Genomic DNA, 144,179 nt, shown 5'->3' with positions numbered 1-144,179 from the left:
GTCAGGAGGCCCAGAATTCCTTGCTACGGCCCTGTAACAAGACTGTAGTAACCACTGGTTTATTTGGATGTTACTATGTTTTTTCTACAGATACCATGGTTAAACTATGGTTATTGTAGTAGCAGCATGGTTCTTGTCAAACACACACACACAAATGGTTTCATGGTTGATAACTGCAGGTTTACTCATGTGAAACCATGGTTCATTTTTATAAAGGCATGTTTTTTTTTATTTTATTTATTTATTTATTCTCTTTTCACCATCATACTCATACTTGTACCTGTGAACATAATCATAGTTGTACCAAAAATTAACCATGGTGTTACAACCATAAAACTAACCATGTTTTTTTTTTTTTTTTTTTTTTTTTTTGGCAGAATGATTATGATTTATCAATACCATCAAAAGATTATTTATTTTGTCTTAATTTGGGGTTAACTATGACTAGGACATTTCCTTAACAGGTCTTGTGAGAATCACCCATGACCCCCTTTTTTCCAATCAATCATTTGCACAGACATAGACAGAGCGAGTGTTTCTGCCTCCACATTAAACATCTGAGGTGTACCAAAACTGCACGAATGTACTCAGCTGTTATATTGGGTTATATTTACTTCCAACATGCAGGTCTGACACAGCACTGGGGTGATTTCATGAGTTTGCGTGATTGCTTCCTGTGGCCTTGACTGGGAAGCATCCACGCCTTGTATCAGAGTCGCACGAAACACCGCCCGCCTCTCACTCGCTGGCAGCCCCCAAACGCAGGCGGTGATTGGGCAGTGCAAATGTCTCAACTCCCCTAGTCCACCGAGCACCGGTTGAGCACATTCTGTCGCTTTTCCCGTTAAATGGAGGAACGTCCCTGCGAAGGGGCAATCGGAATATATGTCAGTCATGGAGCAGAGAACGGCCCTGATCGATCGAACATATCGTTAAACAATGATCAGAACCACTCTCAGTTCCAGAACGAGAAAACGCAGACGAAGAAAACAGGTTGGTAACCAGCAAAGCTCGTCGTTTTTTCTTCGAAGCTCTGTCAAGCTTCAAATACGCGTCTTGGTACGTTTATTTACATGAATGCAGCTGAAGTTATGTCATATGCTAAGTATGCTTTGCTGAGTGTAGTGTTTTAAATAGTTATATCCACTGTTAGCCTCGGAGCTAGCTAGCGTGTAGGGGCATTGACCTTGTGCACCGGTCTCTCAACGCACTAGTTTCCTTGTTACACATTTCCTTAACTTGAAAACTCGTTTTCAAGCGTAACACTGAGTTTCGTTCGTTTTTAAGACGGCTGATGCGTTCATCAGAGTCTCGTGTAGCCTGTTAGCTCTGCCCCATCGCTGCCACAGCAACATGAACCGGCTCCTGTGGAATGTTCCTGTGCTCGTAGCTTAAGCCTGTTCTGTTATTTCCTGTCCGCCATGATGGACGGCCAAATCTCCCAAACTTAAACCGCTGTCCGTTTCTCTTACAAACCGAACACTTTTGTTACACAGTTTGGCCAAGTGTCTTTAATATAGTCAGCCCTTTAAGCTTTGCCGTCAAAGTCACTAAAATGTTGTCTGCGAGGGTGTCTGTGTGGCCGGTGCCGTCGAAACGGGGCCTATTGCTCTCGTGTCACTATCTGACAGTCATGTGAGTGGGCCTGGCAGTGACTGGGCTCGCGCTTACCGCCGTTTGACTGTCGGAACTCAGAAGAACCGAGTGGCCCGAATAGAACGCGTAGGAAAATTCTATAAGCTCAGGAATACCAACGGTGGAATTGGAACGCACCGGGAAATTCTATAACCGACAAAACGCATCCCGTTCCAGTTTAGATTGACTAAGTCTGTTGTTGAAAATTCCATCTCTGTTACTGTCTTCTCAGAACAGATATTCGTGTATTTGTAACGTCCAATATTAGAATGGTCCATGTGTGCAAAATCGGCTCATGGCGTTTCAGGATGAATGCTGACAACTCTCGTGGAACTCACGCGTGTTATTTTTTAACATATGCCGATATGTGGAAAAGCACCAAAACCCTAGTGTAGTGTTAACTTACACTTGAAGAACTTTTGATAGCTCTGTCAGCATTAACGCGGCTATTGTGGCATATAAACTGATCTCAACAGTATACCGTTGTGTGTCGCCTAAACTGTCCACATTCTATCTATAAAAGAGGCTAACTCGTTTTACGGTTCCCTCTTAACGTATTTTTAAAAGTCATCTCTTTAAAATAGGAATAATGTAAAGACGACCACAACTGCCTTAGGCTAATAATACAGGCTGCCCACTTAGCTTGCTAGCTAGCTGATGACTTAGCCGGTTTGTTTACCGAACAAAAATCACGGGTAGACTTAAATAGATTTAAACCTGAGAGTAATATTCGTGGGTGGGAAATATACGTTTTCTAGCCAAGCCTGTGTTAGATATAGCTGTGGGCCAGATATTACATTTAAAGCTTGTTTTTGTGTATCATGAAGACTGCAAAGGAGTATGTTGTACACGTCGGTATAGTGTTTTTCGATGTCATTCTCAAACATTGAGTTGGCATTAACATTACTAGTCATTTTTTGTTAAGTATTTTCATGCAATATAATTGTAATACGGACTACAGTGCTATCGTTATTGTGCTTAACTGATATCCTCGTCAAATACTTCTACTAACTGGCGCTTTCTTACACAAATTAGAGCTACTATCACATGTTAAAAGGGTTGTCAAGCATATCGACTCGTGAAACACTGTGTTTGTTTTATTTCTGCAATTTAAAACGTGTTTGCCAATGCTGAGGAACTACCCAAATATGACTGAGTACTCCATTTTGACACGTCATACCTCCGGTTAAAAATAGGGCGATGTTCAACCCTCCGGTGAAAACACACTTACATGGGGTACTCTTTACGCCTAATATTCTTAGGGCAGAGGTCGTACAGGTCCGTGTCAGAGTTCAAACTGTTTTTACCGCATTGAATTTATTCCTCTGATCATTTGGGTGTTATTTGGCCACTGCCCTGCTGCTTTGTTGTCTTAACCTTTTTACATATACTGTACAAAGTCAGATTTTCTCCTGTGTAAATTAAATGTAATCTGTATACACTTACCAGTCTAACAGAATGGTTTTGTTTCTTATGCCAGTCTTAAGTTCCTTTGAGGACATTCCTTGGGCTACCATAAATAGTTTCTATAGAAATAATTTGTTATGCGCACTTGCCGGACAAAGAAGGTCAACAAGGCATTTTACTGCTGCTACATTTAATCCCTTTCACTAATTCATTTAAAATGTATCAAACATAAACACAGTGACCCTGAAATGTATTTTTTGACTTAAAATATGTGTTACATTGCATTAGATAACAAAATATCAAGAATATGTGGCATTTGCAAAAAAAGAAAAACAAAAGATACTAGAGCTTTTCATAGTGCTGACTTTACTTTTGAGTCATTCTTGGAATTTCTTTAAACAAACTTGCCCCAAAGTGATTTTTAGTGGATGAAGAGAGTTCACCTTAAATTCACATAGGTGTCCAAGCAGTATATCCACAGGAGTTCCACAAAGTTGAATTTTAAGTTATCACAGTATCAATGGACATGTTACAAAAGTTTTGACAACCAGTGAGAGACAAAATACAATTTAATGGTTGACATCATATAGATTGCTTAATAATTTGAAATCTAACAAATATCTTTTTGTGAATTTTGTACTGTATTTAAACAGTATGACAGTTGATTTGACATTTTGTCATATAATGCAAATACTAGTTTCTAGTTAAGTCTAGATTCACTATATTGGCAAAGATTGTTTTTTATACATTTACACTACTTTCAGATATGGAATAGTGATGATGGCTATTAAATCACAGATTTTCAGTCAGATGTGTAATTTGAACAGGTTTTAATTTAAAGGAAATAAGTTGCCCCACATGTTTTTTTGTGTGTGTGAGTTTCAGGAGTGAGCCAGTCATCCACATAACCCTGGCTTGCTTTCATTAAACATACCTAGTCTAAATATTCCTCAATCTTATACAAATATTGACTAGACATGACCCGTTCCCTTACTGAAACTTGAGCTCTGATCTGTACATTTGCAAAGCATTTTTGGCCAAGTGGATCAGTTGATGTAGATTTGTGGTTTGTATTCTGTTTATGTATTGATTGTGTCTCTTCTATACACAGAAAATGGCAAAATAAATGGAACTCTGAAGGAGGGAGAGGTGACTCCCACTTCCTTTAACTTAGACAGCTCCTCGCACCCTGCAAACAGCAATGGCGACAGACACCTGGTAGAAATCAAATTGAAACAGAAGCCCACTCGACGGGCCTTCGTCACTGACTCAACAGGAGACAGAAAAGGTAGAAAGACTAGCAGAAACAGTATGGACTTAAAAAATGACAAGTCCTCAGAGCTGAACACACTTGAGGGCAAAAAAGAGGCTTTAGCTGCTCTGAATGGTGTGGTGTCACTCAATTCTGTACCACTTACCAACGGTTACACCTGCAAACCTGGAGCTGACAATGATGGCAGTGGCTCAGAGAGTGGATACACTACTCCAAAAAAGCGCCGGGCCCAAAGAAATGGCAAAGCTGGGGACAATGTGACTGCTTCTACCCAGGGAAAAGCCATGCAGCAGGGCGTCAAACAAGATCATGGGCCTGCGCCACCAGACTCAGCCGATAGAGCCACAGGCTCTCAGGTGGAGAGTGGCAGAGCTGGTTCAAAAGGAGAAGGCAATCCTGGTTGCTATTTAAAAGTCAAGGAACCATCTGCACCTGCCACCCCACCTCCTCTGCCAGCGGCTGGGCTTCAGCGTAAGAACTCTGACAGCAAAGCAGCTGGCAAAAAGTTTGAGGAACGTTCCAGCAAGGTTAAGGTGACTGCATCCACCAAAGAGGACTCATGGACCTTGTTCAAGCCTCCTCCTGTCTTTCCTGTGGACAATAGTAGCGCTAAGATTGTGCCTAAGATCAGTTATGCAAGCAAAGTGAAGGAGAACCTCAATAAGACTGCCCAAGCTGGCGGGGAGGCTCTCAATCCAGCTCCCCAGTTGTCTGGGAGACCGCCACAGGTCCCGATGTCTGCAGTGAAAACCATCACCTCGGCTAGTTTTACCAATGGTCCCCTGATGGGGGATGGGAATGGCTGTCCCCTGCCTGGACTCCATTTCAGCTCAACAGCAAGCACTGGTCCTCTTCTGGTGTCCCCAGCTGTTGCTACTGAGAATGTAGCATCTCCCGCTGGCAGTGGCACTACAGCCACTGGAAGTTCCACCACCTCTTTGGCTGAGCCTAGGAAATCCAGCCTGTTTGTTTACCCCGTTAACCCCTCCAATATGCAACTTTCGCTCCCAAGTGGCCGCCAAGCCGATCCTCCTGCTGCTTCGACAAATCAGAAGTCTCTGGGGGACATTTTTCAGAATCAGTGGGGCTTGTCCTTTATCAATGAGCCGAATGCTGGACCAGAGGGAGTGGCTTGTCGCTCAAATGGAAAGGACATGCCGGTGGAAATTATCTTTCAGGGAGGCTGTCCTGCCACAGTGGCCACTCAAACTTCCTGTACTTCTCAGAGACTGGAACAGCCACCCTTCCCCAAGGCTCACAAGCCAGACAAACGGACTAATGTTCAGAATCTGAGTAAAGGTGTGAATAGCGGTGCCCCTGTGGCAAGCGGATCCGTACCCGAGACTTCTGTCCTCAGCCTGGATGCCCAGAGAGATGAGGCGGAGGTTCATGGTGCAATAGTGTTTTGTTCTTCCTATAAGGACATTTGTGCCGAGCTGCCTCCCACCTCCCCAGCTGCACCTAAGGTGGCTTTGGCCAAGGACCAGGGCCATACTAAGGGCTTTGACAGGAGGTCTAGTTGGGGGTCGTTTGATCTAAAAGCTGCTGTAATTTATCACACTAAAGGTAACTCACTATTATCTTGTTTCAAAGTACCGTTTCACTACAAATTACCTTTTCATTGATTTCACATATTCAGTAGTATTCAAGTAATCAGTTAAGGCTAAGGTATTCTTAATTTTTGTACATGCCATTCGTACAAAAAATGGTTAAGCGCTTAGCCTTTCAAAGTGTAATCTTTTGACCGTGAGCTCCGCTCAGACAATGCGTTTGATGCATGCGCACTGTGACTGCTTTGTGATACTCTTTTAGCACAGTAAATGCCAAGCGCATGAGTGATGACACAAGAACACGGACTGCACTAAAAACTAGGCTGCATGTGGACAGTCACGCTGTGCGTGAGATGTACCAGCATGCGGAAAACCGAAGTATACTTTGGCCTTTAGTGTGCTGCAGATAAATATTTTACTCTAGATCATAAGAGTGGGTTTAATTTCCTTATTCTTCTCAAATTAGCAATTGAAGGATGTTACTCTTGCATGCAAGAAATTATGTCGTAGGACACTGAATTTAAATATTATGTCTTTGTGGTTATATAAAGAAGTTAAAAATGGCAGTATTTGAAGCTTTTTATATTTGAGTTGAAACGAATCAGTCTTTTGGCTGTACTTCTTTCAAGTCAAACGGAAACAGCAGAGACAGAAAGGTACTGACAAATCATTGCTGTATTTGGATATTTGAACTTTCACTGAACTTCCCTATTGCTCTTTTTACAGAAATGGATTATATTTTGAATTTGCAAAAACAAGGTAAGCTTCCATTTACCTCTAGTGTCTGTTGTGAAAGTGTTATTGAAATCTTAACTTCCTTAAGTTTGTTGTTTCATCTGTTGTTTTTAGAGTTTGCTTTTTACCAAACAGCTTTTTTAAATCACACCTGCATTCACCTTTCCTGTAGATCCAAATCGAGTAGTCCTCTACAGCGAGTCATGGGACGGACCTGCTCAGTGAGGCTGCGCCTGGAAACTATATCTCAGCTGAACTCTGCTGCAAAAGATGTGCTTGAGGAACATGGCTGCTGCCTTTGAACATCCTGATTCAGAACTAATCCAATCTTAAGATGGTTTAGAAAGGGCCTTGTTACGAGTCAGCAGTCAAGGCTATGTGCAAAGGACAAGAGTGCGCTTACAAAAACGGGTTAGCTGGTTTTAGAATATTAGAATGGAAGTACCGGAGATGTTGAACTCGACTCTAATGCGGACTAGTGGATATATTGCTGAAGACAATTCAAATGACTTTGGAGACATATAACTCATGTCAAACACTCATGATAACCCTGTCATGACATTTGTTTGGGCAGGAACTTCTCCTTTAAGTACTCGTGGACCTAAAGAGAGCTGTCTTCATCTCCAACCTCCTGGGGAAGAGGATGTATCAAACTCAAAGTGGTCTTGTGTGCATACACATTGAATTCATTTTGGCACAGAACAGAAGGCATAAACCTCGAGTGTTGCTCTCCAGTGAAATAACATACTGTGGCCAGAGAAATAACATACTGTGGCCAGAGGAACTACATTGCTTTTTTGTCATTCAGGGGATTAAAGCTCCATATATGTCTGTGTTGGGGTGGGGGGTTTGGGTAAATTCAAGGCTATGGGATTAATAATTGTCTAATTTAATTTCTGGACAAGATTGGGTCAGTCTTGTTAGTGACGCATCTTCTGTTTTGTTTTTTCTTCTTTTCCTTTTTATTGAAATACTTCAAAACTCCCAGGGCAGGTTAAGAGGTACACTTCGATTAGGAAACTGTACGCCCTGTAGTATGCATGTGCAGTATGCTGCTCTGTGCATCTTCTTTTGGAAGAATTCAAAGTGCTATCGTTCAATAGTCTTATCGTCGTCTCTTCACGCCTCTGTCACCTTACAGCCGTTCCAGTCTCATTGTGTGAGAGTGTGTAAACTGAGGACAGAGAGTGCGATAAAATCTTTTATCTTGAGTGTTTTATGTTTTTAATTTTAAATAGTAATAAGAACCCAGAGAACTAATCGCTAAGGTGTGCCACACGTTACAGTTGCTTTAGCTACAACGCGAATAGGTACATCACAGATATTTTAGTTCCTAGAGGGATTCTGCTCTACCTTCGGTTTAGTTTGATGAAGCTGCTCTTCTAGTTAGGGTTTTATTTTTGCCCAGAAAGGCAGTAGTAACTACTGTGTTGTGGAGGGGATTCCTTTTGGACTAACCACAATTTAGGAGAACCCAGAGAGCAGTTGCTGGTGAAAGATCCAGCCTTTATGTTTTACTCCAGAGACTAGAAGTCCCATCATCTATGCTTAGCTATGTACTGAGCACCACAGTCATCCAGTCACACTTAATGGAGTTTGGTTTATGGATTGATTAATTTTCTTGTATGTTTTTTCTCTCTTTTGATCTTTTTTTTTATTTTATTTTTTTAACCTGGTTTCCAGCATATTGGTTAAATGCTTGCTAAATCACATATGAGCCTCATCAATAGAACCGCTGTTGACAGGAATTCTGCCATCTTGTAAATGTTCTCAATCTAATGTCAGAAAATGCATTCTAACCTTAAAGGGATAGTTCACCCAAAAATTCTCTCATGATTTACTCACCCTCCTTGCATCCCAGATGTGTATGACTTTCTTCTGCAGAACACAAATTAAGATTTTTAAAAGAATATTTCAGCTCTGTAGGTCCTCACAATGGATGTGAAGGGGTGCCAACATTTTAAAGCTCCAAAATCCACATAAAGGGAGCATAAAAGTAATCCATATGACTCCAGTGGTTAAATCCACGTGTTCAGACACAATATGATAGGTGTGGGTGAGTCATTTTTATCATAAATTCTCCTCTCTGGCCAGTAAGGCGCGATATGGAGAATTCAAATTAAGAATTTGAATCGCCAAAAACAGAAGAATGGGAAAGTGAAACTGAAGTGGAGATTGACTGAGCAGGGAGGAAAATGTACAGTTTAAAAAAAAAAAGACTTAAATATTGATATGTTTCTCACCCTCACCTATCATATATTTTCAGAAGACATTGATTTAACCACTGGAGTCATCTGGAGCACTTTTATATTGCCCTTATGTGGATTTTGGAGCTTCAAAGTTTTGGCACCCATTCAGTTGCATTGTATGGAACTACAGAGCTGAAATATTCTTCTAAAAATCTTAATTTGTGTTCAGCAGATGAAAGAAAGTCATACACATCTGGGATGGCATGAGGGTGGGTAAATGATGAGAGAATTTTCATTTTTGGTTGAACTATTCCTTTAAGTCTATCCTGTTTTGTCATTTCACAAATAATTGATTTCTACATAAAAATCAGTAGCACTTTATTTTTATGTTCTTGAATTGTATTTCCTTAAACATTGGCATATCAGTACATATTTAACAATTAATCATAGGCTACTAACTTTAACCTCTACCTAAGGACTGCCAGTCCAAAAGAAAATTAAAAAAAAAAGTGGACAAAAAAAAAGTAAAAAGAAAGAAAATAAAAAGACACTCAGGTAGAATTAGGGCAGTGTTCTTCTAACAAAAATGCACCAACAGTGTTATTGCCAAAAATGAAAAGAACATCCTATGTTTGTACCAGCTGTTTTTTTTTTAATTTTTTTTTTAATTTAATTTTATTTATTTTTTTACTTTGAGGGAGCTGAATTAAGTGAAAGCCAAGCTTGCATAACTTTACAGGCATCATTTGGCATCAAAGTTTTCTGTACATAACCATGAGACACTGCCAAGTGAAAAGATGTATGTACCCGTGGAAAACATAAACCACACTACATATTTGTATGTCATTCCCTTGCAAGGTTTTTTTCTTCTTTTTTTTTTTTTTTTTTTCTTTTCTGGTTCAGGTTTCATAAAGTGCATGCAAAGGTTTCCAATGTGGTCAAAATTTGCTTCTGCTGATGAAACCTGGGAGGTGTTGTTATAGTTCTTGATCGAGTTTCTGTTCTTGAGGTATCCAAAGTAACCGTCTGTTCAGTGCATCGGTTCAAAAGATACTTCAAAAGCTTCAGTGTCATCATTGGTAAAAGTTTACCCAAAAGCGAAAATTGTCACCATTTACTCATTACTTTTTTCTATAGAACACAAGTAGATGCATGTTAGAAATTATGTCAGTCTCTGTCTCCATTCATTTTCATTGCAGCTTTTTTTTTTTCATACAGTGAAAGTGAACGGTGACAGACTAACATGCGTCCTTTCATTTCATGTTCCACAGTGGAAAAAAGTCATATGTGTTTGGAACAATGATGACAGTTTTCATTTTTGGGTGAACTTTCCCTTTAAACTTTGTGCTGAAACACAAGTTCACTGAGATACAAGGTTTTTAAATTTTGCTTCATCTTCTCTAATTCCGTTTGGATTCCACTTAAAAGCAGCTTTGTGCAATGTAGAGAAATCTGCAATGATAATTTGCTTATTTCTTGGCTTTTTAGATGTGCATCTCTTTGTGGCTTCTCGAGTTTTTATTTTAGTTATCTTAATATTGTCTATAAACAGTTCATATAGAGCATGGATAATAGAGCATGGATAATTTTTTTTATCCAAGGGATTTGCTTAAGGAGTTACTGATGTAGGCATAATTTATAACAATCTGTTAATTAATTACATTAATTTAATTATGAAATACCTCTGTGAAAATGATGCAATGTTCCGGTATCCCTATCTCCTTATCTGTCAGTCATGACCCGTTGTACACCCTGTCAACAGAACTGTACCAGGGCTTTGTTCAACACTAAACTCCACGGGTCAGATGCACATATAGAGGTTCTATGCACAGAATGCTAATAGAACTAAGTTTATATTTTGGGGGGTTGCACACTAGCTTAATTCAAATAAGCACTTACTACCCTACAAATGATATAATTGCAATATAAATTATTTACATCAATCTTAAAATATATCATTCAGCTCCCCTTATCTAGTATATAAAGCAATGAGAGCACGTACAGGTGGGAGAACAGTATAGATTAAATGATATGTTTGATTGTGGAACCTGTACCAAGAAAATGCATTGTTGGTGTATTCAAATTTCATGTGTTTTATTGACGTGTGAATGAGGTTTCTTGTCCTGTCCTGACAATTTAATACTGTTTTTGCGTGTGGATGCATATGTGTTTGTGTGCATGTGTATCTGTCTTCATCCATACGCTCGATTATATGCAAAGTTAATATTGCAAACTTTTCAAGTTCAGGGTGCCTGTGTTAAGTGATATATTAAACGGAATCACATCAGAACACGAATAACTCTTGCTTTTCCTTTACCCTTCCACACCCCCCAATCTCCCCCAACAATCTTCAGTTGTGCCATGTTTTGACTGTTAAAAGTTTGAATTAATATTTCATTTTTATGTTGATCTCTCTGAATTTCCAACAGTGGACATGAAGAGGGGGTTACATGCTGTCTCAAGAATCTTTGTCACTGCTAATAAACTTGTTCAAAAGCATCCTGTTTCCTTAGTGTTTTGAGTTTTTGTTTTGCCAACCTCTATTAATCTTTAAATGCATGGGTGTTTCGCCAAACACCTCAGTCATGTATATCTGTCACAGATGGATCTACAAAATGCCCAGATAGTGTCAAATTTTCAAAACATTTTTGATAAGTTGAAAATAGAATACTGCATATTCCTGTATATTTTGATGTTTTATTTTTCATATATCAAAGAGATTATGCAACAAATATAGAGCAGAATTCATTACTTCCACACTGAAATTTCAAGAGATGCAGCTGGCTACACATAACATGAGCTGCACACTTATTTTCTCAGGCACTTTTTGAGTCTAAATAGACCCACAACATAAATAATTTCAGTAGTACACCCACATTATAATATCCAAATCATACTGTTCATTTGTTTATCTTGCTATGATTTACTTCTTTTGCTTCTTCGTCAAATAGCAATGTCAAATGTAAATCACTGAAACATCAGTGCCACCTTGAGTAAGAAATAGAATGTATTATATGTATGTGTGCACACAAATGGAATACTGATAATTCGCACAGAAAATCAATGTGATATACATTCACTGAGCACTAGGTCCTAATAAAGTGCCCGACATGGTCTTCTGCTGTTGTAGCCCATCTGCCTCTAGGTTCGACATGTTGTGCATTCTGAGATGCTATTCTGCTCACTACAATTGAACAGAGTGATTATCTGAGTTACTGTAGCCTTTTTGTCAGCTCGAACCAGTCTGGCCATTCTCCACTGATCTCTCTCATCAACAAGGCGTTTCCGTCTGCAGAACTGCCGCTCCCTGGATGTATTTTTGTTTTTGGTACCATTCTGAGTAAACTCTAAGGACTGTTGCGTGTGAAAATCCCAGGAGATCAGCAGTTACAGAAATACTTAAACCAGCCTGTCTGGCACCAACAATCATGCCATGGTTAAAATCACTGAGATCACATTTTTCCCCATTCTGATGGTTGATTTGAACATTAACCGAAGCTCCTGAGCTGTATCTGCATGATTTTATGAATTGCACATCTGCCACACGATTGACTGATAAGATAATCGAATGCAGGTGTTCCTAATGAAGTGCTCATTTGTATAAATATAGCAAAATATAAAATAGTAAAATATTTGTATAAATATAGTATGTCTTGTAATGAACAAAGAAATATACATCCTGTGATAGTAAACTTATATAGATATGAAATTATCATGAAAATATGTATGGAGGTGCAAAAAAAAAAAAAAAAAAAAAAAGAACACTATTACATATCTCAGGTCTTTAAAGCTGCATAGTGTAACTTTGTGCTCTCTAGCGACATCTGTGGTTGAAACTTAAAATTGCAAGCAATTTGTGGAAGAATACATTACGTCAGTCGTGTTCTGGCACTGCTCTTCTGGCGGATGAATCTCCCAATTTGAGCTTACCTTGACATCGCCTGTGTGTGATCATGACTGGAGATGGAGTCATAATGTGCTATGTTCATGCTGATATGTTATACGATTAAAAGTATGAAATTGAAATATTACTTGATTTGATGAAGATAAACAACACACTTATTTACATATTTGATTTAATTTTACACTTAAATCGCTTTTCTAATATTAAACTCAAAGACGGGATTCTCCTCAGCCGCCACCAGTAGATCTTAATATGATTATTTAAGTGTTGTATCTACTATTAATGTTTGAATTGTACTACAATTTTCAATTTAAGAGGTTAAACTTGTGATATTGCTGATACGAGTTAAATAAAATACTTTATTATTTTTATACTCTATTGTCCAGCCTCAGTTACTACAATAGCATGTCTATGCAATGCACACAATACTACATAAACCAAAAACATAAAACGAGGATTCAATAATAATGGGGATAAAATATACTTTATTAAACGTAAAAATAATAAGCTTAAATATGCAATATAACAATTTAATATGTAACAAAAGTCTTACATATTAAACATCACAGTAGCTTCACCGGACAACATAGATACATCGGCCCTATATACTTTTGATGATTTGTTTTTGTTTTTGTTTTTTGGCAAATTTACAGGGTACAGGGGGTGGAAAGAAGTCCTGTGTGTGTGTGTGTGTGTGTGTGTGTGTGTGTGTGTGTGTGTGTGCACATGCACCATCTCTGTAAAATGATTACAGAGAATCAGAAATTAAGGAGTTAAAAATCTTAAATTCAAAGTGACTAGAAAGGTCATGGAAAGGTCATGTATTTTCATTGGTCAAAAGGTGTGGTAACCATGTAAATGGAAGTTTAGGTGTGAAATTGAAGGGTTAGTTCACCCCAAAATTAAAATTCTCTCATCATTTTCTTACCCTCATGCCATCCCAGATGTGTATGACTTTCTTTCTTCTGCTGAACTCAGCAGCATCCAGCTCTGTAGGTCCATAAAATGCAAGTGAGAGAGAGCTCCAAAATCCACATAAGGACAACATAAAAGTGCTCCAGACGACTCCAGTGGTTAAATCCATGTCTTTTGAAGTGATATTATAGGTGTGGGTGTGAAACAGGTCAATTTTTAAGTCCTTTTTCCTTCACTTTCAGTTTCTCCTCCTTCTGTTTTTGGTGATTCACAGTCTTAATGCATATCGCCCCCTACTGGGCAGGGAGATAAATTTCTGACACAAAATTACTTAAATATTGATATTTTTCTCACCCACACCTATCATATTGTGTCAGAAGACATGGATTTAACCACTGGAGTCATGTGGATTACTTTTATGCTCCTTTTATGTGCATTTTGGACCTTTACATTTTTACTACCCATTCACTTGCATTGTACATAGACCAACAGAGCTGAAATATTCTTCTAAAATCTTCAATTTTAAATTTTAAAATCTGCAGAAGAAAAAAAGTCATACACATCATGGATGCCAGGAGGGTAAGTAAATGATGAGAGAATTTTAATTTTTGGGTGAACTATCCCTTTAAACAGGAGTGGGGAATCTTTTTCTCATTAAGGGCCATTTAAGTATTTCCGAATGTATTTGCTGGGCCATACAATTGTTTGCAATTTCTGATTGTGGGTTGAAATTTACGTACGCATTCCATTACGTGCTCATGCATTAAACACTAAAAGTTCTGTCTATTATACAATATTTTGTGTTGTTATCATTTAAAATTATTTGTAATCATTATTTTAATTATATTTTTTTATATAGTTAATTGAATCAAGGTCATTTTTTGCTTTTCAACTCTTTTCAAATGGCCTTGCGGGCCAGGTAAAGCAGGTATAATTTAGCTCACCTACCCGCCACTGTGGCGGGTGACCTGCAAGACGTCTCAGAGTGACAAATGATAACAAATGCCGTTAGATACAAAGACATGCATTTGTAAAAAGCATACTTGATTATATTTTGAAGAACAGACAAAAGAAAAGCAGTCTGTGCCTGTTTGATTCACTGTGTGTTCAGAGGATTATTGGCCCTTTTGTCTCACAGAACACGCACATATGACAAGTTCTCACTACTTGTTCTCTGTCAGTCCTCTGGGAACAGTTTTCAAGAATATTGTCTTCCATTTGAATGCTGCATATGATCTCAGACCATCTCAGGATGCAACAACATATCGACTTTAGGTGAATTGTCATTTAAGTCATGATAACCTCAGAAATGGTTCTTGAACAAGAAGTTTCTCTTCTGTGCTTGTCAACTTTTTAGCCACCATTTATACAGTATATTGTGTATATATAGCCTATATGTGAAAAATCAAAGTGGCTAGTAAAAAAATTAAGTGGCTGGTAAAATTAGGCATTCCCCGCCACTGTGGCTGGTGGGCAAATAAATTAAGTTAATTTCATACCCTGTCATATGCCTTTAGAAGATGATCGTGATTGTGAGTTATGTGGACTACTTCTGTTTTTAAAGTTTTAAAGTGAGTCACTTTCAACTGTCATTATATTGAAATCAACGATTGGGACATTCTTTAAAATTTCTTCTTTTGTCTTTCATAGAAAAGAAAGTCATTTTGGTTTTGAACGACATGAGGGTGAATAAATGATGACATCATTGTAATTTTTTGGGTGAGCTATTCCTTTAAATTGAACTTTAGATTGGAGCATGATACTTGTGCCTAATTCAGACTGCCTGGCTGGAGCCTACACCCCACCCCCGTGCACAGTAATGCTTCCTCTAGATGGCAGTAAAAACTCGAAACATTTGTTCTAAGGCTTCACCCTGTTCAGTTGAGTTGGTAAATCACGTTGTTTTACCTGTAGATGGCACCATAGACTCAGAAATTAAACTCAATGGCTTTCAAACCTCAAACGTGTATATGACCACAGTTATATAGGTGTTTCTACACAACTCATGTTATTTAACACGTTGATGTGTCATCTGAGGTCATTTCTTGGTCTGCTTGAAAGTACAATCAGTATGAGTAGTTTTTGTACTACAGTGTCAGCTGCTCACAAAATAATTAACATTTAAAAAAATATTTTCTTTGTCATTATTACATGCTACTAACTCATGCAATGAAACGATATTGCACAAATTCACAAATTTGTGTTTAACATGCATGATACATTTTTTTATTAGTATTTTATTTCATAAACCTGTTAGTTTTAAATGATACATGCAGTAGTCACAGGAAATGTGCTGTAATTGCAGCATTGGCGGGGGAAAAAAACATTGTCATATACCAGAATAATATTTGTTTACTATGGGCGGAGTCATTTTCAGCACCTATCTAGATTCTAACTCTCTCATTCTTCTGCCTGGATGCTCAGATAGTCATAAAAATAGGGTCTGTGAATTAACACAGGCAACACTATAAGTCAAATGAAGCATTTGACTCTTTGACATGAATAGCCTCATTATTCAGGGGGTAATAACTGGGTGGGGTAATTTTAACCTACCTGCCTGGATTCTAACTCTGGCTGGATGCTCAAATAGTCATAAAAATATGTTTGGTGGATTGATTAATGCAACACTGTACAGTATGTCCCATAAAGCATTTGTTTGTACTGAAATAGAAAGTCTTATTATTCAGGGGGTTAATAACTGGGCAGAGTAATTTTTATCTACCTGCCTGGATTCCTACTCCATCATTCTTCTGGCTGCATGCTCAGATTGTCATAAAAATAGTTTTGGTGGATTCATAAATGCAACACTGTATGTCCTATTGAGCATTTGACTATTTTGACATAAACAGTCTTATTATTCAGGGGGGTAATAACTGGGCGGAGTCATTTTTACCCACCTGCCTGGATTCTACCTCCTTCAGTCCTCTAGCTGGATGCTCAGATAGTCATAAAAATAGGTTTGGTGGATTAATGCATGCAATACTGTATATCTTATTGAGCATTTGACTATTTTGACATAAATAGACTCATTATTCAGGGGGTAATAACTGGGTGCGGTAATTTTAACCTACCTGCCTGGATTCTGCCTCCCTCATTCTTCTGTCTGGGTGCTCAAACAGTCTTCAAAATGGATTTGGTGGATTGACACATGCAACACTATTTCCTATAGAGCATTTGACTATTTTGACATAATTGCCTCAATATTCAGGGGGTAATAACTGGGCAGGGTAATTTTAATCTACCTGCCTGGATTCTACCTCCCTCATTCTTCTGTCTGGGTGCTCAAACAATCTTCATAATGGATTTGGTGGATTTACACAAGCAACACTGTATGTCCCATAACACATTTGATTCTGTTGACATAGACAGTCTTATTATTCAAGGGGGGAAAACTGGGCGGGGTCATTTTACCCACCTGCCTGGATTCTACCTCCCTCATTCTTCTGGCTGGATGCTCAGATAGTCATAAAATAGGTTTGGATGATTGAAACAAGCAACACTGTATGTCCCATAAAACATTAGATTGTGCTGAAATAGACAGTCTTGTTATTCGGGGGGTAATAACTGGGTGGGTTCATTTTTACCTGCCTGCTTGGATTCTACCTCCCTCAATATTCTGTATGACTGTTCAGATAGTCATAAAAATAGGTTTGGTATATTAGCACAAGCAACACTATACTGTATGTCCTATACCAAATTTTATTCGAATGATATAGATCATTAAGCCTGTTTGAATGTGTCCTTCACGTCTGCATAGTTGTAACAGGCAGGTCAAAAAAAAACTGTTACTGTAACTGTTGGTGGACTGGGTACTTACCCAGTAGGGCTGGACGATATATATTGTGGGGTAGATATAAAGTGTCAATCGATAGAGATTTTGCTATATCATGTATATTGCGATATTTAAATATCCATGTGCACAAAGTGGACTTCTCTATCTGTGGGCAGGGCTTCACGTGAGACTGATAGAATTGAAGAAACATGGATAGGGTTTTTCCAGCACTGAACATTTTTCTGCAGCCGCCCAAGCAAATTTAGTGACCTTAATCGCATTTGGCGCTTCAAAAGTGCTAAATATTCTTCTCATCTGACACGCGAATGTTTCACGTGACTCTGGCGCGTGCTGTCTCTGGATCTCCGAAGTGTGTGCGAATACAGCAGGCTATCCGATGTTTGCGCTCAAGAGACAGGAGAACTCAGAGCGGGATCACTCGCGCAACTCAAATCATTATTGACCCAGGTAAACCCCAAATGGAGAAGGAAATCTCCACAAAACAGGAGGACTCCCAAACAATTAAAGAAAATGAAGAGGAGCTTGTTATTAAAACAGGTTTGACATCTGTGGTGTGAGTTCACAAAAGCCAGTGAAATGCACGATCTTACTCCAATTATAAACCGACAACGTGTACGGTCATGTACTGTAAACAGATTAAATCGGCATTCCTTTATCGAAGTAGGCTAAGGTTTAAGCAAAAACCAATCAACAAAGGCCTACAGTACGTTTTTCGACCATTACTCCGATGTCGCTTTGAGCGTGGATGTTTTTGTGTTGTCGGATTTTTGGAAAAGATTATTCTTGGTACCAGAGTAATCATGTGCATGTAAACACACTTATTGGTAGTTATTTGGTTATTAAATTATCTGCTTAAGTTTAAGTCTTAAGTTTTAAGTTTAAATGCTCTTATTTATCAACTTTGAAACCTGTCACAATTTAAATTACAGTAATGCTCCACCACAGTTTGGGTGAGAATTGTGCCACTAGATGTCGCTGTTGTCTAAACTGGTTAGCCTACTGGTTCGTAGCAGAAGTCAACCAATCAAGGGTCAAAAGGACAAATATGTTTAATGGAACACTAATAAACAAAAGCTCTAACCATATGCAAAAATATTCTGCTTCATATTCAAGTGCAATTTATTGTCTGACTGAATCATACTACAGTCCCTTCTGAAAATGTTAGATACACATTAGGTAGCTTACTAGAAAGTAATGCAATAGCCTAATCATAACATTCTTTTTCATGTATTACCACTGTAGTAATAGACTTAAATATCCTTAAATGTATTGAAAGATAGGATGAAAGAAAATGTCAGTTTGAGAGTTAATGTGTAAGAAGTTTGTAGCAGGATCAACATTAGAAATTGATTCAAGATGCTATAAAATGGTGAAAAATAAATTTAAGACATTTAATCAAGTAGATTATACATTCTCTGAGTGATAGACCTACTGATATGGTCATCCTCCATGTGTGGGTTTTTCCCACACTTAAATATGCATAGGCATCTAATATGCAGAACATTTAGATGCCTGTGGAGAGGAGAATACAGTGTGATCTTGATTCTTGTGCCTATAGGGAAAATCAACAACGAAACACATTAATGATGAATGGGTGAAGCCCCCCGGGTCCTGACGGATCCCAGAATCTCCTGTGAAGATCTGCAGAAGATAAATGTGGAATAGCACATAATGCTTTACAATCTATCTTTGGTTTTAATAATACCACTGAATTTCGAATTTCACACAAACCTACTTACATCAAATCCACTTTCCATATTTGGTCTGTGGTTGACACATCTAATAAAAGCAAGCCATGCAAAGAGATAGAATTGTCACAAACGGCAGTCATTTCAGTCCCATATGCCTCATCCCCCCTCAGAAATGTGCCCAAGACAGAAGTGTAAAAATAGATTGCAGAAAGATTCCTTGTGCTTGAAATAGAACTGACTCTCTAAGCATGAGGTCAGTGTCACTAAATCTCTTTGTAGGCTCTATTCTATGCTTCTGTGACTAAACCCAAGCAGATACTGCACTCTTTCTTTCTAACACGGCCTACAGATCAACAATGCCTCAGTCTCTCATCAGTGTAACATTCATAGTCTTAGTCACTGTGTACACAGTACCAGCACAGCACCAACAGCTGCGTGACAAGCACACTGTGTTTCAGTCTGAACTGAAAAGAGGCCTGAAGGCTTTCGTGACTGTAGCTGCATGAAAGGTGACAAACTGATTTTGCAATTAAAAGTTTCAACCAGAGTATTGGATTCATTAAATCCAATTGTGAATAATTTACATACACATAATTTAGAAAATCAATTACATGCTACCGTGACATTTCTCATGTGGTCTTTTTCGTTTCTTTTGTAATCTGTACTATGTGTTATGTTTGAATGACTTACATTGTATTTGCATGTAGCTCGGGACAAAGTATACTAGAGAGAATATGTACTGTCAGCCCTGGGCAGTGTCGGAAATCTTTTTAATCGATCTTTTTTAATATTCGCCCCCCAGAATTGAGTAAGTAGCATTTTGTACCTTTATAAAAGCATTCGTTTCCAACCATATAAAAACACACAGTTTGCCACACTTTTATGTCAAATACTTCAACTGAATCAATTAAATTAAATGAAATCTCAATCTGGACAATTATGGCTGCTACCTATACCTACTGTAAATCAAATTCACATCAAAAACAGAAATTTTCTAATTGCTGCACAAGATATCATATCACAATAAATGTGTAAATTTGCTTCAAATTCTTAAATAAAAAATGTATTTTATGTTGTAACATCTAAATTACCTGGTTTGACCCAGGTAAAAAATATTATTTAACATTAACAAATCAATCTGAATATATTGTAAAACACCAACAAAACTAATCTGATCAGGAACTAACTTCTTAAGGTAACAATTGCAGGCTTCCACTTAGGCTTAAATAGAACATTATGATAAACATTAAATGTTAAATCACAGATAAATAATCAAACAGAGGAATTAACTTCAGGAGCATTTTTGCCACTTTTATCAAAACACAGGTTAATTTCTGATCCTGGCTCTTGAGTAATTTGATGCATTGGCTAACCATGCAATTCATAAATACTTTTTCCCCATATGTGAATAAGTGATCATATCAGTTGAGCAATGGTGTTGGTCCATCATGAACTAGTCGAGCACATTGCTGGGACCCATCATTGTGATGCACAACCACCGCTTTTGATGTGCATATCCAATGGGCTGCACTCCATTTTGATGTGCTTTCTATTGCATGCTCCGGACCATCTGTTTTCTGCTTTACTTACATACTATGGTCAGCCTAGTGTTACTCAGTAAAGCATTCCTGCAGCTTCCCCTCCAAAGTGCCCCAAGCAGTACTCACTGTCAATGCCAGGGCCTAATTAGGACACTGATTCTCTGTGCAGTTCCATAGCCTGAGTCATCCTCAACCATTCAGCAAATCCTTGTAGCAAGAGAATAACGCTATGTCATTGTCCGCCATTAGATTTATGAGCTGCAAGCATAGAATAGAATATTATGGTGACCAATGCAATGGCCTTTTCTTTGTCCTTTCTTTAATTCTTTAGAATGTGATTTGAATCTATTTTTGGGTCTGAGTTGCTGGTCAAACTGAATGAGCAATGAAAAATACATGTTATTGAATTATTGATCCTGCTCTGATGTATGGTGCAGCAAATTATGGCCCATATTGATAACATCCTCACCCACTGCTTTGTGCTCTTGTGGTACATCTCAACCAGTATGTCAGACCTTGTAAAGTTTCATCTTTTACAAGGTGAAGGATGGACAATCTATTCAGAGTACAATGGAAAACAACTTCATCTTTCTGCCTGATGCAGTTTGTTGCAGTGAACTTGTGCTCACACACACACAGATGCATACAATCAAGTGTAATTGAAGACACTTTCTTGGAATATGCAACATCAAACGGATATGTTATGCATACAGAATGTCCAGAATGGGTTACATTACCTCTGATTCTTTTGATCAAAACCCCTGAACATATAGGCATGTGTTTTGTGATCCACTTCAAGGGACTGAAATACATTTAAACGTGGTGCGTACATAATGAAGTTTTTTTAAACCACAATTGAGCACACAATCATCCTTCCCCAAAAGGTCTGTGAAAGATTTCATCATCTGGAAAGCATCATGTTATAAATATAAATATCATGTGCAAACATCTTATAAACATCTTTTAAAGAGTTTCACATACATTCTAAATCATAAATGCAACTTCAAATGTTTTGAGCAAGTAATGCTGATCTGCAAATTTCATCTTACAGATGAAAGCACACTCATTATATAGACATCTGGGCTATGAAATTGTGCTATCATACTACTGTATGTATACTAATGATGAAATCACATATTTCACTACATTAGTTATGAATTAAAGCTAATATTACAGTTATGAATTGACATCACTTTAGACCAGGGGTTCGTGTAGGAATGTACAGGGTCAGTCGAGAGCATATACTATATATAACATACAGAATTTTCTTTAAAAAAAATGTAATGGCATTTCAAACTATTTGAATGAATATGAACAATCTTTAATAATCTTATAAGCATTATGTAATTTAATAATCTTAGATAATGAAAATTATTGTAAAGTGTTGCTAAGAAAATGTAGCTAAAAGCTAGATTTTTTAGCAACACTTTACAATAAAATTCATTATCTAAAATATATAATAATAATAATAATAATAATAATTATATATATATATATATATATATATATATATATATATATATATATAGGGGGCCCCTGTGTCTGAAAAGTAGAAAACTCCTGCTTTTGATAATCAGACACATCACAATGACTCAGCTATGCATGCAGAAATCATCTTTGAGGAGAGTCAAATGTAAGTCATTTTAAAATTCATGACATTTTATGGACAATGGGCAATATCACTCCTGCTGCTATGAGAAAATGATTCTTATCTTCCTATTTCATTTCTGTATTACTAACATGCCTCCCTAAAAGTTATTTCAGGATGAGATTCTTTGACCTTGGCACATCTACTTTAATATCAGTCTTCACTTTTCCCTGTTTAAAGTCTTTAAAAAGTACATAATTTATCAGCAGGGTTCCCCTTTATCTCCTTAATCCATACGCTCCACCTGCAACACACTCTTATGAAGAAAATATTCACTAAAATCAAAAGATTATTACTGGGATACAGAAAAATACATTTAGTTACTGTTATTGTAATTCGAGCAGATATGATCCAGACTGTTGCCCTAAAATATAGGTATTTCATTTCATTACCCTTCATGATTTTAAAGGGATAGTTCACTCAAAAATTACAATTATCTTATAATTCATTCGCCCTCATTCCATCCCAGATGTGTATGGCTTGTAGGTCAATACAATGCAAGTGAATGGTGATCAGACCTTTGTATCTCCAAAAATCACATAAAGGAAATATATAAGTAATCATTATGACTCCAGTGTTTAAATCCATGTCTTCAGAAGCAATATAATAGGTGTGGATGAGAAACAGAACACTAAATCTCCACTTTAACTTTCACTTAAAGATGTGAAAGTGAAGCTAAACATGTGACTTTCATATGTAAAAGTGAAAGTGGAGATTTAGGGTAAAGAAAGGACTTACATTTTGATGTGTTTGTCATCCACACCTATTATATTGCTTCTGAAGATATGGATTTAACCACTGGAGCCTTATGGATTACTTTTATTTTTCCTTTATGTGATTTTTGGAGCTACAAAAGTCTGATCACCATTCACTTGCATTGTACTGACCCACAGAGCTGAGATATTCTTCTAAAGATCTCTGTTTGTGTTTTGCTGAAGAAAGAAAGTCATTCACGTATGGGATGGCATGAGGGTGAGTAAATGATGAGAGAAGATTTGTTTCTGGGTGAACTATCTTTAAGTTGAAAGTCATAACCCTGTTGCAATAATTGCAACCAGTCCGTGATTTTCTCCGTTCTTATGTCAGTGTACAGTATCTTTCTTTATGTTTAAAAATGAACCTGAAATAAAAATAAATAATAATAATAATAAATAAAAAAATAGCCTACTTCATTTTCAGTGTGGTTACGTGATTAACATGATTGAAAATTCTGATAATTTCAGACCCATGGATATACTGTAAAGATTTGTCAGCTAACCTCAAAATATGCTTCATGTGATAACATCTAAATTAACTGGCTTTATTCAAGTCAAATATTGTTTAATATGTCTGAATTAACTTCATTCATTAGGTTCTGTATTGGTGAACAGATAGTGTTGGTACAGAGAGTCTTCATTTTTATGTGTAAAATATGATGTTGTGGCCAAGCTTGCACAGAATATCTGGAAGTTTTTATCTTCCATATGAAAAGCTCCAGAAAAGATGAAACGCTGATAAAGACGATAAGACAAGATGGCAGAATCTGGGACATCATTGATAAACTCTCAGATAAGTCTTACATTAATAAGATCAAGAGGCCCCATTAAATATGAACAACTAAGTCCTAGCCAAAATGCAAAGAGGGACCAATTTTACAGGGCTCTAACAACATACTAATTGGTCCAGTACTAATTGGTGTTGCAGTGATTTGTTTGTTTACATATAAGACATGCAAGTTTCCTGGACATGAATATCCCTGCTCTGTATATACAGTATGTGCATATTTATCACAGTAATCTGACCTGAAGAGATGCAAAGACATTGTAGATGATATATTACAATGATTAAAATAGATACGACAGCTGCTGTATTTCGTTTTCAGATTGGACAATGTGCAAATCAACAGCACATGGTTCAAATGTCTTTTGTGTGTGTGTGTGGGGGGGGGGGGGGGGGCATGCTCCACAGATGCAGATGTCCCAGGCAGGCATAAAACAAACTCCATGACCTTGGCTAAGACTCCAAAGTTGATGGTCTTGCTCTCCAGCTCACGAAAAACATCTGTCCATCTCTCAGACATGGCCATCTTGTTCATGTTCCACTCAGTGATGCGACGAGTGACAATGTTTTTCACGTAAGCCCACTCCTCAAAGAGCGTGGTTTTGTCAATCAAACTGAGAGCGGGGATTCTGGAGTAGAAGTGTTCGAGGCTGCTCTGAATGTCTTTCCACTCTGGGATGTCTCTCAGTAGAGCCCACTCAAGTTCTTCTGTGTTCTCCAATGAGCAGCTCCAATTTTGGAGGTAATCCATCTGTGCTGAATAAAGGTTTCTCACTGCACAAAAGAAATCATCTGCTCGCATGTCACCAGCTTGATTGATTTGTGGATCTAAAAAAGAAGTATGCAACACTGGTTGACTAATCTTTTTTTTTTAAGGCCATAAAATTAAAGTAGATTATACAAGATCTATAACCACATCCCCAATGATGTTATTAAATAATTTTTGATTTAATAACCACAAATTTTGCATTCCAGTGGACCCAAAGCAAAGTTAACGCATAAACAGAGCTTTAAGTTACATCACAAACAAACATCACCTGCATGCTTCAGCACACTGCCGCTGCTGTGAGAGCCTGCTAAGATGAAGCATTTATTCTTAAGCAAACACATAAGTGTTGGGGTCAAAGGTGTGGAATGTCCAGCTGTAGACTCTAACCAAAATGATTTATTTTTCCAGCCTCATGAGCAACACCACTATAAAATAGAAAGGAAAAATGCATATGAAGCTTTAAATTATTCACTGCATATCAAATTCTGCCATAACCCAATGTTTAATATTTGAAATTTAATAATTTTCTTATTTGGATTTAGCTTCAAAAAGCACATAAAGGCAGCATAAAAGCAATCCATATGACTCCAGTTATTAAATCTATATCTTCAAAAGCGATATAATAGGCATGATGACGATAGTAGGTGGCAATATGCATGAAGAATGCAAATCGCCAAAAACAAAAGAAGAAGAATGTTAAAGTGGATACTGATAGTAAAAAAAGTAATTAAAAATTATCTGTTTCTCACCCACACCTATCGTATCTCTTCTAAATACATGGATTTAACCACTGGAGTCTTATGGGTTACTTTTATGCTGCCTTTATGTGCTTTTTGAGCTTCAAAATGTTGATACCCATTCACTTGCATTGTGAGAACCAACAAAGCTGAGATATTCTTCTAAACATCTTTGTTTGTGTTCAGCAGAAGAAAGAAATTCATACACATCTGGGACGGCCTGAGGGTGAGTAAACGATGAGAGAATTTAAATTTTTGGGTGAAGTATTCCTTTAAATATCCTAAAAGTATCACTTAAAAAGATAGCAATGAATTTCTGTGATCCTGACCGAATGATTGTGAACAAATCATTGATTATTTATTGTTTACTCTTTCCATAGTTCATCAGACAATTAAATTAAACCTTATCTTTTAAATTGTAATGATCTTTAACAACAAATAATAAATGTGTGTATATTGTATAATAGCCTATATTTCTAAAACATTATGTTGTACAATATTAATTTGACTGCCTCTGTACTTTTTTTCTGCTGTTTAAAAAAATGATTGGACAGCGAATCATGGCTCTCCTTTCAGACAAGGGACTCACTTCAATGGCAGGTGCTAATTGGATAGCATGTCTCGCGTAATAGCATTGGGTAAGTGGGGCCCCTCGCTCGCCATTTCGGCTCAAGGGCCCCATAGACTTTCACAGTCTTTTACAGTATCTCATAGCCGTAATGGCGCTTGGTTTCACTTGCAACAAGGGCCTGTTTATTATGGTGGGACGTCCGTCTCTTCCTCTTACCCGCTGATTGGCTGTGCTACTTCAGAAACAGAACATGATTGGTTCAAGTATATTTCAGTCATTCGAAGCATAGACGGGTACCCAAGACGGCAGGGTTGCGCGTGTGCCTTTCCAGGTCCTGGCAGCACCATCCAGCTGGAGGTGAGGACTCTGGCTGCCGTTTTTATGACTGCAAGGAACACTGGATGTTTTTATTTTGATTTCTTCTTCACTGGATTTTATATGCACACGCTATTAAAAGCGCGAAGACAGCACGCGGGTGAACGCGCGCGACGAGCTCGATGGGGAAAATAAGTTGATCGCCTTCGTAAGAATGTTTTCCTCGTTCCAGGAAAAGGGATTGCTCAGTTGATCAGCGTGATGGGTGTTTCGAGAATAGAGGGGCTTCGGGGATTTTGACATTTGGAGAAGATCTGGAGATAACCATCTACAGCTTAGGCTTTTTGAGCGCAACATATAGCGGCAACAATTGCACAGAGCGCCATACTGTAAAAACAAGCGCTTCTCGGATCGATATCCTGCGCGCGTTTTTCGTGTTTCACATTTAAGATTCTTTTGAAACTGAAACAAGTAAGCTGGTGAGCAAGGATCAAGTCGGCTACGGTGGCCTTACTGAGAGCCACGTAACTTCTGCAAACTGCATGCAGCCCCGGTGGTGGAAACAGGGCTGGGAATTAGCCCAAAATGGCAAATATGAAGAAATCTAAAAGATGAATGTTGCATCTCCCACGTAACTTGTACTGCTCGCCGATTTCCCTTTGCCATACAAGTCCCTGGTTTCGCGTGAAGCAAGGTGATCCCTGATACCTAGCTCAACATGAGGGAGATTTAAGGCCGTGTAGAATGTATTTATTATGGGGGGAGTGGGCTTTCTTTTCGGTCGCATAAACATTTTGTTTTAACCCCTCTCTCCTTTTTACTTTTTGTTTACTATCCACGAGAGGCTTCTTGTATGCGTGCGATTGTTATTTATTTGCTAGTCTTAAAAAAAAGAAAAGAAAGATCCGATAGGAAGTAGGTCAGATCAAAGAAAAAGATAAAGCTGAAGAGTTTTCTGAATGATTTTTCCCATGCTAGTATGACACATTTTCACACTCATTGTGATAAATGCCAGACATTTCTGCTCTGATTTACACGTCGTTTGGCTACATGACAGCCAAATGAGAGTTTGACCACCACTGCTGCTTATCTTGACAGCTTTGTTGGTGTCCCATTTTCGCTTCACGTCCCTCTTTGTTTTGTTTTTGTTTTTCCAACCTCTCATTTTCGGGTTGTTGAGTGAGTGAATGGCTCTGTGCGGAACGACGGCTTCAAGTGCCGCGAAAATGATGGCCGCGTACAACGGCGGAGGCACCTCGGCAGTGGCAGCGCATCACCCGCACCACCACCACCAGCTAGCCCATCTCCCGCCACCCGCCCACCTCCACCACCATCACCACCCGGGCCAGCATCATCTCCAGCACCCCGGCTCGGCCGCTGCCGTGCACCCCGTACAGCAGCACGCTTCTACGGCCGCGGCCGCTGCTGCTGCCGCCGCGGCGGCGGTGATGTTAAACCCGAGCCAGCAGCAGCCGTACTTCCCCTCGCCCGCTCCAGGACAAGCTCCGGGGCCGGCGGCTGCCGCGGCTCCGGCGCAAGTTCAAGCCGCCGCTGTGAAGGCGCATCATCATCACCACCACCAACACTCGCATCACTTGCAGCAACAGCTGGATATTGAGCCGGACAGACCTATCGGATACGGAGCTTTTGGTGTGGTTTGGTAAGTGTTGTTTGGAATGTTTACACAACTAACAAGAAACATTGTAACAACTGCTATAAATGAAGATTCTAAAGTTCTAAAATTCCCAAATGTTGCTTCTGTAAGCTTATACCATCTGTTGTTGCTGAAGACTTTGTTGCAAAATAATTAAGTCATTCCAAAAGACTTTAAAGTGTTTCACCTGCCAAGCTTGCCAGGAAGGAAATGCACTTTATTTTTAGAGACCTGTGTGACAGTTCAGGAGGAATGAGGAACCGATTTGAGAAAATATTTTAAGATGTACACTAAGGAAACAAGGGATAAGCTGACTTAAATGCTCAGGATTCAGTTCATGTCTGTTTGAGTGTCGTGACAATAGCTGCTATCCCAGGTGTTTACTTTGGTCTATGTTCAAATCCATTGAACTTGAACTAAAGAGTGTCTGGTGGCTAGACTTCTGATGTTTGGCTGAGCACGTGGTTAGATGAGGTTGAATCCTGCAGACATCATATCTTCTATATTTATGCAGTTACTGTATATGGTCAAGTCTTCTGTAACTTTATAGAATATATATCATCATAAGTGGCCTATAGACAAAATATGGAAAGTTGAGTAATATGTGTAATACTTAAAGAAGGAGGATATAGCTTCTTTCAAGCACACCCTCCTTTCATGTAGAAGATTAAGCCTTGACCATTGTTCAAAGGTTAATCTGAGGTTTCAGGAATGAATAAGATTCTTGGGACATGCAATATATTAAAACTCAAAAGACAATTAGGTGACATTTATTTTCTCTGACTGGTTAGCTCTGTATTACGTTTCATTAAGCATTTAATTAATATTGATTTATGTTAGCAAACATCCTCGTTTTAAATTTAAAAAGAAGAAAGCGGTTGCAGGTTTTAGCATGGTAGACTTGTCATCAATGTAATTTTTTTTACGTTCGTTTGTAGGGCACGGTATTGATACGGGTTTCCCGATTACACAAGCTCTCAATCGATTTTGATACGATTTGATTTGATTCTGATTCATTTGGATATATTTGAGTTAGAATGTATATTTTGCTTACATATGAAAGAAGCACTATCAGCCAAAGCTGTAAATTATACAGGGAATCTTCTACTGTAACTTGGTACATAACAAAAATATTGATTTTTATAACAGGGCCCAAAATATGCAGTACAGTTGCTATTTATTTAACAGATATAATAATGAACACAAACACATTTTTGTAAAATTTGTATAATTTGAAGTGTATAATTTCTTTGCCACAAGTGGTACCAAACGATATAAAAATAAATACTTTTAAGCTGGTTTCGAAAACACAACACCTGCCTTCCATTAGTTGACATACAGTTAATCCCGAACATTATGAAAATATATTAAATAAAAAAATGTAACAATAGGGCCCAAACTATTCAGTTCAATTGCTATTTATTTAACAGATAGAAACTGAACACCACCAAAACTGAAGTAAACTTTAAAGTAAAAGTAAAAAAATCGAACTTGGGATTTTAAGAATTAGTATCAGGATCATTTAAATGAAAATCACAATTATTTGGAATATTGATATTTTTACACAGCGGTATTTAATTTAAGTTTACAGTGATTTATTATTCATAACTGCAAAAACTATACTAAGGGGTAAATAAAGCTGCATGTGCAAAACACAATTCTAGATTAAAAAATTTCTGATGTTTTGTTGAGCACATGGTTGAATTTATTTTTCAAGATGAAACCTTGTACCGCTCCAACACCAGTTTTTGATGTACTGCATTTTTTTATGTACTGCAGCATTGAGACTGGAGTTTATAACAGTGGTCATTATACTCAGTAGTCTGTTTCAAGTGAGATAAAGGGGAGGGTGGCATGAGTTGCCAGAGAGGCAAGGAACACCCACCCATGGCTCAGACGCAATGTCTGGTAAAATATTGTTAGTGTGGTGTTTTGCTCAATTCATATATCCAAACAAACACTCTGCTGGGTGCCAGTACCAGTGGCCAAAGACCTAAAGAAAATGGTTGAAAAGAGGAATATGGTGAGCTTCGTCCTTGTGCTATCTATTGAGTGAGCCTCTTGGATGGTGTTCTTCAGTGTAGTTAGTGCCCTTTCTGATACGCAGCTGTGAAAGTTTAGATAAATTGGCTTTGGCCCTGCCACAGAGAGCCTACGTGACACTTGCTTGGTTCTGTAGGACACAGATGCAGCTGGAATTTAATTCTCTTAGATTCACTCTTAAAGGGATAGTTCAAATTTTTTTAAAAATTGTCATCATTTACTCACCCTTATGTTGTTCCAAAACCATATGATTTTCATTCTCTTGTGTAAAATAGATGTAAGACAGTATATTAGTCTCAGTTACCATTCCCTTCCATTGTATGGAAAAAATATGCAATGAAAGTGAATAGTGACTGAGGCTATCATTCTGCCTAACATCTAGTTTTGTTTTCCACAGAAGTAAGAAAGTCTTAGTCTTAGGAGTTTATTTAATTTTTTTTATTTTCTCCCCTTTTCTCCCCAATTTGGAATGCCCAATTCCTAATGCGCTCTAAATCCTCGTGGTGGCATATTGACTCGCTTCAATCCGGGTGGCGGAGGACGAATCTTAGTTGCCTCCGCATCTGAGACCGTCAGTCCGCACATCTTATCACATGGCTTGTTGAGCGCGTTACCACGGAGACGTAGCACGTGTGGAGGCCCACGCTAATCTCTGCGGCATCCACGCACAACTCACGACCTGGCTGGAGTCACTCAGCATGCCCTGGATTCGAACTCGTGACTCCAGGGGTGGTAGTCAGCATCAGTACTCGCTGAGCTACCCAGGCCTCCTAGTCTTAGGAGTCTTAGGAAAGTCATGGAATAACATTAGGGAAAGTAAATGATGACAGAATTTTCATTTTGAGATCTATCACTTTACATTTTACTTTCCACAAAAAAAAAAAAAAAAATCTGTGAATTTTTTCAATAATAATAATTAAAAAAATCATTATTTTGAATGGATTTGTTGTAGACTTGTTGTACCATTTTAAATGTACAGACTAGATGCAACAAAAAAGTTCTCTGTTGGCCTGGATCTGGATTTCCCTACTTCCTGTTATGGAGAAAAATTGTTCATGTAGGCCCAATGCAAATAGATTAAGTAAACTTTAATTTTGCAAATTTTAATTGCATGCAAAACATTAGCTCATTTTAATTAGGTAAATTGAAGAAGCAGAAAAAAATATTTTATGTGTTTTAATTTATTTATATATATATATATATATATAATGTGTGTGTGTATATATATATATATAATGTGTGTGTGTGTGTGTGTATATATATATATATATATATATATATATATAGACCGATCATATACCGATATATATTAGTAATACACACTATACCTGTATATTAGAGGGTGACTGATTGTTTTTAAAAATTGCTTTATGACACAGTGATGACTCTAAGACATTATAGATATTACAGTTTCGTTTTCTGTTAATGCATAATTTTCTGTAAAGCTGCTTTAAAACGATGTGTGTTGTGAAAGGCGCTATACAAATAAAAATGACTTGACTTGTTTTAGTGAATGTTACAAAAAAATCAACGTCTTTCCTTACTATGACAGGCACAGACATTGAGGCTACAAGAGTCCAAAATTAATATAATCCCAGATGCAGTTTATTGTGCAACCAAAATCCTAATAATAACCAGAAAAAAATATACGATTTGGTGCATGTTGGACCTTTAGCTAATAACGAGCCGGCAATACGCCGGGGACTCTTATTTTGAAATGCCTGTCCTATCAGCTCACAAAAACAAAAAAGGGAAACAAAACATGCACACTTTCAATTATCTACAATGTATTAAAATAAAAACACTATAAAGTAAACATTGTCATAGGCTAATAAATACTGTATGAGAAGTAATTCAACTGTAGATCATCATTCATCAATAGTAGTAGCCATGTGGCACAACAAACTCTAAGCGTGAATTATTTTATATTACCTCTAAAATCTGCTGTTATACTGTAGAACCAAGGAGTTCTAACTGTAGAATCCTCCAGTGCCATAAACGAGGGTAGAATAATAATAATAATAATAAACTGTGTGCACTGATTTTTGTCGATAACCAATAGTTCTATAAAGCACTGATAAACCAGCCAATCTCAAATATACAGTATGTAGCTTTTGAAACAATCTGCATAATATCAAGGGGCCTCAAATCTTTTAAAGTGTGCAGGAAATGATGCCCCATTAAAGTAAAGATATTGTCCAGTGAATCTGGAAACAGCTGTACAAGTTTAGATTACATCCTGTCTTCAGAATGAAAATGAAAGCAAAATGAAATTGAAAATAATTAATGCTTTGTGCAAAAGAGACTGTGTGTGATAAGCTTCTTTTTTATTTTTTTTATTTAGTCTGCAGGAAATGAAGTGGCAAACTGCTGGTCTGATGCTTTCTGGGAAAAACACATATCTGCCATTCATAACTGTCACCCTTATAGATGTAGTATGATTTTCAGAGCCTAGAGTATTTATATAGATGTCATAATGATGGTATAACCGTCTTTGCCCTGGTACCCAGCCCAAAAGTTTATTTTGAAACCTATTGGACAACATTTACTGTTTACGCTTGTAGTTTGAGCTTGACTCATGCATGTGAACAAAGTTACAAGAAACAGGAGCGTTAAATGCTAAACTGCAGTAATTTTAGAAGCCTTCGGTTGAAGGTGATGCCTCATTTGTGGGTTCTGGGAATTCCAGTTGTGTCCTGTATTATGTTTTGCGTGCCTTATTATTAATGTGACATGTTGTTAACAGTGGGTAGAATCAGAGGAAGAAAATTTCAAATGTCAAAATTGAAATGATTTGCTTGCTATTCCAACTCACTGTTGCCAACAGTTTGGTCTTATTTGTAAGAATAAAATTACAAAAACAGATTTGACCTGTTCAGCCTGCGTCCCACAGCCCTGCTGCTGCTTGAACAGATCCAAAAACAGAGACCTATGAGATAACAATATCTCTGTCTTCATCTCTTAATCACAGCCCTCATGACTTTCTTGTATTTACATGTGTTCAGCTTCCATTCATGAGCTGTTTAAGCCAGCCCTGATAAAGATGAAATTCCAAACACATGCATTGTCTCATGATATGTCTAGTACAGTGTCAGAAATTAGCTTTTTTTCAATAAGCATCAATATTTGCTGTGGGGAATGGATTTTCTGGGGCATCTTTATAACTTTTTAAATGCATTTTTTTTCCTGACCATATAAAACACCCATTGTGTATCCATTTATGTCAAAGACTTCAATTAAGTGCATTAAATTCTTAACCTGAATAATTATGGTGGTTAATTCTAAAATGAAATCAGCAGCAAATACAAAAGTAGGTGTCAGTAATACACAAGACATCATAGCACAATAAATACTCTGTTGATAAGAATCTCATGAAAGTTTTACTTTTTACGTTTTACTTCACAGGTTGGTGTTTGGATAAAATTCACTTTGGGCACATTTTTCCCCATTATTTGAAAGATCTTGGGTATATTGGTCACTCTCTGTAGTTTTGCCTTGAGCCTTGGTTCATTTCTGACCCTGGTCCTTTATAATGGTTATTGTTTGTTCGCCGCTGGTGTTAGCACTGTGCGGCCAGCTGAAGGAGCAATGGTTTGAGCTGTGGTTCCCAAATGCCCCTTTTGACCCCTGTCTCTCTGGGTAGAGGCATGGTTCTGCACAGTAATGTAACGCAGCCCATTTAAGAGTCAGCCTGTCTCTCGGTTTGATCAGTACAGGCAATGTAAGCATGGTTATAGACAGCTTGACTTTAGCGTGATGTTCTTAAGATCTCGTCTGGCATATTGGTGCTTGGTTTGCAGGTACCAAAGAGAAGTGCTGTTTGTTCTTGTCGTGGCCTGATGATGTTGATGATCTGAACGCTTCGAACGTAAATCATTGATCTGTATTTGTTTGCAGACTACATTTGTAGACAGTCCAAATCCATCTCTGAAAATCACACAGTTAATTTTTCTAGAAACATATTGATCAATTTTACACTTACATTACATTTATTCCTTTGTGTTTTACCTGGGATTCAAACCCATGACCTTTGTGTTGCTAGCACCATACTCTACCACTTAAGCTACAGGACTTTAAAAGAGATGCAGGAAATTGCAGTAGCTGCTATTGATGTTATAACTAATTCATCCCTGTCTCCACTGTAAATGTAAAATATAAATGAAATGTTGGTTATTAAACTTTGATGTGCTTTCTTTTTTGGGAGAGGAACCTTATATCCTCTTTTGTCTTCCTAAAATGAACCAAGTCATTTACCGGTTGAGCAAACACACTGTAACAAAGTTGTGATATTAAAGGGGTCATGACAAAAGGAATCAAATTGTCCTTGATCTTTTGCCATATTAGAGGTCATTGCGCTATATAAACATACTTTAAGTTTCAGTTCTCAAAATGATAAAAAATCTGAGTATCGGCTGATTTATCTGTATATATTGGTCGACCACTAGTCTTAATTATTTAGATGTGATCATTTATTATCAAACATGTTTGAACCAACATCTCATATCATAAATTGAGGCAGCCATTACATGATTGTAAAGTAGATTTGTACCTTCTCTTTTCATCATTCTGTGGTAATGCTGCAGCTTTGTGTTGTTTTTGTTTTTTAAGGAGCTTTATAATGGCACAGACATTGCTTTTAGTACGCTGAACTTGAAAGGCTCACAGACTGGATTTTTATTTTTTTTTAACAACCACAACAGTCAAATGCAGCTCTTAAGAGGCCCTGGGTTTGGCAGATGAACAGGCCAAGTCGAGAAACAGCTTACCTTTGAAGTGTGGGGGTGAAAGCGTGCAGGAGTGTGTCTGTTAACCCTTTAGTCACCTGCCTCTCTCAGGCTATTCTGGGCAGTACTCGTGTTGTGGTCTTGACAGCGCTGTAGAGGATGAGCCGACTTCTGTTTGCCTTTCTTTCCTGCTCTCTGTTCTACATTCTCTCACTATCTGTTTAAATGTCAATATCATATTTTTCAAATTTGTATCTTTTTCTTCCTTTATGGATTAATTCTGATGAAACCTGTCAAGAACATTGCCTAAGCATATGTTTGGGGAACATATGATTTGCAGAATGCAGTTTGACATTATTTTCATGACAATTAAGCCATTCAGTAAAAATTCAGTAATGTGAAAAGAAAAAAGACCTATTATTTAAATTGTATTTATACATTAAGATAGTATTGTATTGGTTGTGCTGCGCCTTTAATTCATGTTGTCATTTTTAAGTTTTAAAATGCAATTACATATAGTGAAGCTAATGCTGCAGAAATTACTCACTTTTTTCACATTTGTTTTAGTAATGATCTAATGAGAATCATTGTTTAGAATAATATAATTTAGGGCGAAAATGTTGTTAAAATATTGCTTATTTGTCATTAATATATTAATATGTCAAACAAAATGGAAATCAATATATCAAGTTTGTTTAAACAAAAACTTTAGAAAAGGTTTCATTTTTTTATCATTTTCATTCTCTTTGTAATTTTTTATTTCTTTTTTGTCCTTGTGATTTTGTGGTATAATGTGTCCTGGACATGTTTTCAGTAGATTTACCCTTTTCCTCTCTACTCATTAAAGCTGTGAGTGTTTGTGGTGATGTTTCAGTATTCACTGAGATTTCAACAGAGTTTGTTATACAAACAAAAGCAAGGTAACAATAGAAATTTTTTTTTAGTGAAAAGTGGCTGTGTAGTGTGTCTGATGTGTGGAGTAGAGGTCTGACTTCTTTAGCTCTAATACAGTGAAGGCCATCTCTTCCTTGGAGGGCAGAACTGTTAATTAAAAAGCCCTTTGCTCTGAACCATTCCATTTAGAGCCCTGACACTCATTGTGCTTATTTATAGCTGCCCTATTAGGTGCCTGCTCTCAATTATGCATAGAAACTACCTGAATTTCTCTGAAGTACATTATATGATAATAGTTGAATGTTACATATCTCCTTCAGTCAGAACATGCAGATTTGAATTTAGAGACAGTATCCACCAACTGAAAGTCATTTGAATATGTCTCTGGCCTATGCTTGGCGTGTTTGCCATCCATTCAAAACAGAGATGTGAAACACACCCTGAGGTAGACCAACCAAGCTTTCATACCCTTCAAAATTCAGCATCTCGCACAAGGACTTTGAATGCTCAAAGTTTTTCTTCCGCTTGAAAGGAATGTAAAATACCCTAGGCCCCATAGTATTTCGTAGGGTTCCTACGGTCATGGAAAACCTGAAAATGTCAGGGAATTTAAAAATTCAAGCAACTAAACAATGTGATCTCATGAGAATTCGTATGTATTCTTATGTAAAGTTTGGTTCAATCAAACGTACATTCTCTTACATTTGCATAGACAATGAAACGTACAATATTGATGTATTGACAGCATCTAAACATAATCATTTTACATATTAACACCTATAGAAACATACAAATGTTTACGTGTACAGTTTGAATTGATTAATATCGAATAATTCATAGAATTAATCAGTTAATTACATTTAATTTATAATCAATGATTAGTTAAATGCCATCACATTTATATAACGTTATAATATGACATTATACAGTAATATGACATTGTAATGGTTTCATTCAGTTCTGTGTGATTTCTGCAGCCCTATACAAAGTTTTAAAAGATTATATCACTGTAACCAAGACTAAACTTTAAAACGTTAACATGAATAAACACTCTGTAATCGTTAAATTATTTAATAAGCATTTCATTTTATTTTAGTTTACATAAAACAATAATAAAATTAATCCATAAATTTGTTAGCTATAATCCAAATCTTCAGACTGCTTTCTGTGAAGAACAGACCCAAATTCAAGCCTTTTATTCAACGATCTCCATCTCCATCTGCCGCAGCGCTGCCTACCCGCCGTAACCATCAACCCGCGTTGGTTGGTTTCGTTTTCAAAACTAAAAAATGTCCGCTTCAAAAAGCAATACAACCAGCGGTTCACCAGGGGGACACTCAAGTGTCTCTTGACCATTTGCAACATGCCGTATTCTGCGATGTATATGTTTGAATGATGTATCACAGGAGAAGATTTACAGCGATTTAGTAATTTAAATTTCACTCTCTATCTCACACAGTGCTATTGTATGCTGTCAGGAAGCACATCGGTTGCAGTGTATCGCCCTTTGGACTACTTTTGTACTGAATTTTGCCATTTTTCTGATTACGTTTTTGTGATTACATTTATCTGCCTGTTACATGTTTTATATGCTTAATAAATGGTCATGGTTAGATTTAGGGGTAGGTGTGGGATTAGGGGCTGTAAAACATATAAATTAATATATTGTATCAAAATTATTGCTACTGTACATTAATCTACTTGTTACATGGTTTTATATTGTTGAAATGTGGTTATGTTTAGAGGTTGAGGTAGGGTTAAGGGATCTAAAATATCTATAAAACAGTAAAAAGGTACAAATATATTTATAATCGATTAATGTATTCAAATATAGTTGTAATGGATTCGTATATATTTTACGTTTCTAAAGCTGTAAATATGTAAAAAAAATTATGTTTTAGATGCTTTCAAACATCCATATTGTACGTTTTAGTGTCTATCCAAAGGTACAAACATGTACGTTTAAATGTTACTAATATTAACGTACAAATAGCTATGTATAATTGTATATATTACGCATATGAGCTCCTTTTTCTGAGTGTATTGTCCATGGAGGGGCATTAAAAGTGAGTTGTGAGGCGAGTTTTTTTCAGCTGTGCAAGCTGTAATATAGTAAAGATGAATGCATTGTTTATAAACTGTACCCCCCAACCCAAGTAAAAATTTTATGTTAGAGGGAAAAATGCAACCTCCGAATTGTGCTCGTCACTGATTATGCGAACGTGATCACTTCCTGATTTCAACTCGGAATCCGAACCTGGGTGTCCCACGCTGCTGACGCAATGCACATTCGGTCGCGTCACAGGGGAAGGTTAGCAAAAATGTCTGATAGGTGATGCCGCTTGTCAGTTAGTTGGCATTATGTGGCTGATCCTAGGGTCCTGGAACTCTCAGAAAAAACATGCCAACTTCCTCATGTTGCTGCTAAAAGACAATTTTGTCCATTTTGAGGAGTACACTAGCATATACCGATCAGCCACAACATTAAAACCACCTGCATAATATTGTGTAGGTCCCCCTCGTGCTGCCAAAACTGCGCCAACCCGCATCTCAGAATAGCATTCTGATATGCTCTTCTTCTCACCACAATTGTACAGAGTGGTTATCTGAGTTACCGTAGACTTTGTCGGTTCAAACCAGTCTGGCCATTCTCTGTTGACCTCTCTCATCAACAATGTGTTTCCATCCGCAGAACTGCCCCTAACTGGATGTTTTTTGTTTTTGGCACCATTCTGAGTAAATTCTAGAGACTTTTGTGCGTGAAAATTCCAGGAGATCAGCAGTTACAGAAATACTCAAACCAGCCCATCTGGCACTAACAATCATCCATGCGACTATCTAATCAGCCAATCGTGTGGCAGCAGTGCAGTGCATAAAATCACGCATAAATGGGTCAGGAGCTTCAGTTAATGTTCACATCAATTATCAGAATGGGGAAAAAATGTGATCTCACTGATTTGGACTGTGGCATGATTGTTGGTGCCAGATGGGCTGGTTTGAGTATTTCTTTAACTGCTGATCTCCTGGGATTTTCACACACAACAGTCTCTAGAATTTACTTAGAATGGTGCCAAAAACAAAAAACATCCATTCCCAATTTGAATTTAGAAATGTCTTTTAAGTTTTTCGTGTTTCAATAAATTAATGTAATTTTTAAAGCAAAATCAATAAAGCAAAAATATTCACTGACCCTTGGCAGACCCTTGACCATATAATTGGATATTGCGATATTTTAAAGGCGATTATCATTAAAATATTTTGTACATATCCCCAGCCCAAAAGGGAAGTTTAATTTTTCATGAACAATTGTAAAATGAAGTAATTTTATGGAGACCCGCACAAACATGTGTACTTAATTCCATATTGCAACATGGTACCTATTCATTTTCTAAAACTAAGATAACCACTCTGTACAATTGTGGTGAGAAGAATAGCATCTCACAGAGCTATTCTGAGATGCGGGCTGGCGCTGTTTTGGGGGCACGAGGGGTACCTACACAATATTAGGCAGGTGGTTTTAAAGTTGTGGCTGATCTGTGTATAGATGACCTCAAAGCTAATAGAATTTTTTTGTACTGAAAACATCTCCTCAGCAGTTGATTTACAATTCAGAAAGTTCATCTCAGAAATGTTTTATATTTGCAGTGGTAGGGCCGACCGGTAAACTAGCTTTAGCTACTCTACACTGTGGTCTTTGCTCATGACATGAAGCGCAGTGGTTTGAGTCAGACTTGAGTCAGTCAGTGTTTGCCTTAGCACTCTTTCTGAGGGTAGTGGCAAGAGGCCAGGAATGCCCCCACACTGTGTGGAGTGGGCCGCTCGAGCACGACTATCTTCAGGGCATCAGCAAGGTTTTTTCAAGATCCTCAGGCTTCTGGCTCCAAATCCCAGAGATGCTCCAGGGAAAGCAGGAACTTCAGCTGATGCTGGAGAGAATAACCTCAGGAAGTGTCCTCTACACTGATTAGAAGGGATGAGGGACCATAGGAAATCAGAGAACGGATGAGTGGGAGTAGCCCTTTTGTCATAATTATCTATCTGTTCATCCCATTTCCTCAGGACAACAAACAACACCCTGTTTTGGTCCTGTCAGTCTACAGTTGGACGTTTGATTAGAAACTGCAAAACTGTTGCCCTAGCTTTACTAAGTGTGATTGGTTCCCATGTGACCCCATAAATTTTAGTCATCTATTTGGTAGTGTACTTCTAGATGTTGACTAAAATAACTTTTAGCAGATAAACACATTTCAAATGTACAGTCTTTCTCTTTTGGGAAAACAGACAAAAAAGAGATGATGATGACTCATCTTTCACTACAAAGATTTTTGTCCAATAAAATTCTCTCTAGAATGAGAATGTCCCTCAAACCTAATTCCTCATGCAACTGACTAGCAAGTAGGGAACCATGGTTCACGGCTGTGATGCAAATAAAGCTTTGATTAGTTTACCAAAATTATTGTTTCAATCAGAAATATGTCAACACAGGAAAGAAAACTATGCTTGTCAAGCCATTTCATGGGGTCTTTAACGAAAGAGGGAGGAAGTTGCCTCGCCGCTTGCCATTACTGGAACCATCCTCAAGAAATCTCCCTGGATAATAGGACCCATTTGTCTAAAGCATGTTTTGGGCTTCCTAAGTGGCTTTAAAGGGTGATTGAGAGTATTGTTATTGTCTGGATGTATTTTTCTTCTGCATCCCCCACAATTGAATTTGCCATAAAATTACTTCCACAGATCACTGTGACTACATATGACCACATCTAGGGCTGGGTGCAATGATGGTAAATACTTTATGATGGTACTAATGTGTCAACTAATATACATTCTGATACAGCACGGTAGATATATCCATATGACCATATACCGTTGGAACTATGTTTTATAATATTAGCTTTATTATTTTGAGTCTTTGGTTTTGGATTAGTTTTTGATGTTTTGGTGTAATGTGAGACGTATCATCCATTTGTAATGGATACTCTTAAACAAGTCTTTTTGGTTTGTATAGATCAAGTTCAAAATTAAAAGAGAATATAATCAAATAGAGTACCTTTTTATTTATAAAGTATTTCATTCATTAGAGTAAAATAGGCTTTACCAATGGTAATTTAATTTATAATGCATTTTTTGTGTTGAAATCTGAACAAATATTATCATTATATGCTTTATGTTTACTATGATCTAAAATCTAAAAATCATACTGTGATATTTTGGTCATACTGCCCAACCCTAACCATAACCCGTCTAGAATACTAAGCAGTTAGTGTCCAGTCTTCTGTGTAGTTAGAATTCCTAGTTTCTTTTGGCCACATTTACCAGCAGTTGGCCTTCACAGCTAAATGGCTATGATAGAAGTACAGAAATGTACCCATGTTTAGCTAGATCTTATTGTGAAGCCTAATTTATATTCTGCTTTCAGGGTTGACATCTGATCTAGCCCAGTTAAATACTGTCTGTTTGATCAGTTTATGGCCGTCCTTGTACTATGTCCTCTGACTGTGCTTGCAGAGACTTATGAATAAGAGTGGGTTTCTTTCAGCAAGTAGCCCAAGATGCAATTAGTGCAGGGGTGTAGATTCCAGGGGAGGTGGGGGGAGGTAACCCCCCCCCCCCCTCCCCAATAATCAAAGCAAGCAAGTACAACCCCCCAATATTTATACCTTTTTATGATCAATGGAAACATGTAAATGCTTCACGCACCCCCCCCCCCCCCGCACCATTGTAAAGAATATATCAAAACTACAAAAACAATTAGGAAAATTTGGGGTAAAGTAGTCAGCCGCATTAATTGACTTGTTGGTTTTTGTATGAGTAGTCCACCATCTTGGATAATTTCCAGTTTAGTGGTGTATTGAAGCCCTGACGTGACATAAGTTATGTGAATGGCCCTTAAAAAAGTGTGAGAGTGCTAAAATGACTGGGCTCGTCACCTTAGGGTGTGACTTTGTGCTAGCTCTGCCTCCGTTATCATTATTCAACACCTTCGCCTTTCCCGTCACTCACAGTTGCCACACAGACACACCCACTTAGAGTGTGGACAGAACTAGTACCAGAGCCCAAGTCTTCACTGGCATTGGGTCTAACGAGTGCACGGGGGCTTCAGCCAGGTTATGAACCATGCAGTTTCCCATCCAAACAAGCCACAATCAGCCTCTGATGATAACTCTTCTTTTATCTGTGTCTCTTTTGCTTTGCTGTCATTCGTTCCCATATTCTAAAATGTTCCAACAGTGCAGACTGTGCCTGCTACATGAACGCTTTCCCGCTTTTCTAACAAGCTAATTTCAACAAAAGTAGCACAATGTGTTTAACAACACATTGTCTTATCAACAACCATCCAGTAATTACTCTGATTTAAGGTTCACAAGCCTTTAAGTGCACAAAACACAGTAACTTCTTGGTTCATTTTGATTTGGACATCACTAAGTGAATGACTTGCGATTCAGTTTTGGTTCTCAACTTTATTCTTTCTAGCATTTTAATTGTTTAGTTATTTTCATGATGTGTCTTTTTCATCTTGCCTTCGTTATATTTGGCAAAATTGAAAAAACTAAACATTTTACGATTTTCAACCAGTAATTTAGTTGACAAGATTAGCACTGCTTCTCCGTGCATGTGGTGTGTCCTCTACCTTAACTCCCAGCCCCACCCTAATTTTCCACTGTTGTTAGGCTACCATATGTTCATCCTTCTGATCCTATTTGTGTGGGTTTACCTGAGGGGTTGAGTGGGGTTAAGATAATGGTAAGTGGGTGGGGGCAGGGTTGCGTCAAATGTTAGAGTTTTAATGCATGCTTGGAGGAGGGGGGATCAGATGCAGGGCTTGCCCTTGGCTTGGCACACAAGTGTCCCATCCATCGTAGGCATGTGAGTCCAGCACAGATCACATCACAGCGGTGCCGCTTGTTATACTGCAGCTTGACCCCTGGGATATTCATCTGCACACACAGAAATACTCAGTGTATATGTAGCAGGACTACATAGCCAGAGGGACCTGTAATTCAGAATCTGTCTAGTTCCACTAATGGGCTCATAGTAGTTTCGAGTTTCCTGCTGACTAGGGGAAAATGTGTGGATTGCTGGAGAACAGTTTTGATGAGAAAATTGAGTAATAGGTTAATTACTATTACTTATAATTAGGAAAAAAAAGAGTAATTTACTCAAAATTTTCTCAATTACTCACCTTCCCATCTTTTTAAACCAGTCTGACTTTCTTTATGAAGCAATTGTTTTTGAGATGTTTGGCAGAATGTTCATGGTACTATATTTCTAACAATAAAAGTGATAATGACAGGAAAAAAGTGACAGATACTATCGAGCTTTAAAATGACAAAAAAACAAAACAAACAAAAAAAAAAAACATAATAATGGGCCATAAAAGTAATCAAACCTCATTGGGATTAATATTATTGATGTAGCCACCATGATTTGATTTAAGAGTCAGTAACTTTTGGGGGGCCTGGTAGCTCAGTGGTAAAATACGCTTGCTACCACCCCTGAAGTTCGCTAGTTCAAATCCCAGGGCATGCTGAGTGACTCCATTCAGGTCTCCTAAGCAACCAAATTGGCCCAGTTGCTAGGGAGGGTAGAGTCACATGGGGTAACCTCCTCGTGGTCGCTATAATGTGGTTAGTTCTCAGTGGGGCGCATGGTGAGTTGAGCGCGGATGGCGTGAAGCCTCCACACGCGCTATGTCTCCGTGGCAATGTGCTCAACAAGCCACGTGATAAGATGCGCAGGTTGATGGTCTCAGACGAGGAGGCAACTGGGATTCATCCTCCACCACCTGAATTGAGGCAAATCACTATGCGACCATGAGGACTTAAAAGTGCACTGGGAATTGGGCATTCCAAATTGGGTGAAAAAAAGGGGAAAAATAAAATAATCATGAGTATTTAGAACTTTCTCTTCCTTTTGCATTCACAAAACTGACACCTTTTAAGTAACCTGAATCGTTTTATTGTTTTGAGTTTAATGAAATGGTCTCTTTAAATTTACAGTAACTTACATTTATCTGAAACTGGGCAGGGGATTTCTATTTCCTAGCATGCTTTGCATGGCACTCAAAGTTAAAATTAAGTGTTATATAAAGTGTCTTTGTGCAAGATGAATGAAATGGGGGAGACTTACTAGTGTTTATTGTTTTGCTGTGTTAATTAGATTTTCTGTTATGCTGAAGTTTTAGGGGTTACCATTATGGTGATTAGTGGAGCTTGAGCTTAGGATGAGAACAGGTACAAGTATGCAAATATTGCTTTACTCATTAAGCAGTTGCTATGCTAATCAAAGCATAGTGTTGCCAATTAACATGCATTCAGTATGCTAGTATTCACTGTGCTAGCTAGTACTTACTAGCTAGTTACAGTAGGTTCCCTATAATTGAAGTATTTAAATTGAGAAAACATGGTAAATTTAAGTTCAGCCAAAGAGTTAAATATCAAGTTAAATGCCAGCAAAATGTTTGAAATTTTTCAAGTTAAGAGCACTTAACATGTATGTGTAGTACAAAATTAAAATCAGAAAGTTCTATTAACTTAAACTTGGCAGTTTATTACATTTATGTAACCGATTGCCTTATTAGGGTTTATAGTGCACAAAGTGATTGTATCGCTTCAGAAGACGTAATATAGTGCAAATATAGTGCAAGCGTTTTGTTTTTTTTGGAGCGTAACAGACCAGAGTCACTATTTACTTATAGGGATGGGTCGATTGAATTTCGATATATCGTGAACCAAAAAAGTGACAAACCATATTGAGGAAAAATTCGATTTTTCAAAATTTGCAACATTGTTTTCTGTCCATGTGATCATAAATGAAATGACCTGTCAAACATCATAATCTCTTTATTGCTTGATTTTACCCCTACTGCAGTTTTTTTCTACACTGTTTATAGGGTTAAGTACTGGAATACCTGAAAATTGCCTTTTTGTTGAAAAGTGCTTGAGATTAAAACAGAACATTTCTTCTGTGTAACGTGTATCTATCAAAGATGAGATCCCGCACTGCACTTTCATTGAATAATGTGTATTTTAATATCCTTTCTGTTCTTTACAGTCAAATAAAAAATAAAAAAAATACTGATTTTAATCACACATAACACAGATGCAATAAAGAAACCAAGAAACTTTCATGATATAATATTAATTGATAGAATGTAGAATTTTTGGATTTTTAAAAAAATTTAATTGAATGAACTAATGATAAAATATATTCTCTCACATACTTTTTCAGGACAGGATCTGTTCAGTTCTATTGCTTGCACCTGATCAGCCTGAATGTAGCCCACTTTTTTTTGAGGGCTCATTTATTTGTGATTTTTCTTATAGAGAAAGGTATATGAGAAATTCTTATTTAAACTTTGAGCATTCAGTATATTGTGTATGAAAGAACTTTATTTTGATGAGAAATTATAATGTGTATTTTGCTCAAGCATTTTTTTTAAATAAAACATTGTCTGTCATACTTTGTCATTAAAGTGTTATTATATAGAATCGAGATTATATCAAATCGTGAACCTCATATATCAAGACGAATCATGAGATAACCATATTGTCCCATCCTTATTCAATTACATTATGGCAAATAAACCCTGTGAAGACATTTATTTATTTATTTATTTATTTACAGGTTTAAAGCGACATTTGGAATATTAGATAATGGAAAGTTATTTACTGTTTAATATGTCATACTGTCTTAATATCCTAGGTCACATTATACAATTGATACCCAGGTAAACAACAGTACACAAACAGGTACACAAAAATTGTGTAAATTCTGACTAAGGTCTGAGAGCAAACTAAGATTTTGTGATGAGCAATAGAGTTTCCAAGTCACATTCTGCTAGTTTGTTATATTGTAGCATGCAGCACATGCTAAAAGCTCAACCGTTGTGCTTTAATAGCTTTGCTGGGTGATGAGGGGAAGGTGGTTAAGTCGTTCTATGTAAAACAGCAGCAGTCACACTACAGGGAACAGTGAAAGAGCCTCACATGTAGTGCTTTGGATTTAATGTCCTCAGAGAGCCACATGTCCTCAGGGGGGCTTTGAAGAGAGATGAAATAAAATATTTGATTCTGGTTGGAAGGAACAAAACAGATAACACATAGTATGGATTAGATAAGCATTTCATGTCTCCCTTACCGTTAATACCCCCACTAAATGAATACTACCCCTACATTTTTCAAATGGCACAAAACCCTCCCATTGTCTGCCTGTGTTTTTCAGTGCCTGAGCCACAGAGAACACAAAAGAGTTGCACTATATAATCCATTATCTGCCATCTTCCCCTGGGCCTCCACCGTCTCCTTATGATTGATTCTGACAGTGCCACTGGACTGTGCGCGTTTGACTCTCTGAGTGTTTTTTATTTGTTCATTTTCCATAATTAGATTCAACATTTATTCAATCTATTTGTAATGTAAATCCAAAACTTTGGAGGAAAATTTTAATTGGGTACCTTGGACTAAACAAACAAGCAAATCACTTGCCTTTTTAGCATTAAATGTTACTACAGTACACGGTAAGAAATTAACCAGAGCCCTGGGCAGCAATGCCCAGATTTTTTAAATGTTGGGTCAGAAAAGGCCCCTATAGGGAATTACTTATTTATCTCCATGTAACTGAAAATTTGAAAGAGGGACGTCAGCTAAGGAAGTGTTAAATACATGTTGTGCTTCACTTCTTTCTTTCAGAGCAGGTGCACAACAACAAGGCCAATTGTGGTGCGGTTAATTCTTACATGCTTGACGAATCCATTATCTTGGTCTGTTCATCCGACTTTGCCCAAATCCAACTGGTACGATTTCAGTCAGACTAAAGCGTTTAAATTTTTTAAAAGACGATTTATTGTTTTAGTCCAACTGAAATCAAAATTTTAAGGTGCATATAATTGTAATGACCTTATTTATAAGGCGTTTATTAATTTTACCTCATAAAGGTATAAAATACCACTGAAAATCAAGTACAGAGGGCAAATATTACCCCTTAATACAACAGTAATATATATATATATATATATATATATATATATATATATATATATATATATATAAATTAGTGCCCGACCGATATATCGGATATTAGCCTTTCACCGATATATTGGTATATTTTAGCGATATGCGCCGATATGAAAACTTTTTTTCAGAACATATAATGCAGAAAACAATGCTTTAGAATTGGTTTCATAATGTAGTTTGTCCAGCAGAGTGCGCTCCGACTCCATTGTTTACAGAGCTGACTCTGAGCTGACGGTGGCTCTGCAGACAGGGCAGAGTTGAGCGGTGTCTTCTCAGTAAGTTGCTAACTAGTTTGTGAAATACATACTGGAAAGTTAATAAACAATGACCCCATAATTTTCCCTTTTCAATATAACTAATATAACATTAACCTTGTCCCTGACAACCATTTCACTCATGTCTGTTTGCTGTTAGCCAGCTATAGTTTGTCAGTGCGGTCAGTAAAGTAGCAGATTGAAAGGTAAGCATCAGAGCATCTTTTTGCAGCTCAGCAGACAATGGTGCGGTGGTGGATTGTATCTGCTGAATGTTGATTTCATGCTACGCTGTTACCTAGTTGGTGAGACACAATGCTGGAAAGTAAAATAAACAATGTCTGTCTTTTACTCTCCGTGACAACAAGCTTATAGCTAACTGGCTAACCACGTAGCTACTTTCATTTTTAGCTGAGTGGAAGCTAGAGTAAACATGTATTCACCAAAATGTTTTGTACAGGATTCACAGTTTGGTACCCCCTTCAACCGAACAATTCCAGTCATGTTATTTATAAAATGGTTTTCCACCGTTGAAAGTTTCCCCTGAACTTGTGTAGCAGAATACAGTGTAACACCGCTGCTGCTGTTTTTCTCTTGTCTTGGCAGTAGTAATATAGTCAGCATTTGACTGATACTAAACAGTAATTCTGATGTTTATTTAGCTATTTATTTTATTTGTATTTATTCTTTATTTTAATGGTCAGCATTTGACTGATACTAAACAGTAATACTGATGTTTATTTAGCTATTTATTGTATTTTTATTTATTCTTTATTTTCTCAGTGTTCATTTCTAGAATTTGTTGACAGTGTATAATAATAATGTCAAATATTCTTTGATAAAAATATTTGTTTAAGAAAGCAGCCTTCTGAGTACCTTTGCATAGTCATATCGGTGCAAAATCGGTGAAAAATCCACATAGAAAAGGTCTGTTTTCATTCTAGCTCAAAAATACCAATCGGTGAATTTTCCCACTCTAAAATCGGTATCGGTATCAGTCTCAAAAATCCCATATCGGTCAGGCTCTAGTCTCTAGGCTCTACTCAGAATGGTGCCAAAAACAAACAAACATCCAGTGAGGGGCAGTTCTGCGGATGGAAACGCCTTGTTGATGAGAGAGGTCAACAGAGAATGGCCAGACTGGTTCGAACTGACAAAGTCTACGGTAACTCAGATAACTGCACTGTACAATTGTGGGGAGAAGAATAGCATCTCAGAATGCTATTCTGAGGTGCGGGTTGGCGCTGTTTTGGCGGCATGAGGGGGACCTACACAATATTAGGCAGGTGGTTTTAATGTTGTGGCTGATCGGTGTATACATAGTAATATCTGACACTGCTACAGTATGTTTATATTACATATTTCACTTCCTAATTATGTCAGTTAACATTTTCATGGTTGCAGAAAATGAAAGGAATCGACCACTTGAACATGCTGTTCACTTCAGCGCTGCATAATTCCCTCGAGAGTGTTAATTGCTTTAAGAGGCTTGCCAAGTTTTATCTTCCTCTGTCTGGGTTAAAATAACAGTGCTATATTAAAAAAAGGGGCATTTTTGTATCCTTGACTCTTCATACCGTTTACCGTCTCAGGTTTACACAGGTGTTTGTAGCATGAGTTAAATATACCTGGAAGCACCATTATGTTGATTAAATAAAATAGCCATTTAGCAGATAGCAACATGCTGGAAGCCAGGTGTAATTTCAAGAATTTCCCCCCTGGATTTCCACTTATTTTGAATCATATTCTGAAGAGAACCTACAGAAACAATGACAAGCAATTAAACTATATTTCTGAGAATGATTCTCTCACTAATAGCTCCTCTGAGCTGTAGGTCATAATGGCTCATGGGGAGACCATGCAGTATCATTCTCTGTATTGTCTGCACCCACGCAGATATCTGTGACCATGAACAGTTAGATGTCCATATGTACTGCCTCTTCCTTACCATTTCCGTCTTTCCCTTAAAGGGATAGTTTACCGAAAAAGAAAAATCCTGTTATTTACTAGCCCTCAAGTAGTTTCAAACATGTACTATACTGTTATTTTGCTTGGCCGTTCTTGCCATACAGTGACAGTTCATAGTGACCACAGCTGTCAAGCTCCAAAAAGGACAAAAAACAAAACAAAACAGCATACCAGTTTAGTTTTATTAGTTTGAGTAAATTAAGACAGAATTATCATTTTGGTGTGAATTATCCATTTAAAGGGAGTGATTCTGTGTTTTGTTAAGAGGGATCCAGTTAATAGTATCACTGATTACAAATTAAAAACTATTTGTTTTTTTTCTCTCTTTTTTAATTCTGTTCCTCCCTTTGTTTTATTGTTTCACTACTATTCATAGCTCTAATACCATTTCTTAGTTTGTGTGCAATCTTTCCCTTTGTACAGTGGCTGACCGAGCCCCTTGAACAACTGAAGGAGCAAAGATGAATTAAGATGGCGATTAGAGGCTTTTTCTACGGGCTGGGTGCTTCTTGTTGCCCCACAGGCTTCTATCCTTCTATAGGGATAATGCAGAGGCCTAGAGAAGCCAGAGCAGTGAAAATCTCTCTACATATGAAGCTAAAGCACTTTTTCAGAGGTTCCTCTAGAGATAAAAGCATTTTGAATATAAAATGTCTCTCCAGAGCAAAGCTTTCACAGGCCACCAGTTCCTTGCAAGATGGACAGTATTCTTCAGAATAAACAAGCCCTCTTGACATTTTGTCACTCTGTGGTGAACTTGAGGAAAATTGGTGCTCTTTTGGAACTAGCTGAATAATGAAAGTCAATGTATTCTAAACGGGTTGTGCAAAAACTCAGTGTTAGAGCTGTGTGCTTCATGTTGTATATGTTGAGCCATGGTGCTCATGTGGGAGACACAGGCTTGAATCCAGCCTGCAAAATGACCCAATACCCCTCTTTTCCCTGTTGAAACAAACAAACAAACAAATAGCTAAAACCAGCTCAAGCTGGTCTTAGCTGGTCTCCCAACCTGGGCAGGCTGGTCAGTTGACTGGTTTTAGAGGGGGTTTGGGCACTTTTTTGATGGTCAGTCTGGGAGACCAGTTTAATCCAACTAAGACTGGTATTAGTTGTTTTTTTTAACAGGGTCTCCAATTATTTATTGCCTTCTTTCTACTGTCTCAATCAATAAAAGTGCCAAAAAGCCCAGTATATATATATATATATATATATATATATATATATATATATATATATATATATATATATATATAAGATTGCACAAAGAGTTGAATTTAGTGAATTAATTAAACTGGAAGCAATATTGGAAACCTGTTATAGGATGATTTTGGCTCTTGTAGCACATTTGATTAGAGTTTGTTTCAAAGGTTTAAATGAATGAGTTTAAATTAACTTGGCTTTGATGTCGCTTCTCGCTTCTTTTTCATATTCTGTAGCTGTCTCTCTAACAGTTTTAATTTCCCAAATAACTAGGTCAATGGCCTAAATCTACTGCCAGCTAGAAAACTATTGGACAAAGCCACTAGCTGCATTCTAAAACCCCTGTTTAAATAGCTGAGGATTGTGGGACTGATGCATTGACGTGTGCGATCTAGCCCGCCTCTGTTATCACACATCTCTATGCAGGTCCTCTGATGTCATACTGACATTTGAAAGGCTGGCATTATGTAAGGATATTAGGATACAGTTAGTTGTACTTCATCTGAAAGTATTTTATGCAACAACAACAAATAAAAATAAATAAATATATATATATATATATATATATATATATATATATATATATATATATATATATTATACTATTATACTTTTTTGTTATTGTTTTTTAGGTCTTTATGACCTTAGATTAATTGAAAGACAATTACAATTTTTTTTTTGTACCACTGGACTATTGCAAAAAAGTTGGCTGCTCAAAAATTGGTTGGGAATAACTTGGTGAAAAAGATTATGACCAGTTACAGTATCTAAAATAGACACTTTCCCTTATAAATACACTTGCAGTCAGACTGTGGGAAAAATGTAGTGACCAAAGCAATGTAAAAAAAAAAAAAAATTAAATCTTGTATTTTAGTCTTTAATCTCTGATATATATATATATATATATATATATATATATATATATATATATATATATATATATATATATATATATATATAACTATATATAACTATGTACACTGGCGGCCAAAAGTTTGGAATAATGTACAGATTTTGCAATTTTGGAAGGGAATTGGTACTTTAATTCACTAAAGTGGCATTCAACTGATCACAAAGTATAGTCAGGACATTACTGATGTAAAAAACAGCACCATCACTATTTGAAAAAAGTAATTTTTGATCAAATCTAGACAGGCCCCATTTCCAGCAGCCATCACTCCAACACCATATCCTTGAGTAATCATGCTAAATTGCTAATTTGGTACTAGAAAATCACTTGCCATTATATCAAACACAGTTGAAAGCTATTTGGTTCGTTAAATGAAGCTTAAGTCTTTGTGTTTGTTTTTGAGTTGCCACAGTATGCAATAGACTGGCATGTCTTAAGGTCAATATTAGGTCAAAAATGGCAAAAAAAGAAACAGCTTTCTCTAGAAACTCATCAGTCAGTCATTGTTTGGAGGAATGAAGGCTATACAATGCTTGAAATTTCCAAAAGACTGAAGATTTCATACAAAGGTGTACACTACAGTCTTCAAAGACAAAGGACAACTGGCTCTAACAAGGACAGAAAGAGATGTGGAAGGCCAGATGTACAACTAAACAAGAGGATAAGTACATGAGAGTCTCTAGTTTGAGAAACAGATGCCTCACATGTCCTCAGCTGACATTTCATTGAATTCTACCTGCTCAACACCAGTTTCATTTACAACAGTAAAGAGAAGACTTAGGGGTGCAGACCTTATGGGAAGAATTGCAAAGAAAAAGCCACTTTTGAAACAGAAAAACAAAAAGAAAAGGTTAGAGTGGGCAAAGAAACACAGACATTGGACAACAGATAACTGGAAAAGAGTGTTATGGATCTTAACCACATTGAGCTTTTTTGGGATCAGCTAGACTGTAAGGTGTGTGAGAAGTGCCCGACAAGACAGCCACATCTATGGCAAGTACTACAGGAAGCGTGGGGTGAAATGTCTCCTGAGTTTCTGGACAAACTGACAGCTAGAATGCCAAGGATCTGCAAAGCTGTCATTGCTGTACGTGGAGGATTTTTTGATGAGAACTCTTTGAAGTAGTTTAAGAAGCTCTGAATTTTTTTTTTCAAATTGTAATAATCATTTGTCATGTTATTAATGTCCTGACTATACATTGTGATCAGTTAAATGCCACTTTGGTGAATAAAAGTACCAATTTCTTTCCATAAGAGCAAAATCTGTACATTATTCCAAACTTTTGTGTCTACAAAACTAATTTCAAGCACTTTAGCATAAGCCTGTAGATGTATTTATTTATTTATTTATTCAAATAAATAATTAAATAAAAAATTGTATTAAAGAAATTTGTATGTAATTGCAACTTATTATTATCTACAAAACTAATTTCAAGCATTTTAGCATAAGCCTTAAGATTTATCTATGTATGAATTAATATATTATGTGCAAACAAATACATGAAAACAGTTTTAATAAATAATTTTGTGTAATTACAACTTATTTTTTCTACAAAACTAATTTAAAACATTTTAGCCTAAGCCTTTAGATCAAAAGATTCTTCATTAGAAAAATAAATTCAGTAAATTGTGTCCAGATGTTTGACTGATTGTGTTTAAGATTACAAGAGGTTTAAATTGTAACCTCTTGTAATCTTGATATTGAGTAACAAACATTCATAGGCCCTAATGTATTTAGTATTTATTTGACTATAAAAAGATGCATTGGAGCACCGTAAAGTGTAATTTCCCATCAGATTGCAATTCTCAAATGTAAATTCCACATTATGTGTCTTTATTTGTTCTGATTGGGGGCTTAAAGAAAGTTTTGTGATCGGCTACCTTCCTTTGGAGCCAAAAGCTCTTTTGTTGTTTACTGTGTCAGGAAGGTGAAGCTTCACATTGGCTCCTTGTTCCGAGCTCTAGTGGAAGTGTGTCACATGAAGCGTGCGGGGACTTCTGATTGTCTGACATGATCTGCTGCCTTTTTGATTCATTATGCAGGCATATGCTAATCCTTGCTAGTATAATTCAAACACAACCTTCAGACCCCCCTCCTCAAGGGGACCGGAGTGTTAAACAGTCAGTGTGTGTAACGATTCTGATGCAAAACTGAGTGACGTGCTGGCTTTAACTCGGGCCCTCAGCTCCTCTCTTCACTGCTCTGACAGGAAGTGTACATCACCAGATCAGATGCTGCGTGTTATTTGAGCTGGAGTGGAAAGATTGCATGGGGAAGGCTGGAAAAGAGGCAAGGCTCTGTAGATTAATTAGGAAAGTCAAACTGGCTGGGGACAGAGCACTGTGTGGAACTGCCAAAAATCCTACAATCACTATATCCTCTCATGACTCTGAATGCAACAGCCATATTCTCATAAAGACCCCATGAAACCAAAATGTGATTTATTTATTTTTTGTGGCTTTTAGTCCATGTGTGTAATCTTTGATGCCATCTACTGTAGTGGTGCTCCGAACAGGAAATTTGAGGCCGATACCGATCTCCGGTTTTTTTATAACACTAAGATTGGCCGATACTGATTTTTTTGTTGTTTGTTTAAGTGCCCTTTGCCACACTTTTGCAAGTTATATTGTGCAGTTATATGTTTATGCCACACACTGTAAACTTACGGTAACACTTTACAAAAAGGTTCCATTTGTTGACATTATTTAACAACATTACTGTAGTTAAAATGAAGTCAACATGAACTAATGAACTTAATGTTAGTTACAACATATACTATCAAAATTTGTATTAGTTAATGCACATTAACGCACTATGAACTAACATGAACTAACAATGAACAATCATATGTAACATTATGATTAATAAATGCTGTAAAAAATATATTATTCATTGTTTGTTCATGATACCAAGTGCATTAACTAATGTTAAAGAAATGAAAACTTTTTATATAGTATTACCAAAATTACATTAACTGTGAATTGCAAACATTTATTTCTATTGAAAACAGTTATGTATAGTTATGTTGTCAATATCAAAAGGTCATTGTGACATACTGGCAACCAGTAAAAACCATGAAAGCATCACACACAGCAGAGATACTTTCAAATATAAGAAAAATGTATCTATTACAAGCTCTAAAACTGCTCCAGTGAGAAATCATTAATATCTGTGATTTGTTTACTGTCTTTGGCATTTTGCTGTTACACAAATCACTAATTAGTAAGCAAATGCATGAAGACGTGGTGCCGTTATTGAAGGTTAAACATTTATATCTGTCATTAGTGGTATTGTGACCAACATTAATTTGATTTAAATTCGGATCCTCACAGAATAGTGCTGAGATGAGTGACTGATGATGAGATATTGAGAGCACGCGGAGAGCGCGCATGTTTGATTGACACCAAGAACGCTCATTTTAAAGAGAGTGAAGCTAAAAGCGCTCATGATGGCTCAAACAGTCTCTCGCTTCACACAGCTTCTGATTGTCACGACTCATGTTACATCACATGTACTCAGATTTGTATTTGCATGTTTATTTGTTGTTTTTATTCATTTTTATACCTGTTAGCAGCCTCTTTATCCTCTTCCTGCTCACTGTGCTACGAGTCAGAATAACTACCGTAATGACTCTAGAAAATGGGCAACTATTCATACACGTGTAATTCTTACACATTTTTAAAAACAAAATGGCATATTCATGTGAATTACATCATGTCTGAAAGTTGAAATTCGTGAATGCTTAGAATTGCCAACATCTCACCCTCCAGAGGCCACTCTGTCATGCTTCAGGGGCTGAGCAAATGCTCATTACAGCAGCAGTGTATGTGTGATTCGCTTGCTGCAAAATAGATCGGCCCTAAATCTAGGCACGATCGGCGATCACAGATATAAGACAAAGATCGGCCGATTTCGATCGGTGGCCAATCGATCGGTGCACCCCTAATCTACTGTATATGTTAGTGTACTTGTGAATGTTGACAAAATTCACTTTTAGTAGATATACACATTTAAAATGTAACTAGGGGTGCGTGATATTTTGGCCGCCGATATTTGATTGGCAGATAACCGAGAAAATACAATTATTATTACTGCGCCGACATTTTTTATGTATTTATTTATTTATTGTTTGTATTTTTTGGGGGTGTCAATAACTTGTAATGGTTTATTTGCTTGTGGCAGAGAATCTTTTACTGCTTGCGGCTTCTCAACTACTCAGGCAGTTTCAAGCATTAGTGACCTAATGTGTTAACAGGATAGATAGTGTTTAAAGCTGCGTTAGCAAGTCATGTCACTCTGTGAGGATTACTACAACATTTGTGAATTTTATGTTGTTTTGGGACTCTTTTTTTATCGGGATCATCTGGTCTAAGAAACGTTATGCCATTTTCCATATTCTGTTTCTTGAAGTAACATGTATATGTAAGTCAGCACCGTTTCTGAGCATGTGGGGGCTCTAAGCAAAATCCTACTTTAAGCCCCTTGGTGTCTCGGGGGCCCTAAGCGGCCACTTATAGGTAGAAACGACCCTGATGTTTGTTACTTATTGGCAATCATTGCTGTGTTTTTAATTAATTTGCTAGAAGCTTCAGTTTAAAAGGTTAAAATGCAAAAGGGAAAATTATCGGTATTGGTCACAATGAGCAATGAATTAGAATCGGCCCAAAAATTCAATAATGGTGCGTCCCTAATTTTTTACAATCTTTCAACTTTCTGGAAAACGAACCTAAAATATTGATGACCAAAAAAATTGATGACTCATGTGACGGATTTTTTTCTAACCAAAATTATTTCTAGTGAGAAAATAATACCACCTGCATCCGACTAGCAACCAAAGCAAACTAATCTCGCAGTGAATTCAGAAATAACAGGTTGACTTTTCTGGAGTCAGACTCTATCTGTGCTTACTCAAATTCGAAGCACAGCCCCCAGTGGCCAAATGAATGTAAGGGCACATACTATGAGCTTCTGTTTCTGGTTGAAATGCCTGCAGAGGGGCGCCAAAATCGAGTTGTAAAGGGAGTTGTATTTAGCTGTAAAGAATGCAATACAGTAAAGTGGAATTCATATTTTATCAACTCTACCCACAAACCCCAACCCTAAACCTAACTGGAGGAAAAAGTAATCTTAGAGGGGAAATAGAACTTCCGAACTCATCAATGATTATGCAAATGCCATTACTTCCTCGTTCAACACGGGATGAGAATCCAGGTTATTTAACCTTTTCATGAGTAGGGTCTAAATTCCTCTGCAGTGCCCCTTTATGTCAGTACCTCGGCATAAAGGAGCCGATGTTAGTGTACTGGAAAATTCATAAGCAACATTCCAACTGCCCGTGTGATCATGTTGAGGAAAGAAAAGGAAATGGCTTATGGGTATGATGTAACTTTATACGTTTGGCTATATATTGTTTGCTCCACCAAAACTTACTTTTTCAATTGGAAATATGTCAACACAGGAAAGAAAACTGCGCTCGTTAAGCGAATTCTCTGGGTCTTTAAAGGTTCTGTAAGCGATGTTAGCCAACACACAAAGCAAATTGCATTCTCACACGGCAAACTGACGAAGCTGAATACGTGTTAAACTTGAATTATCTACTTCAAATACCCTGCTCTCAGCTTTCGGCTTACCATAAATGGTCTTACCTGGCAATGTACAAAATGATTGATGCAAAATGAGTCAGAAAGTGTCTCAATGTTTTTTTATTTGCTAAACAAATATTATGAAATTTCAGGACACAGAATTTAGTGATATATTTCGGGTAATAGGGACATTTTAAAACAACTTGGGATTTCAGATTATTTATGCCTGCTTGAAAGACTATCTGTCATCTCTCGATGCACAAGAGCATATTAAGTGTTAAATAAGCAGAAAATTGTCAAGCTTCTTTACATGTGTTGCATCCCAGCCTGCTTATAGAGCTATGCTTTCACTGTTGAATTGCTGGTCATCAGTGTATGTTGTTTTGAATCCCACCAGGCTACTTTACTAGCTAGGAAAGACTTCCTTGGCCAACCTGCTTTACCGGAGTCCATGGTTGTCCAGCTTTTGTTTGATGGTGTTAAGCATGGGTATGCTGGTTCACCAGCTAGGCCAGCACTAAAGCAATAACAACCAGCCTGAACCAGCATGGGAATTTATGCTGGTCTTTTCAGCAGGATTGAGCCAGACCTTGTTCAGCAGTTTTGAGTTTGTGAAACAAAATAAATAGGGATGCACCGATCCGATAACTGGATCGGTATCGGCTCCGATACTGAAGCTTTTAGACGGATCGGTATCGGTCCGAGCCCTATCCAAATCCGATACTGTGTGTTAGTCATGTTTGTTACTGTCAAGCTCCAAAAATGACATAAAAGAACCATAAAAACACCATTAAAGCAGTTCATAAGACTCGTGCATTTTATTCAAAGCCACTTGAAGACGTGCAATAGTTCTGTGAATCACAAAAGGCTGTGTTTAATAAGTAAATATATAGTATGCGCAGCGCCAGCGCATTAGTGAATGGTGCTGCTCTGTTGACACAAACTCGCGCACAGGCTGGTGATGCACTCGCGGCTATTTTTAGCCTTCACAGCGGTGTGCAATATTTGAGCGCTACTCAAGAACAGCATCTCAGATGTAGATGCTCAATAGTTCGGTTCACTTATAATATGCATTTAGAATGGCACAGGAGGTGCATTTTACCAGAATTTGAATAAGAAGCGAATTAAACTACTGTGAACTTGCCTACAAACAGACACATACAGGACTTCCTGGAGAGTTTAGAATGTCAAAACAAAAGCGTGAGGGTTTAAAAAGTGCACGATTTAAATATATTAATATTGTATTTAAAATTTAAATTAAAAGTCAAAAATAATAATATTAATATTATTATTATTATTATTTTCATCATTAGTATTTGTTTACAATTTATAACAATATTTAAGTTGAATGGGTTTCAAAAAATAACTGCGTGAATGAAAAGTGGACTGATGTCTTACAACTAAATTGAACAAAATAGAGATCTGAATCCTTTAAAGTCCAGATGCAAGTTGAAACATTTTTGAAAAAAAAAAAAAAAAGCCAAAAATAAAACACTGGTTTCTTTTCTACTGAAGACTTGAAGACTGGAATTACTGTTAATTTTGCTGCTACATTATCCAGTATACTAGTTACTAATAAAGAGTTTCTTAATAAGCTATACATTTATATTGAAATAATGTGTAGTTAGTGGTTTGTGTTTCTTTACATATTAAAGAGTACTCCCAATTAGTTCCACACAATAATGTAAAGATATTCTAAACTGATTATGCAAAAAAACAACACTGGTATCGGCTTGGGATCGGTATCGGCCAATACTGAGATTTCCAATATCGGAATCGGATCAGAAGAGAAAAAGTGGTATCGGTGAATCCCTAAAAATAAATGATCCTTTAGGCTGTAGATCCACGACTGACTTTAGCCTAAGCAAACTTGTTTCAGTACTGTATTTCCTTAAATTGCCCTTGAAATGTGTTTCTTTTACTGGACGACTTCTTTAATATATGGTATTTAGGAATCTGAAGCACATAATGTACTATTTTCAGAAGAGCTCTGATTTATGAACAGCGCTAAACAATTTACAGTCGCAGTAAAGACTGCAGAACTGTCTGCAGTTTGCATAACTTTTATTCTTTTATAAAACACTGTGCAATTTACTAAACACTGAGACAGGAATTTCTTTAGCAACAGTGTAAACACTAGGACTGGGTATTGATACAGATTTCTTGATTCAGTTTGATTCTGATTCACAAGCTCTCGTTCGATTTGATTCTGATTTAGATTCGGACTACAGTTCAATCACAATCAATATCGATTCATACGGGTTTATTTCAGTTATAATGTCCCTTTTGCTTACATATAAAATAAATATTCTACCAGCTAATGCTGTTAACCCTTTCATACGTACCATCACACATATGTGACAGTTAATAACTGGGCCCCGCAGAGTAGCATCACACATATGTGTTTCTGCAACAGCCAGTTACATTACAAGCTGCCAGATTAAAATCAGCTTTCGCACCGACACAGGTTGCACTGGTCAAGAGCCTGTAATTTATATTCACTCAAGCAGTTACTCATACAGTCTTTTAAACCAAAGAATACTTTCATTTTATATGCATACATCCAACTCGTCACCAAAGCACCACGATATAAAGTTTACAGCTCTTATACGCACAGGCAATACATCAAACGTGATCTTCCTCCGATGTGTGCTGCCATTTGTTTACATTAGCAGTGGTTGTCATTCGTCAAACAAACAGCTACTCAAAGAGTCTTTTCAAGCACATAATAAGTTTATTTTATGTAACAAACAGCCAAATTGTCACCAAAGTACCACGATAACAGTTCACAGCTTGTATATGCACAGCCATCATATCTAAATGCGATCTTCCCATGCACCAGCCATGTCTACTTATTAGGTGCAGATGAGGTTCATTCACACAAACAGCAACTCAAACAGACTTTTCAGGCATATAATACGTTTGTTTTCTGAAAGAGACTCACGTATACTCACAGATGCTGATCGAGTGCAATTATCCATGCACGCAGCCAAGTCTGTTTACATTAGCGCTTGTCACACACACACACACACACACACACACACACACTGTCTGAGATGTCAAACAGTGCATGATAGTGGCTGGGCAGTGTCACGTGCAAAAATAACTCACTCCAGGGGGCACTGCAGAGGAATTTAGACCCTACTCATGAAAAGGTTAATTATACAGGGGACCTTTTAACTAGGTTCATTAGGAAAATATTAATTTTACCAATTATATTTTATTACTTTTTCATCATTTTGGTCACATTTTGGCTTTTTAAAAATTTACAAATAAATGTATTCAATAAAATAAATAAGATTATTTCATATATTATTTTTGTTACATATTTATTGTTAAATTGCATAATTTGTACTATTTACATTGATTTGTTGAACTCATGCTAAAACCAGTACTGTCTCTTTTATGGAAGTAAATTCATGACTAAAGTTGCATGTTGAATTGCTCTAATCAAAAAAATAAATGCATTGTATTATAAATGCTTGCATTTAAATGCATTGAACTTACAGTGCTTGCATTTTGGGAGGCTGAAATTTAACGTTGTATTTTTAAGCATTAAATATTTCATTTGGAAACATTTCACAACTATTTTCATTATTAAAAATTCAACAATAAATATTCTCCTTCCAAAGTTAATTTCCAAAATATTCAGTTAATTTGAAAATACCATCTAGATTTTTCAACAGGTAAAAGGTAAAAATTTTCAGCCCGTTTTATTTCACTTAACAAAATTAGCTTCCTCAAATTCAGTGGTTCATATCTGGTTGGAAATTCAAACTTCTACATCTGGGAACTGCAGGAAAAGCAGCAGAGTACCGATGCACAATCTCAACCTTGTGCTATTCGTTCTCACCAGTAGGTGGTGCAATGCAATCGGGTGTTGACTGCTGAAGACCAAAGCTACAGGTAGAGAGAACAGCCGTGTACGTTTAAATTGTTTGTTTTTCAATTTGAAAAGAAATGAGCAGAAACGAGAAAACAACTAGAAAATGTAAATAATATATTACAATAAAAGTAATAAATGAATGAATGAAAAATGTATTAGGCCTAAATCAACAAACAATAAACCTACCTTTGTGCACAAGTTGGTACAAAGTTGGCTGCATGATATTGTATTAAATTCAGAAGGAATGATGTCGATGTTATACTGTATTTAGGGGGAAAATTGTCTATCTTGCCGCGTCTTCCCACATTCCTTCTCTTTACGAACTGCTCATCGTCTTCTCTAACACCGAAGGGTGCTGTCATGAGCTCATTATTATGCATTGATGTCACCGGTATCAGTTTGGTCGGAAAGCGCAGATCTCCACTTAGTCAGATAATGTTTGTACATTTACCCTATGTTAGTGCTTCCACCGGCCTGTTGTGCACATGAAATAGGCCTTCACAGACCGTAGAAGCTTGCACCCTGATGGTCGACCCACAGATGATAAATGAAACATTGCAAATGCACATTTGATGATCAAAGCGGTGATTGCATAAAAACAGTAGACCTTAGCCTCCAGCACAAAAATAATTACAAAACTATGTATTTAATTATATAGTTTATTAGTTTGATTATTTAAGAAAACAATTTAAACATTTCTCAGTGAGGTAAATTACAAGTATTTATAAAGTTATGCACAAATCTATGAATGAGCATCACTATACGGTCAGATTTCAGCACTTCACAATGGACAGCAACTCTTAAGAAGCACTTAAAAGTGCTTCACGCATTCGTGTCATGTGTGCAGGTTTGGGAAACGCACGTGAAAAATGAAAGAACGTTCGCAACTTCGCATGTAGAGAACGCTCTTAAGAGCTGAGACCCATAGTTATCAGAAAAGCACGCAGCCTGTCAGTGGCCAGGCCATCAATTTTCAAGTGGGTGGACCTTGGTGAAACAGGGTGGACCTCTATTCGGAGCCTAATTTTATCATGAATATAATGAAGCGTACACCTTTGCTCAACCGTTGTGAGTTAATATTTGCTAATTTACACAGCTTAATACTTAGATGCCTATACTGATACAATAACAATTCTTAGTTGTTTTTAAACACTTAGTATGTTTAATATTAGTAATTTACCTTAATAGGTCAAATATATGCCATAGAATAAAATACATTAATATAAAAGATTAGATACAATAAACATCATTATTAGAAACTTTTCAACCTTTCTGATAAACACGAGTCTGGTGAATTAGGTGTTCTACTTAACAGCTGTTCTATAGACTTGGGTAATGCTACTTTTTACTTTTAACGAAATAATTATTATATCATTGCTTTGCATGGAATACAGTGTATTTTTGCATAATTTTTCGTAAGTATCGACAATGTATCTGCAATCTATTTATAAAATTTTTTAAAAGCCAGTGCATTCCACATATTGGTCTATGCTTCACTAAAACATAAATGCATCCGCTCCGTGTGGTCCAGTGGGTCGCACTGTGCGCAGCTTCGCCATACCTTTTGATAGAGATTTTGATAGCTGACAGCTAAATAAAACAGGCTGTGTGTCTAAGAAGAAGGGTAAGTAATTTTGCGTGCAGATGCGAAGGACTCAGTAGGCTATTTCTAAAACAGACAACTAATATTTCACTGGCACACATAGGGTGCAGAACCCATGCCTGTGCAGAAGAAAGTTGTCACGAAGCCATGTCTAGACCCTTCCCTGACTAGTATGGTTTGTGTCACAGGCATTCCTTAGTCCAGTTGTTTGATGAGAGAGAGGTACTATGTAGTTGCAATAAAAGTTGAACAGCGGTGGATAATTATTCTGTTGCACGGCATTGAGGAACTGATGATGACATGGGTTGACCAATCAGTGGAAAGGTGCGTTTCATGCCCACCCACATGTGCAAATCAAATATTTATCTATTTTCTACCCATGAACAATTTTGAAAAACAAACTATCTAAACGTACATGGCTGTTTTCTCTACTTGTAGCTTTGGTCTTCAGCAGTCAACACCCGATTGCATTGCACCACCTACTGGTGAGAACTAATGGCATCAGGTGGAGATTGTGCATCGGTACTCTGCTGCTTTTCCTACAGTTCCCGGATGTAGAAGTTTGAATTTCCAACAAAATTTGAACCACTGAATTTGAGGAAGCGAATTTTGTATAGTGAAATAGAACGGGCTAAATTTTACCTGTCGAAAAATCTAGATGGTATTTTCAAATGAACTGAATGTTTTGGAAATTAACTTTGGAAGGTCAATATTTATTGTTGAATTTTTAATAATGAAATTAGTTGTGAAATGTTTCCAAATGAAATATTTCATGCTTAAAAATACAACAATGTTAAATTTCAGCCTCCCAAAAAGCAAGCACTGTAAATTCAACGCATTTAAATGCAAGCACAGATAATACAATGCATTTCATTTTTCGATTAGAGCAATTCAACATGCTTTTATGCTTCAGAGACTTTAGAAATGAATTTACTTCCATACTCTTTTAAAAAAAAAAAAAAAAAAATGCATTTCTGTAAACAGCACCTTTAAATGAGCGCATGCTAACTAGAGAGGACTTGAATGGCGATGCATGATTAGAATTTTTAAAAATATTGTCGTTGTTTTTGATCAACAACTGACAGTAAAGAACAGAAACGGTATTAAAAGAGACAGTATTCAAAGACAAATGGGTTGCGTGGATCTCGTCTTGGACACACATTATACGAAAATGTAAGCGCAGCATAGTTCTAGCGGGAAGACAGCAGCTGTACATCATCGCACCATTAGCTAGGTAACTCCTAGCCAATCACATGTAAGCCAATGCTTTATAAGTCTGCTCACAATCTATTACATTGCTGTTTCAGTGTGCTAACACAGCAACCTCCACCACCCCACCACCACCAGTTGAGTCCCGTCCTGTACAGGGGTAGGCTCCTCACCCCTGCCTCCTATCTCTGGCAGGATATGACGGTTCCAGGTACAACTTCTTCGGACCGCCAGACGGGGCTTACGTCAAAGAGAGACATTACATTTCTGTTTTATATTCATCAAATAAATGTCATTTTAAATTTCACTCAAGTCTGCAAGTCTTCCTGATAGAACAACTTTTACTCTCAACACGCTGTGAAAGGATCTCGCTACTGAACACTTCACGACTAAGCTACACAATTACTGGTGAGTGAAATGTAAACATTTACCAGCCAGTTGCCAAACGTATTCACTTTTTGAAATTTGGTTGCAAATGCAAGTGATTTCCTCTCATTGAAGTGAAGGGTTGCACACTGAGTGAAAGATCAATCTTGGGATTTAAGAATCGATATCGAGATCGTTCAAATGAAGATTGCGAAGCATCGGAAAAACAATATTTTTACCCACCCCTAGTAAACACACAGCCCTTTTTTCTGTTTCGCTTAAAGGACTATATTTGTTGTTTTAAAACCTGTGCTTTTAACTAAGTGTTAAAGTCAGTAAACTTGCCCGTGCCCTAAAATCTTATTGAGTTTCTAAAAATAAAGGTTTCTTCAAACAGCCATTGTCCCTCTGTACCAATGTGAATATGGTCAATGTTGAATTATTAACGTCTGAGGGAAAACTGCTGGCCTCAGATTACATGGTGATCTCTATATGTTTTTCTCTGTTCTGCAGTTACGAGCGCCCAGCCAAAAGAAAAATGCTTGATCACAAGAGAGGCTTTTAATCATGAGATAAGCTTCAGCAGGAATTGGCCCGAGCTGTTTAAGCAGTCTACTTGCAACATGGCTTCCCTTCCCCTGCTTTGAGTCAGATTTTCATCAGCACATTGTTGTATCCACTAACTGGTATTACACTGATACAGAACAGGGCAGTCTGCCTGTGACCTGCATGGGTTAGCCAAGTAAAATCAATAGCATTTGAGACAAGAAAATATATCCTTTGAGCAGCAAAGCTCTGCCAAAGAAAGTGGATTTGGTGTTTGTAGTATTCCAGAGATGTTCTGCTCAATCAAGACATTCCACAGTACAGATGTGTTATGATGGTCAACTAGTCGGTCAATAGTTAAGTTGATTAGTGAGGTTGACTAGTTTTTTATTTTTTTTTATTTTTTAGTTTTGATATTTTAACCAAAATTATTTATTTTACCAGCTGTGCTTTAAGTGGTGTGCTGTGCTTCAGCTGTCAGGTGCTGTTCACACAGCTTTTTTGCATCTCGTGCCATTCTGCATCTCTTCCAACTCCAAGTTCCATTCTGTTTTGTTGGATCTAGCTGTTTTTGAAAACAAGAACATGATCTATGAATACACCCTCTAAGAAACATGTCTGACTGGGGTGAGGTGAACCTGAAACCAGCCAATTTATACAGGAATTTCTTAAGGCAGATTAATTGTATAGTTTGTTCAAGCAACCCACTGAATAGTGTTTTTTGAAGATATACTTTTTTAGGGCCCAAGCACAGAAAGTGCGGAGGCCCTGTTGTTCTTCTAAGGATTCTTCTTCTTCTTCTCCTCAAGGTTTTTGGTACTTTTGGGGTACTTAACATGCGTTAAAACTCCTGGAAGTTTGCACGCACATCAGAGTCCTTGGCCGTTAGGGCTGGGCAAAGTTGCAGGTGGGGGGGGGTGGGGGGGGGCATGTTCGGGGGGCTCTGTAGCACATCCGTTTTGAGCTACAGTCACCAAAATATGTACACATATAGATCTTATCAAGCCAGACAACTTTCACGCTGATAGTCATAAGCTCTGCCCAACAGGAAGTCGGCCATTTTGGATTGTTTGAAAAATGCATGCTCTTGAATTTCAAAATTGGCCATTAGGCCTGGGCAAAAGTTAACACATGGGCGTGGGTGGGGAGCTCTGTAGCACCACCTTTTGACAAAAGTGGTGGGGTCAGTTTCTTCTACGGTCACCAAACTTGCTACATATATTGTTCTCATCAAGCTGGACAACTTTCAAAATTACAGTCATTTGTTCCACCCAACAGGAAGTCGGCCATTTTGGATTGAATGTGCATTTTTTGAAAATTGCAGGCCCTGAACTTTTGAATACTCCTCCTAGGGGATTCATGTGACTGGTACCAAACTTTGAAGATGCTAAATTGCGAACGGATTTTTGATATATTGAATGGTGTTGCCATGGCATACGTTGTCTATGAAAGGGGTGAAAGATAGTTGCCACTTGGAGTCTGTTCTGAGGAGGGGACAAGCTTGAACCAAACCAGGTTTTTGCAAAAGTGTATTGCAATTTTTCAGCATATGGTCTTAAGATAAAGAGATGAACACAGGTTAAGTGCTGTGACAAGATGGAGACCTTGAGTTGTCAACATTGGTGGCTGACTTTGAAGTAAGTTCAAATATTTATTTAGCGTAGAGAACCACAAATCTAGCATATATCCATTATTTTGCACCGCAACTTACCCGAAAATGTCTCTCTTGAACTAGTCTGGAATAACATGCCCTGTGTCACAGTCAGCTCCCTAGCTTCCTATGTCGCGAATCTGTATTTTGTGTACATGAATTCGGGCACTGGCAAGGATGTTCATCCTCTGTACATTGGGACACTTATGATTCAATCACCTGCAACACGTTAACAAGCTCACGCATTGAAGCGCAGCTGTTATTGATCAGACAATCGCTGTATAAATAACGCTATCGTTAATTTTCATTAAAGACATTCAAATGTACAGCGTTATTATAAAGGATAAATGGCATAAATAAAGAAATACAAATGTATAGGAGTGTATTTTAAACCTTTTTAACAACTCAAAAATTTAAAAGATTGTTTCACTTTCAGGGTCATTATGAATGAAAAACATTACAAACAACATCTCTTTTAAAGAGAAAATAAGGCTAGGTCTTAGTTTTACACTTGTGGTCCTCATCTAACGACTTCAGAGACTTTAGAAGATATGACAACATTTCCGATAAGGGAACATAGCAAGCAACGATGCTCCCTGGTTATGGTGCATAGTGGGATTTTTGAGGGAGCGAACGTTTCAGTGCACTGGAACGATTTTGTGATCGAGACAGCCCTAAAAATGGCAGACTCCCTGATTAGTGCCCTGACTACTGAAATAGAGAACTGATTGAGATGCACCAATAGATCCTGCTGCAGAAAAACTGCTAAATGATTAAGTAGTTTATCTTATAGATAGATCTATGATCAATTCTGCTCTTTACTCTCAAAGGAACCACATTTTTACCTATAATATATATATATTTTTTTAAAGTAAAACAAGATGTTAATAAAGGCATATTTTCTAAGGACATGTTCATGTGCTCTTCAAGAGGGAAAAAACATATTTGAAGTACTTAGATAATCTTTTTCCCTTTCAGAAAAGCTTTTACATTTTGAATAGCCAGTGATTAAAAGCGGAGGGGGAATGAAGGAATGAGATAAAGAGAGATAGATGGAGAGTGAGATAGATCTTTCTATTTTAGAGGGTTTGTTCAGCTATCTCCAGGAAGTAGGCCCAGTATGTGTGTGAGTGTGTGTGTGTCGTGCAGTGTGCTCACGGAGCTTGTGTCCAGGCATCAGTTGGGCTCACATGGCCATGTGTTGTCGTTTTCTTTGGCACCTGGAGACAGTAGGGAAGGGAGTTTGCGGCAGTGCTGCTGACACGGCTCTAATGAGTTAAATTACATGGCTCCCCCTCATGCACTTCACTCTTGTTGCTCTGTTAAACTAAGATTGGAAAGACTTACTGTGCAAATCTATTGCGTTGTGTCTCATGTTTTGATCCAGTGTGTTTATCATCTATATATTTCTTATAGTGTTTACAGCGGGTCTAAAAGTCTGATATCACAAGTGAAAGTGCTTCTATTTTGCATTCTTTTCTAAATTCATAAAAAAATTCAGTTCAAATGTTATTATCAGCATAGCAATCTGAGTGAAAAGTTTCAAAGTGCATGTAAAGGTTGATTAAAGCAAAAGGGGCACAGTTAAAACTCAAATGAGTTTTATGTGCCTTGTACGTATTGCAGCAGTTTTCTGGTGAGATGAACACACACAAATCATGAGTAAAAATTGGCTAGGTTTGTTTATGGTTTAGGTTAGGGATGTAGGTTTTTTGTTCATGTAAAACTCCATGAAGCATTGACCGTAAAAACCTCATCTTTTTGGAAGTACATTAAACTTGCTTTTAGCACCCTTCAGTGGACGTTTCACATCAAAGCGGCAGTGATACGCGTAATGAACCAGGTAATTTCATTTTGCTAAAATGTTGCCCATTCATGTAATTTTCATGAGATCAGGCTGAGATTTTCTTAGTATATGGTCCAAAATTGTGCCCATTTTGCTTTAATCAACCAAGCTTACATGCACTTTAAAAGTTTAAGTTGGATTAAAACAATAATTTGTAGTACTGTCAGTTAATCGCATAATTTTTTTAGTTAATCGCGATTATTCTCAGATTTTTGAAAGTGCTTAAATTTGACTATATATAATTCTTTTCCTGTCAAAATGCATTTATTTCCTTCTTAGGAAAGAAAATATAACAGAATGAAACCATATATAATGCTTTATTAACATTTTCTAAACAAAGCCTTCCACAGTATAAAGTTAGGAATGATCTAAAATAGCACCAATTCAAGTAACATTAAATGTTACCCAAAGTCTAATTGTGAGGTTTACTAATTGACAGAATTAGTCCCTATATGTTGAGTAGTCACTGCATTAGGCGTTCATTCTCATAAACTCTCTGAGAATAAACTCTCAGTCTGCTGGCAGACTGTGGCTATCCACATTGCTACAGCAGTCGTGAAGCTTCGTTCATGATCCGCATCAGGGTGTCGATGTCAGCGTCAAGCGCTGCTTTGAACTAGGGATGCACGATAGAATTTTTTTCTCTCCCGATCCTTTTCCGATACCTGAACTCTCAGTAACGGCTGAAACCGATACCAATCCAATACCAATGTTGTTGTTTTTTATTAAAGAGTTTAGATATCTATAACTCGCTAAGTGGAACTGATTGGGAGTACCCTTTTATGTGTAAAGAAACAAAACCTTTTTCTGTCTGCACAATAGTTTTTATTCCATCAATGAATCGAGATTTACAACACTGCGTGTATGCGGCACAAATGACACAAGCGCACTCTGATGTAAACAAACCAGCATGGACTAGTGGCATGACCCTATATTCACCATCTAGTAGGGTTAAGTTGGTAGAGTGAAAAAATGCAGAGGGAATGATAGTTTGTAAAACAAGTGGCAGAAAAGTGGCAGTGGAACACGGGAACACCTCCAACATATTTGCACATTTGCGGGACAATCATTATGTCCAATTAAGCAAGATAAAGGTAAGTTGTGACAGTTCTGCTTTTTTTTCCAAACTGTTTTTGAAAACTGAGACAACACTATAAGGGACAATTAGCCAGTGGCAGACTGGCCATTGGGAGAACCGGGACATTTCCAGGTAGGCCAGCCGCAAAATGAGGCCGCATGGGCCGCCGCGTTATGCAGAATGAGCCACAAAATAGAGCCGCAATATGTAGAAAAGGACAGCGCAAGTATAAGTGAACCGAACTATTGAGCATCTACATCTGAGATGCTGTTCTTGAGTAGCGCTCAAATATTACACACCGCTCTGAAGGCTAAAAATAGCCACGAGTGCATCACCAGCCTATGCATAAGTTTGTGTCTACAGAGCAGCACCATTCACTAACATGCTGGCACTGCGAATACTATATATTTACTTATTAAACACAGCCTTTTGTGATTCACAGAGCTATCACACGTCTTCAAGTGGCTTTGAATAAAATGCACGAGTCATATGAACTGCTTTAATGGTGTTTTTACGGTCCTTTTATGTCATTTCTGGAGCTTGACAGTAATGGACATGACTAATACACAGTAACAGATTTGGATCGGGCTCGTCGGACTGATACCCAGTGATGAATTCAATATTAATTTTGAAGTTTGAATGCAAACATACATTTCTATACAGTGTGAGTGAACTTGCAGTTATTAAATTTGTAGCTAGCACCTAACTCTATATTAGCAATTGGGTTGCTATCCAGAAAAAAAATATGCATACTATTGTTGCAGCCTAGTTGCTGGCTCGATAAAATTAGTCTAGACTTACTTTAACGTTAGCCTCAACAAGACGAGGTCTGTACTGATCTGTAATGATCAGTGGCCCCGTGGAATAATGACTATTTAAATATGAATACATCACTGAATGTTATATTTGGTTATGTATCTATCAGTGCTGTGCGGTTAGTCCCTTCAAACCCTTCAGAGAAGGGCTGACATGAATTGAGACAGCAACATTTCTCAAATTATGAAACACTCTTCCCCGTGTTTATTTAACAAGTATATGCATTTAATAAATGAATGCATTAAAATACAGAAATTTAAAAATTATGAAACACACTTCCCCATGTTTATTTAACAAGTATATGCATTTAATAAATGAATGCATTAAAATACAGAAATATAAAACTTCAAAAACTACTTAAATTGAATGTACTGTAGACTACCTCAAATATCTTAGCATTGTTTCTTCTGACGGAGTGTAAGTGATCTGTGACAACCAATCAAATCACTCTGTAGAGCTCCATCACAACGTGCCCCTTCAGAGGACTTTTTGAAGGGTTTTGTGATTCAGTTGTATTAGCAGAGTGACAGAAAATCAGACCATTTAGATGTGTTAATTTCACTATGCTTGCAGGCCTTCAACTGTTTGCCACCTTCACAGATCTCGGGAGAAGGGGTTATACACTTAATAAACATAAAACAGGAAAGTTTTTTTTCCTTCAGACACATTTGAGGCTGACAATGAACAGTGCTACAGACAGAGCAAGCAGTATTAAAATCGATGGATGATTTTACAGGGAAGAATTTGTGACATTATTTTCTTAAAACAAACTGACTTGATAGGGTGACCAGATTCCTGCTTGTGGAAAACGGGACAGCCCAGCAAAAATGAAATTGACATATCCTTAACTAGGTGCAGATCAGTGCGAAGTAAAGGGTGCATTTGCATCTGTAACTGTTGTCACCTTGTACTTTTCGCTGGCAGCAATTTTTCTCAGTGTGCGCTTGTCTTTTAAGAGTTTATCGTAAAATGCAGAGCAGTCCAGTCAAAAATTAAGATGTACGAAAAGCATTGCTGAGTCGAGATTTATCCAGTGTCCATGCTGCATTCATTAATGAGAACACACGCTCCACAGATGCAGATGCCCCAGGCAGGCATAAAACAAACTCCACAACCTTGGCTAAGACTCTGAAGTTGATGGTCTTGCTCTTCCGGCTCACGAAAAACGTCTGTCCATCTCTCAGACATGGCCGTCTTGTTTATGTTCCACTCAGTGATGCGACGAGTGACAATGTTTTTTGCGCAAGCCGACTCATCAAAGAGTGTGGTTTTGTCAATCAAACTGAGAGCGGGGATTCTGTTCGAGGTTGCGCTGAATGTCTTTCCACTCTGGGTTGTCTCTCAGTAGGGCCCACTCAAGTTTTTCTGTGTTCTCCAATGAGTGGCTCCAATTTTGGTGGTAATCCACTGATGCTGATTAAAAGTTTCAGACTGCACAAAAGAAATCATCTGCTCGCATGTCGCCAGCTTCAACCACGGCATCCAACTGCTTTTTAATGTCGGAGGGTATGAATGATACTTCCAGCCTGGTCTGCAAGACTTTACTCGGGTCATGAATGTGCAAAGCTATGGCCATGCACAACAGAATGATAAGCAAAAAGTCCTTCACTTGCATGCATCTTGTCTGATTCTGAACTTTGCTTCACAAAAAAATCACTAACACTTGGTGTGGCACACTTACTTTTAGCAGCATCCACATGCTTTTTTGTATGAAAATGCTGCGCGATGTTGGTGCAGCTTCCATGGTCGATGGAAAAGCGAGCTCCACAAATCTCACACCTCACTTTACTATACTCTGTCTGTGACTCCTTTTTTAGAAATGTAAACTCTTTTTGAAGATCCTCATTAAATGTATATGCACGCTTCGTTGTAATTTTTCCAGCCGTAATTTCATCTGTGTGCTCTGTCAAACTAACTCTTTAATCAGTTCACTAACTGGATGTCTATTGATAAGGGATTGTGATTGTCATGTCCTATCACCTTGTCAGGTTGGATTTCTGTCTGACGGGACCGTGGCATTATCGTCCCATGTCTGTCTCGTGTTTCGTGTTCGTTCTCTGTGTGAGCGCATGGGTCCGGTTGTTAGTTACCACCGTACGCGAGTTACCACCGTGCGTTCTCCGGTGATGTCACGGTCTTGTCACCTTGTCAGGTTGGGTTTTGTCTGACGAGGTCCATGGCATCATCGTTCACTGTTTGTTTTCTTCCAAGCGTGTTGACGTTTTTGCCCTCATGTGTTTCACTTTGCTGCATGTCAGCTGGTCTTACCCGGAAAATTCCACAACTCAGTGACTGCTCTAAATAGCTGTTAATAAATCCTTTGAACTTTTCCTCTGCTGTTGGGTCTGTTGTTCTTACTATCGTTTGTTACAGTGATTGGATAGTTTAATACAGTCATGTACCTCAAATTACACGGTGTGATAGAGACATTTTAGGAGAGGGGACTTATTTTTTTAGAATAAGTTGGAACACTAGAAAAATAAAGTGCTTAAATACGGGACTGTCCTGGGAAAAACGGGATGTCTGTGTGATCGTAAATGCTCAGTCAAAGAGACTCACACGATTGCCGTGTCAGCAGGTTCCTTTGAGTGATGCTCCTGAATAAAAAGGTATGTAAGAAACACAACAGAATTAATTGTTCAATGTTCTTTTCAAAGTTCTTCATTATCTGTTAATGTAAAGGCCAGTTTGGTGTTGAAAAAGTAATTAAACATGTTATTAAGAGAACAACAATAAAGTCTATCTTTCAACCCATTTTTGTAATGTAATTCAATACCATGACAAAAGTTTCAGCAATTATCGTGATGTGAAAATCAGTCCACTTTTCTATCACAGAGTAATTTTTTGGTAATTTGTTAAATTACGAATGTTATTTTTATGTAACAATGTAATTGTTATTATTGTAATTTGTAAAATAATAAAAATAATACAATTTCATTATCCAATAGTGATATGTTTCTGTTGTAATTTCTTGGGGCTTTTATTTTGACGCACCGCTCCAGGAAGAGATTGTTTGTAGGCTTGTTCACAGTAGTTTAAGCCGCTTCTCATTCAACATCTGGTGAAATGCACATCCGGTGCCATTCTCAATGCATGTTATAAGTGAACCAAACTATTGAGCATCTTCATCTGAGATGAAGTTTGTGTGGAGTGGTCACATATTGCACGCCGCTATATGGCTAATCCCAGATTTTCAGTGTGGTCTCTAATATATGGATCCCACTGTATATCTTTCTTCATAGCTCTTTTTTTTCTAAGAAACTTATTTCTTGCTTTGGTTCTTGTTTTGATACTGAGGAGAGATGGCAGTGTTTTAGCAATTGCCTTTTTATCAAAGAAACCTCTCTCTTTTTCTCTCTCTCTCTCTCTCTGCTCCCTCGTTCTATTGTCTAATCCAGTTTGTGAATCACATGCCGTGACCAGACTGTGTTAGTGCGTGTCATGGTGCAGGCCCAAGAGACATTCCCCTCTGTTAATCATTCAGTTTGCCAATCAATGTTTTCTTCATACCCTGAATAAACACCTCATTCATTTTTTAATCCCTAATATATTTAAACTACCACTCTATTCCACTACATGCCTGCTTGGTTTACTTTTTCCTCATATACACTTCCCATATACACAACAAAAGAAAAAAAATATATATATATCCAGCACAGTCTTGTGTCTTGTGACATAAGATGTGCCCCATTTACAGACTTTTCTCTGGCTTTTCCGGTGTGGGTTTATTTTTAAAGCATGTTACCTCACTGCACTTATCCGACATTAACATGTCATACCTCTTTCCTCCCCCTCAGATCACCCAAATAAACACATGATAAATAAATGAGTGTCATCTCAAAGAATCCCTTGGACTCACAACATGGGCCAGTGTGACCTGACAGTGCATTGGATTTTGCAAACCTATTAGTTGTGGGATTGCTTTGAGGGTTCCCACAGTCATGGAAAACTAGGAAATATCAGGGAATTTTAAAATTGGGATTTCCAGACTTGGAAATGTCATGGGGTCTCATAGGGCTGCACGATAAATTGAAATTAAATCAAAATCGCGATATGACCTTGTGCGATTATTAGACCACAAAGGGCTGTGATTTAATTAAATAAATAAATAGTCTTCGCGCACTGCTTTTCAAAGTGTATATACCCTGCTCTGTTCTGTTTGTGTTAGTGCATTATTACAGTGTTTTCAGAGCAGTTCTGAGCTCCACAACTCCATCTCGTGCTCAGAGCAACAGATGTGCTACGAGTTCGGTTCCTTTCGTTATGTGCAGTGAGCACATTATATTTAGACAAAGGGAAACTGTCGCGTCCTGCGTGAAGCAAGCAGTCTTTTATCCATCCACGGCAGCAGCTTCTCAGTCTCCACCAGGCACAGGTATCATAAGAATAACGTGGGATACAGATGAGGTTTAATTCAAGCATCTTTATTAAATGACTACTGAGCAAACTGCATTAACAGTATCACCCGTAGAGTCCAATAAACATGCCGTATTTCTCAGTTCTCCCGTCATCTGTTTACCTCACAAGAGCGCATATGTTCCCCTCATTACAGCCCCAGCAGGGACAAGTGAATGCAGAACTAATATTACCAACATCCAAGAAAATGAAAAGGCAAGGAATGTAGATAAATAAAGTTAATTGATATGCAATATTTAGATTCTAGAATATAATGCATTATTAAGTAAAATATAATTAAAAATAAATGAATACAAATAATTAAATGAAATGATGACAAAGAATAAATAACTAAAACTTTCACATTAAGTTTATTTACACTAATGTGTTTTCAGTTTAACTTAAGTTTGAGGTTAAGCCTCGTTCTTTATAGGGCTATCTATCCTAATATACAGTAGTGAATATTTTAAGTAAGCCTACTTGTTTTTAAGACCTATTAAAAAATGTCATTGTAAAAATACATATGTTTGTGTTTATTTATTTGATTATCATTTAACCAGCCTACAGTATGTTTGTCAGCAAAACTAGGCAACAACTATGTTATAACCAACAGGGACATTCTGCTAACAGTGAGCAGAAAGCTTACACATCACCAGTTTTGACATAGCTGATAATAAAATGATAAATCAAGACAGGGCTCGACATTAAAGCTTGTCTGGGACAAGTGGAATTTTGAACGGTCAAGTTAAAGTGAATTTTACTTGCCGAACCGGACAAGTAGCCTGATTAAAATCTCAGTAATGAATGTTTACTCAATAGCGTGGAATTGCAGGGATTGAGCACAATTTTGCAACTGGGGAGAACTGACTTGTACTATCAAAGAGATGATTTACCCAAAAATTTAAATTTGGTAACACTTTACAAAAAGGTTCCATTTGTTAACATTAGTTAACTACATCAGTTATCATGAACTAAAAATAAACACCACTATTATATAATTTATTAATCTTGGTTCATGTTAATTCCAACATACAGTATATTAATAAATTTTCATACATTAAAATAAAAAGTTGTATATGTTAACATGAGTTCATGCACTATGAACTAACAATGAACAATTTTTTTATTTAATTTTTTAGTAACTAACATTAACGATGATAAATGCTGTAAAATATTGTTCATTGTTAGTTCATGATAGCTAATGCATTATCTAATGTTAATGAATGGAACCTTATTGTAAAGTGTTACCAACAATTCTGTCATCATTACTCGCCTTTATGTTGTTCCAAACCTGTCTGACTTTCTATCTTCCATGGAACTCAAAAGGAGAATGTGGTTCAGTCTCAATTCACTTTTATTTTATGGAGGAAAAAAAAGATGCAGTGACATTGAATAGTGACTTTGACTAACATTCTGCCAAAAATCTAATTTTGTGTTCCTCAGAAGAGAGAAATTCATACAGGCTTGAGGGCGAGTAATGATTTACCATCTTTCTGCACTGTGTTATTAATCCCTATTAGGTGTAAATGATGATGGAGGCTTTTTTTATTTATTTTTTTACATCTTTTCTTTTGTTTTTGTCTCTGGACAAGTAACTTTTTTACTCAGACAAGTGAATGACCAATTTACTTGTCAGAAGGACATGCACATGACAGCGCTTAATGTCGAGCCCTGCAGGATCTGTACTGGCTGATCAGATGAAAAGAGAACCTGTGAACAGTATGGGCTCGAGAAATCCTGATCAGATCATCACAGATATTCAAGTTGGCTGGGTTTCAAAAAATAATAATGATGAATAGTGGGCTGAGACCCTATCACAAAGTGGACAAAAACAGGTACAGGTTTTGTTATTAAGAAGAATATTTCGTATGTAATTGTATGTGGCTGAAGTGAAAAAGGTTTTTTTTTGTTTTGAGGACTCAAGTGTGATCCCTCAGTAGCCTAAGTCTTTTATTGGTACTAGCACATGTGCAAAACATTATAGAATTTTGGTCAAAAGGAATCACTTGCTAATTTTTTGTTTATTATATCGCAGTTCAAATCGCAATTGCAATATTTTTCAAAATAATTGCAATATGACTTTTTGTTCAAATCGTGCAGCCCTAGGGTCTCATTCATGAAACACAGAATGCAGAACAAATGCCTGTGTAATTTGTCCGTAAATTGTTTTTAAATGTTGCATAAAATTGAATAAGAAAGCTCTGACAGAGGATAGGAATGTGGAAAGGGTGTGGAAAGAGCCATGTCGGTTTGAAATCAAGCAGGAATACAGCTAATTTAATTTCCTCTTATACCTGCCTATCTGACATTCCTATTGGTCAATGGATGCCTATGTAAGGGACTGTTCGCACTAAATGTGTTATGAATTCATCTGCATGGTTTATTAATTGTTTACCTATGTTAACATCAGCTAGATGAATGTCTTTGACTGTTGTGCTGTGTCTTGTTGTTCTTGTATATGAATGCTGCTTTTTTGTGTGTTAAATTAAACAGGCTGGTTTGAGTATTTCTGTAACTGCTGATCTCCTGGGATTTTCAAACACAACAGTTTCTAGAATTTACTCCGAATGGTGTCAAAAACAAAAAACATCCAGTGAGCGGCAGTTCTGTGGACGGAAATGCCTTTTTGGTGAGAGAGGTCAACAGAGAATGGCCAGACTGGTTCGAACAGACAAAATCTAGGGTAACTCGGATAACCGCTTTGTACAACTGTGGTGAGAAGAATAGCATCTCAGAATGCTATTCTGAGATGCGGGTTGGCGCTGTTTTGGCGGCACGAGGGTGATCTACACAATATTAGGTGGTTTTAATGCTGTGGCTGATCGGTGTATATCTATTGGTTTGAGACTGCGTATGCAGTTTGTGTTTATGGTAAACACACAAAAGCTATATTTCAGAATCATGACTAATATCCAATCGAGAAAAAGTTCAGAAAATGTCTTTTTGAATGCAGGTTCATTTTAGTCAGTGCATAAAAACGAACCGGCAAAAAGATGTAACGTTCCACAGATGTGCATTGAAATGACTCCATAGGCTCAGAAATGATTTTTTTTATCGTAATTCACAAAAATATGATTCAGTAAGGGATCTCAATAAGGATGCTTTGATCGATTGGCCCCCTCATAATTTGGCCGATCCCATTAACCGATCACCCAAGACGCAAAAGACAAGCGGCTCCTTTCAATCTTCAGCATTGCTATCATGTCATCAGGGGAGTGTGGGGAACATTGGCCGGATGTTGTAAGACAACAAACTTGTTTCGGCAGTTAAGAATGATGCATTGTGACTGGTATGATGAATTTGAAAAGTGCTTGTGTATTTGGTGTTTCACATGCGACAGGGCAAAGGGAAACAGGCGCATCCTGTAAAACAGTCTTAATTTTTGTCCACGGCGGCCTCTCAGTCTCCTCGGGTATCATAATAATAACAACGTGGGCTACAAGATGATATTTAATTCAAACATCTTTATTAAATAACTCCCAAGCAAACTGCATTAAGAGTAGCACCTGTTCAGTCTGCAATCTTGCACTCTTCCTCCACTCTCCTATCACCTTTTTTCTCACGAGAGACAATGTTCCAATCATTAAAACTGCAGTGGGAACGAGTGAAAGCGGAACTGATATTACCAACATCCCACAATGTGAAAAGGCAAGGAACATAGTTATAAACAACAAAGACTGTTATAAGTCAATTCATTAGAGACACTATATTATGATGCATGGGAAAGTACAATTTAAATAAATAAAATAATTAATAATAATGATTAAATGAAATGGTGACAATAAATAACCAAAACATATTGTTTAATTACACCAATGGGTTATCAACTTCAGTTTGACACTTGTTCTTTACAGGCCTATATATCCTAATATAGAGAATATTTTGTGTAAGCCTATTTGTTTTTAAGGCCTATTAAAAAATGAGCATAATTTTAAAAATGAAGGTTTGTATTTGTTTGATAACCATTTAACCAACCTACAGTATTTTTGTTAGCAAAGCAACAGCTTTGTTATTACCAACAGGGAAATTGAGTTAACAGTGACAGTGAGCAGAAAGCTAACATACAACTGGTAAAGACAGAGCTCCTGATAAAAAGGTTAAATGATCCCAATTGGTATCGGCCGTTGGCTGATTGGATAACAAGAAAATTGGTAATCAGTATTGGCTGTAAAAATCCTGATCGTAACATCCCTAACTCTCAATTTAAAATGATGACTTGATACAATTATAAAAATGATGTAGTCTAACACATAGTATGTACATAGACATGCAATGAAAAAATATCCCAGATGGAATGGAAGAAAGTGCCTTGTATGAACATCCCCTCAAGTCTTCCTCAGATCGATCAACAAACGTGATTGCGTAATGTACCGTATTGCTGTAGGCCAGTGATAGGCTTATGTTCAATGATATGGAAATAAAACCAACAATATATTGACCTCATAAGCCGCTTTTCGTAATGTCTGTTCAAATCGTTACTTGTCTACCACAATAATCTTATCGAATCTTAACTTAGGTGCTTTTCTCAGCAAATATTGATACATGTGATTATTTGAAATGATTTCAATTAATTAATCAACATATCATGTAATTAACTAGGTCCCCACAGTCATGGAAAACCTGAAGATATGAGGGAATTTAAAAATTGTGATTTACTGACCTGGAAAAGTCATTGGTATAAATAAAATCGTAAAATAACATGGACATTTTTATAGAAAATATCATTTTTATGGTGAGAAATTGCTGTTTGTGAGTTTATTCCAGAGTAAATCCTTAATCCAGAGCAACTGGAAAAAGTTTAATTGATTTTCATTGGAAATCATTGTTCAGAAAGTGTGGGAACCCTGAATTCATTTGATTAATTTTGTTAATCAGTTGACATCCCTATATTTTGTTGTTCACTGATCTCTAATCTTTTTTCCTCAGGTCGGTGACGGACCCCAGGGACGGCAAACGAGTGGCCCTCAAAAAGATGCCCAATGTCTTCCAAAACCTTGTCTCCTGCAAAAGGGTTTTCCGTGAGCTGAAGATGCTCTGTTTCTTCAAGCACGACAATGTGAGCACAATAACCCATCTCCCCCTCCTCCCATCCCTCATAACTCTTTTTTTTTTTATCGGTTAGTATTAGCTAACTCTCGCTATCTACGTGCCATCCCCATGGTGCCATTAGTAGGCTCTCACAGGCTCTCTCTGGGCTGACGGTGTCTGGGAAACAAATGTCATGTGATGGCTGGTGTCAGTGCCCACGATTTGTGGCGTCAGAGTTGACCTCTGGCGCTCTGTTTTTGTTTCTCTGCAGGTGCTGTCAGCTCTGGATATTCTGCAACCTCCACACATCGACTACTTTGAGGAAATGTATCCTAAACAGAAACTGCTCTGCCAGCTGCTGTCAAAAGAAATAAACTCATTGCATGAATGGTATTTAGGAAAATACCAGTTTTTGAAAACTGAATGTGGTCATGCATAGGGATGCACTGATTTACCATTTTGATGAATACCATAGCTGATAATTATATCTGGGCAGTAAGCAATATGATGGCGGCTGTCATTGTAAATCTATACTGTTTAAAAGTCAGTTTTTAGACTTAAGCTTCAATCTAGTATTTTAGATGCTGCAAGTGAAATCCGGCATCAATACATTTTATTGTAGAGTAGAAAAAATGGATAAATATCTTGGCATAAACAAAGAGTGTGCTGTCTGAATTGAAAAATTAACCTCCGATATGATCTACTTCTGATATCAACCAGTGCAGACAAATGTGAGAAAAAAAAAAAAAAAATATATATATATATATATATATATATATATATATATATATATAATTGAAATAGTTATCTCATATAAGTAAGCTATTTGTTGGTTGATTTCCTTGAAAAGTGTAAATGAACATTTTCCAAATGTTGCTCTGTTTAAGCGACCCGACATGGCAACATTGGCTCAAGGGCGTGAGCTTGGGACAGAACTATCTGTATGATCGATTATTAATCGTGTCACATGGAGGAGGAGTCAGGAAGCGCATCACTGTTTACATTGTTTGTTTGTTTTTTTTATTATTATTTGGAAATTATGTTTTTAAAAAAAAAATTTTGTTTTTAAATTGTTTTGGACTGTTTTGGTTTGTGAACGGCACAAGTTTCTCTTGTAAACAATGACGCGCTTCCTGACTCCACGTGACGCGTGACCTTACCAATGAGCTTACATCATCCCTCTCATGAGTGCACGTCACAGAGATGTACTGAAGTGAAAATTTGTAGTTAAAAGTATGTAAGTATTGTTTTGTTTCTAAAAATAATCAATCGTTTGCATTCAGAAGAACTTTATTTGTCGACTGGAGTCGTGTGGATTATTTTGATGCACCCTAAATATGCATTTTGGACCGTCAAAAAATGGAGGATATTCACTTGCATTGTTTAGCAGAGGAGGCCTGAAATGAAATCCTAAAAGTCTTAAATTCTGTTTTTATGAAGAAAGAAACTCAGATACATCTTGGATGGCCTGAGAGTGAGTAAATTATCAGCAAATTTTCATTTTTGGGTGAACTATTCCTTTAAGTTAAATGAGATCAAATGACTATTGGCAATGTAAATTTTTGTAGACAATTTTTTATTGTCGACGTTGTCGATAATGTCGACTAATCATTTTAGTCTTATTGGTGCCGCTAGTGGCAAAGAATTTATACACGTCAACTTTTTTAATTAGGGCTGGGTAAAATATTGTTGTAGATGTTCCAATTAATCATTACCTTCATTTGAAAAATCCTGATTACAATTCTTTAAACTTTTACTTTAAAGTTTACTTTAGTTTTGGTTGTGCTGATTATTATATAATTTTAATTATATAATAATTAATGATTGTATTTCTTTCATATGTAAATAAAATGGACATTATAACTGAAATATACCCAAATAAATCAGAATGTAATCAAATCATATCAGAATCAAATTGAAAGCTTGTGAATCGAATCAAATCAGGAAATCTGTATCATTACCCAGTCCTACTGTTAACATAAAGGAATAATAAATAATTTAAAACAATACTAAAAACTGGCCAATATGGATAAAGTCATGGATATGTAAGCGCAGCGTAGTTCTAGCGGGAAGACTAGCAGCTGTACATCATCGCACCATTAGCTAGTGTGCTAACACGGCAACCTCCACCACCCCACCACCACCAGTTGAGTCCCGTCCTGCATGGGGGTAGGCTCCTCGCCCCTGCCTCCTATCTCTGGCAGGATATGACGGTTCCGAGTACAACTTCTTCGGACCGCCAGACGGGGCTTACGCCAAAGAGAGACATTACATTTCTGTTTTATATTCATCACATAAATGTCATCTTAAATTTCACTCAAGTCTGTGAGTCTTCCTGATAGAAATACCATGCTTCTCTGATCATTTATGTTTTATTTTAGCTTTTTTGGCACGTTAAGTCTTTTTTGTGTCCTCCTTGTCTCTGTGCCTGTACATACTTGTATAATCCTTTTACACCTGTCTCAGGATGATGACTTTAGTGATATTCTGCTTTCTGTTATCCTGATCTCTCTTATTTATGCTCATTAGTGGCTTAGAGCACTGCTAAACTACTAAGACCATTTTAAAAATGTTTGTCTGCCCATGGCCATAGATTGTAGACAGATTTGTTCCCAGCGTGAGAACGGTTTGTAAATTGCAAGTGGCAGAATGAAACAATAGCTCAATAGATTACCAAGCCCCAGGATGGAAAGGGCATTTGAGGTCTTGGTTTAAGGTTTGTTTTAAGTTACTGCCCATATGCTTTTCTTGTGCCTTTTTGTGTCGTTGCTAAAGTAGGATCAAGCTGAACATGATGTTTAGAGAGTTGATGGCAGCATGCCTCATGCTGTGCTTGAGTATGTTTGTGGTAAGGGATCATCCAAAAGGCTTATAGGAGCAAGTAGCAGGCTGGCCCCTCCAACTAGGATGCAGGCAAAACGGCCAAGCTGAAAAGTCCAGCATGAATTTCCATGGTGGTCCAAGCTGGTTTGTGCTGGTTTGGTGCTGGCTTATTTGGTGGACTAGCAAAGGCATGTTGTTCACCAGCAAAAATGCTGGTCAGCTACCTAAAACACCTTCTGTAAGCCACTTTTCTAGTGAATACTTTCAAGTATTACAAGAAATCAAGAACTTTCATATACCAACTGGGTTTTCTTGGATTCCGAGCTGCATGTCTTTCTGTTAAATTAGCTGGAATTTTTGGCTCTTCAAAATCAGGAACAAAAATACTTTGTGTTAATTAGCTGGGAGATTTATCCTGCGCTTTGTATTTTTAGACATTTCTCATGCAGCATGACCGCTGACTGTGGTCTGGATTGGGCTTCGTTTTGCCATATTTGGAATCACATTAAAGAAATGTAGAATTAGCAAATTACACTGTGCTTGAGTAAATCCAGAAAAAGAATGGGTGTACATGCCAAGCAACATACATTTTACATTTTAAGCTCTCCACAATTATTTATTTTTTGGCTTCGAGAGTGCTTAGAGATGTAATGCTCCATCAATCATAGTGTGGTTGCATTTTTCCATGTGCCACCAGGTTTAAAGGGGACATGTCATGGAAAAGGGGATTTTGCTTGATTTCTTTAAAACAAGAGCTGGATGTACTATGTAGACATTTACATTTATTCACTTGGCAGAAGCTTTTATCCAAAGCAACTAAGAAGCCTTCAAAGTATGCGTTTTTATCTGTTTTTGTGTGTCCTGTAAATAGAACCCATCATTTAAAATATTTCTGATATTTTCATATAGGGCTGCAACTAACGACTATTTTGATATTCGACTAATCTATCAATTATTAGAATGATTATTCGACTATTTGGGCGATTATTGCAACGATTAATCATTAGCTCTAAACCGACTATTCAGCTTGTACCCCGACTTAAAAGGTTGTATTAAACGTGCTTGCTAACAATAAAGAGGACAAAATCATCTTCTAAAAATACCTCTAAATGACATTCACTGAATTAAAGGGAAAAAATACTTTTTATTACGTTTAATTCAGTAAAAATTTCACTACAAAAAAATCCTATTGTTATCAAGTGTATTTGTCTTTTTTTCCATTTAAAATTGTCTAAAAATCCTTAAAACAAGATACATTTACTTGAGAAGTAACATATAAGATATTTAGACTTGCTTTAAGAGAATGTATCTTAAATATAAGTGTATTTTATATATAAGTGTATTTTTTCACTTGGTTATACTCCTGCAAGTGCAGTAAAGACAAAATACACTTATATTCAAGATCTATTCTCTAAAAGCAAGTCTACATTTCTTGTATGCTGCTTCTCAGGTGAATGCATCTTTTTTAAAGGATTTTTAGATATTTTAAAATATTTGTATTTTTAATATTATATCCAACATTCTCAGATAAAAAAAAAAAAAGAAATTATTCTGCAGTATAGCTGCTAAAGTAAATGTACATTGTTTTAAAGGAGTTTTAGATATTTATATTGGAAAACAAGCCAAAACAAAAACAAATAAAAAATGTATTTTGTTGCAGTGTATAATGAGTCGAAGACTACCCTCTCTCACCTTTTTGTTCACTTCAATCCATCTTTAACTCACACAAAAAAAAACCTCTCTCTTATTAATAAAGCTGCGTTTTGCCAATTTTCTTCACGATAAGAAATGTACAGTGACATATATTATGATTCAATAAGTTGCCATCGCGTTATAATCTAGCTGCATTAAGCGCGCGCACTCGAGGGATGAGCATCCCCGCAACAGAGTGTACCTCAGCCGGGTGCAGTTTCAATCTCTCCCCCTTAGATCGGGACACTTCGCGCAACTCATAGAAGAGGCGTTGACCGCATAGAGAAATGCCAGTTTCCTTATTATTTTAACTTTAATAAAGCTATAACGCATTAAATAGAACTGCATTAAAGATGTAACGCCGGGATGTTTCCTTTAAAGACGCTCGACACGCAAGTTTTGCTTAAGCTGAGCGTCAGCTCCGGCTCTGCTTATTCCACAACAAGAGTGCTTCTGTTTTTACTTATTTTGTATTTTTGCATTATAATTCCCTCCTACTTTGCGATGTACATCACCTGAAGCTGTTTGGAAAGTTTAGAGTGCATCTGGACTGTGAGATGTGTTTTCTTCCTCTCCTCAGTCAGGCGCAAGCTGCAGTGCTGCTCTTGTGTGCAATCATTAGAGTTTCATATGATCTTATGTTACGTTAAGATCAAACGACTATTCAACAATGACAATTTTTGTCGCCATTTTTTTTTATTGTCGACGTTGTCGATAACATCGACTAATCGTTTCAGTCCTATTTTCATAATTCTTTCAGCTACCAATTAAAGTGCAGTACTTTAGGCTCTGTTTAACACATTTTAACATATTTCAATCCATTTTGTAGATTTCCACATTTTTACCCCCAAAATCGGAGCAGAAAAGGTGTAATTAATGTCTGCCAATTCCTTCTGGGCCAGCTTATGACTCCTTTAGGCTATTTTTCAAAAGTTTAAATTCTAAAAAGTATAGAATATGGCACTTTAAGTGTTTTCATAAGACAGACAGAGAGAAAGATGTATAGAAAGTGTAGATATTAAAATTTCAAAGCTTTACAGTTGTAAAATAATCATAATTCCTCACCTTGCCATAACGACTGTTGCTCTAATTTTTTTTTTCATTAGCTTTCCAAGCAGCTGACATCTACCAAACCAGCATAATAAATGATTGTAAGCACTTATACGTACACACACACAGGTGCAGAGGAACTTTCATATTCTGTGTGATAATCTTCCCACTCGTTACCACTATCTTTGTTCTGCGTAATGTATTTATTTGCTCAACAGATTAAACAAAGCTCGTATCCTTTCTGATTTCTTACAGCACAGGAGAACCTTTGTGCTCTTATTTAAATGGATTAAGAAGAAAATCATCAATCCATTCTTTGCAGTCACTACCTAAAGATTGTATATTCTAAGCCAGATTGTTTCTCTTTGTGTAGACCTGCAAATATTTTTGGACATATGTTTTGGTTAAAATGCATATATTTGTATGAAGGAAACTGTATGTTTTTACAGTAGATGCTTTAATTTCTTACTACTATTTACCACTTTTAATCAACTTTTTGCCTTTACTAGCTCATTTCAATGGTCCTGTGACAGAAAAAGCATAAAAGTGTACATTTCATGTAGTTTCTCTCAACTAACACGAGGTCATAAAAACAGCATGTATAGTAATTATAATGCAATTAGGAAAATTTTATTTAAAACACTTTTAGATAGAGTGAAGCATGTCACACCACAATATTTCAAGATATTGAACAGATTTTTTTTTAACAGTTAGACTACCATATGCTAGCATCATCACGCATATGAAAAGCATTAACTTTTATGCTTAATAATGCTAAAAATCTCTTTCTGACATGAATAGGCATCACACTGAAGGACTAAATAAATGGACTTGAAAGTAGTACCACGTAAATATTATTAAATTAATTATCATTGTTCTTTTCTGTCCAGCCAAATGATGAAAATAAAAGCTAAAAAAATCAGTGGGCTTTTTATTAGGGCAGGAAAAATTAAAACATCACATCCACTGTACATGCACTGTACCTATACTCACATTTACACACAAATGTAATAATATGGCAGTGCCCTGGGGTCTCAGTGGCCCTCAGCAGACCTCTTTGTAAAGGTTATTTCACAAGCAGTGCTGCTGTGATTCCAGTCTAATTATAACTTTTGCTGAATTGCGTCTTTCTGAGTGACTAATGTGTGGATTGTGCTTGATGCTGCTTGTCATAATGGCTGTTATTTCTTCATCTGACTGCTCAACTGCCATTTCATATACATTGCATTTTACCAGCCACCTGCTGTGAAAGCGTTTCAGTTAATTAGTCACTGTTTTTGTTATAAACAGATTTCCTGCCGTTTCAGGAATGCATTTTGCGCCTATTTGGGCCCCACATGTTTATATGGTATTACAGGACTTTCTAAAGAGGTTTATTTTCTATTTTGTCATATTTATGTTTACATCTTAGTTAAACTTGGTTTAGCTTAGGTTCAAACTTAGTCTATGGTTAAAGGGATAGTTCACCCAAAAATGAAAATTTAACATACAACGAAATGGTCTGGAACAATGTGCAGTTCATTTTAGGTAGACTATTCTTTTTAGCTATGTGAACTCATTTCACTCTTCTCTAATGAGCTTTAACTATGTATATGAGAGCAAAGGTCCCTGTATTTTACTCCGTAGGTGCAGTATGTTGTATAAGTAGGCACATTTTTATTTATTTATTTATTTATTTATTTTTAAGTACATGTGTGGGTACACGTCTTATGTACTTGTGTCATAACAGTATCCCTAGGGATGAGACGTGCTAACTTTCCTTCGATGGAGCCTGCACTTGCTTTTCTGGAACATGGTCCTGTAGCACATAGTTAAACACACACATTCATTTACACTACACACACAATCAGACATGAAGGATACCCCTTATCTCAACCATGGCTGTTGTCATCTTACCTCTAGTTTCCCACTAGTTATCTCTAAAAGATTGCCGTAATTGATGCTATGAGCAGGGAAGAATCCATACTTTAAGCAGTGTCCACTGTGACCTTTTTTTACACAGAGTGGCAGTGTGATTGTGAACGAAAATTGAAACAAAACATAAATGAAAGCATTTTCCTTAACTGAAATAAAAACTATCCTAATCAAAAACTGAACTAAAATGAATTTTGTGACTCCATAACTATCAACAATAAAATAAAAAAGATCACAAATTAATTTTAGTTTCAGTTTTTGATACACAGCACATTGTGAAATTTAAAACCTTTACAACCTGAGTATGAAATTTACTTTTTTGTATATATTCACACACTTATTGTTCAAGAACCTTTTCTTAGTTTGTACTGAATTGTGACACATATGACAGTTGTCCAGCATTCTTATAGATGACACAAATATTGCTAATTGTTACTAGATGACTAGAAGAAGAAATAGTGAGAATTCATCATGTTCGCGTGTTCACTGAGACACGAATGGCAAAGTGCCAATAAACCTCTGAAAACACAGCAAAATACACACGCGCATCGCGCAGAATATAAACAAGTGTGCTTCTTCAAATGTGCATCTTTGTCTAGTGGCATTTATTGTAATTTGTCGCTCTGAGGCGCCTTACAAGTCACCTGCCACAGTGGTGGGTAGATGAACATGCGTGGATGTCAACATATTCTTTGAAAACTGACTTTTGGGATTTTGGTTTGTTTCTCACCAAAACACATCATATTTCTTCGGAAGACTTGGAATATGGTGCTCGAATATCATAGACTAGTTTATGATTAGTGGTCGACCGATATGGGTTTTTTAATCGCCGATGCCGATATCCAGAGAGCAGGGTGGCTGATAGGCCGATTCAATTCTGATATATCACACAATTTAATATAGTAAATAACAAACATATAATTGCTAAAACAAATAATACACAAAACAAAAAAAATTATATTGCATTTTAAATGGAAGATAGCAGTTTCTTCAGATTTCTGTTTAGTCATCAAATGTTAGTAATTTATTTGCACATTAAGAAATTGTTAATATATTAGGAAGAAGGAAATAACGGTACACACAGTAGTCTAGCAACAATGGATGGCATGTCCACATTAGCAATTGCATTTACTCCAAAAATACCGAATTAAACCAATTGTACATACAGTACATAGTGAATAAGACATTTACTTATAGCTTTTACCTTGGGCTGCATCCGAAAATGTAGGCAGCTGACTTGCTACCTTGCTGCCTAATCAGTTAATGACTTAACTGACATCTGTTTTGAATGAATAGAACTCTTTAAGGAAACTGGTCGCCGAACAGTTTGAAAAGCACCTTATTTTCATTGTACCTCTGTACACGGCCTCCGAAGGCAGAATTTTCCTGGTTTCGGATGCAGCCTTGAAGTTGCACTCAAGCTCCCGCGCGGATCCAGTGCGAGCCTCAATCTCCTCACGGTTTAAATGGCCTGGATCACCTGCTTGGATTGTCACAGACGGACCATCATGATTTGTTAATGAGAGGAACTTTTTATCCTGATCCTTAAGTTTTTAATTCTGGCTGATAGAATACGCGCTTCAGAGGAAGATATTAGATGAGTGCTCGACGGGAAGAAAACGCTGGATTTTCATGAGGTTCGTGAATGACATCTTTTTAAACAAGATATTTGCATATTTGCAGATGGTATATAATAGAAGTTTATTGATATTTGCCTTTTATCATTAGAAAAGTTACATGGAACTGTTGAGGAGAGACTGTTAGAATACATGCTTCCACAGGATGCTGGATCTGCTGAAGTTGTGTGAGGTTGGTTTATTGCATCTGTTTAAATGAGATATGCGCATATTTGCAGATGGTATATGATATTAGTTTTATTGATATTTGCATTTTTATCATTAGACAAGACAGTTTAAAGTTACAGGGAACTTTTGAGGGGAGAGAGGGAGAATGAAACAGACGAGCACTCTAACATTATGAGCTCAAATGCATCTGCCGCAGCTCTGAAATGCGGATCATTTAAATGAGACTGTGTTGCACAGTCTTTTATTGTAGTAATATGATGGCACGTAACAACAAAATAAACCGTGACAGGTCGTTTACATGTCTCAGTCACTTCACATGCAAGCAACCGATTTTCATGCGCCCTCAAGAGAAAGATCGGCCAAACGGGAAAATGAATCAGCCTCGGCAATATATCGGTCAACCACTATTTATGATACTTATTTTCTGTCTACTGCTCTATCTACTGCCATTGTATTGAAAGCCAGAGATGGCCGACAATGTTCTTTAAAAAATCCCATTTTGCGTTCTGCATAAAAAAGAGAGTCATATGGGTTTGAAATGACATGAGGGTGAGTAAATAAGGACAGAATGTTCATTTTTGGGTGAACTATTTCTTCAACATTAGTACAAAAAAATTAAGGGACATTAGTCAATGCCTTAACTTTGCTAGCCTTAAAATACTAAAACTAAATCTAAGCTAAAGCAATCACAGATTGAAAACAAAACTAAATTGAAAGTACTAATATAAAATAAATAGATTAAATTAAAACTGAATTAGAAATTAAAAACTGTAATAAGGACCTCAGTGCAGTCTTAGCAGTGTATTTATAGCAAGAACAGTTATGCTAGGACTTTCATACCTGCATACTGCAGGTTGTTTAGTAAGCTACTGGCTGGCCTATCATGCATTTATTATTAAATAAACTTAAAGTCAAAAGTGGCAACATTCTGAGTTGTATTCTGAACACAAATCAAGTTTGTTTTTAATGCATCTGCAAAGTTCTTGTTGCCTCTTCCTCGTCTTTGATACAGTTGTCACACGGTTGTTTTTTTTTTTTAAGAGGATGTGGATTTCTCAGTGGTTTGTCTAGAAAAGTGCCTTTTAACCAGCATTGACTCATTGTGCATTGCTGTGTTTAATTACATAACAGTGTTTAGGTAAGGTAAAGAGTTTGGTAGTTCTAATGCAGGTAAGACAGGTATGTGTTCTAACCAAACGCAACATGGCAGTTCAATTATGTTGAGTGAGATTTTGATTTGAGAGCTGCAGAGGAGAAGAGTTTGAGTAACAACTTAATTTTTACTTTATTTAACTTTAGTATAGCGTATAGACTTAAGGTACAGTATAGAGCCTTATGCATGAGCTTTCATCTGGAATACTGTGGGATGAGTCATGAGTGCTTTAATTTTTTTGTGACAAAGACATCAAGGATGATTTATTGTTATTGCCCATGACAGAACTCGCATGGCTTCTTTTGATACACCTTTTTTAATTGCATATCGCATGTGTCTGTTTTGTTACCATATAGCTAAGGGTGGAAATGGTATGTATTCTTTGTATTGGTATGTATTCTATGTTTAAAAATTACCTTGTAATTTATTTCAAGGCCTCAACAATTTCAGTGGCTCAGAGTCAGAGGGTTTCGAGAGTTGTGTTTTTTGAAGTGCAGTATATGTGGTTTTATGCCCTGAAAACAGAAACATTTTATTTTTATTTTTTTTGTGATGTATTTAACATTGTTGCGAATTCTGCTCATTTACTTTAAATATCACCAAGGTAATGTTATCAAGCTGGCTAACATAGATCTAAGTTTTGTCATTATCATAATGATTTGTGATTGGAAACATCAGTTAGAATGGGTTGAAAATGATAAACAAATAACTACTGTATATTCTGTTGTTTTCAAGCAAAAAAGTGTTTATGAATTTATAGCTGTCGTAGAGTAAAAAAAGCCCTGGCCAGCACACTCACTGTGAAGTTCTTCATTCTTCGTTGAGAGACAAAATGAAGTTCAAACAGCTGTGCAACGGCAAACTGTTTGTGACCATTTAGACACCGGCCACACTGTTGTGGGAGGTGTTAAGAGGTAGATTCGAATAAGAGGGCACTCAAAACTACATGTAAAACATCAACTAATATCACAATAAAATTCATACCTTATTCAATGAGGAAAAATTTACACGAGATCAGTAAAAAAAAAAGCTGTTTTAACCACTCGATGATGATGATTCAAAGTAATACACATATATGCAATAGATAATGTCATTTGTAATGTTTACCTTGTGCATTCATGTCGTTAATGCGCCAACACGCTATATGCGGCCATAATATGTGTTGATTACACTGTTATTGTAATTTATGATGACACTGATACTACTGCAAAGATAGGGTGTATAAAAGAGTGTTATTGGGCCAAATACAGACAAAATAATGATAATAGGCATATCATACTTTGGGCATGAGATGTAATTTTGACATTTTGACTGCAGACGTCACATGAGTGAAGCAGCATATCAATCAACAGAGTAAATGGGCACTTAAGAGTATTTGAGTAGATTTGATTCCTTTTGTAGACTAATAAAAAAAAAAAAAAAATGCATGACATGTTCTTGGAAAATGTCTATAAATGAACAATCGTTCAGATGTAGGTAAGTTTGCCGCTTACAAAAAATCTGGAATTGCTTGCAAACTTGCTGCTAATTTGCTACTCATTATTTTCATATGCAAATGAGCGCGTTATTCGCCACAAATGTTTGCCAGAAGTTTGCAACTCTTCACCGGTAGTGGTGAGCATGCAGCAAACCTTTGGCGACAATGAAGAGTTTACCGCAAAGCTCATTTGCATGTGAAAATTAATGTCTAATTTTTGGCAAGTTTATGGCAACTTTTTGTAAGGGGAACCAGCTTGCTAAAACTGCATGCTGGTGTGTTCATGTCGACTGATCTTAACTGGAATTAGCTGCCAGCCTCAAAGTGGGTGGAGCTCCTGGTCACACCTACCATTGATGTGGACCAATGGCAGTAAGAAGCTTTTTAGCAGCCAGTAAGAAGTTTTCTTGAAAGTTCGCCCTGGCCGCTGATACGAACAACCAAAACAAACTCGAAAACACTTACTTTTATGGCCATATTTTGTTCTAAACCACATCATACCCCCGATTTAGTAGGAAGTGTGTAGGGGCCTTTACACTGTACGATCCAGCTGCAAATCTAAAACCTAATAAGACCTCAAATAAAAACTATTATTTTTTAAATAAAAACTTAGTGTTCGTTCACCCAAAAAGGAAAATTCTGTCATAATTTACTCTTGCTAAGGTTGTTCCAAAACAGTTTGACTTTCGTTGTTCTGTTGAACACAAAAGGAGATATTAGACAGATGTCACTTTATTTAATGGCAAAAAAGATGCAATGAAAGTGAATGGTGATTGAGGATGTCATTCTGCATAACATCTCCTTTTGTGTTCAACTGAATGACTAATGTTATATGGGTGTGGAACAACATGAGGATGAGTGAATGAAGACCAGTTTTATTTTTGAGTGAACTGTCATTTAATGAAAATGTGAAATATATTTCTTTCTAACATATATAAACTAAATATTTATATATTTTAGAAAATGTAATGATGGCAAGTACAAATCTGAACTACTGGCCAACAGAAAAAGTCCTTATTGTTAAGCCCTGCCCAGTTTGTTATTCAGTGCCAACATTGTTCTGAATGACTCTTTAGAACCCTGAGATGTGATTTTATTTACAGAACTAGTGCTGTTTCTCTGTGACTGTTGCTGAGGCAGGAAGTTCAGGATGTGGAAGATAAAAGGCTACAATGACCAATGGGCTGACAGAAGCAAGGTGCGCTGGGTTTAATTACCGAAAAGACTGTAGCAGCAAAATTAGCAGATTGCCGCCTCCAGGTCTCTGCGCAGGTCAATTAGCACCCAGCAAAGCTGTGAAATGCGCCTCCCCCATCTGCATCTGGCAGCGATTACACTTTGCTATTATGTGAGGGGACTTTGTGAAAACTGTGTTCAGTTTCACTCATGGCTAAGCCCCCCTTTCTGTTTGAGACTGTGTGTGTATGTTTGTATGAATTCACAAATCTATGAGTGTGTAGGCTAAGTGTGAGCTGCATGTGTGTGTGCATGTGTAGAGTGTTTGTGGGTAGGCTTGTGTGTGTGAAGACTACTATAGAATGTGTCTTAAGGCAGTAATATCTGAGGTGTTTCTGAGGAAATAGGAAACTGTCATCACCCCTTCTGTTTTGTTAAAATTTGGAATTAGAGAGACATTTGAACAATTAGAAATCGTTCGAGGGACCAGATTCTACCTTTTTGTATCATGTAATTTTTTTTTCCTTGACGTCCATTGACCCCTAGAATTAAATAGACTGTTTTTAAAGTGCTACTGTACCTTTAAGACTTGTTATAAGACTAAATGTAAATGCTGCTATGATGATTAGCTAACCTCATAAGGCCGAAAAATACTCTTCGCAAAAATGTGAATGCAGACACTTCTACCTCCGCAAGCTCGATTTTGGGCATAGTTACGTTTCAGAATGTGTCCGACCACAATTGATAAAATGACGCATTGCATTCTCAACGTTTCCACAAGGGGCACTTTAAATGACATTAGCCTGAACTCTACCTCTACGATGAGTTGTCTCTCACAAGTCATCTACTGTCATGGCGGGGCAACAGATTGCTTAGCATATCCTGCCATAGTGAACAAAGATTTAACACTGATTTACTTTGTCAATCTGTGGGGCTCCAAAACGATTGGTTTGACGGACAGTGAAACGCTCAGAAAGTATGATGCAAAGGATATCAAGCACTATTATATTAAAAGAGCAAGGAAAATCCTGTTTCCATATTTCCCTTTTAAAGTAAAATGTAACTTTATTCATTCATGTGTTTAACCAATCCTGTGATTTGTTAGACAGGCCGTGTACACGTTATTCGATATGTGCAGGTGTATTTTAGTTTTCTGCTGCTTGTCACCATGGGAATGGTTTAATAGGAATACTTGACTTCCTCTTGTAACTCTCAGCTGTCAGTTAGTCATTCCAGCGGGTAGAGGGGAGGGCGCTCCAGCTTCAGTTTTTACATTTCATGTAGTCTTCATTGAAGTTAACGATAATAACATTGCCACACACTTTACTCCCTTAAGTTCCCATTAAGATTGCCTGTACTGTATGTGTGTTTTTGTGTCAGTTCTAACGCTCTATGGAGAGCTGAGTTTGGAGGATGTGTCAGTTATATTTCAGGGAAGCAATCAAGCATAGCCATCATATGCATGAGACTTATTAAGCACGTGACAAAAGCCCTCTGTTCTCAAATGATTATTGAATATTGCGTGGAGGTCTGCTTTGAGATCTCGACAGGTTGGCTTCTGAAACACTGAGTCCTGTTTAAAAAGTCTCACGTGTGTGATATTAACAGTGAATCATTTTTTTCTGCAGTAAAACAGTAACACATTTTCTATCGTGACATAATATTGACTTGACTTGGCAGGTTAACTCCTAGTTAAAGTTGTGGTTGTTGTGTTACACTTTTGAACAAGAATCAGGTTTCAAGTCCGGTGAGTGTAATAGGGTTTGCCCATCCTGAAAATACTCGGTCAGGATTCTAAGCCTCATATGTTACTAAATACTCTGGGAAATCCAGTTTGTGCGGTCATTTTAAAAGTTTTTTTAACCAAAACATAGCCCTGCCATTACCCTTCATTCATGTTATGTTTTATTACCCTGTTATATAGATATTGCTGTTTTTGATAGAGGGAGTGCATGTGGAAATCTAAGAGAGAAAAAGTGGGGAGAGTTCAGTTTTGATCGGTAAGCTGTCAAATTATAGTGTCAGAACAAGGTTTTTACATTTTCTGAAGAAAATGGGAGTGGTGCTTGCCCATGCAATTGTGCCCAGATGATGCTAAGGGATTGTAGGTGGTTGCCATGACATTTCCATGCAGTTTAGTACGCTGATATGCGGTTGTTATGGTGTTCTGAGTGGTTGCTATATCATTTCTAGGTGGTTGCTAGGGTATTTTAGGTGGTTTTTCTGGTGTTGGTTACTTACTACCCAAATCAAAAGAGCCCAATCCTAAGTTTCTACTCTTAGGAGAACAGAGAAACTTATCTGACTGAAAAAAGTAGTCCGTGTCAATTTGTAGAGACACTGTGAAAGATGGCATGAAAACACTTGTGACACTCTTGGAGCTGAGAAAATCATGGCAAGTTTTTCCATCTCAAATCCTAGTGAAAGATGATTGCATGTAAAATGGGGGCTGCTCAGCTGTTATTCCCTAACACACACACACGTACACACACTATGCTGACACAATCACAGTGTAGATGACTGGTTCTATCTACAGTTTGGTCCACCACAGTTCTGGTTCCCACTGTACATCTATCTAACCCAGGGGTGCTGTAAGGATTTTTGAGCCCCCTGGCAACTTTGCACTCTGGGCCCCCTATCTTATCGCAACCCGTACAAATGTTTATATATATATATATATATATATATATATATATATATATATATATATATATATATATATATATATATATATTTATTTCATTAAAATGTATCATTAATAATAAACGTGAACTTAATCACGATTGCACATTCAATAAGAGACACTAAAAAACAAATTTGATTTTGAAAAGTTCATTAAAATAACAATGCATTTAGTATAAATAACTATTCAATAAATGAATGTCATTTTAGTGAGTTGGGACTGTGTTTCTAATGGATATTGGATTTTTTATTTTTACATGAAATTATCTTTTGATCTGCCACTCCAGGTATTCCTCAATCGAAGTATCTTCTATCATGTGAACTTACTTTTGTAAAATTTAGGTGAATATATTTTTTTTAATTCTAATTCTAAGAGCATTTCCATGACAACCCCTAGGATGCATATGTGGGTCATATGTATTTTGTATGGTAATTAATGCCTTTAACGCTGGTATTATTTTTATAATACATTGAATAATTTTAGAGTAATATAGAAATATTGTGTCATATGGCAATATAGAGAACATAAGGTTGTAGTTTTACAAATGTATATATAATATATATATATATATATACTTAGTTTTATATATAGTATATATATATATATATATATATATATATATATATATATATATATATATATATATACTATATATATACAACTACTTATATTTGTCAAGGTAAAGTTAACTCTAATGGTAATTCTATAAGTAATTTACCATTTTTAAATAGTTTATATTGCTCATACATTGAAAACAAAGTTATACCGGCTTTTGGGTGAGACTCAAAAGCCGGTATAACAGAAATACTGTATGGGCAATTTCCATCTTTGGTGGTAAAATATGAAACTGTCTAAACAACTCTACCCACACAAACACATACTGTACATATAAGTACAATGGACTAGAGATAAAATGTCTTAAATATATATATAGTAGTATATATATATATATATATATATATATATATATATATATATATACTTATATATAAAACTAAGTATATATATATATATATATATATATATATATATATATATATATATATATATATATATATGTATATTTATATATATATATATATATATATATATATATATATATATATATATATATATATATATAAATGTCTAGATTTCACCTGGGTCTTTTTTCATCCAAATGTTTTAAAATTACAGATGTGTTCTAGGGTTAAGTCATCTCTTGGAATATCTGAAGGCAAACAAAACCATCATTTTCACCCTACGGTAGCATTAAAATAGAACAGATTTTATACAGGTGAAAAACTGAATGCTTGGCCCATAATTCAAAGAGGTCCAGGCTTTAAAGCCCTTGATTTTTCTCTCTTTTATTTTTAAATTATTATTATTATTATTTTTTTATTACCACAGGTTTGAGCATGCATAGCTCATCATTATTGAATTGGTCAATGTCACTATGGTTTCTATAAAACAAACTATAACCTTTTGTTTAACTCCCCCCCATAAATCTATAATTAAAACTGCCTTTGTTATTATAAAACTAAGTAGGCTTCTCCCTCCCCTTTTATAGTTTTAATATGAATCTATAACATCTCTGTCAAATCATACCTGTTACTACAATTTAATTTACTACAGTAATGGTACACACTTTTCCTCGTCAACGCTGTTTATATTGTCGGGTCTGTCTGGTCTAATGAGATGTATGAAACTCTCCAAAGTGCTTCAAAGTAGAAAATTAGCGTTTCCACTTTTGTGGTCTGTACCGTTCTTGTAACCTTGTATACCATCCTATGTACCTCTCCCTGCCAGTGACTGCCAACGCTTGAATGGACCGAGTGTCAGAGAGCAAGTTCTATTTGTGTTTATAAATGGAAGATCACAGGCAATTTGTCTTGCCAGGAAGTCCTCCCACGTGTTCTCTCTCGCTCGTATTTACTGACAGGAGACGTTTTGACTGTTGAGTCTCCGCTCGTATGTGTTGATTGCTAAAGTTGGTGTTTGTTTTGACAGACTGGTAGTGCTGGAGCAGATAATTGCTCCTTGTTTGTTCTTTAGAACATGAATGAGTCATAATTCGGTCACCAGGTGAAGATTTTACAACATAATGTTCTTCTTCACAAAGGTCAAATCGTCAAATCTAGTTGTTCGAAAGTGACAGTTCCCCGGTTTGTGTTTATGAGCTGGACCGAGTGTCAAAGAGCAGCTAATGTGTGTGCAAGTGTGTGTGTGTGTGTGTGTGTGGGGGGGGCAGGTTTGGGTGGTTTACGAGGACATTTTTTTAGGTTACAAACTGGTAATTACAAGGGTATTATGCTATAATGGTGGTTTATGGGGACATTTCTAGTGTCCCCATAATTCAAATCGCTTAAAAAACATACTACATTTTTATTTTAAACTAATATTTTTTTTTTTTTTTTTTTTTTATGTAAAAATGCAGAACGTTTTTTTGTGAGGGTTAGATTTAGGGTTAGGGTTAGGGGATAGAATCTATAGTTCGTACAGTGTAAAACTCATTATGTCTTTGAAGAGTCATAAGGATAGCCACACCAACATGTGTGTGTGTGTGTGTGTGTGTATGTGTGTGTATGTGTGTGTGTGTGTGTGTGTGTGTGTGTGTGTGTGTGTGTGTATGTGTGTGTATGTGTGTGTATGTGTGTGTGTGTGTGTGTGTGTGTGTGTGTGTGTGTGTGTGTGTGTGTGTGTGTGTGTGTGTGTGTGTGTGTGTGTGTGTGTGTATTTTAGCTGGCAAATTGTAATAGTGGCCTTTAGTTTCAGTTTCTAGTTTTCAGAATTAGCAATTTCAAGCCATGAGTTCCCGCTGGAATTTCCAATAGGTTTTTAGAATGGTGGTTTTTGATTAATGAGTAAAATAATGTCTGTGGATACAATTATTTGACTTTAATATTTTGTTATACAAAATAAATTACACACAGTCATACCTAAAATGTGAATTTTGAAGTTGCTGTATTTTTATAAAAAAAAATCAAACAAACAAGATGCTACATGAGAACTGTATTAACAACTTAATGCTGTATTTAAAAAAAAAATAGATGCTGCATGAGAACTGTTTTAGCAACTTAACAGTGGCTTCAAAATTCAGTTTTGAAGTACGACAAATGAGGTGTGTGTAATTTATGTTTTGGGGGAAAAAATAATTTTAAAAAAGAAAAGTCTCAAGTAAAGTTAGCGGTCCTTATTTCCCTCCATTTTTATGCAAATGTGTTTTTTGAAGCTGCTGTTTTTTTTTTTTTTTTTTTTTTTTAATTAGTAAAATTTTTTATAATATTTTATTTATTAATTTTTGAATGGATAGCCCTTATGTAGCATAATTTTTTTACACTTCGGCTTGTTTTTTCACATCAAAATTCAAAAAAACAATTTTTATCAACAATGTGAACAGTTGCTGCTGGTGTCAAGTTGAATGCTCTGATGCTAGCAAACAGAACAGTCACTGGATCTGCTCCAGCTTACCTACAATCATTCCTGCAGAGCTATATTCCCACCAGAAGCCTGCGTTCGGCTAATGAGTGGCGTCTTGTTGTACCAACACATAGATGCACCAAATCACTTTCCCAGACTTCCAGCTTCACTGTATTACGGTGGTGGAATGACATTCCCAAATCCATCCGTGAAGCAGATTATCTCTCTGTCTTCAGAAAATGGCTAAAGACATTTCTGTTCCATGAGCACTTGACCATACACTCATTAAAAAAAAATAAAAAATATTATTCTTGTTACACTTTGTTACAATCTGTCTTTGATAGTATTTTTCTGAAGCAATTTAAACTTTGTAACACTTTTCGTACTGCTGTCTCCTTTTAGATGAATCTCTTATGCTGTATTATTATTCTTTTGTAAGTCATTTTGGATAAAAGTGTCTGCCAAATAAATAAATGTAAATTAATTTGCTGTGTTTTAAAAAAAAAAAAAAATACAAGATACTACATAAGGTCTGCATTAGCAACTTAGTTTTTGATGTGAAGAAAAAAAATCACATTTCGATAAAAGTAGCTGTTGTGATTTTAAAACAAAGACGCAATGTAAAAGCTGCATTAACAATTATCATTTTTAAAAACACAGGCTTCAAAATCATGTTTTTGATAAGATAAAAAGGTCACATTTATGTAAAAATTTCTGATGTATGACTGAAACAAGGACTGTGGCTAACTTTACTTGAAGAGACTTCCATGCTTTTTCGACATCATAAATTACACCTACCTCATACATCAGACCTCAGCATTTTGAAGCTGAAGATGTTTCATAAGAATTGCATTAGCAACTTTAATTCAAAATAAATGTTTTTGAAGTGAAAAAAAAAAAGTTTTCAATGTGATAAAACAAGCCACTGTTTTTTGTAAAACATTTTTAGCATTTTTGTAATTTTTTTTTACAGCGGCATCAGAATCCACCTTTATAGGTAAAAAAAAAAAAAAAAAAAAGAGTTTTGGATACGATTAAAATTCATGCTTCAAAAATGAAAGTTTTTGTAAAAATGTCCAGTTTATGTATGAAATAATTACTGTGGCTAACATAACTTAAAGATACTTTTTTTACTTTATAAACACCCACCTCATATGTCATACCTCAAACATGAATTTTGAAGCTGTTTTATTTATTTTTTGAAATGCAAGTTGTTAATGCAGTGTATATGTAGCAACATGTTAGCAACTATGGTTAAAAAAAAAAACACTACTGCTTCAAAATTTGTGTTATGACTGTGTATAAATGTTGTAGAACAAAATATCAAAGCCTTTTCCAGTTGTAACCACAGACCTTATTTTACTTACAAATCGAAAACTGCTGTTCTAAAAACCTATTAAGAATTAGCTTTCTGGTTTGGCCTATAAATTGATGTCACAACTGAATAGCCATTAGCATCAAATATGTGCTTATGTCCTTAGAGCCAGACACATCATCATTCATTCAGCCTGATGGTCACATTGTAATGAAGTGAATTATGGTGATAGTAGTTGTGCTGATTGGATTACATTCCCTCTAGGATTCAGCTCTCTTGATGAGTGTTGTAACACTTTCCATGCATGTCTTCATCATCTTCATTCTTCACTAAGTAATGTCTACATTATCACACCCTGTTTCTTTGAAACCTCCCAAACCTGCACTTCCATGGGTGCAGTAAACAAACAGCAGGTGCCAGGATCTAGTCCTCTACTACTTAAATAAAGACTCTTTTTATTGTCATTTCGAGTATACAATAACAATTACTGATGTCATGCATGATAATGCAGCCAAAAGCATTGTTAGCTGTAGATTTTAAGGTTTTGGTTTTGTTGAAACCAAACTGTTGTTTGATGAGCTATAAGCTACTCAAAACTACAGTCAAGCAGTGTTTTTGAAAAAGTACAGAAGCTAGCTACACTACAAGTTACTAGCAAAAAGTTGCTAACTACATTGAAGCTATTTCTTGGGTGGCATTCCGAAACTTATTGTAGTCATTTCTTGAGTTTTAGAAAGTTTTAACTGGTTAAGTAATTTATCAGTGCAAATCTTTATGTCCGTTGCGTGCTCGTGTGTTTTGAGAGAAGCTCATTCAAAGTTCAGAGAACCTGCATTGTTAAGTGCTAAAAACAATGCAGATTCTAGCATGAACATGCACAAGAATAAGAAAGAGCATTACTGTAAATGAGTTTGGAACGACACAAGGGTGAATCAATTGTGACAGAATTTTCATTTTTGGGTGAATTATTGGTGCGTTCACGTCTTGACAGAATTACTATAATTGGGAGAGTTGGGAACTCGTAAATTCTACTCCAAGCTGTTCACATCCTCAGACCTATTCGTTTCTATGGCAACACTTACTGTATAACGACAAAACAGCTTTGTTGTTGATAACAGCAAAATGTTTATCACTACATTAATTTATGAATTCTATAAGTTCTTGCAAAATGTTAAACCTTGTGCGATCCCGTCTCCACATGTGTGGACATTGTTTTTGGCTTCGCCATCTGCAACACAAAATTAAAATTTATTTAATCTGAATGAATACTTTTCACACCACTCTAGATTGTCATTTAAGGGTTAAACGTCTGGCGCACCGATTCACGTGACACAACAGCATGGCATCGATTTCCGTGAAGCGCTTCTACGGGCCCAGAGCCAACAGAAGTGCCTCTGGTAAGAAACCTCTTATAGTTTTTTCATTGAAACCTGTTTGGGTGTAAAGAGTAGTGTGTCTAGTTTCGTTTGATATGCCGCTTAAAACAGTTATTCATTTTTCGCGCATCAGCGTGCAGATAGACTTGACGTCCACATATGTGGATTTTGGGACATTTATTCCCTCAAAAGTTGAAAATACATGTTTGCTATTTTAAAAAGCTTTCAACTTTAACTCATCTGTGGGTCATTTCATAATACTAAATTTTATTTTAACATGGTTGGCAGTGATTGAATGATGCTGGCCATTACTTTGAATAAGAATTATTTATTCAGCTTTACAGAAAATCAGCTTTAATGTCTGTAACATCTCAAAAACATGAATAACCAACTCTCCTGGAAACATAGTAAACAATAAAGTGTCTCAGGAGGTTAAGAACAAAAATGCTCCGGGCATCAATGGCATAATAAAATGGCATATCAAGCAGAAATATGTGTTCACTAAGTACAACTGTTGCCATAATGTTTTTTTTTTAATTTTTATTATTTTATTTTTTACCTGACATCACACGACTGTCAAGTCAGAGCTTTTATAGAATTCCGAGCTTACAACTTTTAATGACGAGTTCTATGATGACGTGAATGCTTTTTACAATTACAGTAATTCCGACATGACATGAACGCACCATAATCTTTTCAAATTAAAGTTGCTAATGCTGTTCTTATGTAGTAACTTGTGTTTAAGTTAGCAGCACTGCCACATTTACTTTACTAGCTTTAATTACTGTCCAAATCTGTAACAAAAGTCTATAAAACAGCTCTAGTGTGATTGTAACAAAATGAGTAAAAAATAAATCCCATAAAAAACATTTTGGGCAGGATATCATCATATTTTACATCTGTAAAATTAGTGATAAACGAATAATGAATAAAAGTTATACTCTAGACTTCATTGTGCTCTAGTTTTGGAGTGCCACTTTAGACAAACGCTGGTCCTCTTCAGCGTTCACCCTCTCCACTTCCCTGTGACCTCTCCAACGGCGCTGTTTCTAGTTAAGTGCTAATACTGCCCCTTATTTGGACTGTTGCTGTTGTGTAGCATGTCTGTGAACTTCCTGCTGGTATTCGTGGCATGAACGTTTCCCTTGACACACACTCACTGCAGTTATGTGGTGACAGAGCTGATGCAGAGTGACCTCCATAAGATCATCGTGTCTCCACAGCCCCTGAGCTCTGACCATGTCAAAGTCTTTCTCTACCAGATCCTCCGAGGTGAGATACTAACACACACACACACACTCATGGACAGACTTCTCCCTCTGCCCTTAATTTCAAAATCTATCTTTACCACATCCTCAGAGGTCAGACACTCACACACATTGTACTAACTTAATCTTTCTGACAGTGTCAGTATTTCTCTGCCAAAATCTCATTGACACACACACATTTGTTTTTCTATCATGGTGGGGACTTTCCATTGACTACTATTGTTTTTACAGTCTATTGAGCTAATGATATTTTCTATCCCCTAAACTTAACACTCACACAAGCCTTTTCAATACATTATTTAGTGTTATGATTTTTATTAAGCTGTTTTCCCTCAATGGTCCCTGAGCATGTTGGCTAGTCTTAACTGGTTTTAAGCTGGTCGTAGCTGGTTTAAGCTGGTCCCTCAGACTAGCCAACCAGTTTAGGCTGGTTTTGGCTTTTTTATTCTGCAGGGAATGTAGGCAAAACCTGATGCATACACATATTTGTCTATAATTAGGACATAACTATTCAAATATTGCTTTTTTATAAAAAGCCTATTACTGTTACTACAGATTATACAAATTCTACCCTTAAAAGGTTTGCTTTTTACTTTATTATGAATTGTTTTCCCAACTAAGGATGTACCTGGATGTCACCAAAGGGATTTTTTGACATATTTAGCTAACTTCTAAGTACAATTTTGTCCCCACTGTATAGACAAGTAAACCCACACGCACATCTCTCCACCTCTTATTCCTTTAATCATGGCAGTATTTTTCTTTTCTATTCAGTTCTCAAAGAAAATGTGGTTACACACCGTGTACTTGTTTTGTTATGGTTTGACATTAATAGCCGTCTTCCTAATGTGTGTAGCAAACAGTAAACACATAACACTTCAGAGTTTAAAAGTGACACAAAGCTCCATTACATCCTAGAGTGTAAAACAAATTTGTTTATGTGTGTATACTGGATTAGATTTCAAACTAATCAGAAGTGATTCAGATCAATACAGTTTTGTGTTTGGAAAATGTCTTCAATTCAGTGGCTGATGTGTATATGTTGTGTTCACAGGATTGAAGTATCTACACTCAGCTGGTATTTTACACAGAGACATTAAACCTGGCAACCTATTGGTCAACAGCAACTGTGTACTTAAGGTTAGTAAAGCAATAGTCAATATTTTGATGTTTGTTATTTTCGGTGTTATGTTCAAAGTCTTCACTTTTTATTTAGCTTAGCTAGATGCTGTGTTTATAGATTTACTTTCACTCATATTATTCATATGACAAATAGCAATATATGCATAAAATATCCAAACCAACAACTTTTTTTTTAATTATTATAGTGTAATGTGATAAAAAATATACCCATTAAACATTTTTATTTTTTTATTATACATCCAAATTTTAGGGTAAAATGTATATTTATATTTTAGGTGAATATTTTAAGTGTTATACTGTAACTGGTGACCATTTCTTTAAAGTTTCCCACCATTTTAATCACTTTTAGCCTTTTTGTAGTTTACTTAAATAGTCCTGTGGTCTGACAAATGAATTTAAGTGCAAATATGGGATGTAGTCTCTTAATTAATATGAGGTCATAAAACTGTATTATTATTTTTACTCATTAATTATTAATAAGATTATTATTAGTAATAATAGTAATAATAATAATGTTTTGTTTAAAATGGTTTTAGTTCAAGTAAAACGTAACACTGCACTTGAAGATTATTGTATTTATTTATTTGTTTGTTTGTTTAGTAGTCTTTAAACTCTTTTATACTGGCTTTTTTGTCTTTGTCTAGCCCTGCTATTTTTATTTTATTTTATTTTATTTTTTTATCCCCTTTTCTCCCCAATTTGGAATGCGCAATTCTCACTACTTAGTAGGTCCTCGTTGTGGCACGGTTACTCACCTCAATCTGGGTGGCGGAGGACAAGTCCCAGTTGCCTCCGCTTCTGAGACAATCAACGCTTCTTATCACGTGGCTGATCACGTGTGCATGACACCGCGGAGACTCCCAGCATGTGGAGGCTCATGCTACTCTCCGCGATCCACGCACAACTTACCACGTGCCCCACTGAGAGCGAGAACCACTAATCGCGACCACGAGGACGTTACCCCATGTGACTCTTCCCTCCCTAGCAACCGGGCATACCCTGGATTCGAACTCGCGACTCCAGGGGTGGTAGTCAGTTTCAATACTTGCTGAGCTACCCAGGCCCCCCCAACCCTGCTATTTTAACAAAATGTGTCCAGCCTGTGGGCCATGAATTTTGTTTTTGTTTTCAAGCTTTATAACTAATTTCTTTCTTCAAAGGGGCAAGGCCGCCAGGCCAGGTCTACAGCTCCAGCTTATACTCGTACCGACACACATACACAATCTGTGGCTCCAGGAGGTCAGGGCCCACTTGGGATTGATTCTTCTGCTCAGTTACTGACATGAATCCTCATTTTGGATCCCAGAGAGAGAGAGCGTGAGAGAGAGCTTAGCTGCAATAGAAAAAGCATGAGAGATATGGGAGATATTGGGAAAGAGAGAAATTCTGTGTGCATGTATGTGCTGACTTTCCCAGGCAGAAAGAGAAATGTGCTTTAGGGCCAAGCGGGAATAGATTGTGCTTTTGGGCCGCAGAGAAGGAGTGGTTTAGCATGCACAGCTTCATTTAGTCCTTAATCCCCATTTTCTGAAAAAGAGGAATGTTTCATTTTAGCTCTGACGTGGCAAGCCTTATCTTATGGTCTTGCCCTGCAATCAAACAAGCTTTTGCCCTAATTAAATAGATGGTTCACTTTAAAAATGTACAATTCTGTCGTCCTTTACTCACCATCGTGTTGTTCCAAATCTTTTTGACTTTCTTTCTTATGCAGAACATAAAAGGAGATGTTAGGCAGAATGACAGCCTCAGTCACTGTTCACGTTCATTGTGTGGAATAAAGATGAAATAGAAGTGAATTGTGATTGAGACTGTCACCAGGCATTGGGACATCATTACGGTTAATAACTGATTTCAGAATTTTCATTAGTGGGTGAAATCTCTTTAAGAAAATCTAGATAATCTTACTAGTCGGCTTCACTAATAGACTAAGTCGGCTGTTTGACATTTTGTTGACTAGCCAGCCATCCTTACCCATCCCTAATTGTGAGGTTTTTGCATATAGAGCTGAATTTTCATTCTTTTGTTTAGTTTGCTGGCTCTCTATCTTGTTAAGGTGTAATTCTCCGGCTCATAATTATGGTGAGTGATGTCTTTCTAAAATACTGGAGCTGTTCATATTCAGTAGACTATTGTTATCCTGTGCTAATTTGCTACCCTCAACTCTCAAACTGCCTGTCACTCTTTCCAAATTGATTTTTATTTTTTTATTTTCAAGCCAGGATAGAACAGAAGACACAAGTCCTTTCATAGAGGTGTATGTTTTGGCTATACTTGCAGGATTTTAATTTGTCTTTAAGGGGAGCGTAAAGTTAAGCCGTTGGGATGAACTGGGTGGAGCTATGTGGATAAATTGTTAGTAATGCATAATGTGTCTTTTAGTGTCTCCGTCCTTCTAAAAGAGGGAGGAGCGAATATCAGGGATATGTTTCAGTTATTCATTTCCCAGGAGCACTTTCAACTCAAGTTCATTAGAAATTGGGCTTTGTGTTTACAGCGCTTAATTTTTTATCTGCTAAAATGTAAATGCATCTTTCCACATACATTAATTTTCGTTGTATTGCCTAATGTTTGCAAAATGGTTCTCAAATTAAACCATTTTCATTCTGCACAGATTTGTGACTTTGGCTTGGCGAGAGTGGAGGAGCTGGACGAGTCGCGTCACATGACCCAGGAGGTGGTGACGCAGTACTACAGAGCGCCAGAGATCCTGATGGGGAGCAGGCATTATTCCAATGCCATCGACATCTGGTCTGTGGGCTGCATCTTTGCCGAGCTGCTTGGCCGACGCATCCTCTTCCAGGCACAGAGTCCCATCCAACAGGTATTCACATGCGCTGATGCACAACACTAGATAGTTACACAGTGCTTAATGTGATTTACAAAAGTACAACATGTTCCTACATCAACATTGTTTGTTGTTCTTGGAACAACATTTTTATCAACCACTCAGTGTCCTGTGATTTCAAGGGGTAATTTAAAGGTCAGGATTAAGGGATCTTGATTGGTTGATTAACAAACAATGTTGATCCAGGATTATGTTTTACGTGTGTAACTTAAAGGGGTAGTTCAGTTCACCCAAAAATGAAAATTGTGTTATCATTTACCATATTACTTTCTTTTTTCTGTGGAACACAAAAGGAGATGTTTGGTTGAATATTAGCCTCAGTCACAATTCACTTTTATTGTATGAAGAAAAAAAAAAGATGTAATGAAAGTTATTGGTGGCAGTGCTTAACATTCTGTCTAACATCTCCACAACAGCAGAATCAGATGAAATTAATTAATTTAGAATATTACAAGAAAAGTTTCAAGTCTTGTGATCTACTGTACAACATTGTTGGCAAATGTTGCATAGCCATGCTAATGTGAGAGAGAGAGAGAGAGAGAGAGAGAGAGAGAGAGAGAGGGACAGCTCAAGGCTCTGTTGTACTGAAGCTCTAGTATATACTTGACCCAAAGCCCTACATGTCCTCCATGGCTCTGTGTTTGCAGCGAGCAGTACTAGCTTTAGCATTCACATATGCAGAGAGGCCTCTGGTATTGCTTTGTCCATACATTTCCAGAATCTCATAAACATGACATATGATGCAATAACATTATACATTCAGCCACAGTAATTATGCGCAGTGTGCACCGTCCAACACTCATCAAATGCTGGGGAAATTTGGAAGGCCAATATCACCTATAAAAGAGTCACTGTTATTCGGCTTGATGTATAAATGAGAGTTGTTCATACTAGTGGTCGACCACTATGGGTTTTTCAATGGCCAATATAGCAGATGCATAGATTGATGGGGTGGATGTGTGGATAGAGCATATTTTTCTATGTTTTTAGTTTTATGTATTTCATATAGAAAATTATAAGCCATATTTTCTACTAATATTGCCCCTGCAATGAATCAGAGGCTATGGAACTGGCTGTTCTTCTCTATCTCTCTCTTTCTCTCTCTTTCTCTCTCTCTCTCTCTCTCTCTCTCGCTCTCTCTGTGTGTGTGTGTGTGTGTGTGTGTGTGTGTGTGTGTGTGTGTGTGTGTGTGCAAGCGTGCGTGCAGTTCCTGTCCACACAGCACTGAATGTACACAGAACGCACATCAACATTCTCTTTAAGGCTCATTAAATTCTCTCCAGTAAAGAATTTGATTTACTTGAACGTGGTTCTGCTCCAGTTTGTTTATGTACAGATCAGGAACATGTTTCTATGTTTCCATGTTTTGGGTTTTTTAAATCTGTATTTTTTGACCAAAACAAAGACTTTTCGTGTGTGTACAAACTCACCCATATAATTATTTGCGTATTTGTGAATGCTATGTCCTTTGAGATCTAGCAACTTGTTTTTAGTATCATTATAGTGTTTGGTGCATTATATACATACTGTAAAAAGGGAATTTTTATATATTTTGTATTTACTTCAGTGTTAATTGGGTATGTCCATGAATGTTTTTTCTTTCAACATCAATATTGTTGGTTAAAAGAGACAGTTCTCTCAAAAAGGTCATCATTGGCATCATTTACTTACACTCATGTTATTCCAAACCTACTGTATATGACTTTCTGTTCTCTGTGATACACAAAACGAGATGTTAGGCAGAATGTTAAGGGGTATTTACACTTGGCCACTTCATACGTTTTTACTGATCGCATTGCTATCTGATTGAATTAGCACATTCCATTTACACTTGGCCACATCAAAGTCTCCGCCAAACAGATATAAATCCGATTTTTCAATGCTCGCTCTATATGCAAATAAAACGGAGTTCACTTCTGTGATTATGCAAATGCCAGGCAGCGAATTTAAAAGATGTGATTTATTATTTGATTCCTAGTGACTTTGCCCCGCACGTGCGGGTATTTGTGTTTGTGCGTGTGCTGTGTATTTTTGCCCTCTGGGCTTCTTGTAGGTAAGATCCATCATGCGCATCAGCTGCACTCATTGTCAGGGTTTAATTTTCTTTCTTTTTTTTCCGATCTGCATCAAATAAATGAAGAAAATGTTCTGTTTCTCTCACAACGTGCATCCTTCTCTTAATTTGTTATGTATTGTGCGAAACGAGCCCTATGCAAATACTCCGTAATAGCTGTTATATTTCCCATTTTCCCTATGCTGACATAGCTCTGTTTGGGCGAAGTAAAGTTTACATATGTGGCTTGAACAGCCAGATGCATTTATACTTTACCGAGTTTCGAATGGAAACATCCGGAGGTGGTTTCCGGATTTACGTATATCCGTCTCAAATCCATCATGGAGGGCATGTACACCTGGTCTTTTCATGATCGGACAGCAAATCCAATCAGCAAAAACACATGAAGAGATCAAGTGTAAATACCCTTCGTCTCAGTCACACATCAGTTTCATTGCATCTTTTTCAATACAATGAAAGTGAATGGTGACTGAGACTTTCATTCTACCTCACATCTCCTTTTGTGTTCCATGGAAGAATTTTGAAAAAGCATTTGGACGACTAAATGATGACACAATTTTCATTTTTGGGTGAACTGTCCCTTTAAATTTCCATATATGTTACGAGAAAGTGTAAATTTTAGGTAGGTTGAACTATAATTTTTCCGACAATGGAAGACATGGGACAGTGTTCAGGAAACCTGTTTCAAAACATTAATTATTTTGCTGTTTGATTTGGTGTTGCATGTGGCGCAGAAATAAAAAAGAAAAAAAAAAAAAACAGATTGTAACAATTCATACGATGGGCAAGGAGGAGGCGGGAACTGGCTTGACAAAACACGTAGACATTTATTGTTGCACTTTTCAGTCGCACACAATAACACACTGCTTCACACTAACACATCAACAAACACACAGCTTCAAGAATCTCTCTCTCCCCGTCTGCCGCTGTCTGCTTCCCTTAAATACTCCCACCACCCCTCACTGGAATGTGAGACCGTTGTGGCCCACAGGTTGAACTCATTCACCACTTATCTTCCCGGCCTTGCTCTGCCCATACGCTGCTTAGCCCTGCCCTGCTCGTCACATACCCCCGTCGCCAAACTCAGGCCAGGGAATTCTCTGGGCTGTGACCCCCCCCAATTTCTAAGGAGGGAGCATTGGCACGTCAGGATGGTCTCCCACACGTGCCTGGGAGTGGGAACAAGATGGGGTGGGGGAATAGAGAGAGAGAGAAGAAAGCAGCGAGAGGAGAGAGAGATGTTCTCGCCGGCCCCGGACACGCTGTCGACTGGTCCTCAGCCACTCCTCCTCCCCCTGGCGGACGACAGTCGCTCCTCCCCTGGCGGACGGTAGTGTGTCCTCCGACCCCTGGTGGACAATAACGGCTCCTCCCCTTCCTGGTAGATGGCAGCGGTTCCTCTGTCCCCTGGTGGACGGCAGCGGCGAGGACTCCACGACAGTGCATCCCTCCTGCTTCCCAGGTTTCAGTACCAGTGTAATGAGTTCAAGATGGGCAAGGAGGAGGCGGGAACTGGCAGAACAGTCAACATAACTTTAATGACATAAAAGAACTGAACATAACATAAAATACATAGACGCACACACAGGGGCTGCGTGTGTGTCTGTCTCTCTCTCGAACTGGCGCCCCAGGCTCGTCTTTATCCCCCTCCAGGCTGATTAGGTGAATCACGGCCCGGCCACGCTCTCCTCCTCGTCACACATATGTATCTTACAGTGGATAAAATGTATGAGCATGTACATGTACAGTATTTACATAGAGAGCTTGTTTCTGCTTGTGTGTTTAAGAATGCTTCTCTTTATGGGCCTGGCTACCACCCCTGGAGTCGTGAGTTCGAATCCAGGGCATGCTGAGTGACTCCAGCCAAGTCTCCTAAGCCACCAAATTGGCCCGGTTGCTAGGGAGGGTAGAGTCACATGGGGTAACCTCCTCGTGGTCGCTATAATGTGGTTCTCACTCTCGGTGGGGCACGTGGTGAGTTGTGCGTGGATGCCACGGAGAATTGCGTGGGCCTCCACACGTGATACGTCTCCACGGTAACGCGCTCAACAAGCCACGTGATAAGATGCGCGGATTGATGGTATCAGACGCAGAGGCGACTCAGATTCGTCCTCCACCACCCGGATTGAGGCGAGTCACTACGCCACCACGAGGATTAGAGCGCATTGGGAATAGGGCATTCCAAATTGGGGAGAAAAGAAATTTTTTTCAACAAAAAAAAAAGAATGCCTCTCTTTATTAATTCAAACTCATATGCTCATTCTTTTCTCATTGTATAACAGCTGGACTTGATCACAGATCTATTGGGGACGCCGTCTCTGGAGGCCATGAGGACTGCGTGTGAGGGGGCTAGAGCTCACATCCTGAGAGGCCCTCACAAACAGGTGAGTCTTTAATCAAATTATATAATTTGATAAAAATTAATCCCTAACCCAAAACATGCAAATGGTATTCTAAAACCACAGAATGAGCACCATGAAAGACAATGAGTCTTGAGTGGATTATGTACAAAGGCTCCCATGCAGTGATATTTTTGGTTCCCGGAAGCCTGATTATAAACAGCCCCAGTGGCGCTGCCATGGCGACTGGCTGTTCCTGCTGAGTGACGACACCTATTGACCAATTGTGCACCTTGTTTATGGAATCAAGACACTTCTCCTGCCCCCAGAGTGTAGAAATCTCCCATCACCCTCTGCTGCAGGACTCCCGATGCTCTGCTGGCTCTGGGCTGCTCTCGCTGTTTCTCCCTCCCGCAGTCTCTTCATTTCCTGCCCTCCATCATATTCACTGACAGACTGATTGATCAGTTGATGAGAGCAGAGAGAGAGAGTCATGATGGCTATTATTGGCTATTCATGTACAGCAGTTCAGTATATAGGCTACTTTAGGCTCTCCATATTAAAGCAGTACTACAAAGCAGTGAAATTAACACTTAGCATAAGTATGTAATTATTTTACTGTTAAAATTATTTCCTGAGCTTTCCTGATCTTAATATGCAGTCAACTACAAGAAACCATTCGTAGGTTAATTTCTCTAAAAAGTTAAATAACTATGGCATAACTCATCCATGTTGGAGTGCTTTTAGTGCACATTTTATTCATTCAAATGCTTTTGTTTTTGAGTATGTAGAAAGCAGTGCTCTGTGTTAGTGTGAGAGTGAAAATGTGTGTGTTTGTATGCGTGATTGGCCCTGGGTGTTGGCTCTGTGGCTCTAGACAGCTACGCTGAGAAGGCGATACCCTGCAGAGAACAGGAACTGCAAAGCAAGGGCTGTGGACCTCTGCTTCCTGCTTTGCATCAACCTGATGCCTGGCTGCATACCAAGAAACATGCATCCTTTATACACACACACACACACACACAGATATGCAGACATGCACCTGCTAGACTAGAGAAAGTATTTACCATTAAGGCCTAAAAATGTAATGGATGGTTTAATAAAAAATTATTTTAGTCACCCTTATGGCCATTCCAAACCTATATGACATTCTTTCTTCCATGGATCACAAAAGGAGAAGTTTAGCAGAATGTCTGAAATGCTCTCTTGCTTATAATGAAAGTGGTTGGTGACCAGGGGCTGTCAATTAATTAATTAATTTAATTTTTTTTTTTTAATTAATTTTCTTTATTTATCACACATTATACATTTGCACATATACGGTGAAATTCTTCTTTTTCACATATCCCAGCTAGGCTGGGGTCAGAGTGCAGGGTCAGCCATGATACGGCACCCCTGGAGCAGATAGGGTTAAGGGCCTTGCTCAAGGGCCCAACAGTGGCATCTTGGCGGTGCTGGGGCTTGAACCCCCGACCTTCTGATCAGTAACCCAGAGCCTTAACCGCTGAGCTACCACTGCCCACATTAAGCTCTCAAAAGGACAAAAAAGGTTGCATAGAAGCATCATAAAAGTAGTCTATACGACTTGTGCATTGTATTCCATATTCGAAGTCACACAATAGCTTTGTGTAAAGAAAAGACTGAAATTTAAAGGAATAGTACACCCAAAAATGAAAATTCTCTCATCATTTACTCACACTTATGCCATCCCAGATGTGTATGACTTTCTTTCATCTGCTGAACTCAAATGAAGATTTTTAGAAGAAAATCTCAGCTCTGTAGGTCCATACAATGCAAGTGAATGGGTTCCAAAAATCATGTAAATCAGCACAAAAGTAATCCATAAGACTCCAGTGGTTAAATCAATGTCTTCAAAAGCGATATGATAGGTGTGGGTGAGAAGCGGATCAACATTTAAGTCCTTTTTTTACTATAAATTCTTGCTCAGTCCTTGCTCAGTCAATCAGCGCTTTCACTTTCACATTCTTCTTGTGTTTTTGGTGATTCACATTCGTCATGCATATCGCCCCCTACTGGGCAGGGAGAATAATTTCTAGCAAAAAAGGACTTTATGCACCCATTCACTTGCATTGTATGGACATACAGAGCTGAAACATTCTTCTAAACATCTTCATTTGTGTTCTGCAGTAAAAAGAATGTAATACACATCTGGTATGACATGAGAGTGAGTAAATGATGACAGAATTTTCATTTTTGGGGGAACTATCCCTTTAAGTCGTTATTCACTGAAAATCTTGCTTGACAGCCATGGTCACCATTCACCTTTATTGTCTGGAAAAACTTACAGCTTGGACATTCTGCTAGAAATAACTTCTTTTGTTTTCCATGGAAGAAAGTTATACAGGTTTCGAAAGTAAATAATTCAATTAAGAGGTACTCTGTCTCTATGGTCACCATTCTCCACCCTATATTTCAGCCAGCAACTCACACACAAATGTTCTCTCACTAACTCATACTGACATTTGGCTGACCTTGTCACTTGACGCTGCCTCCTGTGTGTGGTCGACAAGCCTTAGAGCAGGATGTTTTAATCATGTAGATCAGCTAAGCTTCCCGTTACATGGAGCAGGTTTTGCAGGGGTCCCTGTTGGGTCATGAGGGTGTAGCCGTGGCCATCCGATCATGGTCTGATCTAAAGAAAAAAACTAAATATGCTCTTAAATTGAAGATTGGCTGTACAAAAGCACTTAGATTTATAATACTCAATGGCAGATTCACTAAAAAGTATCAGTGCAGTACAGTGTACAGTATTTCATTCATCTTAAGGCTAGGGTATAATTGCTTTTTCTGTGTACTGATACATTTCACACACAGTCGGGGGTTCTAGCCTTTTAAAGTATACGTTTTTGATCACAAAGACATGGATTAAACCGCTCGAGTCATATGGATTACTTTTATGCTGCCTTTACATCCTTTTTGGAGCTTACATGGTATGGACAAAAACACCTCATACGTGCTTAAAAATATCTTTGTTTATGTCCTGTATAATAAAGAAAGTCATACGAGTTTGAGATGGCATGAGAGCAAGTAATCAGGATCTAAAGAAGACCTAATTTGTTCTCTTAATGATTAAACAATGCTCTTTGATCACCATTCCATGTGGGAAGGTTGGATGAATCGAGGCATTGAAGAGTGTTTAGATGGGTCAGGTTGGCTTTATGAGATAAATTAGCACTGGAGTCTTCATAACTGCAGTAAATATGGCACACCAGATCTCCACCTCTACTTTTGAAAAGGAGAGTAGCTAATCAAGAAGGATTTTGAGTGGAAAAAATGACAGTGAGAGGAACGGTTCTCCTGAGAGTCTGGTAGATGTATTTCAAGAGGCATTTCAGCATACCACTCTACAGCAGTGTTGGGAGATGTGGTATGCTTTAATGCCTATTCTTAAGATGGAGCCAGTCACTCAGGATTCGGCTGAGTGGATGGGTGGGAGGTAGAAATAGGTCTACGAGAGAGAGAGAGAGAGAGAATGACTTAAGAGTTCTAAAAAGAGGTCTGACTCTTAAGATCAACTTTGCTGCCTCCACAGGGGAGCTCATTAGTTCTATTAATTTTGCAATGGCTCATACCATCACTAGAAAGAGAGGAAGCTTTTAGCCTCCTCAGTAGTGGTAGGATAAAAATGATTTTACCTTAGCTGTCATTCATAGAGAGAGAAAGCTAGAGGTTATGGTCTATTCGTGCTTTCCCATAGAGGGGAAAATTCACAAATGAGATCTCTTTTATATCTTAATTGTATATCTTCGACAACAATGGGGTTTAATTGAGACTTAAAAGGGAACATTTCACCCAAAGATGAAAATTCTGTTGTCATTTTCTCACCCTCATGTTGTTCCAAGTCTGTATGACTTTCTTTCTTATGCAGAACACAAAAGGAGATTAATTAATATCACAGCTCTTCATTTCAATACAAAGGCATTGGATAGTGCCCCACTTTAAAGCTTAATAAAGCATCATAAATGTAGTCAGTGCAGCTCTTGCAACATTCCAAGTTTCCAAAGGCATGCAACAGGTTTTTAGAGAGAAACACAGCGACATGCTAGTTGTGAATGGGCTTCTCTCATAGCGCTCTTGAACACTCAACGGACATCAAGGTTTTCGCTGAAAAGAACATAAATGTCAGGTTTATTTTGTGATAACGACCAAAGTCTGTACATTATGACTTATTTTTTACACTGCTCTCTGGAGTACTCATCAATCGCATGATCCAGAAGTCTGACATTTATGAATAATTACCCATAATTTATCCAGGAATAAAGTGATATTTGACCAGTCATCCGGGCGTTGCGAGTCACCTTTCCTACTTCTCGTATAACTCTGCGAAGTAAGCTAATAAAATAGTTTGAACTCAGATCAATATTTCATGTCCATTTATTAATTTATTTGGCAAGTAGGCTTGTAATAAGCAGGATTACCAACAGAGCTCAGATGCAAACCAGATGTTGAATTCAGCTGTTTCTAGAGCTGAATTCCACTGTCTCTATCTTCTCACAAAATTACATAATTTCAACTCAAATCATTATTTAATGTCCATTTAATTACTTATTTGGTAAGTAGCTTTGAGATAAGCAGGATGATCTGCAGTCAGCCGGTCATTATCACAAAATAAACAGACAGGGTTGCGGAGATTATACCGTACTAATTTTAGAAACCTATACTCTTAAAGTCAGAGGGGAACTGGCCCCCCAGCTGAGCCTGTTTTCTCCCAAGGTTCTTTTTCTCCATAAACAAACATATTATGAAGTTTTGGTTCCTTGTCACAGTCACCTTTGGCTTGCTCACTGGGGGCCTAAAGAATTGCATTATTCATTTAAACCTCACAATGAGGACTTTAAGACATCACAGCATCATTTTTTGTTACTACATAGTTTTCTGTGAAGCTGCTTTGAAACTAAATTGACTTGAATTGATTACTCTTTCTGCATGAAATAACCGTCTCATGTTTAAATCTAAGACAAAGTTGATACTTCAATAAAATAAAAATAAGAAATTAATTAAGTCCCCTGAACGGTGAAAGAGCAACATCTGAGCAATAAAACTGGATCATAGTTCAGATTCACCTAAATGTGGTTACACCACCTGTCTGTAGTGTAAGTAAGAGCCAGCAGGCAGCTCTTAGAAACAGATGTATGCACGGGTCCATGCTGATTTTTCCGCCTTAGCAAAGAGGCAACATGATAAGATCGGATTTCTGCCTACACACTCTCTCACAGAACACGCACACGCACACACTCAGGTCAGAAAGTGATGACCCCAGTGCTGGGTTGGCATACAGTAAGGGCTTTTAGAATGAGGAGAGGGGGTGTTGTTTAAAGTTTTTAGGGGGTCGTTTATGCAGGCCATGTGCAGAGCAGCAACATATGTGCCCCACATCACTGAGGTCTGTGTAGTCTATCAATCTGCCCCAATCTGAACTCCACGACACCTGCTAACAGATGGTTGATGTTTTATTTTCCCCACTCTGTGCGACAATGCCACGTAATCACTGGTGTTTGGTTATTGAGGTAGGTACAGAGGGGGTTTAGAAGATTAATACTATTCTACTGATGACTCATTGAGTACAATGAATCCAAAAAGTGGAAACATCTAATTGTTAGTAGGATGCTGCTTTATAAGCCTCTATAATCACAAATATACTGTTTTGCTTATAATGCACTTTAGTGCTGAATGCAATTTGCATTGCGAAATTCCCAGTCTTGCAATTCGGTTCTGAGATTTAGTTTGCAAGGAATGCAGCGATCTGGCTTACTTTACTGAGACAGTACAGCATTCACATTCAAGAAACTATAATGCATATTTCAATTCAACACGCAAATGGCTCTTTAAAAAAAAAAAAAAAAAAAAAAAAAACGTTTACTGCCTGCTTTCTGTTGGAGGCAATAACCTGACATTAATTGTGCCACAGTTTTCTACACTGGCGCAATCTATAGTATATTACGCCCAATTTACATAGAAGGGAGGCGTTCTTGCGCTGAAAAGAATGATAATGACTTAATTTAAATATAGCGCAGCGCTACTTCAGTGCATGTACAACCTGGTTTTGTTGGATTGTAGGCGGTTCGTTAATAAGGGCCGTTCACACCAAACAGGTTTTGCGTCCGTCTGTGTTGTTTTTCAATAGTTTTTCTATGAATGCTGTACATGCACTAGATGGACGTCTTTAACCACTGTGCTGTGTCTCGCGTAGGAGCGTGTTCTTTAGATGCCATGTCAACTTAAAAAAAAAAATTGTGTTACAAGACACCTGCGTACTGTTATAGTCATTGCCCTGTGTCTAGCATCTTAGCGCAAAAACGCATTTTGTCTGAACACCCTCAAGATTGTTTTTTTGCGCTGAGATACTGTGAATAAAAGTAGCACGACTATAGTATAGTGAACTCGCCCTTGCGTGTCCTAGACCTCAGTAGAGAATCACCGTGGCTTGAACGATTCTTTTTATCACAGCCTCTGAAGGCTGATTCTCTTACCGAAGATCCAGACTAAGTTTTGACAACTTGGTGACCCTTTTACAGCTCCCAGTTTCCATTTTAAAAGACCAGCCATTAAAGTCTTCATCCATGTGGGAGGCCTTGCACACTTTGTACACAGTGTCCTGTTCTTATTTTATAAATAGAGAAGATCTGATTTTGGCTGTTTTGAAATCAGATCCGTCTGGGCTTTAGGGATCTTCATCCTCACCATCTCGGCTCTAACACTTAGCCAGATTAGTTTGGGCATCTAAGTGCATCTAAAGAGATATGCCGTTCAGCACTGTCTCTTTTCCCGCTCTCAAATGAGCACTAAGTGCTACCATTCGAACTGGAACCGGAAACAAATATGCTTTCACACAGCCTGACTTTCTGTTTAAAGAGGGGGAAGAGTTACACCCCTGCCCAAGTGAATGTTATTCTATCTCAGTGTGGCACTCTGCTTTAAAACGCCACTCTTCTATTGGTTGTTTTCTTTCTCTTTCACTCTCTTCCTCTCTGTCTTTCTCATAATCTCTTTTTCTCACAGTGTGTCTTACACACACACAAAACATGTGATAGTGTTTCCTGCACCGCTAGCGCTCTGCTGCTGAAAAGACCAGCTTACAACAACTTGCATTTACTGTACATGCTGAACCAGACTGTTTTTTGATGGTTAGTGCTAGTTTGGTGCTAGTCTAGCTGAGGGCCAGCAAAGCCATATTGTTTCTATTATGTCATATTTGCTAGCTAAAACAAAAAACAAACATACAGCACGACCAGTGTTGTCCAGTTCCAAAATTTTAATAAACCGCTTAAAAAAACTCAGTTTAACGAATCCTTCTTCACTAAATAAATTCACTGAATCCATCAAAGCAGTAAGTGAATTCATAATTAACCCACTTACTAAACCTTTAATCATGTTCGACTCAAAGCAAATATGTTTTTTTATGTACTTAAGGTTTATGATATTTAAATCAGTAGCATTTTATATTGTTTATATGACAATATGCAGTTTAAAAATATGTATTAGCAGATTTTTAATATAGTAATGGTATTTATGAGTTCTTAAAAAGTATTTTTGTCTTGCTTTCTAGTAAAATTCTTAACATATCTATATAAATTCACCTTTAAAAAGTTCAACTGATAAGCAAAACTGCATAATATCTTAAGGATTGTTTTCAGAAAATGTATCTGTTTAATTTAAAAGAATATTCTGGGTTCAGCACAAGTTCAGCTCAGTCGACAGCATTTATGGCATAATGTTGATTACCAAAAAATGTATTTCGACTTGTCCCTCCTTTTCTTTTTAAAAAGCAAAAATCGAAGTTACAATGAGGCACTTTCAGTGGAAGTGAATGTGGCCAATTTTTGGAGGGTTTAAAGGCGGAAATATGAAGCTTATAATTTTATAAAAGCACTTACAGTAATTCTTCTGTTAAAACTAATGAATTATATGAACTGTAATGTCATTTTCAGTCATTTTAGGGTTTATTGACATTACATTGTCATGGCAATAAAGTTGTAAAATTGGCTGTAACTTTACACAAAAAAAGGTTAGTAAGTGATTTTATCACATTAAAATGCATGCATGTTTACACGCATATTGTTTATGTCTTGTGATTATACTTTTGAAAAAGTGAGTATTTTAACATTAAAAAAATTGTCCCCCATATACTTCCGTTGTAAGTGCCTCACTGGAACCAATATTTTTGCTTTTTTTAAAGAAAAGGAGGGACAAGTCAAAATAATTTTTATTTTATATATTTAATATTATGCCACAAATGCTGTCGATTGAGCTTAACTTGTATTGAACCTGGAATATTCCTTTAAATGTATTTGTTTTAATTATGTTTAGATATAATTTACTAGAAAATAAGACAAAGAGGCTCATTAAAATTTGTATTTATTTATTTTTTATTTTTTATTTTTTTGCTATAAGGAAACCTGTTCAAATTTTGGCTGTCGGAATATACAGGAAGACTTCTTTTAACACTGTTTCTGCTCGGCATTCTGTGCAACCACTGTTGTCTCTGTCAGCCTTTCCCCATTTAATGCCTTGCTCCTGTAATAACCTCCCCCTTCCCCCCTTTTTGTGCCTGTAGGAAACAAATGCTGCTTTTTTTGACATGCTAACTGCAAAACAAACAAACAGACAAGTCCTATCCACCTGTCTGTCCTCACTTGGCCCTCTCCCAGGTGCAGCGGGGTTGGCTCTCCCTGCAGTCTCGGGTCTGAAGGGCTTTGTGTTGTTTTGCTGCCAGGATGATCAATGGCTTGTTTGTGATACTGGGGCGAGATGGCCCAGACCACACAGCCACAGAGAGCGGGGGGAGATTAAGAAGGCAGAGCTGGTTGAAGCTGCAGTCTGCACCTGTTGCTGAGAGTTGCTGGGGTTTTTGCTGGGCCAGGCGGGCAGTCGGAGGTCACGTGGGCACTGCCTTATCCACCTTATTTTGCAACACAGAAGTAAGCAGCGGCTGCTTTTCCGGCGAATGTGGCAAAGTTCCGCTGGCATTGACCGCAGTGTAAATAACTAGAAGTTTAGAAAGCAAAATTTAGTGATATGGGCTTATAAAACTGTCACACAGTGATGCCTTTATTTATTTATTTCCAAAGGCGATGTTTCATAAGCCATGCTGAATGCTGATCTGCGTGTCTGTTTACTATGCACCGCTAGGAAAGAGAGAATGCTCTCTGACAAGAACGGAGAGTAAAATGCGTTTATTATTTTGCCAAGATGAAACAAAATGCAGTTTTGGTGCAAAGAAAGTTGAAGCAGCATTTTCCCAGCATCTTTCTTCTCTCTGCAGGTTGTGTAAAGTTTGTGGAAGCGTGTCAGACAGCGTGGAGGACTGTCTGTGTCAGCGCCTGATTTTATTAATTCTGCTTGTGCAACTGTGTGATAAAATGATGGCAAAATGCGATAAACAGTAAAACTATATGCGCTCAAAACCAATGAGTTTATGAAAATATAATAATGATAATTATTAATGATAATAATATGTCGACATTTGTTGCCAGCCTGTAATATAAAGCAGCATAATGTAGTATTTTTGTATAGTTAAAATAGCTGGAAGTGGCTGATACCGGAAGTTGTCCACATTCAAGGTTGATAATGGTGGTGCTCTAGTTTAGCTGAAAAATAAGGTTGATAGGACGTCGAGGCTCATTTCTCAACCCTCTAATGACTCTGTGCCTCTTCCTCCTGTTCTTCTTTCCCCTATAGCCGTGAAAGAAAAGAGGAAAAACTGAGCTGTTGTGTGATTTTACCTTAAAGGGATACTTAACCCAAAAATACAAATTATATCATCATTTACTCACCCTTATTGTACTTTACAGGCCTGGAAAAGTCATGGAAACTAATAAAACATCTAAAAAGTCAGAGATTTTCTATAGTTTATGAAGCTTTCTAGTTTTCTCATTTTTGTGAGTGTAATCTCTGTTATTTTAAACAAAATCCTTATCCACAAATGACTGGAAAGTCATGAAGATGTTTTGGTCAAAAGGTCTGGGAGTTTTTGTCCTAACCAGCCACGGCGAGCGACAGGACATTTTGTCTGACATTTGGTTTCTATTTCTGCGACGTTGTGCTGAGTAGGCCCACTCTCAGTTAAATCTCATTGGTCCAGAATCCCACTCAACATAACTGTATATTAAACATCAACTATGTTCTGATTGGCTGTGATTGTCACATGCACAGACAAATAATTTGTTGATGGAAACTTGTCACATTGAACATGGTTAGTGTTCGAACAGTGCAGTTTGAGATAACTACTTAAGTACAACTCACAGTACCTGTCATATTATGAACTGAGCCTCAAATAACTAATATTGGCTAATTCATTTTTAATCAAATCTTCAAAACTTGGGACTTCCCTGGTTCCATGTGCAACATTTAAACATGTAATTAGATTAGCACCACTAGCCTATCCATGATTTGAAGTAGCAAATTTGCTCACTCCATTACTCCCTCTGTCAGAAATGTGAGGGTGGAACATTTTTGACCTGCCTGCATGCCAGGGATGACTGAAAGCCTGCACTGATGATGTCATGTGTCTACCCTACTGACTCATCATTTGTCTAATTGAGCCTCGAATCATGGGACAGGGAGAGGCCCTCTCCCTCCTTTATCCACATTCCCCTGTAATCCTTAACTAATACCGCCTAATACTACTGCACACGATCACACCACCCCAGAGGACACAAGCACCAACACACACACAATCAGACAAATAGTATACATACACCACCAGTGTTGCGTAATCAGATTACTTTTTTCGAGTAACGTGTAAAGTAACGCAATATTTTTTATTTTAGACCATAAAATCGTAGTTACTTTTTAAATAAAGTAACGCGTTGCTTTTGTACACCTCTACTGTCCTTGTATTGCGAGAAATCAGGAGTAGAAGTGTGAAACTTCGGGGAGGAGACATAGAGCATGATTGGCATTGTATTTCTATTGAGTGTGTGGCCAGAGACTATTTAGCAGATAGAGATGAGTCACTTCTATTTAAATGAATGGGAGAAATTGGAACACCCAACCAAGAAGCTCTAGCACCCAACAGTTAATGGATGTAGAAAGGAAGTCCCGCCTTGCAGGTAAAAGAGCCAGTCACCTTTTAGATACAGACATCACCTGTCAATCAACTCGCTAACGTGCATGCGCATTTTGTGATTTCATGTGTTAATACACACTGCATTAAAAAAAAATCAGTAAACGCATTTAGGCAGAGGGATTATAAGTCTAGTCTTCCACTGAACACGACATGATACACAGGGTGAAATACTCGCTCAATTCATGCAGCCGAACTGCTCTGTGTTACAGCTCCCTGTAACTGGGAGAATGGGATGAGAAATGCTGACTCTGGATCAGTGGCTCCGAGCAACGTTCTACATCGATTGTGTATCCAGAGAAAATGTCTTAGTTTCTAAAAAGATTCTACGTTTTTGTTTTATAATAAACAAGTAGTTTGATTCATGAAACAAACCGTTTTTATGACAGTTTGGTTGCATAAAAACAATTCAATTCAGGTTGTATCAACATGTGCCTTTGAAGTTGTGGCATCTGTACGCACCGTGGATCAACTCAAAACAAGTGTGCACTGAGATGACTTGTGAAAAATATTCATTTATTCATCAGACACATTCCTTGAACATGTTAGGCTGGCATTCTCCACTGAATTTTATCCTGACTTTTGAAAAACATCTTAAGTTGACTCTGATATTGTCGATGGGCACAGCATATGATGGCAGATATGATGCAGGTTCAAGTGTTGGACTTTGCTGCTTTAGGTAAGACAGTGGTTATTCTTCATTATTCATATTGGCTGCCATGTTGATGGAAAAACAAATCATGCATATTTATGTTATTGATTCTTTATTATAAGTATGACGTGAAGACCTACTTTCTAAATATCTGTTTGTTTACTATGTTGTTTTGACATGAGTGTTGTACAGTAGCTAGCATGACCTGTAATGTCTCTTGTATGCAATGCATGGCTTATTTGTATGAAATGCATAGCATAGCAGAAGAGAAAGTGTCTGTGAGAAAAAAGTAGCGCGAAAGTAACACTTTACTTTCCATTAAAAATAACTTTTTAATTAAGTTACTTATTTAAGAAATAACGCAATATTCTAATGAGTTACTTTTAAAAGTAACGTTATCCAAAACTGCACAGCACACTGCCAACTACTCACCAAAAATTCTAATGTGCCCAAGATGCATCCTTAACCACTCTCAGCTTGTATCCTCAAGACACACATCTTTGCAAGACAACCACATTTGTACACCATGGTGATGTGTCTAAAATCCTCACATAATCACATACGCACAGACAGAATTCTGCAGAAGGCTCGTCAAATTTGCACATCCTCACCCCTTGCATGTTTATTAAATATTTTGGCCTATTTGATAGTAATTTCAATACACTTTTCAGAGCTATGGCCTAGCATTTGGTGCACATTAATTCTCCTTAATTGGTTTTTATTACTATTTTATGCTTTATGCATTTTATTTTCTTCATTTAATTACATTTTATTGTCTTTTGTGTATGTGAAAGCACATTTAAATGTTTTTTTTTTTTTTTTTGTAAAGTATTTGTAAAGACTGTTTTAAAAGGTGCTTTATAAAGCTTTACTTGTGATTTACATGCTCCGACAGATTGAGCCATGGTGCTCTGTGGGGGTGCGTGAGTTCGAATCCAACTCGCGTCACTTCCCAATCCTCTTACCCCCTATTCTGCCCATAATTTCTTGTTCTCTGTTTACACTGTCATTCTATAAAAAAAGTGACATCCATTATTTTTTGTGTTAATTTGTGTTTTTAGCGCATTATTATCGCAAGGGTGTTCTGAGTGTCTTTAGCACATTGCTTTGCTAGGGTGTTCTGAGTGTTTTTAGCTCATTGCTATGGTTTTCTGGGGTGTTTTTAGTGTTTTTAGCGCATTGTTCTCTGCTAGGTTGTTCTGAGTGTTTTTGAAAATAATGCTTTGCTAGGGTGTTCTGGGTGTTTTTAGCATTTTGCTATGCTTTGCTAGGGTGTTTTGAGTGTTTTTAGTTCATTGCTATACTTTGCTTGGGTGTTCTGGGTGGTTTTTTAGCATGTCACTATCTTTTCTTGGGTGTTTGGGGTGTTTTAGCATGTCACTATCTTTGCTAGGGTGTTCTAGGTGTTTTTAGCATGTTCCTATGCATTTCTAGGTTGTTTTGATGCTTTCCCTGGGTGTTCTTGGTGGTTGCTCACAGGCCCAAGTCTCTATATTCCAGTCCCTAGATATGGCTTGGGTTCTTCCTTCAGTGGAATCTATGGGATTTTCTGCACCCGTTTTATTGTCCGCCAGGCAAAAATCTAATGGCTGATTGCTTAGAAAAGTAATAGCACACCTCTCCTAAGCAAACCCCATGATTCAAGTTTGTAACACAAATAGTGTAATACAGAAGTTATGCACAAAGGTTTAGTATTTAGGATTAGGGGTCTGTTCAAATCCCTAATCATAATTATGAGCAATAGTAGCCTAATAGTGATGCTTGTCTGGTTTATCTGAAGCTTCTGACTTCATTTCACTAAGCTCTTACTGCCACATTTGTCCATGTCCCATATTCTTCCTTCATCTCTTGCCCTCTGCCCTCACCTTCAGCATCTATACACTCAACCCTGACAATACATCATCCCTTTTTAGATGGTGAATCACCAGCCAGTGTCCACATCTGTTCTCTGCTCAAAGAACCTAACCAGGGAAAACAAGCAATTACCGGTGGGCTTTTTCACTCAACTCTTTGCCGAGTCAGCTGGGGGGCTTAGGATGGTGGTGGTGGTGGGGGGGGATAATTAGACAAGTTTAAAAATAAACCAGCTCATCGTCTCTGTTGTCCCATATTCTCAGATTAGTGTGTGGCTATTGCAGAATGGATCATGTGCTGCTGTTAGGAATGTTCTGCATACTTGAGATGGTTGGGTGCAGCTGATCGGCCACTGGGTCTCTGCTGTTTATCACATGTCAGGGTCCAACATACTTGTACAAGAAGCTGCTTGTATGTTTGTATGTTTTGAATGTTCCTCAGAACAGGACAGTAATGTTTTGATGTGACTGTGTTTCTAAGTCAGGTTCGTTGAGTACCTTTACATCTGCGATCACTAATTAAGCTTAATAACGTGTCAGTGTGTAAGGTAAAGGTCAAAACCAGTCATTTTGTTGGGTAATAAACAGTTAACGCAAAGCCAGATTAGAACGCATACATTTTTGCCTTTTACCCCATTTCTCTCTTTATGTAAACACCTTTATTGGTGTTCTGGTTTATTAAATGTGTGTCTTGTATCCATGTACGTATAGTTTACATTTTGATACCAAAACCAGAGAAAATACAGATGATTTTAAAATCTCTTGGGAAAGGGGTTTTCTTTTGTATTTATAATGTGCTAATATTTTGAAGTTATTGTGAGTACAATAACAGCCTGTTATTGTACTCACATTTTGCTCTGCTTTAATTTTCACAAACAACGATGCACAATGAATATTTGTGTGTGTGCGTGCAGAATTTCTTTAGTAATTATGTTTGTGTTTAGGGTGTGTATTTATAGTCCTGGTCATGAATAATTAGTTTAATATGGAAATATAATATTATTTTCTGTCTGCTTTAAATCATTGCATCTTTCTTATATCCCAATGTGAATGTATAAGATCGGACAAGAGACCCAGAAACTTGACTTAACTGATCATTGTTGCCATTTCCTGTCTCTGCAGCCCTCACTTCCTGTCCTGTATACCCTGTCAAGTCAAGCAACCCATGAGGCTGTTCACCTCCTCTGCAGGATGCTGGTCTTTAACCCGGTGAGTGTTCTAGTACTCTGTCTTCTACCTTGCCATCAAAAGCTGGAACACTGCAATCTTTGCCAACTAAAATAGATAATCCAGTGCTCATGGCACAAGACACTGAAAAAAGCAAGATGCGACACAAAAGGCAAAGATGCCCATTTGATGATTATGTACCTTCACCAACCATGAAATGATAGCGCAGACGCAATGCATGAATACGTCCTGTGTGAACACTCCTAGCACAAAATAGTTTTAAAATCATATCCTTAATATAAATATTTGTATAAAAACATAGGTGTAAAATAGGTAACAATAACAATTTGATTACATGTTATAAAAGAAAAGTTCAGGCCAAAATCTGTTTCCCCCACACAGTCGAAGCGGATCTCTGCGAAGGATGCCCTGGCACACCCGTATTTGGATGAGGGGCGTCTGCGCTACCACACATGCATGTGCAAATGCTGCTACACAACATCTTCTGGCCGCGTCTACACCAGTGACTTTGAGCCCGTCACCAACCCTAAGTTTGATGACGGCTTTGAGAAAAATCTGACGTCAGTACGGCAGGTCAAAGGTGAGTCCACCATCTGGCGCGAACAAGCGCTCCTCTGTTCTGTCAATAATGATTAATTCAGTTATTTTACGTGTTTATATTTAAAGGGATAGTTTACGCAAAACAGTATGTTGTTTCAAATCCAAGACTTTTTCTTTTTTTTTTTTTTTTTTTTTTACTTTTGTTGAACACAAATGGAGATTTTAGGTAGAATGACAGCCTTAGTCACCATTCATTTTCATTGTATGGAGAGAAAAAAAAGATGCAATGAAAGTGAATGGTGACTGAGAGTAACAAACTGCCTAACATCTTCTTTTGTGTTCCATGGAAGAAAGTCATTCGGGTGTTGAACAACATGAGGGTGAGTATATGAAGACAGAAATTACATTTTTGGATGAACAATCTCTTAAAGAGATCCAAAGGTCTTAATTGAATTGGACCTATTTGAGAGCATATGCTCATCATGCCACTGCGTGTTAATCAGAAGTCTTGTTGGGCCCCTCCTGCTCATGTAGCCCTGCTGCTCCTGTTGTTTTTGTCCCTTGTTTTCACCCTTCATTTGGGGCCCCTGGATCTCAGTTTGCCTTCCACTGTCAGTGGGTATTAGTGAGAGTCTGTCACTAAAAGGAGGCTTACTGTGCTGTGGGCTGAAAATAACCATGCCCTTCACCCTCCCTCCTCTTCCTTCACCCTGTGTGCAACGTGTTTCCACTGAAGGATTAGTCAGTGCGGGTGGAGACGACCGCCTGGAGACTTAAAGCGCTTTAGGGTAGGCAGTCGTGTTTGGAACGCGAGGGGAAACCCTCTCGCATCGACACACATGAGGAGCTTCCACGTTGCCCGAGCAACTCTTGTTAAAGAGGAGTTTTAGAAGATCACAGTCTGCCTGCAGGGTATTTTATTAAGATCTATCCAGCAAAAGCCTGTAAGGTTACTGCTAGAATAAAACGGCACTAATCTTTAATGAGCCATTCATTGATTCATTCATAATGCAGATTTGCCCTTAAAAGAAAATTAATGGATTCTAGACCAAAGTTCGGAAGGCACATATATCTCATATCACATCAGTAAAGATTGCTATAAATGGCTTCTTACCTCAATCCTGCCAAACCTCTGGCATGTCTCCACCACCCCAACTCCACCTTTATTCTCTAATTAAAGGTGAAGGGTCATTTTTGTGCCACTAGTGGCACCATGTGGAATTACACAAATAGTGAGGATTTTCAAATAGGTTTTTCAAACACTCCCATTGGTCAGACAAACAGGTAGTCCCACCCCAAACTTACACTATTGATTCAACTAATGTTGCTGTGTCAGGCTGGTCAAGATGCTTAAAACAAAAAGAGTAATGTTCTGATAGCACCACAGAGCACCTCTGTCCACATTAAGTTGGGATAGGATGCAGTAAAAAATGACATGCACCTCCTTTAAGTTCAAAAAGGGGAATTTGAAACTTGAGTTTCAAAAGCCCCTCCATAGCGATTTGCAAAACAAACCCTCCAGTGTATCCCTCATCAAGGTAACAAGCACATCTAAACTTGTTAAACTGTTATGTCTTATTTCTCAACATCCCTTTTTCTTTGCACAGAGATCATTCATCAGTTCATCCTGGAGCAGCAGAAGGGGAATCGGGTACCACTCTGTATCAACCCCCAGTCTGCTGCCTTCAAAAGCTTTATCAGGTGAGGGCGACATCCATTTTACATACAATTTTTATTTATGCATGAATAAAATGAAGAAATGTCAAATGTCATAATTCACTCCAAAAAAAAAAAAAAAAAAGATTTTGTTTTGCATCATGACATCATTTTTATGAGAATTAAGCACTCCACCCTAAAAATTAAATTATATTTACTTAAGTATATTTTTTTCTGTGTTACCACTGACAGATTTTCTATGGTTTGAAAGTGGCACTTATATTTAAGATACATTCTCTAAAATCAAACTTTAATATACTGTATTATGCCATTTTACTTCTCAGGTCAATGAATCTTGTTTTGAGGATGTTTAGATATTTTTACTGCAAAACAAGAGAAAAATACTTGTTAAAAAAGAATGTATTTAAAGGAATGTTCCAGATTACAAGTTCAGTCAACAACAATTGTTTCATAATGTTAATTATTACAAAAATATTTATGACTTATAATTTAAAAAAATAACACACTTTTACAGTGCATATTTCCAACAGAAATAAATGGGGCCTGTCCATAAATGGTCAGATACACACTGTTTCAAAAGTATAGCCACAAGATGTAAATATCAAACGTGTTAACATGATTTTAGTGTGAAGTTATATCCAATACTACAACTTAATTGCCAAGATGACGCAATTTCAGTGAACCCCGTAAGCAATGTTGTCTTACTAAAATCATGTTAATATGCATAATGTTTACATATTGTGGATATAGTGTTTTTTTAATGTTTATGGACTGACCTTATTCACTTCCATTGTAAGTGCCTGACTGTTACTGCAATTTCTAAATGAATGAGGGGTGAATCAAAAATATTGTCTCTAGTAATCAACATTATGCTACAAATGCCGTCGATTGAGCTTGTCTTGTATTGAACCTTGAGTGTTCCTTCTAAAGATGTATCGCACTTTGCTATGGTAATAATAATTGATATCGAGACATTTTGGAACTGTGACAAACTTAGTGGTGACAGTAGTTGATCCTGCATTATATTGCTTAGTTGCAACACCTCAACACTAGATGGAGACATCTGCTTATCCTTAAAGCAGGCCATAACAGTCCTCTCTTTATATCTCTTTCTCCACAGCTCTACAGTAGCTCAGCCTTCTGAGATGCCTCCATCTCCTCTGGTTTGGGAGTAGCTGAGCATGGCCATAAAGATGATGTCAATAATAACAGTGGTGGTGAACACCTCTCCTGCGGCCCGTTCCGCGCCCACCCCTCACAGCCACTGGACTACTGACCCCCAGGCCTCCCCAAACCTGCGTAGCATTTCACTGGAGTCTAGAACTAGCCATGTCGCTGATGTGTGTGTTTGTACTGTAAATGGAGTTTTATCAAAGCAACCACTGCTGATCAAATTCAAAGCGGGACACGGGAAGGGTGGGGGTGGTCTCGGGGTGTTGGTTTGTATGTACAGAAGAAGCATACCCACTGCTCTATAGTTGTATACTGAAGGTTTGTTTAGATGCACACTTGCAAACCCGTACCCTAAGCAGACGAAGTCGACCCCTGTGGACTTGAATATATTTTGAACACCAGGGCGGCAACCTCTGCATGGGATTCCTGAAGGAAAACACATATATTCTGTGTGTGTGTGTGTGTGTGTGTGTGTGTGCGCGCACGAGTAGGCATGCTTTATTTATTTATGGAAAGAGGAAGCCACGTGCAGTGCTTCATATAGAATGGAAAAGAAGGCAACTTCTCTCTCTCTGTTTCACTCACGCTGGCACCTTATAAAAAACTGTGACCACTCGTTCGGCTAGAGTGAGCTCATCGCATATATTTCCTTTAACAGTAGTATGAATGTTGATTTTATGACTTCTTCCCATTTTCGCTGTCATCTATGCTTTTCCTTTCTCTATCCATATATCTTTGTTTGTATCTCTCATAATCAAATTTTCATCAGTAAAAATCAGTATTCCTTAGTGCAACAATTTGCTGAGATACTGATAAGTAGGCGCCTTGAAGTACTCCTGAACATGGACGTGTTGTGTCAGTATTTAGTTATTTGGGGTAACTGAACGGTACAGCAATTCTAAAACATCAAGGATCCAAAGCATGCGAGATTGGCCCAAGGCGAAATACACGACTGCCGGTCTGCCTAAAAGGGGTTTATCTGAAGCGTAGGAGTGCCACAGGTATAGATACTCCAACATCAGTGATGTTCAGAAGTCTGTTTTCCTGTCCAGCCCATAGGCGGTCCCTAGACACAAAGAGTGTGTGGAGAAATCTCGTAAGCGTTGGTCTCCTACAGACAGGCTATCCCTGCCAGAGTACCGAGAACATACAGCATGCGAGTAATTGAAACCAAATTAAAATACAAAGAAAAACAAAGACAAAAAAAAAGGAAAGATTATTCAAGGACAAAAGAAAAAAAAAATCTGTTGAACCGTTTGGATGGTCCACCAAATCATTCCATAATAACAATGGTATATTTCCAAACCTTGACCCTTAAAGGGATAGTTCCCCCTAAAAAGATAATTCTGTCATTTGATCACCCTAATGTTGTTCCAAACCTATAGATCTGAGTTTTTTCCGTGGAACAAAAAAGACGTTAGGCAGAATGATGGCCTCAGTTGTCATTCACTTTCATTGCATGGAAAAAGATACAATGAAAGCAAAACGTTTGTATTCCACTGTGGATAAGAAATCATATGGGATTACAAGGACATGAGTATGGGTAAATGACGAAAGAATTTTAATGTTTTGGTTGAACTATCCCTTTAAGACAAGTGAAGAACAGCATTGTGTGAGTGCATGTATGGACCCTGTGCATGTTTTTAACTGACAATGACAGTCACAATAGTGATCCTGTTTATGTCAGTTCAGTGTCTTCTTCTTTGACCCCAAAGCCCTTTTCTGTTGAAGAACTCATGCAGATTATGAATCTGAAAAGGAGTGATGGTGTATGTTGTGGGTCTGAGAGCAATTGGAGTAGTTTCACTGTAACGTGCATATATTTCCCACAATGCTTTCTGCACTCTTAAAAAAAAAAAAATCTAAATGAAAAGACTTAATATATTTTTAGATAATTATTTTTATTTCTTCCTCAATGTGCTATGGCATGCTTTCCCATGATCCACTTGAGTATGGTATGTAAATAAGTGTGTAGCAGGTAGATTTCAACAGAAATGTAAAATCTACACTAAAAAGATCGCCCCAAAACAACATCAACAACAACAAATACAATGTAATACTGCTGTATAGAAGTTAAATTAGCCTGCACATTTTTTAGGGCTGTGAAATATTATTTTATTTTTGAGACTTGCATATAATTGTACATATTTTTTTCTCTCTTTTCTTCTTTTTATTTTCCCCCTGCACTCGAGAGTGTAGACAAAGAAATAATCCAAATCAGTATAAATTTAAAAAAAAATAAATAAATAAAAAAACATAACCAATTATGTTAATTGTGTCTTGTTTGCTGCCGAGCTGTGGATGAGTATTGAAGTATAGCTCTTTTTTAATTATTATTATTATTATTGATTTCCTTTAAAGAAACACTGAACTGTTTGTGTATATGTATATAATGGATTCACAATGTTGGTCTCTACCTCTTGAGCTCAATTACTTGGTTGTTTACCTCCACGCTTTTATTTTTATGTGGAGAATTAAAACTTGAATGTCCCTTCCGACTTTTATATTCCTATCAAACCCTGTATAAAGAAATCAAAGTCATTCAAATCGCGATTGGTTGGAGGTGATTCCCATCATCATATCCTTGTATAAACTACCATGTTTTCACCCCAGTGTTTTCTGACTGTTAGATCACAAAGCATATTTGTCCTTCGAGACAACTCAAGTCACGATTATTAAAATGGTATACTTCAGCAAGAAAAGTTGGATGACAGAAAAGTACAACATGGCAATGTTAGAACACAAAAAGTGGGCGTGCCTAAGATAATGCGCAGATTCAAATAGAGCAAGCTCGATTGGGCCAAACCAGAAAGGTACTAGTTTAGCTGTCGAGTTTTTATAAGAAGTTTTGAAGTTTATACTCAAGAGTTAATGGCATTTGAATACATTTTACGACAAGCAGAGAAGGTGATTCTTAGGGACCGGAAAGGACTCTGTGGATGTGTTTTGTGCTTTGAAAATCACCGGTCTCTTTTCAGAGTGTAGATTTGAAGTACAGTGGTGAAGCTCATTAAATGTTGACATTTAAAAAAAGGTGCTGCTTCTGTCCTTATTTTACTCACAAATTCAGCAATGTGTAGATTTATTTGTACTGAATTTTAAAATGTTTCTGCTTTGAACCTTGCAAGTGATAAAGTCATTACCGATATCTATATATATATGTATATAGGTTACCAATTAAAGAAATATTTCCAAGAAAACAACATTAAATGTAAGAGATTAGATTTGGAAAAATTTATGAAACTCCTGGAGTGTTTCTTATTAAATTGCCAGTTACCAAATGGCAACATCCACTCAAACCACAGTGACATTATAGTCACTTAATTGTGATATTATGATAAAAGAAAGCAAACTAAAATGATTTTCATCTTTAAAATGGAATGATCTATCCAATAAGACATGATATTGGAGTATGAAAAATGTACTGCATAGCAGAAATCCAGTTTTTGTTGGTACTATTAATTACGTTCACACAAATAAAACAAAGCAAATATGCACGTTTATTGGTTGATATATATATTTTAATCCAGTCAGGTTTCTTTTTAGCTTGGAACTAGTGTAATACAGGAAAGACAACATGTTCCTCTGTTGCTGCAAATAAACATGAGCACAGAGATCTAATTAAGATGTCTGCATGTGACCGTGGAAGAGCACAAGCAGATTAGGAAAGCCCTGGCAAATCCCTTTGCCAACAGCTAATTGTATGTGGTTTCTTTCAAATATGTGGATCTTACCTTGTTTGTTGTTTGAAAGACGTGTCATTAGAACAACTACCAACAAAAACGTTTCTTTATATGATTTTTAACTTTGTTTACACTTCGAGTGAGATAATGAAAGATCATGATACAGATCTGCTATTTTATTAGGCACAACTATAATTATCATTATTATTTTATCACGCTCATGGCATGACGTTGTTGATTTGACTCGTGCTGTATTACAAATCTTCTAAAGCCATGTGACAGGTTTGTGTGTGGAACTCTCCAAAGTTGTTCACTGGTTAAAACAGCCTTGAGAAAAGTTGGAATATATTAAATCACAAGGACTACTATTATAGTGGTTTTTGACAGACGTGGTCTCAGTGACCTGTTGTTGTAGGGCAAGAGCTGCGTGAAAATTCTACTTTCATGTTCCACAGAAAAATATCTGCATATGGGTTTGGAATGACATAACTAATTAATGACTCATGTTTTTTTAACTATTCCTTTAATGACAATAATGTGAGATATACCTTTTTGTCAAGGAAATCTTGAAATACCACAAGTTTATGAAGTAATGCTTATGAAGGCCAAAACTAATAGACAGATATAATTTTGTAGGTTGCAGTTACACAGTAAAGGTACAGTATAAAGATGCCACAGAAAATGCTGTTTGTGTGGAAATCATAGACGAAGTCTCATATGTTGTTTATTAAATCTGTAATTACATTTTGGATTTTTCTTCTTTTTTTCTTTTTTTTTTTTAATATTTGACCTAGTTCTTTAATATTACATATCGATCTGCATACCATAAAAAAAGTCTAACAGAGCTATCTTTTGTTAAAAGGTCAGGTGTTTAGATTCTTTTTTTTTTTTTCTGCCAGATGTAGGCTATGTGGTTGATATTTATTAATTTCACGAAAGCACTTGAAACGTTATCGCTGATGCATGGGGAATTCTTCATGTGTGCACGTACGCAATATGTGCACACATCAAGAATGTCTTTGATGCTGTTGGGGCTTTTCCTTCTTAAACAATGAGTGCTTTCACTGGTCTCTAGGTAAAATGAGGGGATTGTAGGCCACCATCTGGACTCTGCAGTGACTCAGTGTACAGACAGTGAGGACAACTGGTCTTCGGCACCTCTCATTTGAGTCAAAGTTCACAGGACAATATAAAGGACAAAAATACACAATAACTATACAAAGTTTGCACAAAATTAATATAGTTGTATGGTGGTGAAATACAAAGTAACTACACAAAATTTACACAAACCTTTTGAAATAATAGATATGTGTTGCTTCATTTTTGGAAACCCTAAAAGGTTCCAAATAGAACCCTTTGGTATAAATGTATATAACCCTTTAGGGTTCTTTGTGGGCAGGTGAAAATATTCTGTACAACTTTTAGAGGTTCTGATCATGGGATCATAATATTTTATGAATTTACAGTAGTTTTTGTTTTATTGCCACATTTCATTACAATGTGAATTAAACTGTTCAGATCAATAGCCACTTTATCACTAGTAGAAAATGAATTAATCATTGCCATAAGATATTTAAGTATTATTTAGAGTCTAAAGTATTTTTTTTTTATTATTAGAATTTTATTTTATTTTTTTATGTTAAAAAAAAAACAAAAACAAAAAAAAGTGTCTTTTTGCCATTGAGGTTCTGTGGACCCCAATAAAGAACACTCAGGAACCTTTTTATTTTTATTTTTGCAGAGTGTTACTCAATGTTGGGTCTTTGGAAGTGACTCATAACAATAGTACCAATGAGGAACCTTCAGCTCCAATTTTATGAATCATGTACAATTAAATAGACAGTGAGTTTCTGAGAATTAATTATTATGAATGGTGTCACATTTGCTTGCACGAGTTTCCAGGATCTCGCCCTAAAATGGGAAACTAACTTTCATATGAGAAGTTAGTAAGTTTTGAATTTAAAATAAATGAGAGCATGTGTTTCAAACACACTCTCATTGCGAAATTGCAAGGATTCCTATGACTTTTCTAAATTTGCACTCGTATGATATCGGATGACTGCATTCGGATGACTTTCACCACAGCCAGTGACATCGCTTGACATCATTTCCATCTAATACGTGACAATTTACTTGTTTCTGTCACACATAACAGCCTATCCTATCATGTTTACACACTCTACTGATCAGTTAGGTTTAGAAAAGGGGTTTGGGTAAGGGCATAATAGTAATATAAGCATGTCCTTAATGCCTCGTGCGCAGAACTCGTGGTTACTTTCACATTACACATCCGGGCATTTGCACGTGATAAAATCGTACGAATTTCTACAAACAAAATCGTACGAAATCATACTAAATAACCAACTCGTAAAATATGTACGAATTTTCATGAGATTGGTTTGGTTTCACCAGTTGCTGTTCTTAGAGTAGAGAGATGAATCAAGCAAATTAAGAAAATATATTTTTGAAGACCATTTTAGGGACAAAGTTTATTTGCATTGTGACATTTTCAAAAAGCAAATTTCCCTCAAATTCTTGGAAAATGCATCTACAGCATTTTAATTTTGAATATATTTCTCTAATTCTCATAAATAATGATTCTCATTAGATTTTAATTACTGTAATACAGCTATTCTTAATTGACATTTATTATTGCAAAAAACATTTATTGTCACAATTATTGCATTAATGAAAAAAGGGCTATTTCCTTATAATGGTTCTAAAAACCATCTTCATTTTCTTTATGCAAATTATTATTTTTTTTTTTTCTTAAGGTGAAATATGACCAAGATGTTCTTGACAAGCCAATAGTCAGTCACCTTGTTGAAGGAATAGATCACCCCAAAATGAAAATTCTCTCATCATTTACTCACCCTCATGCCATCCCAGATGTGTATGACTTTCTTCTGCTGAACACAAACAAAGATTTTTAGTAGAATGTCTCATCATTGTTGGTCCATTCAATGCAAGTTAATGGTGACACAAACTTTAAAGCTCCAAAAAGCATAAAAGTAATTTATAAGACCCCAGTGGTTAAATCCAAATCTGAAGCAATATGATAAACATGGGTGAAAAACAATGTGACTATAAATTCTCCTCCCTGCCCAGTAGGTGGCGATATGCATGAAGAATATGAATTGGCAAAAAAACTAAAGAAAAAGAATGTGAAAGTGAAAGTGGGGATTTATGGTATATAAAAAAAGGCCTGGTCACCATTCAATAGCATTGTATGGACCTACAGAGCTGAGATACTCTTCTAAAAATCTTTGTTTGTGTTCTGCTGAAGAAAAAAAAAGTCATCCATATATGGGATAGCATGAGGGTGAGTAAATGATGAGAGAATTTTCATTTTTGGGTGAACTATTCCTTTAAACTGTATGTACACTAAGAATGTACAAATGTAGAATGTGCAATATACAGAAAAACTGTGGATAACAACACAATATATAAACAAAACACAATCTAACTTGTGCAGGTGCAATAGTATCAATCCCTTTGCGTAAATCGAGTTCTTTATGAAACTGAAAAACTGCTTAAAGGGATTTTTCTGTTCAGTTTACTCTTGAAAGGAACTGGGATTTTTAAAATGAAAAGATGGGAGCAGGAAGTAATTCCACTGTCACCTTTACATTTTAAAATGTGTGCATTTGACAAGATTGTATGTATCTCATATTATTTTATGGCTCTACAGCTCTAAATAAGTAACCCAGAGTCATTTATGCTCAATAATGTTGTTTTGACTAGACAAAAGTCAAGGTTTAAGTGACAGTACGTTTGTCCCTCATGCCTCCTCTGCCGGGCGCTGAGCTCGTGCACACTCCTGTGCAGCTGCACTGCTCTCTTCTGTGCTGCTGTAAACTCCTGTCATCAGCTGCCATGCAAAAACACTATCAAAATGCAATCCGACAGGTAACATCAGCTTTCTGTTAATACACATTATTACTTTTTTCTTTTTTGTCTCACTGCAGGACGTAAAAGCTACAAGCTGATTAAAAGTGAAAAACTTGAAATGGTGGCCATATATGACTTAAAACACACTTTCCTTTATACAATCATGTACATTTTAAACTAAAATCCTTGTGTTGAAAAATACAGTAAATGTAAAAATTGCATGCTATTGAACTATCCAGGTGCTTCTAGAAGTACAAAACCTGAACAATTTTTCCAGTCAACTAACTTTAAGAATTGTTAATATAACTGCTGAAATTATCCGTGTACTCTAGATGCATCTGGTGTGAAATTGTGTGTTATTTCTTTCAGAGCTACAACAGACATGTAGATAAGGATGGCCCTGAAAAGATACAGATGATCCTTCGAAGAGCTATAACTGATGCTGAGAGGATATTAAATAAAGTATGATCATTTAGCACCAGAAAAGATACAAAAAGTGATTGTTTTGAATGGCTTATGATTGTTTTTTATCTTCTACCTAGTATGCCAAAAAGAAGTGATCACCATGGAGGACGAGTGGACAAAAGTTCGGCATGAAACAGACCGAGAACTGATGGAGGGATAGTTGTTTAAATCAAAGGTCAAAGAGCATACATGCACAGGAATCTATGGAAGCCGGATCCTGTACACGTGGGTATTATCGGTACATACAGTTGTGCTCAAAATTTTGCATACCCTTGGAGAATTGGTAATATATGTACCATTTTTAAAGAAAACATGAGTCAGCAGGCAAAACACATTTCTTTTATTTCTTATGGGATTCATATTCAACTGTAGGTTATAACAGAATGGCACAATCATAAAACAAAACATAGCAACAAAGAAAAAAATGAAATTACCCCTGTTCAAAAGTCTGCATTCTCTTAGTTCTTAATACTGTGTATTGCCCCCTTTAGTATCAATCACAGCGTGCAGTCTTTTGTAATAGTTGTCTATGAAGCCCCAAATTCTTGCAGGTGGTATAGCTGCCCATTTGTCTTGGCAAAATGCCTCCAGGTCATGCAAATCTTTGGTTGTCTTGCATGAACTGCACGTTTGAGATCTCCCCAGAGTGGCTCGATGACATTAAGGTCAGGAGACTGTGATGGCCACTCCAGAACCTTCACCTTTTTCTGCTGTAACCACTGGAGGGTCAACTTGGCCTTGTGCTTAGGGTCATTGTCGTGCTGGAAAGTCCAAGAGCGTCCCATATGTAGCTTTCGTGCAGAAGAATGCAAATTGTCTGCCAGTATTTTCTGATAACATGCTGCATTCATCTTGCCATCAATTTTCACAAGATTCCCCGTGCCTTTAGAGCTCATACACCCCCAAAACATCAGTGAGCCACCACCATGCTTCACAGTGGGGATGGTATTCTTTTCACTATAGGCCTTGTTGACCCCTCTCCAAACATAGCGCTTATGGTTGTGACCATAAAGCTCTATTTTGGTCCCATCACTCCAAATTACAGTGCCAGAAGCTGTGAGGCGTATCAAGGTGTTGTCCATATTGTGGCATTGGTGCAGTAAAGGCTTCTTTCTGGCAAATCGACCATGCAGCTCATTTTTGTTCAAGTATCGTCGTATTGTGCCCCTTGAAACGACCACACCATCTTTTTCCGGAGCAGCCTGTATTTCTCCTGAGGTTACCTGTGGGTTTTTCTTTGTATCCCGAACAATTCTTCTGGCAGTTGTGGCTGAAATCTTTCTTGGTCTACCTGACCTTGGCTTGGTATCAAGAGATCCCCGAATTTTCCACTTCTTAAAAAGTGATTGAACAGAACAGACTGGCATTTTCAAGGCTTTGGATATCTTTTTATATCCTTTTCCATCTTTATAAAGTTCCATTACCTTGTTATGCAGGTCTTTTGACAGTTCTTTTCTGCTCCCCATGGCTCAGTATCTAGCCTGCTCAGCGCATCCACATGAGAGCGAACAAACTCATTGACTATTTATACACAGGCACTAATTGCAATTTAAAAGCCACAGGTGTGGGAAATTAACATTTAATTGCCATTTAAACCTGTGTGTGTCACCTTGTGTGTCTGTAACAAGGCCAAACATTCAAGGGTATGTAAACTTTTGATCAGGGCCATTTGGGTGATTTCTGTTATCAGTATGATTTAAAAAGCAGCCAAACAACTATGTGATAATAAATGGCTTCATATGATCACTACCCTTAAATAAAAGACAGTTTTTTGCATGTTCAGTCATATTTTCAAAATCAATGCCAAAATTTCAAACTTTCTGCCAGGGTATGCAAACTTTTGAGCACAACTGTATATTAGGAATTATCAGATGATCTGGTAATATTATGAATTTCTGAACATATCTAACTGATAAACTAACTGATAAAGTAAACTATGTCCATGTCTGGTGGATTTTTGAAATATTTTAGTATTTTAAGATATTATTAGCCACTACATCGTTAATGGCCACTGCATCAATGCAACAAAATAACACTGACACCACATATGCAGGCTGTCATGGTATATTACTTGTGCATAGTGGTTTACCAAACAATAAAGAGATCACCCACAAATGAAAATTCTCATCATTTACTCACCCTCTTGCCTCACCCTGATGTGTATGACTTTCTTTCTTCTGCAGAACACAAATTAAGATTTTAAAATAATATTTTAGCTCTGTAGGTCCACTCAATGCAAGTGACATTTTTAAATTACAAAGGCAGCATAAAAAAGTAATCCATACAACTCCAGTGGTTAAATATCTATCTTCAGAAAAAAAAAAATATGATAGGTGTGGGTGAGAAACAGATCAATATTTAAGTCCTTTTTGAATATAAATCTCCACTTTCATTTGGTGATTTGCATTCTTCCTGCTTATCACAACTTATGGGCAGGGAGGTGAATTTATATATATATTTATAAAAGGACTTAAATATAGATCTGTTTCTTACCCACACTTATCATATTGCTTCTGAAGATAGAGATTTAACCACTGGAGCAGTATGGATTAAAAATGTTGGCACCCATTCATTTGCATTGGAAGGACATACAGAGTTGAAATATTCTTCAAATAATCTTTGTTTGAGTTCAGCTGAAGAAAGACAGTCATACACATCTGGGATGGCATGAGGGTGAGTAAATGATGAGAGAGTTTTCATTTTTGGGTGAACTATTTCTTAAAGTGGTAAAAAGACAAAGGCAGTATAAAAAGAGTCTATAGTAATACTATTTCAACTATTCAAGTGTTAAAACCTACAGGATGTGACCAAAAGTTAACAATGTTCACAACACGCAGTTGTACACAAGCACATATGGTTGATATAAGAACATATAAAAAAAAAAAATTTAAATGCTATCTCTGACTGAAAAGTTTAAACTGGTTAACACAAAAATACAGTATGGCTTAATATGAGTGTATACTGTTGCACCAAAAGTTTAGGGATTTATGAAAGTAGTAAAAAAAAAAAAAAAAATTAATTCATTATGTTCCTCCCTGCAATAAGCAAGTGGAAACATTAAAGTGATTTACTTTAATGTTACTATATTTAAGTATGTATGTGCATTATACAGTATGTACTGTATAAGCATGAAGAATGTACCACGAAAAAGAGTCCACAGATGAGCTGGTCATATATCATTTCTGCTGATTTTGATAATGAATCACTAATCACATTATGTCCATGACACAGACATTGCTTTTGAGAATTTTGTTCATTTCAATTGTGAAATCTGGATAGCTGTCATAGTGCACCGAAAGCATGAGAAAACAGCCACATGTATTCACCACAGGTCTTCTCTCAAACCTTTTAAGGTCTGTGAAATCAATTGTTATAGTTTTGCCTATGAACAAATCTGAGCCTGTACAGAATCTCAGAAACAATGACTGTTGTTTTTTGTCACACTCCCTTAGATATGTTGTTAAATGCTTTGAAATATCCTTTTTCTGTGCATCCAACATCCCGTTTCTGGGAATTTTAGAAATCTCATATTTTTCCGCACCGTTGGCTATAATGCACCATACACAACTTTGATGTCTTCTAGGCCCTTGCTGAGAGGTGCAAGAATGCTTGCCCACTGTTCAAGAACATAGGCAGGCTCTTGAAAAAGAGTCTTGTGTGCCAGTTCTTGCAAAATCTGTTCAAAGTTCTCTGCCATTGGAAGTCTCCTGCAACTGTAATTCCTCCTGGTCTGCACTTTTGAAGTCTGTTCTTCAGCTTTCTTAGACAGCACATTCATTTCTGAGATGTACTTCAAAAAGTTGTCAATAAGATCACTTCTCGCAGACCCCAGTATTGCTTGCTGTAGAATCACAGGTGCAAGTTTTATTGGGAGATATTTCTCCTTCTGTCAGCCAAAATAAATTATTCGGCCAACACTTTCCCATTTTTCCTTACCAAAATCATGCTGGAGAAATGGTACTTTAAAGTTGTCACCCAGAGTGCATTGCTCATAGAATTCATGCCAAACCCTGAGAACACCACTTGTGTCTTCACCCATCTCATACTGCCCATTTGACAGAAGTAGCTTCACTTTAACATCACACTGTGTATGCACAAGGCTTCCATCAAAGAAGTGTAACAAGAGTTCGGAAAATATCTGTCACCAATGAACAACAATAAATTTTTCTTTTGGCACATAGGGTTCTGGGCTCAGAGACAAAGTGTCCTCTAAGTTTTGCTCTTCCATCTCAGTGACATATCCGGTGAATATTGTCACTACGTTGCTTGAATCCAACAAATGTATTTGCAACCAAAATGACATCCAAGGCATATGAAGATGAAAATGAATCACCCATTGTGTGACTATTTATATTGCTGGAAGAAGTGGTAGAACTCTGATCCTGATTGCATTCTTGTGAGTCCTCCATTGTGTCTGAGTCTAATATTTCCACAGTACCCTCCACTATCTTTTTGTTGTTGTTGTTGTTGTTGTTGTAAGGTAGAACCTCATCATTGTGAGTTTTGATGCCTCGTACAATTCCCCCACTGTTCTGTTGTCATCTAATGACACTTCCTGGTAATTTGTCAGATCCACTTCAACCTCAGGAATTCCATGAGAATTTTTTTCATTTGGGAAATGAGTTGCCACATCCATCATTTATTTGGCACACTCAGCTTCCTTGTTCCACCTCCTTTTTTTGTTCTAATTTGAACAAAGCCTTCTCCATTGTAATCATAGAGCATCCATCCAATCTCCACTTTTCTTACGGTTTGCTAAGTATTTGATTTACTCATTTTTTGCCTATCAGCATTCATTTCTGAGTGATTTGTTTTTTGTCTTTTGTTCAATTTTGTCTTGAGGCACTCAAACAACTTTGACTTCCTATATGTTGGCTCGCTCTCTTGCCTCCTACAAAACCCCATCACTGCCAGCCTGTCTCCATAGAAGGCAAATAGCTTCTCATCTGATCATCACTCATTAGCAGCAGGACACTGACATCCATCTACAAATAATAACTTTTGCAATATTGAAGCCAGTCCATAAACTTGATTAGATTTATATCCTTAAATAATTAAGTAGCATAAAAGAGTGATTTGGAGGTTCATCCTATGGCTTACTTGTCATAAACCCACAACATAAACGTCACGTTCATGTGATGTCACTGTATGACCATGCTGGCATGTTTGTCACCAACATTCCATTTACCTTTAATGTGCACCACAGAGATGTGGGATGCAACAAAATTGTTTGTTTCTGTTTATAAATCTTAAAACGGTAATAATGCTGTTTAATTACCAGAGCCAAAATGTTTTTATTTCAATAAAGTTATATCTTTGCAGTGATGCGACTTCATTTCGCCAAAGTCAACTAGTGATGAACGGGAGAGCAGTGATGAAACACTTGTTGTCATACTTATTTAAATATATTTATATGTCCACAAAAGCCAAATTTGGCATTATTCATGCAGACCTGTATACAATTTTCCTGTGACATGGCATAGATCGAAAGCAATTTTTAATGTTTTTTTTTACATTGTTTCATGAGTGATTTTCCATTCACTGCCATTGTTTTCTCCCACTGATGGTCACAAATATGGCCGCTGTAAGGAAAAAGGGATTCGAACGTGGTTTGTCTTGTTAGAATTTAGGGTTGGAACTATCTATTTTTAGGGGGCCAAGCAGTGAAGCTGCTGGAACCCTCTTGTAATTGTGCTGATTTTCTTCTTTTTCTTATTCTTTTTTTTCTGCCCAAAAAGTGTCAGAGCGTCAGAGACCGTAAGTCGTGGATACAACAAACTTGGCAGGATGATCTCAAATCCCCCTCACTACTCAGGCGCACAAATGCACACCCATCCGACCCTAGGTGGCGCTATAATAAACACTTTTATGTTTTGGCTCTGATCTCTGCCACCGTAAGGGCTAGAATCAAAAAGAATCTCTGATTCCTTGAGTCAAGTCCTACAAAATGTATATCTCCGATTTCATTTCCGTCTCTAATTTGTACTTTTTTGAACTCCTCCTAGACCGTTTGTCCAATCAGCACGCAATTTGGTATACATCATCAACAGACCCCCCTGACAAAAAGTTATTAAAAAGAATTTCTAATTTCTAAAAAGATATTAACGATTAATTCCTTCGGTTTAACGCAATTTGATTAATTCATCAATATCTACTCAACGCAAACTCCAAATAAAACTTAAGACAATCCTATTTTTGCAACTGTGCTCAAAGAAGGTGAAATGTCATTCCAAAATAACTGTCCACAGCATCCACAGGTTCCCTATCTGTCACTCACTCGACGTTGTGTCAATGTAGTGACACTAGGGGTCACTCTTGGGAGCCCGAGACATCTCTGGTCTTTGATAAAAGGCTAATGAAAATTGGCGAGTGCTATTTGCGTGCCACTCCCCCGGACATACGGGTATAAAAGGAGCTGGTATGCAACAACTCATTCAGATTTTCTCTTCGGAGCCAAACGGATATGCTCACTGAGCTGAATTCCCACGACTGTTCATTCACCTCTGCTGGATCTGATGGCGCATTTCAGCAGCTTCTCCCTCCTCTGCACTGGTGCACTGCAGAGAATGCCCCTGGGCGCTTCGGCAGAAATAAGAGCATATTTCTCTAAAAGAGTATATTTCTCTAAAAGAGCGGCACACATGGAATGTCTTTTTAAAGACGCGTCTTTTTAAAGATGCCTTTCCGATTGTGTGTTATTCCTGGTTGCGCTCGTTATCTCTTGCCTTCTGACGGTTACTATCACTGTCTTTCGTGTCTGGGCACTCCTCACGCGGAGACAGCATTCGTGGATGGTCATGTACTCATTGCGAGGACATGTCCATGGCAATGATGCAGTCACGGCTCGCCTTCGTAAGAAAGCAAGCCACCCTAGAGACTCCCCACCTCGGTCCTTTTACCCACAGGTATGAGGCCAGCGCGACTAGCACTGGGGGCAATTTGGGTACCCCAATGGGTCCGCCTCCGCCGGGTATCCCCCCGCAGACCTCCCATTCCCCCAGCACGCTCATCTGCCCCGATCGGACTTCCGGATGAGTCCGCCGGCTCGTCTCACGGCGAGTTCGACCTCTTATTCGGTGCCTGCGAAAGTGATGAGCTCTCGAGCGCAGAATTGGAGAGCGGGCTCATCCAGTCGGACACGGAAGCCTCAGCTGGGCTCCTCCCTTTGGGGACAATTGCCCTGTCACAGGCTGATGCGGAGATGACGACATGCTTTCCTGGGCAGCCGTGAGCGTCGGCTAGAGTGGAACCCTCTCCTTGAAGATTGCCCTCCTGACTGCGCTCACTTCCATCAAGAGGGTAGGAGACCTGAAAGCGTTCTCTGTCAGCGAAATGTGCCTGGAGTTCGGTCCGGGCTACTCTCACGTGATCCTGAGACCCCAACCGGGCTATGTGCCCAAGGTTCCCACGACCCCTTTTAGGGACCAGGTGGTGAACCTGCAAGCGCTGCCCCAGGAGGAGGCAGACCCAGCCCTGTCCTTGCTGTGTCCGGTGCGCGCTTTACGCATCTATTTAGATCGCACGCAGAGCTTTAGGATCTCTGAGCAGCTCCTTGTCTGCT

General features: G+C 37.4%; 3 protein-coding genes across 4 annotated transcripts; all 3 read left to right on the top strand.

Moving 5' to 3' along the window:
* The first annotated feature begins 760 nt into the window (after positions 1-760).
* Positions 761-11,288, top strand: LOC127430126 (FMR1-interacting protein NUFIP2-like). 2 transcript variants are annotated; one of them, XM_051679632.1, is made up of 4 exons: positions 761-993; positions 4,154-5,881; positions 6,592-6,624; positions 6,773-11,288. In XM_051679632.1, exons 1-4 carry the CDS (start codon positions 849-851, stop codon positions 6,823-6,825), a joined length of 1,959 nt encoding a protein of 652 aa, XP_051535592.1. In that variant the 5' UTR covers positions 761-848; the 3' UTR covers positions 6,826-11,288. The 2 variants fall into 2 exon arrangements, with proteins under 2 accessions (XP_051535592.1, XP_051535593.1); XM_051679633.1 differs by having other exon boundaries at positions 922-1,059.
* Positions 11,289-26,189: 14,901 nt separating this feature from the next.
* LOC127429765 (serine/threonine-protein kinase NLK) lies at positions 26,190-130,513 on the top strand. Its single transcript, XM_051678920.1, has 11 exons — positions 26,190-27,872; positions 78,777-78,906; positions 79,150-79,205; positions 101,907-102,013; positions 103,064-103,149; positions 105,764-105,973; positions 110,354-110,455; positions 125,124-125,210; positions 125,571-125,769; positions 127,337-127,430; positions 128,527-130,513. Exons 1-11 carry the CDS (start codon positions 27,400-27,402, stop codon positions 128,579-128,581), a joined length of 1,599 nt encoding a protein of 532 aa, XP_051534880.1. The 5' UTR covers positions 26,190-27,399; the 3' UTR covers positions 128,582-130,513.
* Positions 130,514-135,994: 5,481 nt separating this feature from the next.
* On the top strand, positions 135,995-136,831 carry LOC127429767 (LYR motif-containing protein 9-like). Its single transcript, XM_051678924.1, has 3 exons — positions 135,995-136,171; positions 136,523-136,615; positions 136,696-136,831. Exons 1-3 carry the CDS (start codon positions 136,046-136,048, stop codon positions 136,711-136,713), a joined length of 237 nt encoding a protein of 78 aa, XP_051534884.1. The 5' UTR covers positions 135,995-136,045; the 3' UTR covers positions 136,714-136,831.
* Positions 136,832-144,179: the final 7,348 nt, after the last annotated feature.

This window comes from Myxocyprinus asiaticus, chromosome 39 (genome assembly GCF_019703515.2).
Source record: "Myxocyprinus asiaticus isolate MX2 ecotype Aquarium Trade chromosome 39, UBuf_Myxa_2, whole genome shotgun sequence".
In the NCBI taxonomy this organism is placed as follows: domain Eukaryota; kingdom Metazoa; phylum Chordata; class Actinopteri; order Cypriniformes; family Catostomidae; genus Myxocyprinus; species Myxocyprinus asiaticus.
The sequence above is the reverse complement of the archived record's forward strand: the minus strand, read 5'-3'. Positions and strand labels throughout refer to the sequence as shown.

Bases quoted from the DNA above. Each gene is read 5' to 3' on its own strand.
- LOC127430126 (XM_051679632.1), top strand. From the start codon at position 849: ATGGAGGAACGTCCCTGCGAAGGGGCAATCGGAATATATGTCAGTCAT. The intron at 994-4,153 runs GTTGGTAACCAG...TTCTATACACAG, and splicing joins AACGCAGACGAAGAAAACAG to AAAATGGCAAAATAAATGGA. The intron at 6,625-6,772 runs GTAAGCTTCCAT...CCTTTCCTGTAG, and splicing joins TTTGAATTTGCAAAAACAAG to ATCCAAATCGAGTAGTCCTC.
- LOC127429765 (XM_051678920.1), top strand. From the start codon at position 27,400: ATGGCTCTGTGCGGAACGACGGCTTCAAGTGCCGCGAAAATGATGGCC. The intron at 27,873-78,776 runs GTAAGTGTTGTT...TTTTTTCCTCAG, and splicing joins GGAGCTTTTGGTGTGGTTTG to GTCGGTGACGGACCCCAGGG. The intron at 103,150-105,763 runs GTTAGTAAAGCA...CATTCTGCACAG, and splicing joins ACAGCAACTGTGTACTTAAG to ATTTGTGACTTTGGCTTGGC.
- LOC127429767 (XM_051678924.1), top strand. From the start codon at position 136,046: ATGCCTCCTCTGCCGGGCGCTGAGCTCGTGCACACTCCTGTGCAGCTG. The intron at 136,172-136,522 runs GTAACATCAGCT...TATTTCTTTCAG, and splicing joins ATCAAAATGCAATCCGACAG to AGCTACAACAGACATGTAGA.